At 34.2% G+C, this 127,060-nt stretch overlaps 9 protein-coding genes, 2 long non-coding RNA genes and 1 other non-coding gene across 24 annotated transcripts in view; 8 read left to right on the top strand and 4 right to left on the bottom strand.

Moving 5' to 3' along the window:
- The first annotated feature begins 12,225 nt into the window (after positions 1–12,225).
- LOC107915308 (UPF0496 protein At3g19330) lies at positions 12,226–18,998 on the top strand. Its single transcript, XM_016844477.2, has 3 exons — positions 12,226–12,337; positions 12,430–13,331; positions 18,652–18,998. The coding sequence occupies exons 1-3, from the start codon at positions 12,226–12,228 to the stop codon at positions 18,817–18,819; spliced, it is 1,182 nt and encodes a 393-aa protein (XP_016699966.2). The 3' UTR covers positions 18,820–18,998.
- A 660-nt stretch (positions 18,999–19,658) lies between these two features.
- Positions 19,659–23,259, bottom strand: LOC107916032 (uncharacterized). Of its 2 annotated transcripts, XM_016845201.2 has the most exons (16): positions 23,099–23,259; positions 22,919–23,013; positions 22,708–22,821; positions 22,530–22,634; positions 22,374–22,445; positions 22,127–22,239; positions 21,842–21,961; positions 21,537–21,605; positions 21,207–21,294; positions 21,043–21,114; positions 20,858–20,958; positions 20,615–20,732; positions 20,440–20,499; positions 20,247–20,357; positions 20,036–20,170; positions 19,659–19,963 (listed from the first exon to the last, which is right to left on the bottom strand). In XM_016845201.2, the coding sequence occupies exons 1-15, from the start codon at positions 23,208–23,210 to the stop codon at positions 20,057–20,059; spliced, it is 1,464 nt and encodes a 487-aa protein (XP_016700690.1). In that variant the 5' UTR covers positions 23,211–23,259; the 3' UTR covers positions 19,659–19,963; positions 20,036–20,056. The 2 variants fall into 2 exon arrangements, with proteins under 2 accessions (XP_016700690.1, XP_016700689.1); XM_016845200.2 differs by having other exon boundaries at positions 19,659–20,170.
- Positions 23,260–25,102: 1,843 nt separating this feature from the next.
- Positions 25,103–26,889, top strand: LOC121222381 (uncharacterized). The gene is made up of 2 exons (XR_005919646.1): positions 25,103–25,252; positions 25,713–26,889. It is a non-coding gene; the product is annotated as an uncharacterized lncRNA (long non-coding RNA).
- Positions 26,890–30,469: 3,580 nt separating this feature from the next.
- Positions 30,470–30,576, bottom strand: LOC121222909 (small nucleolar RNA R71). The gene has a single exon (XR_005920279.1). It is a non-coding gene; the product is annotated as a small nucleolar RNA R71 (small nucleolar RNA).
- A 15,315-nt stretch (positions 30,577–45,891) lies between these two features.
- On the bottom strand, positions 45,892–52,388 carry LOC107914180 (uncharacterized). 2 transcript variants are annotated; one of them, XM_016842977.2, is made up of 11 exons: positions 52,152–52,388; positions 51,905–52,000; positions 50,827–51,232; positions 50,598–50,734; positions 50,205–50,318; positions 50,015–50,098; positions 49,532–49,708; positions 48,556–48,712; positions 47,920–48,080; positions 47,714–47,840; positions 45,892–47,550 (listed from the first exon to the last, which is right to left on the bottom strand). In XM_016842977.2, the coding sequence occupies exons 3-11, from the start codon at positions 51,142–51,144 to the stop codon at positions 46,180–46,182; spliced, it is 2,646 nt and encodes an 881-aa protein (XP_016698466.2). In that variant the 5' UTR covers positions 51,145–51,232; positions 51,905–52,000; positions 52,152–52,388; the 3' UTR covers positions 45,892–46,179. The 2 variants fall into 2 exon arrangements, with proteins under 2 accessions (XP_016698466.2, XP_016698465.2); XM_016842976.2 differs by lacking the exon at positions 51,905–52,000.
- A 5,420-nt stretch (positions 52,389–57,808) lies between these two features.
- On the top strand, positions 57,809–62,371 carry LOC107914179 (uncharacterized). 9 transcript variants are annotated; one of them, XR_001688727.2, is made up of 7 exons: positions 57,823–58,058; positions 58,138–58,194; positions 58,287–58,578; positions 58,680–58,772; positions 58,966–59,009; positions 59,746–61,479; positions 62,175–62,371. It is a non-coding gene; the product is annotated as an uncharacterized lncRNA (long non-coding RNA). The 9 variants fall into 9 exon arrangements; XR_005919641.1 differs by having other exon boundaries at positions 58,287–58,608; XR_001688725.2 differs by having other exon boundaries at positions 57,809–58,058; positions 58,966–61,479.
- A 12,663-nt stretch (positions 62,372–75,034) lies between these two features.
- LOC107914178 (RING finger protein 10) lies at positions 75,035–80,170 on the top strand. Of its 2 annotated transcripts, none has more exons than XM_016842975.2 (9): positions 75,035–75,585; positions 75,750–75,796; positions 76,031–77,287; positions 78,071–78,159; positions 78,472–78,574; positions 78,658–78,762; positions 79,078–79,198; positions 79,465–79,641; positions 79,818–80,170. In XM_016842975.2, exons 1-9 carry the CDS (start codon positions 75,423–75,425, stop codon positions 79,970–79,972), a joined length of 2,217 nt encoding a protein of 738 aa, XP_016698464.1. In that variant the 5' UTR covers positions 75,035–75,422; the 3' UTR covers positions 79,973–80,170. The 2 variants fall into 2 exon arrangements, with proteins under 2 accessions (XP_016698464.1, XP_016698463.1); XM_016842974.2 differs by having other exon boundaries at positions 76,025–77,287.
- Positions 80,171–89,539: 9,369 nt separating this feature from the next.
- LOC107914177 (uncharacterized) lies at positions 89,540–91,610 on the top strand. The gene is made up of 2 exons (XM_016842973.2): positions 89,540–90,319; positions 90,714–91,610. Exons 1-2 carry the CDS (start codon positions 89,801–89,803, stop codon positions 91,383–91,385), a joined length of 1,191 nt encoding a protein of 396 aa, XP_016698462.1. The 5' UTR covers positions 89,540–89,800; the 3' UTR covers positions 91,386–91,610.
- A 3,843-nt stretch (positions 91,611–95,453) lies between these two features.
- LOC107914176 (omega-hydroxypalmitate O-feruloyl transferase) lies at positions 95,454–97,459 on the top strand. The gene is made up of 3 exons (XM_016842972.2): positions 95,454–95,616; positions 95,730–96,200; positions 96,289–97,459. The coding sequence occupies exons 1-3, from the start codon at positions 95,614–95,616 to the stop codon at positions 97,144–97,146; spliced, it is 1,332 nt and encodes a 443-aa protein (XP_016698461.2). The 5' UTR covers positions 95,454–95,613; the 3' UTR covers positions 97,147–97,459.
- A 4,226-nt stretch (positions 97,460–101,685) lies between these two features.
- LOC107915307 (exocyst complex component EXO70B1) lies at positions 101,686–104,474 on the bottom strand. The gene has a single exon (XM_041103069.1). The coding sequence runs from the start codon at positions 104,260–104,262 to the stop codon at positions 102,022–102,024; it is 2,241 nt and encodes a 746-aa protein (XP_040959003.1). The 5' UTR covers positions 104,263–104,474; the 3' UTR covers positions 101,686–102,021.
- Positions 104,475–114,200: 9,726 nt separating this feature from the next.
- Positions 114,201–116,731, top strand: LOC107914174 (glycerophosphodiester phosphodiesterase GDPD1, chloroplastic). 2 transcript variants are annotated; one of them, XM_016842970.2, is made up of 7 exons: positions 114,201–114,495; positions 114,593–114,777; positions 115,318–115,377; positions 115,483–115,764; positions 115,853–115,948; positions 116,032–116,228; positions 116,367–116,731. In XM_016842970.2, exons 1-7 carry the CDS (start codon positions 114,393–114,395, stop codon positions 116,590–116,592), a joined length of 1,149 nt encoding a protein of 382 aa, XP_016698459.1. In that variant the 5' UTR covers positions 114,201–114,392; the 3' UTR covers positions 116,593–116,731. The 2 variants fall into 2 exon arrangements, with proteins under 2 accessions (XP_016698459.1, XP_040959002.1); XM_041103068.1 differs by lacking the exon at positions 115,853–115,948.
- A 9,532-nt stretch (positions 116,732–126,263) lies between these two features.
- The window catches only part of LOC107914328 (NAC domain-containing protein 83), a 1,349-nt gene continuing 552 nt past the window's right edge, over positions 126,264–127,060 (top strand). The window contains exons 1-2 of the mRNA XM_016843210.2: positions 126,264–126,721; positions 126,880–127,060. The exon at positions 126,880–127,060 is cut by the window's right edge and continues 82 nt beyond it. Of these exons, the coding sequence (XP_016698699.2) occupies positions 126,541–126,721; positions 126,880–127,060 (362 nt within the window). The 5' untranslated portion in view covers positions 126,264–126,540. The remainder of the gene's footprint in view (positions 126,722–126,879) is intronic.

Raw genomic sequence — 127,060 nt, 5'->3', positions numbered from 1 at the left:
GAGGAAGGCTGAATTTGAAGCTAGAGATTATCGTAAAAGATCGACGGGTAAAGCTCCGTTCTCAGCTGTAAAGAAGTTCAAGGAGGACATTAATAAGTCGAGGGCGACTGCGGGAATTTCCATCAGGGCAAGACCATCGATGGGCTCCCGAGCTACTTCGGTAGCTAGTGTGGGCAATAATCGTCACGAGAAACCTGAATGTCCCCAATGTGGAAGACGACACCTAGGTGAATGTTGGGGCAAGTCTACTAGCAGGGCCTGTTACGGGTGCGGTTCGAATGACCATCTCATTAGAGATTGCACGGAGCTGGATGAGAAGAATAAGATTCAAGGTGCAAGACCTAGTGGAGTGACATCTAGAGGTAGACCACCGAGAATTTTTGGAGGCAGGGGTGGTAGTCAGAGGGGGGCTTCTGATACGGCCGATCGCACCGAGAACCGTGCTCCTGCTAGAGCATATGCCATTCGCGCACGAGAGGAGGCATCCTCCCCCGACGTCATCACTGGTACCTTCACTCTCTTTGATACTAATGTGATTGCATTGATTGACCCTGGTTCTACTCATTCATATGTATGCGAAACCTTAGCAACCAGTAAGACTCTACCTGTTGAGTCTACTGAGCTCGTAATTCGAGTATCAAACCCTTTGGGCCAATGCGTACTTGTTGATAAAGTGTGTAAGAGATGCCCTCTAATAATCCGAGAATCCTGTTTTCCGGCCGATTTGATGCTTTTGCCGTTCGACGAGTTTGATGTTATTCTTGGTTTGGATTGGTTAACCGCGCATGATGCGGTTGTAAATTGCAAAAGCAAGACTATCGACTTGAGGTGCGCAAATAACGAAATAATCCGAGTTGAGTCTGCAGACTTAAGGGGGTTGCCAGCTGTAATATCAGCAATGTTGGCCCAGAAATATGTAAGGAAAGGGTGCGAAGCATACCTCGCGTATGTACTTGATGACAAGGAGTTAGAAAAGAAACCCGAATCGGTGCCGGTGGTCTGTGAATACCTGGATGTTTTTCCTGAAGAGTTACCGGGTTTGCCACCTGTTCGGGAGGTAGAGTTTGGTATTGAGCTTGTACCTGGAACTACGCCTATTTCGATCGCTCCATATCGTATGGCACTAACCGAGTTGAAAGAGTTGAAAGCTCAGTTGCAAGAATTGACGGATAGAGGTTTCGCTCGACCGAGTTTCTCACCTTGGGGTGCACCAGTATTGTTCGTGAAAAAGAAGGACGGAACCATGAGGTTGTGCATTGATTATCGTCAACTGAAAAAAGTGACGATAAAGAATAAGTATCCGTTACCGCGTATTGATGATCTGTTCGATCAATTAAAGGGAGCATCGGTGTTTTCAAAGATAGATTTGAGATCGAGTTATTATCAGTTGCGGATTCGAGATTCGGACGTACCCAAAACTGCTTTCAGAACGAGGTACGGTCACTACGAGTTCTTAGTGATGCCGTTTGGGCTCACTAATGCCCCTGCGGTGTTTATGGATTTGATGAATCGGATCTTCAGGCCGTATTTGGATCGGTTCGTAGTTGTGTTTATTGATGACATCTTGGTCTATTCAAGAGATGAGACCGAACATGCTGAGCATCTGAGGCAAGTGTTGCAAATTTTGCGGGATAAGCAGTTATATGCTAAGTTCAGTAAGTGTGAGTTCTGGTTAAGAGAGGTTAGCTTCTTGGGTCATGTGGTATCCGCATCGGGTATTCGAGTTGACCCGAGCAAAATTTCAGCCATACTTAACTGGAAGCCTCCGAGAAATGTTACCGAAGTCCGGAGCTTTCTAGGGCTCGCCGGTTATTACCGACGATTTGTCAAAGGTTTCTCGATGATAGCCACACCAATGACGAAGCTACTTCAGAAGGATGTTAAGTTCGAATGGACGGAGAAATGTCAGAAAAGCTTCGATCAACTGAAAACTCATCTGACTGAAGCTCCAATTTTGGTGCAACCCGAATCGGGTAAAGAGTTTGTCGTTTATAGTGACGCATCCCTACTTGGGTTGGGTTGCGTATTGATGCAAGAAGGTCGAGTTGTGGCCTATGCGTCAAGACAATTGAAGCCACACGAGAGAAATTATCCGACCCATGATCTCGAACTAGCCGCCATTGTGTTTGCACTAAAAATATGGCGACATTATTTGTTTGGCGAGAAGTGCCATGTGTTTTCGGATCACAAAAGTCTCAAATATTTGATGACTCAACGAGACTTGAATCTGCGACAAAGACGTTGGCTTGAGTTGTTGAAGGATTACGAGCTTGTCATTAATTACCACCCGGGAAAGGCTAATGTGGTTGCGGACGCCTTAAGCCGGAAATCACTGTTTGCTTTGCGAGCGATGAATGTACACTTGTCTGTTCTACCTGACAATGTGTTAGCAGCTGAATTAAAAGCCAAACCATTATTGACTCATCAAATTCGTGAAGCTCAGAAAGTTGATGATGAATTGGTTGCAAAGCGAGCTGAGTGTGTTCCGAACAAGGAATCGGAGTTTCAGATTGATGATGAAGGTTGTTTGAGGTTTAGAAGTCGTTTGTGCGTTCCAAGGAATTCGGAACTCATTCCGATGATACTGAACGAAGCCCATTGTAGCCGAATGTCAATTCACCCGGGGAGCACGAAAATGTACAACGACTTGAAACGTCGGTTTTGGTGGCATGGTATGAAGCGAGACATCTCCGACTTTGTTTCGAGATGTTTAATATGTCAACAAGTGAAAGCGGAACATCAAGTGCCTTCAGGATTACTTCAGCCGATCATGATACCCGAGTGGAAATGGGACCGAGTCACAATGGACTTTGTGTCCGGACTGCCATTGTCCGCAAGTAAGAAGGATGCGATTTGGGTTGTCGTTGATAGGCTGACTAAGTTGGCTCACTTTATCCCCGTACGTACGGATTTTTCATTGGCTAAACTAGCCGAATTGTATGTTACTCAGATTGTGAGATTACATGGAGTACCTATTTCTATCGTGTCGGATAGAGATCCGAGATTCACCTCGCGATTTTGGAAGAAATTGCAAGAAGCTTTGGGTACCAAGCTGCATTTTAGCACCGCTTTTCATCCACAAACCGATGGTCAATCCGAGCGGATAATTCAGATACTTGAGGATATGTTGAGATGTTGCATCCTCGAGTTTAGTGGTACATGGGAACGGTATTTACCCTTGATCGAATTCGCTTACAACAATAGTTTCCAATCAAGTATTAAGATGGCACCTTACGAGGCTTTGTACGGTCGTAAATGCCGTACGCCATTGTTTTGGACCGAGCTCGGTGAAAGTAAAATTTTCGGAGTTGATTTGATTAGAGATGCCGAACAGAAGGTAAAGGTAATCCGTGAAAGTCTGAAGGTAGCCACAGATCGTCAGAAATCGTATGCGGATCTGAAACGGAAGGACATTGAATATCAGGTGGGAGATAAAGTGTTCCTTAAAGTTTCGCCTTGGAAAAAGGTACTTAGGTTTGGCCGTAAAGGCAAGTTGAGCCCGAGATTCATTGGGCCGTACGAAATCTCTGAACGAGTGGGGCCGGTTGCATATAGATTGATTTTGCCCCCTGAACTTGAAAGGATACACGATGTCTTTCATGTTTCGATGCTTCGACGCTATAGGTCTGATCCTTCACACATAATTAGTCCGTCGGAGGTTGAAATTCGAGCCGATATGAGTTATGAAGAAGAGCCGATGTGTATCCTAGCTCGTGAAGTGAAGGAGTTGCGGAACAAAAGGGTTCTGTTAGTAAAGGTGTTATGGCTCAAACACGGGATCGGGGAAGCTACTTGGGAAACCGAGAGTTCGATGAAAGAACGATACCCAAACCTATTTACCGGTAAGCTTTTCGGGGACGAAAATTTCTTAAGGGGGAGAGTTGTGACAGCCCAAAATTTACCCTAGTCGGGAAGTGGTTTCGGGACCACAAGACCGAGTCGTAAAAATAATTACTTGCTATATTCTATGCTTATTATGTGTGAACATGAGTATGTGGAAGTTTCACTCCCTAATTTTACCAATTTCATGAGAAATTATTAATTGGGATCAATTTGAGACATTGTAAAAATATGATAGTCTAATTCAAATGGTCTATTAGTGCATGTACCAAAAAGAGTGGTTTTGCATGTCAAATTGCCCAAAAGATGATGGGTGGCCGGCCAAGGAGTGATGGTGCTCCACTTATTCCAATTTATTATGTTTTGTTTAGTTAACAAATGACTTAAAATAATTATAATAAAATGGAATAAAAGAGAAAAAGGGAAGAGGAGTGTTCATATTCTTCTCCACCTTGCCAAAACCGAAACCAAAGAAGAGAAAAAGGAAAATTCTCCTTTAGGCAATTCGGCACTACATCTTGCTAGTAGGAGGTAAGTTTTGAAGTGTTAGTTAAATCTTCTTATATGTTTAAGTCAATTTGTGAATGTATTTTGACAATATTAAGAAGGATTCAAACTTTTATGATGGTTGGACACTAAACCGTGTATCAAAGTGCTAGAATTAGTAGTTGTTTACATGTATTATTGAATGAGTAGAAGGTAGAAAGGGGGTTTAGATGGAAGGTTCATTTGATTTATTTTTGTCCTTGTATGAGAAGAGGTTCATTGTTAAGGCCGAATGAGCATGCTAGATTAGTTGAAAAAAAAAATGTTCATGCTATGAGGTAATTTGAATAATTGACCGAAACATGGAAGGAAGGGTAAGATTTATAAATTATGTTTTAGGGTGAAAGGTATAATGAAAGTTGTATTAAGTTAATGTGCATACTTTGGTCTAAGTGTGGAGGAGTATTCGGCTAAGATAGTTGAATGTGGGTGTTGCCGATTTTTAAATGTAGATTATGGGAGTAGCTATAATGGGCATTAAGATGTTGAACTTAAGAAATTAGAAGTAAATGAACTTGATAGTATTTAAGAGATAGAGGTGATAGATTAATGTTGCACATTCGGCTATGGTTAGGCATGTTGATGACCTTATCTTGATTTAAATAATTAGGCATAAAAGGGTGGTAAAGGGGATGGAATTGTTGAATGATTAGTTGGGTAACAAAAGAGGCATTCGGCCATCTCTTGAGAGCTTGTGTGATGTTGGGTTTAAAATTAGCAAAGGTAACTTACCTAATGCATGTGCATGTGTGATTAGATTTTTTTGATGACATGATAGTTGCATGAGGTTATTAGCCGAATATACTAACATACATATACATGTGAAATTGGATTGTAAATATTTAGCAAGGTGGTTAAACTAGTTAAATTATTGATTTAGCTCAAGGAGTTAAAGGAGGTGAATCGAGCAAAGGCAAAGAAAAGGTTATCGAGTAGCCGAGTTGGAACCGTCTTACCCAACACGAGGTAAGTCATTAAGCATGTAGTTGGTATTATTTCAATGGTCATAATGTTATGTATTGATGCTGAATGGAATGAATAAATGTACATATATATATATGCATGTACGTATGTGATGATGAAATTGTTGAATGAAAGAAAAGAGGTAAGATGTAATGAGTTGTTGATCTCGGCACTAAACGTGCGGGATAACCATTTATGACCATGAGATTGGCGCTAAGTGCGCGGGATTAAATTGTACAGCACTAAGTGTGCGATTCGACTATGTTGCACTAAGTGTGCGAAATGAATATGATGCACTAAGTGTGCGAATTGACCATGCGGCACTAAGTGTGCGAGTCTGACTATGTAGCACTAAGTGTGCGATTTGATTACGTGGCACTAAGTGTGCGAGTTGATTATATAGCACTGAGTGTGCGGGCTCAATATACATTCGTGAATCATTATGGACACTATGTGTGCGACACTATTGAGTTGATCGCGGACAGCGGATCGGGTAAGTGTCTTGAGTACATGGCTAATATGTGCTATGCGTATACTTGGTGTTGAGCTCGGTAAGTTGAACCTATGTGACAACTATACTTGAAGTCACGTACATAAAAATTTATCGTAGGATGGGTGAAAGGCCGTTTTGTTGTTTGATTGTAACGAAAATAAATTGAATTATGAAAATGCTTCAATGTCCTATTGATGAGTATATGAATTGTGAATGCATGAATTGATATGAAATTGAATCGGTAGGTTGGAGGAACTATGGCATGGTTCGGTATGGATGGAGTAAATTGTCTCATTCCATTTTGTTCCTCTTGTGATAATGTTATTGATGTATAGTAGAGCATTGCTTATGACTTACTGAGTTATAAACTCACCCGGTGTTTCCTTGTCACCCATTATAGGTTGCTTGGACTCATCAATTTTTGCGGGGTCGGGCCGTCATCGAAGTCATCACACCGGATAGCAAGTTTTGGTACTTTCTTCTTAGTGTGCTTAGAAGATCATTTTGGCATGTATAAGCTAGTACGTTGTGTTAGAATTATGGCATGTAAACTTTAAGCCATGCGAAAATGGCACGAATGTTCGATTGAGTTGGATCAAGGGTAGGCATGAAATGGACCTAGTTACTTTCGTAACAGATGCTGGCAGCAGCAGTGTCATGAGATTGAAAAATCACTAAAAATAGTAGGAGTGGAATTAATTGATGAATAAATTATGTAATCGAAGCTCGATGAGTCTGCTTTCATGAGGAAGTAACGAAAAGATCATATGGGCAGTATATTAAGAGATAATCAGATTTTTGTGGGACAGGGCCAGAATGGTTTCTGGATTCCCTGCTCCGAATTTGGAAATTCATTATAAATTAACCAGAGATAATTAGGGGTCGTACCATATATGTACAGATTTCTCTCTGAGTGTAGTTTTCATAGAAACAAACGGCACCAGTATTGAAGCCCCGTGCAGGGAGATATTCAAGTCGTAATGGGCAAAGGTCAGTGTAGTCGACCCCTGCAACTTGGGGAACTTTGACTAATAAACTGTACTAATTGGCCTGACCAAAAATTCTAGAAAAAAATACATAGATGGGCACATGAGTCTAGTTTCTGGGAAAAATTACGAAACTGATTTTCGAGTTACGAAACTCAAGATATGATTTTTAAAACGACTAGTACACAGATTGGGCAGTGTCTGGAAAATAAATTTTGTAAGGGGTTAAAGCCAGTTAACACCTCGTGTTCGACTCCGGTGTTGGTTTCGGGTTCGGGGTGTTACAATGACATATGCTGGGCTGATTGCGGGTGGACACGTTTGGTGCGAGGATGCCATTTAAGAAATTAGACGAAATATAGCAAGAGCGAACACTATGTATGTAATGTGTCATTCGCATCGAAACCTGCTATTTTGGGTCACGGAGTACGCTAGGCCTGACCAGGACATGTCAGGGGCATCATATCGTGTTGACCTACCAAAAAAGATTAGCGATTGTGGGAGATTCCTGGCACTTCGATTTTCATGCGCATAGTTATAGTGGGCTTGGACAATAATAATGCATTGAGACTGATGTGTAGTTGATTGAAGACAAAGTATTGTCATTGATATAGGGATGTCAAAATCAATACATGAGTATGTGCTAAAGAACAACATATTGGATTGACTCGCTATGAGTATGTTTCTTGGATTATTATGTAATAGTCACAACATTATTCATAGTGATAACTATGTATACTATTCTAAGACTTGATATCATCATTATCCCAATATCGTGAGTCGTATATTTTGATACAGGCAAATGTCTTCTATAACAGGTTGTATTAAAAAGACTGATGTAGGATACGCTACAATCTATGTAGTTGGATGTGGTTGATCAATATAGGATTTGTTCTCCTACATAATGGGAGTAATATCTTAGGTCATTTGATTGAGTGAGACTAAAAATATATGGTCATGCTCGAATAAGTTGAAATGATATATCATACTTGTTTGTTTATTATAGTCTACTTGAGATATCAAGAAACATGAGATTGGATTATGCAAGCGTGACTGTTCCATGACTTATATCCAATCTAGATATAAATGATAAAATGATGTAATTCATGAAAGGTTTATCACAGAAAGGTTATGTCGAATTACGACTTTTTGTAACTTAGGTGGAAATGATGCATTGCTAAATACCACTCATTGCTCGTATTATTAGAAATGTTCTAGTATTACTACTAACGTTACAAGAACTTACAAGGTTACACCCTATAGTTAAAACGAACAAAATCAAAACACAGTTGGTATTGCGTTTAGCTGTCACATGAATTAAATTAAATTAATTTAACAGTTAAATATTAAACAAATTAAATGTAAAAGCTTATTGTACACAAATATAAAATATAGATAAAATTAATATATGAATTTCATTCATATAAAATTTTAACAGAATATAGTTTGCTAAAATTATTATAATAAATTATTATAATTATGATTTAGATCAAACATTGAAACATGGTAGTTATAATTTTTTTTGGAAAGAATATAAAGTTTTTTTTAATACTTTCCATATGTTTTAATTCTTTTTAGAAATAATATAACGTGTTTAATGCTTTCCATATGTTCTCTATAGGATTGATTTCATTTTCAATATATGCATACCAAAATCCCAAATTAGGGTAAGTGTGTTTTAAAAAAAATTGAGAAAAAAAAGTTTAGCAACCCTTTTAAGAGATTATTCTCTAGAATAGTTCCAAGAGAGTTCTGTTGTTCATTTTAATACCGAGCAGACTACATAGAGGCCAGAGCGTTTTTGTTGTGGTTTGGAATCAACATCTAATTAGCAACATCCTTTCATTGTTTTCGGTTAAGAATGTATATATTTAATCTTATTTCAACTAGTTTCGTTCCTCATACATGGGTCCATAATTGTGGATCGCTGGAATATTTTTTTCCACTACACCATGGGGAATACCAGTGGTCCCAACACAACTAGTGGTGTCAGCTCTTCCACTAGATCGTGACCATCGTCCTTATCTTCCTTGTCTTCACCTCCACCCTCGTGCTCATCTTCATATCCACCATCATCTTCGTCTTTATCTCCATCACCTTCCTCCATACTTGAGTACAGTATCGTCATAACCTTCCATCGTGTGTCCTCCACTCCACGAGAATGTGGTTGCGCCAATGACCCGCCACGATAAAAACATGACATGATGGGTGTTTGTGAGACGATCGAGGAATAACCATACGATGTCACAAAATCTAGATACATTGGTATCTGGGTTGATACTAGTATTGATGATGGCATCGATGTTACCATCGTAAATAGTACTAGCATTGGAATTTGGCTCAGCATTTGTGTCGGCATCGATGTTGGCATGAGGGCGTAGAATGTTGGGAATGAAAGTGCCCTAAAATATGTACCTACGGAAGTGGTAGAAGCAGGGTGTTACGGTGGTACATAATGTGATGCTTGTGAAAAAAAAGGTTTGTAAAATGAATAGGAATAAGTGGAGTGAATTGACTAGGATGTAGCATAGACATCAGTGGCGCATGTTGGGTCGGAGCTGGTGATGAACTCGTCGTGGCACTTTTTCCAAACCTACACTTCTGGGACGCTCGTCGTTGCCTCTTCTAATGAAGTTGCCTACTCCTCGCCTCCACTGATAGTAGATACAACTTACTGGCGACTCTGAACCAAGGCATGTACTCCAAATAGGCCGTCCTGTCCAATGAGAAAAAGGGTTCACGGATGGGTAAGATTTTTTTCTTCGATCCTAAATGTCGATGTACTTTTTGTAATAATCTTATCAATTCTTGTTGTTCTTCCCCGCAGATCCAGCTTGTGCAGTACTTTTATGTCTCGCGGTGGAGGTGGAATTTATTGCCTCCACCCAAACTGTTGCATCACTTGATTTGATTCGTGCATTTCCACCGTCGCGTACACAATTAACGATACATTCACGTCCCACATACTCCGATTGGCCAAAAATTTCGGCAGGATAAATTCTATGATATCTGGGTAGGTGTATGACACTCATTCAAACTGCAGGGCACAATAGTAATTATGTTATGTTCAGAATTTTATTTTATAAATCATTGCGCAATTATTATAGGTTTAAAAAATAAGTAACTAACCTCGGCTTCTGACCGTTAATCTAACAGCAATTGAATATCTTCAAATTGCTCAGGTAGTCCCACATAACTGGACCTATGATTCCACTTATACAAGCGATATGTTAATTCAAGCATGTAGTAAATAAACAACATTTACTATACAAAAAACATATTTATTAAGAAATGATTTTTACCTTGTTACTAATGGGAACATATATAGGTCGTTCACTCGGGGGTGTAGAAATAGTAGTCGCCACCAGGCCTATGAATACAGCAGGAGTAGACAACCACCGATTGGCATCTTATCTGGTTCCGTAACCCGACACAACTCCCGGTAAAATGTGGCCAACACAATTGATCCCCAACTCATTTGTCTGTTTTCTTTGAAGTTGAGTAGGTACAGTAGCCACCTTATGTGTACCAAATTTCAAGATTTATCCGGTACTAAAATACCCCCAATTAACCTAAAGATGAAAGCTCAAGCGTATTATTTTTTGACGACGTCAAACGCACCTTTAGTAAGATTTCTGCAATTGGTTTCCAACCACTTTATATCTATTCAACCATCATAAAACTTATTCGGCACATTCCCCAAAAATGCCTCACAAAGGTCCTGTTTATTGGGAACGACTGCTGACCCCGTGACGACTGGCCCATCCATTAGTAAACCAAGTTGTAAAATTACATCCTCGAGTGTGATTATACACTTGTCGCATGGAAGATGAAAAGTGTGTGTCTTGGGCCTCCATCTGTCCACCAAAATGTTGATGAGTGTAGGATCGAGTTTGCAGCCCCTGAGCATACGAGACACGTGCACGAATCTCATGTCTAGCAAGTAACCACGAATTTTGGTATCTGAGCTTTTTGACAGGTTATGTATGAACCCTCAAAAACACGATTATCCGCCTATTTATATCAACAAAAAATTAATTTAAAATATTTTTAAAAATAAAATACTTTTAATTTAACGTAATTGAAAATAACGAAATTTAAATTTTCAGCTTACCATTATCGCTTGAGCAGAGGAAATGTGCTTATCGTCGAAACGAAACAGAGAGGTTGTCATTCGTGAAAATTTAATTGTCATTCATAAGAATTTAATTAAAACGAATAATATACGAAATAATTAAATAAAACTATAATATTTTTAAACAAGTGTATCAAAAAATTTAGAACAAAAATTGAGAAAGTTGAAAGAGTTGAATTTGAATGAAAAGAATGAAAAATTGTCTGATATTTATAGAAAAGAAAAACTTATCGTTGGGCCCATAAAAATTTTTATCGTTGTCAACATTCAAAAAAATAACCTTGGTAATTGGATATGCTTATGTCATGGGTTGTGCATGGGAGCCCCCAACCATGATGAACTTGTACGATCCATCGCATTCAAGGGAGGTCATTTGGCCCAATCAAACTGGTCTATTGCTTGGATAGATTAAAAACCCATCTTCGGAGCTTGGTAAATATGGAAAGTGATCTCCAAAGATATGCGTAGCAAATATGGAAGGTGATCTTCAGAGATATGTGACCATAGACATTAAATGTAATCTTTAGAATATACGATTATGTAATCTTAGAAATTTGATATGTAGATAGTTTTTAATCGTAGCCATTGATGTACTTTGATTTGTACAGTTAATTTTGGGGAAGTTCAACTATAAATAGAGATCTCGATGCTCATTGTGTAAAGGAGGGAGTTATGAATAGAATTTTGAGAGCATACACTCAAACTTTTCTCTCAAGTGTTCTTACTTTTCTGTGGTTTTTGTTCATCTTTCAAGATTCGTTCTTATTTCGTTCTTCTTCTGTTCTTCGTTGGTGCCTTAGAGGAATTCTATTGAATCCTCAATTGTTGCAAGTTAAGGCTGACTTAAGCGTTTTTTAGTAAAGAAATTGCCTAAGGTTGCACTGATCGCGTGGGAAAAATCTAAGTCCGTGACACTTACACATACTCTCCTCAAAAACAATCTATTTCTCAAAATAAAAATAAAAAAAAAACGACCTAAGGCCAAATAAAAAAAAATGGACATATTGGCCTGAAAATGACAAGAGTTTTAAATTAATAAATCTCAATATTTCAAATATTTAATACTGAATTATTAATTGGGCAGAGAAAATGAAAGAAATTGGACATAATTCGAAGGATTCAATTAAGAATATAAATAAAGTCAGTCGTCGACTTTTCTTACTTCAGTTGTCCGTCGTTAAAAGTCGCTGCTTCATTGTGTTTCCTTCTTCTCATCTACTATTTTCCTACTACTTTTTCCCCCTTGGCCATTGGAGAAGAAGATGCAGTGCCTCTCCTTCAACATCAATTCATCGTCCCCATCATTTCCCACCTCGCCTCAGTCTCAATCTCAAACTCAAATCGGTCTCAATTCTTGTCCCCCACAATCCCAAGGTAACGATTCTATGACCTATCTCGATGTTATTTTCGTTGGCACGGGTAGCGTTTATGTAAATGCCTCAATCAGACTTGCTTTCTTGTATCAGGGAATTCTACTGACGGAACACCCAGATCCAGCTCCAGCTCCACTCAGCTCTCGCCCTCCTTCAATATCAGTCATGAATACACTCTCGCTTTGCAGGCCAATTCTTACAATGAGATACGCTCCAGAATTGAAGATCAAGTGCTAGTTGAGAATGCAATTGAAAGCGAGGATATGGATAGCCATCAGCTGCAATTGTCTCAGGTACTGCACCCCAACAGAGAATGCGTCCACCAAGCTCTTCGCCACACCAACCCTAAGGCTACCCTCACTCGCTTGGTTTCTACCTACTTTGATCACAGCGAAGACATCAGCACTCTCTGCCTCGCGCTCTACCAATGCATATCTCGTGCTCGTACTCTTTATGCTCCTATAACTGACCTTCTTCAAGTACTCCCCTATGACCTAAGTTCCATCAATCTCTCACAATGTAACTTGGCCTTCGATATTTTCCTCCAATTCGATAGCCTCGACAACCCTTTCCCTTCTCCTGAATCCCATAACTTCAACGAAATGCGTCGCAGTTTCTCCCTGCTCAAGGAGCAGCTTGATCAGCGTCTCCACAAATCCCGTTCTAGAGGTCGCTTCCTGCACCGTGCAACTACTCATTCTGCCATTTGCCTGATTGGCACTGTCGTTGCCGTTGCCGTTACGGCCGTGGTTATATCCACTCATGCCCTTGGTGGAATTGTAGGCCTTATCGCTACCCCACTTTGTCCCATCTATATACCAAGTCATCTCAAGAAGAAACAGCTTGCTCGTACGGCTCAACTGGATGCTGCTTCCAGTGGAACTTTTTTCCACATCAAAGACCTTGACACTATTGTCTGCCTTGTTGACTGGTTACATGCTTCAGTTGAGAACGACAGGGATCTTGTACGGTTTGGACTGGAGAGGGGTAGGGACATATGTTGTTCCAATAGGGTCGGAAGCGTGTAAATTATTGTACTAAAAAATCACACAAAGTTCAATTCCCAGGGAAGAGAGGTGGATCACAAGGATCTCTTAAATACCAAGTCTTTCCTTAGTCAGAATATTCCTTCTAACGTAATTTAATAGCACAATTAAATACTACTATTATACCCTCAAATATTGAAAGAAAAATAGGACAAAAAGAACACAAGAGTTTTAACGAGGTTCGGTAAATTATACCTACGTCCTCGGGCACTAACACCAGATGATAACTTTACTATCTCCAAAATATTACAAACAAATAGAATTCCTTAAGAATTCTCAAATGGGAGAAGAGAGAAAACTAAGAGAGAAAGATTGGTTGGGATGGTTGAAATGAAAAATGAAAAGGCCTATTTATAGTTGAGGTTCAGGGACTAACTTGCAAATGGCCTAAAAAATTAGGGACCAAAATTGCAATTATCCCATTCAACTTTTCAACATTCGGTGCAACTTGCTCAACCTTTTTAACAAGTTGCTTCCTACCTTTGTTGACTTTTCAACAATCTCCACCTTGAAGATTTGATTAGGATAATCACATCTTCACATACTTCCTTCAACTCCCCAAATTCGATAAAGCTATCTTTTGTAGTGCCTCCAAATGCGCTCTCGAGCGCCATACACCTAAAGGTGCTCAAATTCTCAGGATGTTAATCAAGTTCAAACAATGATTAAACTTGATTGTTGTTACCACCTTGGTCATCATATCTGCGGGATTATCTGCTGTCGGAATCTTCTGAAGTAGAATTTTTCCTTTTTCAAAGACTTCCCGCACAAAGTGATATCTTACGTCGATATGCTTGGTTCTTGAATGATAGACTTGATTTTTCGCTAAATGAATAGCACTCTGACTGTCACAATATAGACTAATGTGACTTTGAACAACTCCCAAGTCTTTCAATAATCCATTAAGCCAAATAGCCTCCTTAACAGCTTCTGTAACTGCCATATATTCTGCCTCTGTAGTAGACACAGCTACTGTAGACTGTAAGGTAGACTTCCAACTCACTGGGGCTTTCGCAAGAGTAAACAGATACCCCGTAGTTGAACGACGTTTATCTAAATCACCAGCAAAGTCGGAATCAACATATCCAACTACAAACTGACCAAGTGCTTCATCCTGTTCAAAAATTAAACCAACATCTACGGTTTTTCGAAGATACCGTAGAATCCATTTCACAGCTTGCCAATGTCCTTTTCCAGGATCATGTATATACCTGCTCACAACTCCAACAGCTTGTGAAATGTCAGGCCTCGTACACACCATCGCATACATCAAACTCCCAACTGCATTAGCATATGGGACTTTTGCCATATATTCTCTTTCTTCTTCAGTTTTCGGAGATAATTGAGCACTAAGTTTCAAATGAGAAGCAAGTGGGGTACTTACATGTTTTGTGTTTTCATTTACACCAAAACATTGTAATACCTTTTTCAGATATTGCTTCTGATTCAAACAAAGCTTGCCTCTCTGTCTATCTCTACTTATCTCCATGCCGAGAATCTTCTTGGCCTCACCTAGATCTTTCATCTCGAACTCTTGATTCAACTGAGCCTTCAGCTTATCTATCTCATTTTGGCTCTTCGAAGCGATTAACATATCATCAACATACAAGAGTACATAAATGAAAGATCCGTCATGCAGCTTCTGCAAATACACACAATTGTCATATTTGCTTCTTGTGTACTTCTGCCTTCTCATAAAGCTATCAAATCGCTTGTACCACTGCCTCGGGGATTGCTTCAATCCATATAGCGATTTGTTAAGCTTACAAACCCAATTTCTACCACCAGCATCTGTGTATCCTTCTGGCTGAGTCATATAGATCTCCTCTTCTAACTCACCATGCAAGAAAGCCGTCTTAACATCAAGTTGAGCTAGCTCCAAATTCAACTGTGCTACCAAGGCCAACAAAATTCTAATGGAGGAATGCTTCACAACAGGGGAAAATACATCATTGTAGTCAATTCCCTCCTTCTGAGCGTAGCCTTTAGCTACCAATCTTGCCTTGTAGCGAATATCCTTCTTGCTAGGAGATTCATCTTTCTTTGCGAATACCCACTTGCATCCGATTGCCCTTTTATCTTTCGGTAATTGTGCCAATTCCCAAGTATTATTCTTCAGGAGAGACTGCATTTCTTCATCCATGGCGCTTTTCTATTTATCACTTTCTAAGCTTTGCATTGCTTCTTGATAAGTGATAGGAATATCATCAACAACGGGAAGGGCGTAGGCCACCATATCAGTAAATCGAGCAGGTTTACGAATTTCTCTCCGTGGCCTTGCAACTGCAACTGGTTCTGGTGTACTTAGTGGTTCTTGGGTCAGAACCTCTTCAACCTCTAATTCCTCCATTGTGGCTGGAGAATTAGACTTATTAACTGGGCAAATCCCCATCTGTTCAAACTCCACCTGTTTTGGAGTACACTCCACCTGCTGTGGAGTATTGCTCGTCTGAATATCTTTATCTGCTACCTTTTTCAATGTGGCAGATTCATCAAAGGTAACATCTCTGCTACAGATCATTTTCTTTGTGCTTAAGCACCAAAGACGAAATCCCTTCACTCCAGAAGTGATTCCCATAAAGAGAGCTTTCTTTGCCCTCGGATCTAACTTTGACTCCTTCACATGGTAATATGCAGTGGATCCAAACACATGTAAGGAATCATAATCTGTAGCCGGTTTTCCAGACCATACCTCCATAGGAGTTTTTCTTTCTAATGCAGATGATGGCAAACGATTAACAAGATGGCCAGCGTATGTCACAGCCTCAGCCCAAAATTGCTTGCCCAACCCAGCATTGGACAACATACATCGAACTTTCTCCAGCAATGTTCGATTCATACGCTCTGCCACTCCATTCTGCTGTGGTGTATCCCTAACTGTGAAGTGTCGAACAATACCATACTCTTGACACACATCGAAGAACGGATCACTTTTATATTCCCCTCCATTGTCCGTCCTAAGCCGCTTGATTTTCTTGCCAGTCTGGTTTTCGATCATAGTTTTCCATTTAAGAAAAACTCCAAGCACTTCATCTTTAGTTTTCATGGTATACACCCAAACTCTTCTGGAAAAGTCATCAACAAAAGTAACAAAGTAGTGTTTTCCTCCCAACGAAGGTGTTTTGGAAGGCCCCCACACATCTGAGTGAATATATTCCAAAATACCTTTTGTATTATGGATAGCAGTGCCGAATTTCACTCTCTTTTGCTTTCCCAGAACACAGTGCTCACAAAATTTTAATTTGCAAGCCTTTGCACCTTTCAACAATCCTTGCTTTGCCAGAATTTGCAAGGATTTTTCGCTGGCATGTCCCAACTTCATATGCCACAACTGCATTGAGTCCAAGTCTTTGTTACCGGAAGCTGCAGCGACTGCTCCAATAACTGTACTACCTTGGTAGTAATACAAGTTATTTTTCCTGATGCCCTTCAATATCACAAGTGCGCCAGATGTCACTTTCAAAATCCCATCTCTCATAGTAACAACTGAACCATTGGATTCCAAGGCTCCCAATGAGATGAGATTTTTCTTCAAACTGGGCACGTACCGAACATCAGTCAGAACTCTGGTTGATCCATCTTGATTCTTTAATTGGATTGAACCTATCCCAACAGTTTTACAAGCATTGTCATTGCCCATATAAACAACTCCTCCATTTAGTTCTACTAAATCAGAGAACCACTCCCGGTTAGGGGACATATGATAGGTACAACCCGAATCCAATATCCACTCATCTGAGTGGAACGACGATGATGATGCAACTAGTGATAGTTCAGAGTCACTGGTATCATGCTTTGCAACACAAGCATCTACAGCAGCTTTTCCCTTACTCTTCAGCTTTGGACAATTTTTCTTCCAGTGGCCTTTCTCATGACAAAAGGCACATTCATCTTTCTCGAGTCTGGACTTTGACTTTGATCTCCCCTTTTGAGTTTTCTTCCGAGTGTATGAACGACCTCGGACTACTAAAGCTTCTGTATCTCTGATTGAGTTTTTCTGTTTGTCCTTCTTTCTCTGTTCATAACTGTATAAGGCCGCACAGACTTCGCTCAGAGATATATCACTCCTGCCATGAAGTAGAGTAGTTTCTAGGAACTCAAACTCCTCAGGAAGTGACCCCAACAGCATCAAAGCCAAATCTTCATCTTTGAATGTCTCATCCATATTCAGCAAATCAGTGACTAACTGATTAAATTTGGTGATGTGATCATTCATTGTGGTACTTGGGACGTATGTGAAGCGAAACAGTCTTTTCTTCAAGTGGAGCTTATTTTGACTGTTCTTCTTCAAAAATTTTTCTTCAAGTGCCACCCACAACTTATTTGCAGAAGTCTCCTTTGAAAAAGCGTACCTCTGCTCTCGAGAAAGGCATGATCGAATTGTGCCACATGCCAACTGATTGATCGCCTTCCAATCTTTCTCCTGTACATCATCTGGTTTCTCTTCATCAATGGCAATGTCTAGACCCTGCTGAAAAAGGGCATCTAGAACCTCACTTTGCCACATACCAAAATGGCCGGTGCCATCAAAGATCTCCACGGCCAATCTTGTATTTGCAATTGTCGGTCTTGTCCACATGGACGATGTTGAAGCTCCTACACCGACCGTTTTCTCCATAATCTTTCAATATACCAAAGGAAATCTTTTCTGATGTGGAAGATCAGTTTAAACTGCAACCACAGAGCATACTACGATTAACCTTCGGCTCTTGATACCACTTGTTGTTCCAATAGGGTCGGAAGCGTGTAAATTATTGTACTAAAAAATCACACAAAGTTCAATTCCCAGGGAAGAGAGGTGGATCACAAGGATCTCTTAAATACCAAGTCTTTCCTTAGTCAGAATATTCCTTCTAACGTAATTTAATAGCACAATTAAATACTACTATTATACCCTCAAATATTGAAAGAAAAATAGGACAAAAAGAACACAAGAGTTTTAACGAGGTTCGGTAAATTATACCTACGTCCTCGGGCACTAACACCAGATGATAACTTTACTATCTCCAAAATATTACAAACAAATAGAATTCCTTAAGAATTCTCAAATGGGAGAAGAGAGAAAACTAAGAGAGAAAGATTGGTTGGGATGGTTGAAATGAAAAATGAAAAGGCCTATTTATAGTTGAGGTTCAGGGACTAACTTGCAAATGGCCTAAAAAATTAGGGACCAAAATTGCAATTATCCCATTCAACTTTTCAACATTCGGTGCAACTTGCTCAACCTTTTTAACAAGTTGCTTCCTACCTTTGTTGACTTTTCAACAACATATACCCCATATATGAAGTTGTGAAACATCTCCGCAATAACCACAACAAATTTTTTGATCAGCTCAAAGAACTTGAGGAGCATATATGCCTATGCTTTAATGTTGTCAATAAGTTCAGAGTTAAGCTCCTCAACCAGATTCATCTTCATCAATCTACTGACTCATGATGGATTGGTAGCTATATTCTTCCTATTTACTTTCACTGTCAATGTGTATAGCCATACACTCAACATAACATGCTCTGACTATCGCCACTAGCCCTGCTTTTTATCTTTGGGGTCACTATTGTCTACAGTGATGTCAGTGATGTACAAGACAACTATGGAATAGCTCAGGCTCTTGCTTACCTCCATTTGTTTGTTTGTTTGTTCATTGGTTACCTCCATTACTCATTGAGACATCAAGCCAAGCATTGTTCTGCTTCAAGTTCTCCTACATCTCAGTTCCTACAATGCGAGATGACTTGAATGTGAAACAGACACCGATATGGAGTGGATGTTTATGATTGTTTTGCTGCATTAGATTTTCATCTCTTTCATCAGCTAAGTAGTATAGTTAATGAACAAGCAATGTAGATAAAATACAATACCTAGTATTAGTGAAAGGCTTTTGTATTTTATAGGCCACCAAAATTGGTACTAGTTTAAGACCATAAACTGAATAAAGAATTTTGTCTTCTAGAAGTTCTTGTTTAACTTTTTTGATTTCCACATCTATTCTCCTTTGAACTCTTATAAGTTTTGTTTAAAATATTTTAATACAAAAAAAATCAAACATTGTCAACTTAATTTAATCCTGTCCTTTTATAAAAAATTTATAAAAAGGCACATGGGTTCTATATTCCTAACATATCAATGTTATGTTAAAGAGGTAAGTTGGGTTGCTTCTACTTTGTGAGACCCATGTGGATGCCAGTAGTTGATACAGTGCAAATACACAATCTATTTATCAATAGAGTAGCAGATTGGACAGCTAAACATGCTAGAACAAGAAGTAATTTTAATGATTGGGTGCAACCAACTAATTCCACTCCTTGTTTTGCAAGTTTTTCGCTATACAATACAAGTTTGCAGTTCGTTACAAAGAATAACATATCAATTATATCAACCCACTAACACCCTACTACTTTATTTTTTTTCAAATAAATAAATTACAAGCACGTTAGTTCCTACACTCCTGGGTTTTTGAATGGAATTCAACAAAGATAGAAAGCATGCTTGTTAATGGTATTAAACTAACAAGCTTTACTGAAGCTATTAAACTGAATTGTCAGGGTGGCAGCAATGCAAACATGCCCTTCTTCTCTTCCATCTGAAACCAAAAGGAAAAGTTGCATATAATGTGGTTACTACTACAATTCTCACCACTCTCCACATTACTTACCAATCAAGGCAGCATGCTTCATCATTCAGTTTGAAATGAACCCTGTCTTGCCTTCAGCACTAGTTCTTCAGTGGTCACTCCAATTATCTCATTTGCACGTGTCAATCCCAGACTCGCATATTTCCCAGTAGGATCCTGCATTTCAATATCCAACAAATGAATATCTATGTATAAGCATAACCCATGTAAATATAATCCAGGTTGTTTGGACCTTAGAAATAACTTTCAACTTCTCTAGCTTTGCAAGTGCATCATCCACATCAAAGTTACAGCTCTCCCCAAACTCCTCTCTAAGTAGATCCTCACACCGTTGATCCAATTCCTATATCATATTATGCAATATAATTACTAAAGGATATCCACATAAAAACTTTAAAAAGATGTTGATGCCTAGCCTAGCATACCTTGGCTGTGGCTTTACCTTGCTCCATTAGTATAAAGAATGCAATGATTACCTCTTTCACCTGCACACAACATTATCATTCAGAATTAAGGCTTATAAACCTTTTCTTGCTATCAATGCGTGGTACAATTATAAAACTATTGAAGAATGCATACTAAAGAAAGGAAGCAACTTACTTCCTGTTGAATCACGTCATCACACAAGTGAAGTAAAGTGCCCCTTCCACTATCAAGTTGCTTTTCATACATGGACTGTGTTATTAAATTCTGATATGCAGCCAAGTTTGCTTCAAACCTATGTGGCAATATGAGAAACAATAATATATAAATCAAGGCCCCTGATAAATTTACTATGCATTAACATGGTGAAGAGCAGCATATGACACATTACATAATAAGCGAAGCGGGACGAAAACGTACGTTAAGTAAGTCTTAGCACAGTAACCAACCACAGTTGACAAAATGGCAAAAATAACCCAAAGATCAGCTTTAGGCATTTCAAGAGAAGTTATTACTGCAACCTGTGAAGTAAGGCAGAGTAATAGCCCATTGTATTAGTATGAATAAGGTGAAGGGAAGAGAAAAGAGATGAGTGATTAACTGACCAGTCCCACTAGAGCAGAGGCAATGAATGTGACCCAGTCCATGGGAGTTAATCCAGGATTTTTCTTTTCAGGCTGTTAAAAGAACAAACAAAAAGGAATGTGATGCACAATGCCACAAGCAGTATAACAACTTTAAGCACTAAAAGGAGCTAAGAGAGACTCACAAGGACTATTTCCAGATCTGCCATTGGAATATTTTTAAAATGCTTTATATTTATTCCTCTTTCCTTTTCTCTTCCTTCACTTTTTTTCCTGCAATTTCATCATACTTTTTAGATGTCTCTTCATGTGTAGCAGTATAAAACTAATATAGAAATACACCAGTTCCACATCCAAAACAAAATTGTGGTTAACCAGCAATGACTAAATGCCATATCAAGCAATTAAGAAACTAAGGCTAAGGCTCCTTTCAGGATACTGTTCCAATAATCAATATGTTACTGAATAAATGCCATATCAAGAAACCAAGTAGGATAAGATGCAATAGACAGTACCTGTAAACAACAATTATCCTATCAAAAGTAGGTTCTTGAATTGTAGTCTTGGTAATCAAGTTGCGGATGCTGGAATAAGAAAAGTTATTGAGTCTAAGAGGAAGCAAATGCATAAACATTAGTAAACTCAAGCTAAATATTAACTGCATGTATTGTAATTTTTTTTGCAACTTGTTCAAAATGTAAACCATCCTTGAAGGTGCTTAGAAAAATACTATGGTAGATATATGTTCCTGAATCCTGAATGAAGAAAACTCTTTTCCAAAATAACAGAACATAATATATAAAGATGGCAAAGTGACTACCTTAGTTCCATTTTTTCAAGACGGATGCGCTCAACATGCAAATCTGCACTAATGTCCTCATCCTTCCTTGGTACTTTCTTACGTGCCCTTCCTAATTTTTTGCCGAAAATCTTGTCCAACCTGCAACCAACACATACCTCCAGGGCATCAAAAGGAAGACAAAATGCATGAAGCAATCAAGAGAAGATGTAGATACTAAAAGCATCTCACATTACCAACTTTATAGTTTATGCAGTAAAACATAAACAACTCATATAAGGTAATGATTGTCCAGAACATACTCACCTAGTTCGCTTCATAAGAAGTGTCCAAAGACGTGCAATGATAATGTCTATCTTCTCCAGAAAAAAAAAATTAGTTGTTCGATCGATTCCTATCCCACGTCTGAAGATAACGTACTAAGACAACCAAAAAATTATATTTAGCTTGACAAAGAGAGAGTGTTGAACTAATACTTGTAAATTAATTATGTACAAGATGTCTTAGTATGCTGGTACTGAATTGGCTTGTATGCTAAGATTGTGATGACAACCTTATCAGCAAAATCTGGAAGGTTATCTTTGGGATGCTCCGCAAAATATTTCTTTAGAAGTGCCTTGTCAATCTGAATTCAGTAAAAAAACACCATAATGTAAGAGAATCCAAATCCTAATGATAAATATGCATAAGACATGAAGTTGCAGATGACCTTAGCTTCATCCACTGTTATGGGAAGATTAAGAAGATATTGCCCTGCAGTTGCAACATCAATCTCCTCGTTTGAAACTATCTTAAAATTACTCTTCTCCATCACCTGTATTCCAAACAAACACAATCTGATATGGTACTAGTAGTATCAATTTGTATAACAAGCAAGAATCCCTTACCTGAAATAAATATATCAAGAAATTCTGCTCAAGTACATCAATTTCTTCAGGAGATAAATTCTGTTGCTGCAATTTCTTAGCCCCATATACAGGGTCAAAGAGGGAGTATAATTGCTGCAAACATAATAAACTCAACTGAAATTATAAAACAAAACAAGAAAAAAGGAACAAAGGGGGGTTATGTTATGTTTGTAAAGAAAAAGATGAATACCATCAAATCCTCAAACTGAAGATGATACCATGCTCGAATTGTGTACTCAACTCTCTTGGAGAACTTTACAAACTCAGCCCTATCTGCACTATGTTCTGTAAAGACATAAAATGAACATGATTATGGGATTGTATAGTGTTAGAAGATCATGCAACATGAGGAGGGAAAATGGATTAATACGAATGAGGTTGGACAAAGTCATGATGAGCTTAGGCTTGAGAATGGGAATCACGGATTCACGCTCTAATCGAATGACTTCCTTCTTGATGCCATTGGCCTTGGACTTAAACATTGTTCCTCTGATTTCAGAATGTCAGCAATTCAACCCAAGGATGAAGCAACAACTAACATATCCAAATTTCCATGTTTTATTATGAGGTTCATGGAAAGGGCCGGAAACCAAGGCCGCAAGGCTAGTTCCTAACGTAAGACTCGTAACCACCATCGTAACTATTACTTTTTACAGTTACTTCTCAATTTAGTCCTACTTTATGAAAACTTAGAATTTGGTTCTCGTATTTTACAAAAACTGAGAAGTTCATCTAATTGTTGGTAAACAATGAACTTGAACAGCTGACTTTTGCTAATTTAATGCATATAAATTACTTAATATTATTCAATTGGACCAATTTCTCAACTTTTGTAAAATATGAGAACTAAATTCTAATTTCTCAGTCCCTGGAATTAATTACTATTTCCTACCTCGATATGTCACTTTCAGTTTAAGTTCAAAATATCTTGTAATCTTTTTTAGGTTTATGCTATATTTTTGTTAGTATTATGTAATTATATATAAAGAAATTATCAACATATGGTACCTTATTTATTTCTGTAGTATTATGTTCCTTTTATTTAGATTAAATAAAAATGGCATGCATTAATTTATTCTATAAAAAAAATTTATTCAATTTTTATTTAGTTTAAAAAAAAATTAAAGTCAAAATGTATTTGGGTTAATTTAAAATCAGATTAGTATCAGGTTTTTTCCCAGTTATGTTGCATTTAAATAATTTAACATTATATTATAACTTACTATAAAATTAACATAATATTTTAATATAAAGTATTTAATAGATATTTATGTAGCCATTTTTGAACAAGTTAGTAATTTTTATATATTATAAATCAATATAATACCCTTTTAAATAAATCATTTTAGTAATTTAAATTCAGATTGCATATGGTATTATTAATCCTAATAATGAAAATTAACACTACGACTTCTAACACTATATATATATATATATCAGATTTTGATTTAATGATAAAGTTGAGGGTTTGTGAATTTTAAGATTTTTAATTTAAATTCTTGTGTAGCCGTTTGAATATTAACTCGATTGACATCGACATTGTTCTAGTGCAGGAGGATTTGAGTTCAAGTATGCTAAAACACATTATCTTCCTATTTCATGTTGGGGAGTGTTTTAAAAGTTAAAACGCCTTGACTGATTCAGTGGAACCTTCTAAGACCTTTTGCTCTTATTTATGATTTGTTTCTCGGTGTTTAAATTTGTCTCTCTCATTTACTTCACTTACCTTAAATTCCTTAACCTTTATCTTTAGGTTTGTCATTGTCTCTTTTAAATGTTTTCATTTTGTGTTATTTTGTTGTCGTTAGTCACAATCATTCTCCTCATCTACATGGCTCTAGATAATGACAACAGGGAAGTGATGAACGATATTATGATGGAAACCAAAGAATGATCTCATTACTCTCAATCTAGAGACCAATGTTAGATTGCACGATTGCATCACAACTTTATCCCTCGTTGGGAAGTGATCTCCGATAGAGAAATGAGATGAGGCAGGGGTTGTAACAGTCCATTTTTTAGTGGTCTCGAAAATGACGATTTTGAAATTTCATTTTTTCAATGATCGAGTTCGTAAATATTATTAATTAATATTTATGAGTATATTATAGTGTTATATTAAATTAAGGTCCGATAATTTTATTGAACGGTAAGTAATTAAGGTACAAGGACTAAATCGTAAAAGCCTAAAAATTAATCGCTATTGATTTTTATTAGTTAAAAGGCTTAAATAGAAATTGTTCAAGGTTTAAATGGCAATTAGACCATAATATAATAGCATGGACGGTTAGAGCATGATTTTAGCACTGTTTTATTAAAAAAATAATTAAAGTTAAAATAATGAAATCAAAACATTAATTAAAAGAAACAAAAGTGGAAAGAAAAATAATGAAATCAAAACATTAATTAAAAGAAACAAAAGTGGAAAGAAAGCGAGAGTTTCATTCTCATCTTCTCCACCGAAAATCACCATTGAAGGAAGAAAAGAGAGCTTCAAAAATTCCATAATATTTGGCCCTTGCATGTAAGTAATTTTGAAGTCTATTTTTCGTAAAATTTATGTTTTTGAGATCGTTGTAGCTTGATTTAGCTAATCCTGGTGCTATTTCGCAGAATTGTTAAAGATTTAAAATTTTTCATTGTTTCATTTTGAAGCTTTTGATACTAAATTGATAGATTTTAAGCTTAGTTATGAAAAATGACTAATTTGTAAAGTGAAAGTTGTTAGTTTTGGACATATTGATCAAATTGTAAACAATTTGTAATTTATGTTAAATTTATGTAATTATAGATATTTGAGGGTTGTAAAAGGATATGATTGAAATCAAATTAAAAAATGATGCTTGAATATGAAAGATATGATTGTTTCGATTTTAAGAACTAAATTGAATAAAATACAAAACTTTAGGGAATTTGTGAAAAGTTTAATTAAATTATCATATAAGGTGTTTTAAACTGATAATTTGTAATGAATTACCATATAGATCAATATTTGAATCAACTGGAAATTAATCGAGGAAAAAGGAAAATTATGGATTAGTCCCCGACATCACACTTATTGTTGGTTTGGTCAGGTAAGTTTGTATGGTAAGTTATGATGGTAAGTTATGATGGTAAATATAATAATTGTGTTGAATTGTGAATTTATATTTTGTGAATGTATTTTGAATTGTATGCAAATTGATACAAAAAAGATTAGAAATGAGCTAAATTGTAAAGAATTGATCTAATGTGTTAAATGTACTTGGATGAATGTAAGAAAGGATTGGATACAATTGGCATGCCAATAGGGCTATTTTTGCTCTATACGAGATTGTAAAAGAAATGATATAAAGTATTTTGATGTATAAAGAAATCATTGATTATACCGAAAAACCTACTTTTGTTGCTGGTTACCGAATTATGTCTCTACAGAGACTTTGGTGTGGTGGAGAGATGTACTATTATATGATATGGGTGCCTACGGACCTTGCAATTTTGTGCCCTGGTGTGGTGTAGTTACTTTGACAAGCAACCTAGTGCAATGTAGTTACCTGCGTATCTATATCTGTCTGATTTATTACCTCAGGTTAAACAGTTAAAGAAAAGGGAAAATGACTAATTGTTAATATTTAATCATTTATGATATATTTATACGATGATGAATTAATGTTAATGATATATAATTGCTTACTCTCTTGAAAAGTACTAAATCGAAATAGCATGTAAATGTCTAATGTTACATGTTTCGAATGTCTGATGAGCTCATCTTGTTATTGTGAAATGTTATAACAGGAAATTGGGTTAACATAGTTATTTTGATGTGTTTAGTTATGAATTGAGGTAAGTTACCGCTTAAATACCAATGAACTTACTAAGCATTCATAATGCTTACTTTGTTTCCTTTTTTTTTTGTAGAGGTCATTTTGTGGAATGTGTCGATTAGATCACCTTGGAGCTCATACTATCCAACTTCTGACTCAGTAGATCTTTAAATGTTTTGACTACGGTTATGTGGTATGTATATAGGCAATGTTATGTTCATGTGTATTTACTTTGAATGATGGTGTTTTTGAATTTCAATTATGGCTTAACTTCGAATGGTTATATATATTATGAACTCAAGTGTGAATGATGACAATATGTTAGGCTTTAGTTGAAGCATATGAATCATTAAGATAATGATGATGCTTGAATACTTGTTGATAGTAAATGGCATTCTTGACCGCCTCTACCTCGCCCTCATTAGCGGGGTAAAGAAATCAAAAAATAAAGATAACAATTGAATAAAATATTACGTGCGGTGTTTGCAAGTTTGATAAGTCAGTTGTAATATAATTGTACAATGAAGTATAAGAGTACTCTAAGGATTAAACCCAAGAGAGTCGACGTTGAATAATTTTCACTAACAAGCATGAAAAATATGGAGTCTAACCAATTAGTCGTTATACATTATAATACAACAAACCATAAAGTCAATAACAATTATACTAAATTATGAGCTAGCTACCAAGGACTAAATTGTAAGACATGCAAAGTTATGAAAGTAGTAGATAATAACAAACGGTGGTTGATTGATTCGATGTGATTCACCAATCCTCAAATTAAGGATCTATATTGTTTAAACTCCTAAAATGGTTTCATTTTACCTCTCGATCTCAATTTTACCAAATTAGACAAGTTAAATTTGTTTATCTCTCAATCTCACCAGCTAACCCGAGACTAACGAATTGGTGCTCAACAAGATTACCTTTCGGCCTCCTTGCTTATATTTTCCCTTAAGGACGTCAATCGTAAGTTTTTAGTGTCATTCAAATAAGTCCAATTTATTACAATTTAGTCTCTCATCCAAAATCCAGTTTATCCACATTTACATCATCCAATCCATTTATAATTTACTTATCCATATTAAAAACTAGGCTAATAAATATGAAAGAAGAAACCATTGCAGCCATTAACATAAAACTTGAGAAAAAGATGAAAAATTGGATTTTTAAGCTATAAAACTTGAAAGAAAAATAAATATGAGCATTCAATGGTGAAATGAAAGCTAAGAAACATAAAAAGGTAAAGTCTTTAATAGATTGAACTATAAGAAATTGAAATACATTAAACTAAAAGGTTGAAATGTCATTACAAGAAAAAAAATGACTAAAGGTGCAAATAAACCTAAGCTACAATGTTAACTAATTTAACAAACTATAAGAACAACAAGAACAATAAGAAAAAAATGCAAAAAAAATAAACTCTACAACTATGGAGTAAGATGAAAAATAAGAAACCCTAGAAAATTGTAGAGAAAACTAAAGAAATCATAAGAGAACACCATCAAAAACTAAGCCTAAGTATGTCTCATCTCTCTCCTCAGGCAAATTTGGTTGTTTTTGTAACACCCTATACCCAACCCGATCGTCGGGTCCAGGTACCAATGTCACAACTAAATCGTATTACTTAACAGACTTCCTAACATAATTTAATTACAATTTAAACCATGCGAATTTTCAAGCCCAATGTAATCCATGCAACTTTATTTTAACTTTTTAAATGATAACCTTTTCCTGACATTAAAACTTCAATTTAATTTCCCTATTATACAATTATTAGAATTCTTACAATTATTTTGCCTCTTTGGACTTGTATATTTAAAATTACAATGACTTGGAACTTAAAGTCCAACGCATAGCCTTTAAGGGCGCCCCTCTATATACATGATACAGCTACAGTGCCATTTGCGTGGACTTGGGGTGTCTGGCTTGGTCCCTGATAACACTCTAGAATAACATATTTTTATGTATTAATTATGTATTTATTCTAAGTATGATCTTGTTAATTTAAGCTATTTATGATCTTTAATCTCATAGGGACTAAATTTGAGGTAAAAGCAAAATTAAGGGCCAAAAGTGTAAATTTAGAGATAAAATAGGCCAATGTGCGACACAAAGAAAAGTCGGTGCCAAAAGTGCAAGCATGGAGGACACAAGGGTTGAAATGCAAAAAGAAGAGATTGTATTCTATCAAACTCTATTTTAATTATATTAGGATAATTAATATTAAGATAATTATTAAGGATTATCTAATTTTAGGATTTTATTTTATTTATCTTTATTTATCTTCAACTAAATGTATTTATCTTTTGAGGGTTTAAGTAGGATTAGACTATCTCCAATTAAATGTATTTATCTTTTGGGAGTTTAAGGGGTGAAGTAACTCAAAAGAGATCTATCTTTTTTTTTTGCTGTAACCACTCTCTCCCCAAAAGTCTAGGCTTTTGTTCTTCTCATATTTCCTTCCAATAAAATCTCTATTTTTATTTTATTTATTTTCTTTTCCACCACAACCATGAGCCACTAAACCCATCTAGTCGAAAGTTGTCGATATTCCCCAAAAAGGGTTCTTGAGGCTTAGAGTCCGTACTTAGCCTCCTCGCTGAGTATTCATCGTTTCTCCGCACTATGGGGCTGACGCTTCTGTCCATGTCCCTTAAGAAGTAAAATTTTCAACATATGTAAAGGCGGCCACTTTGTATGTTTTGGGAAAGTTGCACAGTCGGTTCGTTAGGATTCGTCATTGAGAAGCGCTGATCTAGCATAAGACAATCCCACAGAAGCGATTGTTGGCTAGAGTCAGGTTCCACTAAATCATAAGTCTAAATCCTTGGAGTTGGTGGTCGTAGGCGTCCTCTTCCACTATAACTGGCTTATTCAGTTTGGGAAGGATCATCTAAAAGCCGGGGATTAAACCCAAGGCGGAACAAGACAACTGGAGGTTGGAATCTCCCATAAGAATTTTCTTTCTCTTAACTCTATTTTTAATTTCTCAAATTTTTGATTCAATATTCTTAATTCTGTTTTTATTTTTTTTTGTTTCCAGATTCAAACCTTTAATTCTGTTATTTTGTTATTTTTTTTCAAGAATGCAGGTTTTCTTGGGCAAGATTCTGCCTGGGATTTCACGGGACAAGACATTGTGCAAATCTAGTCCCTGAGGATTTGACCCTACTTCCCTTTTACTATTCTTTTTCATTATTTATTAGAGATAGGATATTTTTTGGTGCTTTCAACGACTACATCAAATTTTGGCGCCATTGTCGGGGACTGGCAACGTACTAATCTTGTTTTTTGTTTCTTATGACCAAATCTGCTCCAGGTACTCTTGCGTTCGATTCAGAAATTAAGATGACTGTTAGAGCCAATCGCAAGGAGACAAAGTTACGAAAAAAGCAATCAGCGGTGGTTGGAACTCAAAGTAATCCACCGCCAAAAATTGAAGTCGACGACGAAGCTGAGTCTAGGGTTAACGAAAACCCTACTCGAACACTTGAAAGCGAAAAAGTAGAAGTCGACTCACCAGAAAAGTGCTTAATGCTAAGGTTAACGAAAACCCGAATCTAGCACACCAACCAATGGCTCAAACGATTCGGCAACTGGTCGAAGCTTTGATAGAACAACCGCCATTGTGCATCGCGTATCCTACTGTGGATACCGATTTTGAGTTGAAGTCAGGTTTAATCCAGTTACTGCCAAATTTTCGTGGGTTTCAAAATGAAAATCCCCACAAGCATCTGAAAGAATTTTATATGGTTTGTCTTAGCATGAAACCTAAGGGGGTAACTGAGGATCAGATTAAATTGTGTGCTTTCCCTTTCTCCCTAGCAGATTCCACTAAAGAATGAGTATTTTATTTAACCCCTGAATTTATTACAACTTGGGCTGATTTATCTCGTTTGTTTCTGAACAGGTTTTTTCCAGCGTCTCGAGCAGCTGAACTAAGAAGAGAGATCGTTGGAATAAGGCAAAAAGAAGCTGAGTCCCTTTACGATTATTGGGAGCGGTTTAAAAAGTTGTGTGCAAGCTGCCCACAACATGGTATAATGAAGCAATCTCTCATCCAATACTTTTACGAATGTTTGAAGCCTATGAAGATGAATATGGTAGATGCTGCTAGCGGAGGAGCATTGGTCAACATGACTCCCCAACAAGCAAGAGACTTGATCTCCACGATGGTTGCAAATTCTCAGCAGTTTCGAGCTAATACTGAACCCCCTAGAAGGGTTCACCAGCTAATTAATTCATCCTTAAAGGATAAAGTTGATAGACTTACTAATATGATGAACTCTCTTATTGTAGAAAAAGCGAAGATAGCCAGATTATGTGGAATATGTGCTGCACATGATCATGCAACTGATGCATGTCCTAGCTTGTATGATGATACCATGGTCCATCTGGATGCTGTGGGAAATTTCCCTGGGCCGCCACAAAGGCAATACGACCCCTACGCTAATACCTACAACCCAGGGTGGAGGGACCATCCTAATTTAAGTTATGGGGCCAACCCACGAAATAACCAGTCATACCAAAATTGGTTTCCGCAACAGCCGCAACGTTCAGGTAATTTTCTAGAAACCATGGTCAATAAGTTAGCAGCTAATGTTCTTGATTTTCAATAGCAAATCCAACAGCAAACTCTTAATTTCCAAAAAGAGACGAAGGATTTTCAACAGAAAATTGAGGCGTCCATCAAAGAGTTAACCATATCGATCGAGAAATTGACCTCTCAAGGGAAGCTGCCGTCACAAATAGAATTAAAACCTAGACAAAATACGAATGCAGTGACGTTACGAAGCGGAAAGGTACTGGAGCCGATTCCTAACAGGAGTCTTGGTCGAGAAATCGCCTAGGAAAAACTCGAAAAAGACGAACAGGTCCGACCGAAGCCTCTATTGCCTAAAATTCAACCTCTATTTCCAGAACAATTCAACCAGTGTCGAAGAGGTAAAGAGGACAAGGAAATCCTCGAAACATTTAGGAATGTCGAGATCAACATTCCATTGTTGGACGCCATCAAGAAAATACCACGGTATGCTAAATTTCTTAAAGAGCTTTGCACCAACAAGCGAAAATTAACAGGTAATGAAAGGGTGAATGTTGGTGAGAATATATCTGCAGTGTTACAGCGGAAAATGCCGGTAAAATGTAAGGATAGGGGCATGTTTGCAATACCATGAAAAATAGGCCATCTGGAAATTAAGAAGGCTATGTGTGATCTAAGGGCTTCTATAAATGTAATGTCGTATTCTATTTATGAATCACTTAAAGAGAGTTTTTTGACAAAAACAAGTGTTATCATTAAATTGGCGGATAGGTCTGTTGTGCATCCAGAAGGAGTCTTTGAGGATGTTCTGGTAAAAGTTAACAAGCTTATTTTCCCTGCAGATTTTTATGTGATCAAAATGGAGGAGGATAGCACTCTTGGATCTTCAGATCTCCTACTGGGTCGACCGTTCCTTAGTAAGGCTAGTACTAAAATTGATGTTTGAAGTGGAACTCTCACGATGGAGTTTGATGAAGAGATCGTAAAGTTCAATGTCTACGACGCCATTAGCCATCCAAGTGAAATCTTGAGCGTAAATCGTATCGACATAATGACTCTTTGGTGGAAGAGAATTTTGAGTCAATTTATAGAGATAATTCTGAACTTGATGAATTTGAATTTGTTAATGAGTAATTATCTCCAAATACTAAACTGTTAACTTCTGTTATACAGGCACCAGAGTTGGAGTTGAAACCACTTTCTGAGCATCTAAAATATGCATTTTTGGGGAAAGGTAATACCCTACCAGTCATAATCTCCAATAGACTCTCCACACATGAAGAGGAAAGTTTGGTTCATGTACTAAAAAGTCATAAGGAGGCGATTGGCTAAACCATTACAGATTTAAAAAGGATAAGCCTTTTGACGTGCACACACAGGATTTACTAGGAGGAAGACACGAAATCGAGGCGAGAGGCACAAAGACGACTAAATTCAAATATGATGGAGGTAGTAAAAAAAGAAATAATCAAGCTTCTGGACGCTGACGTGATTTACCCTATTTCTGACAGTAGGTGGGTAAGTCCAGTACAAGTCATGCCCAAGAAAATGGGCGTGACAGTAAAGAAAAATGCTGAAGGTGACTTGATACCTACCCGAGTACAAAATAGGTGGCGTGTCAGCATTGATTACAGGAAGTTGAACTCATACACTAGAAAGGATCATTTCCTTATTTCTTTTATAGATCAAATGCTTGAAAGATTAGCCGGAAAAACTCACTTTTGTTGTCTTGATGGATACTCAGGTTTCCTTCAAACTCCAGTTGCACCGGAAGACCAGGAAAAGACCACTTTTACATGCCCATTCGGTATATTTACGTACAGAAGGATGTCATTTGGTCTTTGTAATGCGCCGGCCACCTTCCAGAGATGCATGATGAGTATATTTTTCGAATATGTGGAAAAAATTATCGAATTTTTTTAGATGATTTTACTGTATATGGGAATTGTTTTGATGAATGCCTTAAAAACCTAACGATAATTTTAAGGAGGTGCATAGAATTTAATCTTGTCTTAAATTATGAAAAGTGTCATTTTATGGTAGATAATGGTTTAATTCTGGGTCATGTTATTTCATCTAAAGGAATTGAGGTCGATAAGGCCAAAATTGATATTATAAATTCTTTGCCTTATCCCTCCACTGTGAGGGAAACTTGTTCTTTTCTTGGCCATGTAGGGTTCTACAGGCGTTTCATAAAGAACTTCTCAAAGGTAGCTGAATCACTGTATGAGTTATTGCAGAAGGATAAGAAATTTGAGTTTCGCCCAAAATGTAAGGAGGCATTTGATACACTCAAGCAAAAGTTAGTCTCCACTCCTATAGTGCAACTGCTAGATTTAAAATACCCATTTGAAATCATGTGTGATTCCAGTGAGAGAAGTGTAGGAGCCGTGTTAGGGCAAAGGATAGACAAATAACCACATGTCATATGTTATGCCTCGAAAATCCTAAATGTTGCGTAGAGCAACTACACCACTACGGAAAAAAACTCTTAGTAGTTGTATTTGCTTTAGATAAATTTCCACCTTATTTATTGGGATCTAAAGTAATTATTTTTTCTGATCATGCAACCCTCAGGTACTTGATCGCTAAGAAGGAAGCAAAACCGAGGCTCATTAGGTGGATTTTGTTGCTCCAAGAATTTAACATCGAGATTCGAGACAAAAAGGGATGCGAAAATTTAGTGGTTGACCACTTAAGCAGAATAAAAGTACCTTTTGATGACATCCCTATTAAGGAAGATTTCACTGATGAGAGCCTATTCTCGACCGAAGCACGTCTCCCATGGTATGCAGATATAGTAAACTTTATAGCTACAGGATCGTTACCCACTGAGTTAGCACGTTCCGTGAGGGACAAGCTTAGACGCGATGCTCGATATTACATTTGGGATGAACCACACTTGTGGAAACACCGTTCTGACCAGATAATACAAAGATGTGTTCCAGAAACTGAAGTAACTTCTATCCTTAATTTTTGTCATGCTGAAGCTTGCGGATGTCACTTTGGCCCTAACTGGACGGCTCATAAGGTGTTAGAATGTGGGCTATATTAGCCCACAATTTTTTGAGACGCATATAACGTCTGTAAGTCTTGCGATAGGTGCCAACATACAGGCAACATCACTAAACAAAATCAAATTCCCCTTTCCCCGATTCATGTATGCGAAATCTTTGATGTAAGGGGCATCGATTTCATGAGCCCATTTATTTCTTCATTTAGCAATGTATATATAATTTTTGTAGTAAACTATGTTTCTAAGTGAATAGAAGCAAAGTCTACTCACAATGATAATGCCAAAACTGTTGTGGAGTTTCTAAAGTGAACAATTTTTTTCTAGGTTTGGCACACTTTGAACCCTAATCAGTGATCGTGGTACCCATTTTTGCAATAAGGTCATAGAGGCACTGTTGGCAAAATACGGAGTCCACCACCGTATAGCTACAACTTACCATCCCCAAACGAACAGTCAAGCCAAGGACTCGAACAGGGAAATCAAGACTATTTTGGGCAAAACAGTTCGTCCTAACTGAAAGGATAAGGGACCGATTGGTATAAGGGCCTATCGGACTGCGTATAAGGGACCGATTGGTATGACCCCGTATCGACTTGTTTTTGGCAAAGCTTGCCACTTTCCGGTTGAATTGGAATATAAAGCCTATTGGGTCGTTCGACAATGTAACATGGAGTTTGAACCCACAGGAAAGGCAAGGAAATTAGACATTCAATAGTTAGAAGAAATTCACAATGATGCCTACGAGAATGCTCACATTTATAAAGACAAGACAAAGTTGTTTCTCGATAAGAGAAAAGCTCAGAAGCATTTTTCGGTAGGACAAAAAGTTTTACTTTATAACTCCGTGTTAAAGTTATTCCCAGGTAAGCTTCGATCACGATGGCAATGACCTTTTATTGTAACTGAAGTGTTCACACATGGAGCGATTGAAATAGAGAGTGAAGAATCTGGAAAGCAGTTCGTAGTCAATGGCCAGCGGTTGAAGCTATTTTATGAGAATTTTCAAGCCCACACGGTTGAGAAAATCCATTTGGAACCACCATAGAACCAATAACAGCGTCGAGCTAACGGCGTTAAACAAGCGCTTGTTGGGAGGTAACCCAATTTTTATTTATTTATTTTCTTTTCTTTACTTTATTTTATTATTTATTACTTATTTGGATATTAATAACTTTTTCTTCTTTTGCCTAGATAAAATAGAGCGAAAATGCGAAAAAACCGTTGAGCAACGCTTAGAGTGCATTGAGGCCCGACTTGAAACCTTTGGCCAGCAACTGACCGAGCTCATTGCCATCATGTACGATCGACAGTAACAACACGGGGAGTTTTTCTAAACTTTTCTACCTATTTATTTCTTTTCGTCCACATTGAGGACAATGTGCTTTCAGTAGGGGGAGGTACTCTTCATTATTACTGTAATTTTCTGTTGTGATTTTGGTTGTTGTTGCTATTGCTGTGATTATTTTTGGTTGGTGTTACTGCTTGAGGCTTCATTTTGTCCATATTTATTTATAATCTCCTGCCTCTTTTCATGCCCAAGATTTTTACCAAGAATTGCCTATTATTTGTCCTACAAGCATGATTCTTGTTTTCTGAGAAAATTATGGATTTTCCATAATTGATGCCATCTCCACTGTTTTATTCCTATTAGGCTAAAAATAATTGTGATTCATAGAGTTAAATTTATCTTGCTTTTCGTAAAATTGATCAAGTTTAATACAAATTGGACACTTAATATGTTTGCATGCTAAAATATGTTCATGACTATTAAGGTAATTACTGAAACTTATTTTTCACACTTGATTATTTTTCTCTAAAGTCCTCATAAAAAAAGTTATTAATAAAATGTCGTTTAATGTTTCCGTGGTTATGAGTGCAGCTTAAAAATGTGACTGACTGAGTAACCGGGGTAGGGTGCTTGGGTTGTCATCCTATTTCGCGTCAAAAGGTTGTGTGACGTGTTAGGTAAAACTCCGCTAACCAGAATTAATTTTTAAGAACATGTTGGGCTGAGTAACCGGGGTGAGGTACTTGGCTGTTATCTCTCTTTGCGTCAAAAGGTTCAATGTGTTCTTAAGGAAAAATTATAATTAGGAGTCTGCTGGGCCGAGTAACCGGGGTGGGGTGCTTGGCTGTCATCTCTGTTCGCGTCAAAACGTTCAGTATATTCCTAAAGTATAAAAAATATAAATATAAATCAAAATAAACAAAAAAAAAGAAAAAGAAAAAGAATATAATTTGGGGACTAAAGGAGGAAACAAATAGGGTGTCTTGGTAGGTTTGGTAATTTACCTAATTTTCATTAAATAATTCAAGTCGATTCTAATTTTTGTGTGTATTAATTGGAAAACTTTTTCTGTTTTACTTAAAACAAGCTTAGGGTTCTCTTTATTTTTCATATGCATTTTTACTGATTTTTATAAAACTTTGGAATGGTATTTCTTTTATGGCAGAATCTAACTTTCACAGTAGATAGGAACCATACTTGAGGGCAAGCATGGGCTAAGTAGGGAGACTTTGATTACACTCTAGAATAACGTATTTTTATGTATTAATTATGTATTTATTTTGGGTATGATCCTGCTAATTTGAGCTATTTATGATCTTTTATCTCATAGGAACTAAATTTTAGGCAAAAGCAAAATTGAGGGCCAAAAGTGTGAATTTAGAGATAAAATGGGCCAATGTGCGACACAAAGAAAAGTTTGTGCCAAAAGTGCAAGCATGGAGGACACAAGTGTTGAAATGAAAAAAAAAAGAGATTTTATTCTATCAAACTCTATTTTAATTATATTAGGATAATTAATATTAAGATAATTATTAAGGATTATCTAATTTTAGGATTTTATTTTATTTATCTTTATTTATCTTCAATTAAATGTATTTATCTTTTGAGAGTTTAAGTAGGATTAGACTATCTCCAATTAAAAGTATTTATCTTTTGGGAGTTTAAGCGGTGAAGTAACTCAAAAGTGATCTATCTTTTTTTTGCTGTAAACACTCTCTCCCCAAAAGTTTAGGCTTTTGTTCTTCTCATATTTCCTTTCAATAAAATCTCTATTTTTATTTTATTTATTTTCTTTTCTGCCACAACCATGAGCCACTAAACTCATTTAGCCGAAAGTTGTCGATATTTCCCAAAAAGGGTTCTTGAGGCTTAGAGTCCGTACTTAGCCTCCTCATTGAGTATTCATCGTTTCTCCATACTACGGGGCTGACACTTTCGTCCATGTCCCTTAAGAAGTAAACTTTTCAACGTATGCAAAGGCAGCCGCTTTGTATGTTTTGGAAAGGTTGCACAGTCGGTTCGTTAGCTTTTTGCGTCAGAGGTTGGCGAGCCCAAGAGACAAAATGGTGTGGGATTCGCCATTGAGAAGCGCTGATCTAGCATAAGACGATCCCACAAAAGCGATTGTTGGCTAGAGTCAGGTTCCACTAAATTGTAAGTCTAAATCATTGGAGCTGGTGGTCGTAGGCGTCCTCTTCCACTATAACTGGCTTATTCAGTTTGAGAAGGATCATCTAAAGCTGAGGATTGAACTCAAGGCGGAACGAGACAACTGGAAGCTAGAATCTCCCATAAGAATTTTCTTTCTCTTAACTCTATTTTTAATTTCTCGAATTTTCGATTCAATATTCTTAATTCTGTTTTTATTTTATTTTTTGTTTCCAGATCCAAACCTTTAATTCTATTATTTTCTTATTTTTTTCAGGAACGCAGGTTTTTTTGGGTAAGATTCTGCCTGGGATTTCACGGAACAAGACATTGTGCAAATCCAATTTATGAGGATTTGACCCTACTTCCCTTTTACTATTCTTTTTCATTATTTACAAGGGATAGGATAGTTTTGGTGCTTTCAACGACCGCATCAGTCCCTCATGGTCTTTGAATAATTCTTTAATCTTGCATTCTGAGCTTAGTAAGGTTCTATACAACAGTACTCATAGAAAACTCTTAATTTGACGAGTAAATAAGAATTAATGCACCGAGTTTAAACTCCTTGAATGACTTAAGAGATATTGCATGTTTGACATGGCGTCGCTGACACTTTTACGTGTCTTGAACTAATCGTCAACAGACATGTCAACAAGTGTAGTCATAACCGTACTTTTCCAAACACCCTTTTTATAGGGCTTGACACATGTTACGTCAGCTCAGACCTCCACGTTTTCCTTCTTGATTTTACTCATCATAGAGTAACCATATGTATGAATACCTATATTGACAACCAGTGTTGGTAGACTATCAGATAACTTGCCATGACTATTGGCTTCTTACCTTGATCCCCTTATTCCATACCGAGCCCAATTCTAAGTCTGTCTGCTTATTCTCAACAATGTAATTCTTGTGACCTATTTTATGTACGAATCTCTCCTTAAAGGATAACTCATTTACTGACGCCCTTATTGGTAGCCTTGGATATGGATCATGTATGGTGGATTGGCACCCCACTTTCTCGATGAACTCTTACCTACTAGATAATCTCATAGGACTTCCTCATTTAAGTCTATTCTACTAAGATACTCCCAATGTCAGATGACATTCATCGTTGACTATCTCTTCCTTAAGTTTTCCTTGGTGAACTTTTACTTCTGCTAGTCTCCTATGGACTATCTCATTCCAGAAAGTCTTGACAGACACCTTCTTTCTTTGAAAATCCTTGGTGGACTTTATCGATCCTTCAGCTTTGAGACATTTACTTCTTCGGGGTCCTTTAGTAATCTACCCACTTTTCTGGCTACCCTTTTTATCGACCACCAAATAGGATTTCAACTATGATGATTCATTCTATATTTTTTATGGCAATGATGGTTCTACATCAACTTAGGTGGACTCTTAATGGAAAATACTAGATTTGTTCATATGTTAAAGGAATTTCTCATTCTTTTTACAAATAACTGCGTTAAGACACTTTTATCAATTCCTCATACTATCGCATTTTAGCGGACCTCTTATTACCCCATTTCTCCATATTTCTAGTCATACTACGATCATTCTGTCTTACTACTCGTCGCATTAGTTATACGAAAACTTCCCCTTTTATGTCCTGACGGTCTTCCTGGTTCAATGTCCTAGCGGACTTCATATGTTGCTATAGCCTTGCTATCAGCTATGGTCTTACACAATATGGTTCCATGCACCTATGATTCTAAAGAATCAGTAAACCTCTTTTGAGGTGTCCTCTTGAAGGACCTATATATTGTTTACACAGTGTTGCCCTGAAGGACCAGTCGATAACCATCGCCATGGTGTTGCTCCATAGAGTTGATAGACTGTTGTCACGATGTCGTTCTAGCGAGCTAGTAGATATCATTCCACATTGTCGCCCAAACTCCCATGAATCCCATAACAATCCTCACATTCCTCCAATACATCAATTTTTCCTATCTTCAACTAACCCGTAAATGTACTTCCCTCCATACTCCTCATCTGACATAATCATGCATTACAATCCATATGATACTACCTTAAGAAGTACACCACACTATATTACAACCATATTCAGTTCTATCATACATACATACTTGCATATTTTCAAGAATTTAGACTACCTTATACATGTATGTCATGTTCATACACCGAAATCATATACTATCATAGGTTTCAAACAAAACTCAAAGCAAATGAAAACAAAAATTACTCAAGCAACAATCATCCTTAATCAGCCAAGAATAGAGTACAAAAATTCCCTTACGTCCTTATTCCTCGCCTTGCTTAGTTTGTCCAAATGCTAGAGCCTCCTTCGTCCTAGCAGTTAAGCATGACAACCATTTATATATTAAACCAAAGTAATTCAAACCTTAAATCCTAAAACCCAGCTTATAGAAACTCATCAAGAATTCTTGCCCTCTCCCTTCCTCTAAACCACGAGTACAAAAAGGTAAAAAGGCTTACAAGTTCCTTAGATTCTTTACTTTCTAGACTCAAGTCTCACATTTATCGCCTCATGCAGAGCTTTATTAACCTCTTCTTCTTCGGAGCAACCGAAGAAGACGTTAGAAACAAGAAGGAAATTATAAGCTAATTAAGAAGAATTCATTTCTTACACACATACATATATATATATATATATCCTAATTTTACACGGTCTCTATAGTTCATTGTAGCCATCCATCGCTAATCATTTTCTCCCCCACTAATGGACTAGGCGATTCAAATGTAACCGAACCAAAATTGAAATCCAACTATTTACAATCTAACCATTTAAATTTTTAAATTTCCTAGCAGAGCCCGCCAACTTTTGTCTTATTCAATCAACTCTCCGTCTCTTCTTTAAATTCGAATCCTTAAGAGAACTGGGTGTGGCAGTTTTTAGCAGGAATGTTTTAACCTTTTTTTGCCCAAAATGCCCTTAAACAAGCCTTTAATTATTGGTGCTTCGGTTGAAACAAGACTACCCTTGGCATCATTTTTTGTCCTCTCATGATGTTGGTATCACGATACCCAATGATAGGATGTCGCGATACCGTTGACAGGCTTGACATGGGGTGCTCCTTTGGCAAATAGGTATTATGATACCTAAAGTGGATATCGTGATACCACTATAGGTAGTCTTCATCTTTGGGACCTGTCGAGGATATCGTGATTCCAAGGGTAAGATATCGTGATACCCTTTCATTTGGTGACGTTTTTACTTGATTCCGACCTCCAATGTGAGACCCACTATATTTCAAGGGTAGGATTTCGCGATATCCACTCAATCATATGTTACAGCCCCCAATGACACAATTGGCCAATTTGGGTCTCAAAATAAGTAAAAAGAGACATTTACACTTATTAAATCGAAATTCTACAAACTAAAAAAAGATACTAATTTGCTCGAAAACAAGCTCCATAAATATAATGAGAAAGCCTAATTTGTTATATCAAATTACAACAGATCAATTCTCTATATGAGTAATGGTTAATGATTTCATAAGTTGACATGTTTAGCAAAATACTTATTTGATATTCAATGGTTTGATTGACTTGTAAATGGTCAATGGTATGCGTGGTTGGTATATGAAATTTCCATGTATGGAATAAATGCATAATTCAAGTGGTATGAATTGCTTAAGTAAAAGTTTGATTGTGATGATGTAATTGCCAAAATGAGTTATGTTGAATTTGGTGAATTGATGTTTTCGATATGCTTTAGAATAGGTTTTATGCAAGTTGTAGTGTGCTTAAGGCACCATTTATGTTTGATTTTGATTTGGGCATGAAAGAGTACCAAAACATGAGATTTTTGGCCTACTGGCAAAAAGTATCAATACTATAAATAGAAATATCGGTGCTTTACCAAAGGAATAGTAGTTTAAAACGACAGAATACCAATTTGGTATCGATACCAATATAAAGTATCTATACTTAACCCCAAAGATCAATACTTTATAAAGGTATCGATACGAATTAGCTTGTGTTCAAAATTTTGAAAATTGCAGAATGCCCAAACGGTATCGTACCAAATTTAGTATCGATACTTCCTAATAGGGTATTGAAACCTTATTCCAAGTATCGATACTCATGATTTTAACTTGATTTTTGAAACATCGAAGCTAAAGATGTTATCGGCACCTAACTTGGATATCGATGACTATACTCATATTTTGAAAAATTTGCAATTTGGTTCTCATTCATGCTCGAGTCAACTTTAGAGCTTTCGTAAGCTCGATTGAGTTTCAATTTTGCTGGTATAATGTGTTGTGCATGCATTTATTTTAAGAATTGATGATTGAATTATTTACTGTTGAGATTTGAATGTGAAATGCTCTAGTAACAGAAGTAGATCTCGTAACTCGGGTCTGACGACCGAGACAAGTGAGGGGTGTTACAAGGGCGAAGCTAAAAAAAATTTCAAGGGGTGGAATTAAATTGTATATTTTTACGATAATAAAAATAAAATTTCACCATTTTGAAAGCCTATATCTTTATAATTTTTAAAGGATTAAATCAAATTTTTATCATTTTTGGGAGTCCAAAGTGCAATTTTATCATTACTAATTTAAAATTTTATAAATTATAGAGAGGCCTAAAAGAAAAAATTTCCATTTTAAGGGGTCGGGGCCCTGCCAGACTCTTCGACTTCACAACTGAGATAAGGGTCCATTGAAGGACCATTCAAGGTGTATAAGTTGGAAAGGAACATATCTCTGTTAGTATTCAAAAGTGAAAAAGATAAGATGAAAGTCCTAGGTATCGTTCCATACTTTGTTATGGACTACCACCTGGTTTTGAAAGAGTGGCTCATTGAAGGTAGTATCAAAGACGTGGATTTTAACATCCAAGTTTTGGGTGCCTATTCAACAAAGAACAAGAGAAAACCTTTTAAAGATAGATGAGATGTTTTCCAATATAACAATGGTTGATTTCAAGAACAATGATAATAGTTTCAACTAGAATGAGATAATGAGACTTAACCCTCTGCCCATATTACTAGATTTTTATTATGCTTATGGATGGTTGGGCCATTCCTTCAAAAGCTATTGGGCCATTGTTGAAGAAAAGAGGAAAAATATTTACGAAGAATGGATGTGAGTGTTAACCTCCAATCAAAAAGGTTTCAAACATAGGTTAAACCCCAAGCTAAAATTGTTTAAGGAAGATGAGTCACACATGTTTGAAAGGCAAGTTTGCTTGAAACTCAAGACATATTTTTCTTCAATATTAATTGAGGACAAGATGGAAGAATCATGCAAATCATACAAACACAATGATCATTTTGATAAGGCGTTAGAAAGCAAGAGACTACTAATGTTGGGGTCAGATGATGGAACCAAGATAAAACTTTGGGCAAATATGAATGGTGGTAAAATCCAATAAAAATCATTGTTAAAATAATTTCAAAATACATAAATATTCAATGGGTAAACTACCTAGCTGGTCACCCAATTTTTTTGATGCTTTCATTTTATTCATCCAAATAAATGAACTTGCAATTTGGTCACTGTCATTACAATAATTTATTGTTCTAGTCACCCAATCATTAAATCCCTAACTAGGACTGACTATGCAGTTCATTTCATCATTTTTTACTTTTTTTTATTGTTACTGTTTATTGTTGTATTACTTTATTTTCTTATTAATGTAGAGGTGACAAAGCATTTTATAGTTAGGAGTGTCAATATCAAAGAAATGGTTTTAGATAGAAAGGAGAATTGAGGGTTTTCATTTGCTGATGCTTTGATAAATTATTTTTCAATTACAAAAATGGGTTGAGGAAGAAGATGATGAACATTAACTGGCCAAAAAAAGTAAAAAATAATGATATGGCATGCATAGTCAACCGTCGTTAGGGATTAAACGATTAGATGACCAAATTACCAGTTTTTTAATTTGAATGATAAAAATAAATGCACCCGAACAATTGAGTGACCAACTAAATAGTTTACCCCATATTCAATCTATTAAAACAGAGCACATCAACTTTTCATATCACAAACCATCTATAAATGAATCTATATAAAATGTTTCAGTAATTCTCTTTCAATACATAATAGCAAATAATTAGAGAGGAATTCATTGTCAATCTTGTTACAAAACTTATTTTTAATGCATTTTAACATTCTTCCTTTTGAAAGAAACACCAATTATAAATGATTTTTTTTCATCTTTATAAAACAATTCTAAAAGGATTAAAATTCTTTGTTTATCTCGTATTAATTTAATTTAATTTAATTAAAGATAAAAAATAATCACACATGATAAATTTTAATTGGTCCAAAATTCTCCTTATAAAAGCATCGTCTCAAGACTTAGTCACGTGCACGATTTTTTTTAGTTTAAAAAGTGGTTAGGTCTTGAAATTAAATTTGTTTTTGATTTGTCTAGACAAGATATGTAAGTTTCATATGATGTCGTCAGGAAACTATTTTTTTATTCAGACTAAACTTTTGATTGAAACCACATTGTCTGTATGGTCTTATTTTCTGAAAGATCAAGTCATGACGTAATTCAATTTTTTTTTGAGATCTACAGTGCTAAGGAGCATAATATTTTTTGGTTAAAAAAAACATTTTAAGCTTATGTTTGGAAGTAATGTGACAATTTAAGCTCGTGCATAAGAGTGTTGTTTTACGTTAATCTTTTTGAAGTTTGAATAGAGTCCAATTATCTTTATTTTGATAATCTTAAAGAAGGCAATTATCCACATTCGATGGAGATCCTCCATTATAATTATGCTTAAAGCCAAGATGATAGGATAAAATGAGCTAAATTTTATGGTTCTATCCAACATATTGGATTGATAAATTGTAGTGATTGATGCGGAGTTTAATAATTTTATTTTTCCTTCAAACTTGACTTTCCATTCTTTTTGGAGTTATATATTCTCGTCTTTCAAAACAAATCACTTCTTAAAAGAATGATTAATTAAGAGATTATATCTGCAATAGTCGAGAGCATTTACTTAATCAACTTCTTTAGGTCATTTTATTTTTTGCAATCGAATCAATTTTACTTTAAAAAGCTCTTCAAGCATACTTGAAACATCAAGATCAAGGAAATGATGCTCCTTTCCTTGCCTATCTTTCAATGTGACTTTGCTTATTATTATTATTATTATTATTATTATTATTATTATTATTATTATTATTATTATTATTATTACTTGACTAGAAATAAGTTTCACATTTACAATCATAAGCTAATCAATATCATTATGAGTTAAATTTTTGCCCCCTATGTGAATTTCTTGCTATGGAGGTTGTTGATTCACATTTGTTTCTATACTTAATTATATGTTATGATTTTAACTAGCTAATTCTTTTAAGGGCTTTAGCTTAATGCCTTGGAGAACATAACGCAAGCCCTGCATATGTCAGTAGCAAAGGACTAATTTTTTTCTTTGCAATTCCAACTTAGATTCCTTCAACAATGGATGTGATTGACTACTGACTCATCCTTCCATTGTCGTGAGCTTATGAGCTCAATCCTACTAATAATGCAACAAGTACTATAGAATCAGTTCCTTCCATTGTCGTGAGCTTATGAGCTCAATCCTATTAATAATGCAACAAGCACTATAGAATCAGTTGAAAATTTCTTAAGTTGTTCCTAGCCATCAATCATCCCAAATTCAAGATCAGTAAACTAACAGAAAATATTTTTTTTTAATAATCATATAACTGCTTCACCATGAGATCTCCATTAGTACCGACACTATTACAAGTTTCCATAAAATGCACATATTAACATGGATTTCCATTTCCATCGAATTGGTGATGCTTTGGAGGTTAATAAATTTCAAGCATCATCAAACTTTCAATCCTTTAAGTGCATGGCTTTCCGTAAGTATACGAAGGCAGAACAACGCTTTCAACTTGATCCTTGATAAGCTCCTTGAGTGATGGTGAAACATTTTGAAGTCCTTCAATAGTATTTGTAGAAAATTTTCACCACTTCCTTGATAAACTTGATATTGAGTTTTGCTAGTAGGAGTTTAGTTGTTCCCACTTAGACGTTCAATTTGAGCCATTATGAAAGCAATTTACTCACTCATTGAGTGATTCCACGATTTTTGCAAAATAAGTCATTTGTTCCTTAAGGGAAGCATTGCTACTTGTAACTGCAGCCACAATGTTCAGCTTTGATGAGCTTTCACAAGTTGAATTTAATTGTTATTATTTATTAAAATTTCAAAAAATATAAAAATAAAGTTATAAAAATGTATAATAGAAAAAATAGAATTTGTAAGATTTTAAATCTAGTCGGGGACTGGCTCGCAATAACTCCAAGCTTTCTGCTCCTTCGAAAAGAGAAAAATATTATCGTCAAGTAATTAATAGCTAAGCAATGAAGGGAGCTAACAAACTATAAATAGAATCGCAAATTAATAGTTACTTCCCATCTAAATCAAAATTTATCATTGTTTAATGAAGTAGCAGTATATATATATATAGTACTAGGATCTCATACGTATGTACAAAAGAAAAACAAAACCCTATCTTAATCATCTCAGAGTCTTTGTATTGTATACTCCGCTCCTGCAAATATGCAGAGTTGTAATAGCAAATAGTAACCTACAACTCTCTTCTACTTCCCAAATAAATATGAGCATCAAATGAAGTCTGCAATTCAGCAAGATGATATCTCATCAGCTCATCCACTATCTTTGTTGGTTCCATGACCTCAAATACGGTTTCCCCATTGCCAATTGATCATCATGCAAAGCAGCAACAGCATTCTGATGTGCCATGCTCATCCTTCCCATTTCATCACCCATCACCATCATACTGGCATCACGAACCCCTAAATAATCCAGTGGATGACCACCTGCTTGCTCCATACTATTTTCATTTATTCCATTGCTCCTCTGTTGAATTAAATGCTCAGTAGAGCCCATTGATCGATAAGGGTTTCTTGAACCAAGTTGGTTACATTGAGATACAACACTAAATAGACTCTGATCCGTATTGCTTTCCCTAGAAATCGCAATACTCTCACTAGGCCCACTAAATCCATCTGAACCAGCCCATCCTCCACCAGCTTCAGCTTGATGCTCTCCAGTAAACCAGCTCTGATTCAACAATTGTCCACCATTCAACTGATGTTGAAAGGGCGCTGACATGTGGGCAGGATTCATACCCCAATCCTGCATATTCCCAGAAGGCAAGTGTTCCTGCCTTGGGGGCAAGTATCTACCCCGAGATCCATCAGAGTAAATGTTTCCGGACATGTTTTGTTGCACAAAAACCTCATCCTGCCTCTTTTGGCCCTCTTCTAGAGGCAGCGATGGTCGCAACTGCCCTTGAAATTGCCCATTAAAATCACCATCTTCCATCAACACATTCTTCGGGGCCTGGAAATCTAGCCCATCCTGTTTCTGCTCACTATGGTAGGGCAAAACTACCTGATCCTTGAAGAAAGATGGAAGCAGCTCACTTTGGTCTTGATTTGTGTAAGAACTAAAGGAACCGTCTTCAGAATGTCCATGTAACAAAACCTTCCCTGTACTTTCTTCATGCAAGCCTGATTCCAGATCAATCATATGGTTCTGCCGGTCTGCATTGGCTTGATGAGCAAGTGGCAATCCACTACAAGATGTGTAGTCATGGCCCTCAGTTGAATCAAGGTAAGATTGTGGCATGATATATGCAGACCAGACATTCTCTGTAGAAGAGACATGAACTTCCTGATTAACAGTTGCATCAGCAGTTTTCAAATTCTTTGAGCGCTCAGATAGATCTGAAAAAGCAATATCTGATTTCAAGAGGTTCTCTTTGTTTTCAGACTCAATCTCCTCAGAATTGAGCATATTGCCACTATCAATAGAAGAAACCTGCTGTGGGGACTGATTCTGTGGTAAGGCCAGAACAGACTCCTCTTCCATGCTGGATTCCCTGTCTGTTGCTTCAGCATCCTTCTGACCCTCAAGCAACTTCTCAGGGATCTCTTTCTCTACATCTTGAACATCCAATTTTATACCAACATTATCTTCCTGATCATGGAACTTTTCAGTATCTTCCTCCACTTCATCCTGACACACCAACAAAAAAATCAAGATCATAGTAGCAACATAGAAGATATTCAAAACCACATAACAATAGAAACACAGATCCAATGAATTTAGTGAGTATCAAACAAACAACAGTTGTTCAAATGCATACACGGGGAAAAGGGAGCAAAGGACAGAATTAAACCTCAAATGCTGGATTTAGTTTTTCTTCTATATCCTGCTCCAACAACTTGGCTATTTCCCGTTTCTGTAATTGTATTTCTCTCCGGCTTGCATATGCTTCCGGGAGATCTTCCTTCACCAATCTCAACCTATTTAAACAACTAGTTTGAGAAAAGGTATGATGAAGACTATCAGAGTTCAAGAAAGGATTGTTTGCTTCAAACTCACCAATGTTCATGCAAATTCCTCATTTCTTCTTCCACAAATGTATCATATGGTAGCACATGCAAGCTATCAATGTCACCTAAGACATGGTTAAGAGACCGATACTGAATGCTTCTACCAGACTGCCTCATATTCTTAATCAGTTCATGTTGCTTCTTGCTAATCTGAAAATATCAAAGGCAGTTAGTCGGTAATTACCATAGAAAAAACTTGAGTGTGAGAGAGAAGGCTGGGTAGTAATAAATTCTGAAGAAATGTTTGTTTAAAGAATATAGTAAGGGCAAGATAAATACGCAAGCCATCACTAGTACATTTCAGTAACTGTTCTAGCCCCATGGTATAATCCAAGATCTGAGAGTTAATTTACCGTAAAGGATCCAAAGTGACAACATACTAGAGCAGTAATCCCACAACCATAATAGTATAAACAATCAGCTAGGCATCTGGCCAATGGTTCAGCCCGTGAAAACCCATAAAAGAAGCTTCACAAGTTATATGCTTGTGTTTTCTAATCAAGAGTCCAAAAAATGACTAATCCAATACCAGAAAGGATAAAATCTCATCCAAGGAGATAACATATCAAGATAAAAGCACCCCATTGACATCTTACAATTTATCCTAACTGAAGTAGCCGCTAACCTTAACATATGCCATGTATTTGGCACCATTACTCTGCTGGATATTGCACTTGCGTATCTTGTCACCCTTTCTGGGTTTTGCTTCCACAGTCTGTGTATGATCCGGAGCAGTCAAGAGACCTTTACCTTTGTCCTTGATGAAACCTTTCTTGTACATTCTGATATACATCGCAAATAATAAGATTCATGCACCATGGAGTTAAAATAAACTGAGTAAAACTAAATGAAATTAATGCAGCCGCCATAACCAATTTCCACCAGGAGACTTAAGCACAGCAGAAAGTTTCTCAAACATAGTTACAGTTCACAAAATTTCTATTTCAGGAAAAATGACAAGATTGAGAACCACCTAAACCACAAATAAAGAAACAAATGAAGCAAAAAGTGATCCTAGGAGCTGAAAATAGCACTACAATCAAAGAAATTTCAACAAGGATATCAGCAACATAATTTCCCTCAAAACCTTACCAGCATGGTGTTTAAAAATACCCACACAGAAGTTTATACTTCAAACTTCTTAGACAGCAAGGTATTTTTTTTCTTTGTTAGGCACACAATTTATAGATAAAAGCAATAGTAATGAGGAAAAACTATTAGCCGCAAAAGAAGCCAACAAAAAAAAACAAGATATAATTTCTTAGGCTCAGAATTCAAGGATATTCCACCAAAGATGGGGATGGAGAAAAAAGATCCAAGGTGAACTTTAATGATCTGCTCTATAGAATCACACCATTTACATTTCTAAAACCCACTACGAAGAATATGAGAGCTACAATATTTCATATATTGTCTAAATAAATGAATCCCTTTTGTAGGTAACAGAGAACCTATGAAGGAACTACAGAAGGCAAAGTACTAAACTCAGGCAAAGCATACTTTAAGAAAGCAATTTTCAAACTCTCACCCTTGTGAACTTCAACAAGATGGGCAAAATGACAATACATGCAGAAAGGTGGTTTACCAGGGAAGGACATTACCTTCTCTGTAGTTCTCCTCCCTTCACAACAGAAGAATTTTGGTTATCACTACTGCATGCTCTCTCATCCGCAGCCCATGAACAAGATTCAGAAGTACCTGTAGCATCCTGCTCAAGATTGACAAGCTTAGATTCATTCGAATGTGAGAAAATCCCTTTCTCACTAGCCCTTCTTGACCTACCAAAGAAATTGCAACCCAAAAATGAGATTTGATCTAAACACAAAAAAGGGAATTAAATTTCCAATAAAAAGTGAATAAAGAAAATTAATCCTTCATTTTTATTGTTTTGAACAACCAATTAGAAGAGGAAATGTCCAAATTGAACAACCTCTCGTGTTCAAATTCTGTATTATGGCACTGTTATAACAATGACACCAAATAACAAGTTCCCGAAGTAACATCCTTGACAATGTATCACACAGAAGAATCTTTCTCTGCTAAAGCCTATCACTTAGACACTGAAATATGTAGCAAATTCTAACCTCCAAAACTTATGCACAATTTCTTGTTCTGGGTCTTTGCAGCTTTCCCATTTAACCTTCAATTTCTGCAAATAATCTATAATGCTGCCACAAGAAGCAAAACAATGTTGCAATCATATAATCAGCATCAAATGAACCTGGAACAAGAATAGCTTCTATTCATGGGTAAATTTAGCTATATGTTACATACTCATTGTGGTAGTCCTGTAACTGGGAGTAATACGCTTTCTTCTCGTCCTTTAAATGTTGTTCCTCCTGAATAACAGCATCAGGGTGAAGATAACCCAAGCAAAGCAATGAACCCCTGTAAACACAAATTCCAGTCAAATCTAGCAGAACCAAACCCTACGTTAGAACCCTCAAATACTATATCTCCGGAAAATAGAACAAGAAAAATAACACATTACCCCAAGAGCTGAAACTTCTCCGTATACAAGTAGAAAAAATGCAAAACACATGCAAGCATTTATGCAGAATTGTATTTGTGATGCATGTAATGCATGGCCAATAGAAACTACAAGTAGAAAGGATTCATTCTACACAGTGGGAAAAAGTGTCAAAAGCAATACACATATATACTTGCCATTTAAGAAAAGGATTTCCAAAGTGAAAATTATCCCCAGCAAGCAATGCTTGCAGAACATGCTCTTTGTCAGTTCCTGTGGGAAGAAACTGCATCAGATGATTTCTCTCGTTTTCAGACAGAAGAGTCTGCCAAACCTGTAACAATTTCATGTAAATTCCATAAAGTATGAGCTCAGCATACAGAGGATACTAGAAGCAACTGTGATAAAGAATAATAAGGATATTACCTCATAAGAAAGCACCTCTGTCAGGTTCTCTAAGTCAAAAATTTCATGAGGAAGAGTCAAAACATCCGCCAAAACTCTGTGGTAATGTATTGTGGAATCTGTAAATGGCCTCAAATGCCTCCAACTTAAGCCAATTTGATCCCTTTTAGCAACAACTTTTTTTTGGTTCCCATCCCATTCAAGCGAAATACAAGATTTTGTGTTTAAATCATTTTGCAGTGAGTCAAGTTTTTTCTTTTTTGTTCTGTATTGGTCTTTAAAATTGCAGCCAGCAATGCTGGCTCCATTCAGCCACTTTCTCTGTCGATCAGCAGCCATTAGCACCAAATGTCAAAAGAATGGAAAGAAAAAAATTTTAGCAATGTATAGGTAGTTACGCTCTTGATCATGCACACCGAACATCTTCCTGCATGAAAAGAAAGAAAACCATCACTGAATTGAAAGCCACCAAGGAAAGCCCTCGAATCTCAAAATGATAGCAACACATAATTAGTCCACCTTTGAACCAGAATAATTCAAAAAATTGTCTAATAATTCGAAGCACAACACAACCCAGCGCTTCTAAATTCATATACAAAGTTCAAAATAAACCAGGAAACAGAACTAAGCATGTGAGAAAATTATAAATTGAAGTGATATTGTAACAAAAACCACAAAACCCAAACCACACCCATAATAAACAGTAACAATAACAAATGTTTCCAAACTTCTAATTTGGGCACAACATCATATGAAGGAATAGTGCACTCGGGAAAGAAACATAAGATGAAGCCAACGGAAGCAAGTACAGCAACAAAACTAACCCAGTTGTATCCCATTTACACACCAATTATTCAGTCAAACATAGTATATCAGTAATTGTAATCGATTTAACTCAGCATTCACTAAGCAGCACATATCAAATAAAACAAGTTATAGAAACTCTATCCAGAATTAAAAAATAAAATACACAACTCAAATTCAATACATACAAACAAACAGACAAAAAATTTAAAAAAAAAAACTTCATAAAACAAATTCACTAATTAAAATAGCAGGCAGTAATCAAAAGGAGATAAATTGGAAAAACGTAACTTACTATTCTCAAATAAAAAACAAGGAAACCCTAAAAATAACAAAACCCAAAAAATTCATTTGGGGTAACAAAAAAGGAGTAGGAAGAAGGAAGCCGGAACTGAGGCAAAGAAGAAGAAAAACAAGTTAGGGAATGGGCAGGAAAAGGCGGCGCCTGGTAAACAAAGAACCGGCGAGAGAGAAAAAGGCTTAGGAATTATCCAATAGAGAGACAGAGAGGAAAATAGAGAAATAGTGCAAGTAATACATACAAACAAACAAGGAGGAGAGAAGGAGTTAGGAATTGGGGCAATCAGACGGGTGCGGTTTCTCGGAACCGTTATGTGATGAGAGCATTGAATCGTTCATTCGCGCGCGGGGGGGCTCGGCTCTTGGCTTCTCTGGCTCTAGCCGCTTCCTACTCCTGTCGCTCTCCTCTCCTCTCCTCTCCTCTCCTCTCCTCTCCTGCACACTCTACTTGTCTTGTGGCCTCAGTCGCTCGCTGCACTTCTGTTTTCCCCTCTACATATTCCTTTTTATTTTAGGGATAATTTACTACATGTCCTCAAGCTATAGTCCAATTTTTAATTGATCTTTAAATTTTACAAAAATTTTAATTGAATTCTCAAAATATCATTATTGTATCATATTTAAAATACATGTATCAAATTATAAACATGTGTACTTATTATATGGATGGTTTGGACTGGACTTTAAAAAAAACAATTTTGGTAATTTTTATGTCTATTTTATAGCTCATGTTCAGGGTTCAAGATTGTCCTCCCAACCGTGTTATCTCCAAAGTCAAACCCTATTTGTGTTAATTAGATACTAACTCGGTTAGAAAATTACAAAAATGTTATTTCATAATTAAAATGAGTCATATTATTCGAGGGTATTCTTGTCTTTCCATTTTAATAAAAATCAATAAAAATATATATATATTGGTATTTGAACCCACACTAATTGGATGAGTAAAACATTAAGTTTATCACACAAACAAAGTTTTACTTTGATATTTTTTATACATTTTTTAAATATGCACAATTTACTATCTCCATCAATTTGTATATATTAAAAATGTTGTTAATTAAGGTGGTGTCACAACTCAACTCGACATTAACTCACAATTGATAACCAAACCATAATAAATAATCAGAATCCATTTAGTATTGCTTATCCGATAAATTTATGTGTTTAGATATTATTTTACTCGTAATTTAATCTAATTTTTTATTTTAATATTGTACATATTATTATAATTTATTTATTTCAAATCATACATTTATATAATATTTTTAAACGCTCGTCTATATTCCGAATCTATAAATTTCACATACACAGAATTTCTATTTTTAATAACTTTTGAAGTTAACTGTAATTAATATTTTATAATTTTTCTTTTTTGAATGCTACAATGTTGCCTCCAAGTACTTGTAAAACGTCTCTTTCTTTATAGAATATAAAAAGTTGGCAACAGCTTACGGAAATGGTTATTATAATTTTTTTTAATTAGACTTTTTGTTTCTAAGATAAAAAAATTGAACTATCTATTTTATAAATTATTTTTTGAAGTTGACTATTTTTAACTTAATAATATAAAAATATTATTTTATTCATCGTTAATAATATATTTTTAAAATTAAATTAATAGTCAAATTGATCCTAATTTAATTAAAAGTAAAACATTAATTCAACTATTAATTCAATAGATTTTTTAATCTATTTAATTTATTTATATTAATTCCCGATTTAATCAATTTTATATCATTCTCAATTGATTCACCCATCCGCGGTCTCATTTAATTAACAGAAGTTAGACGTATTCTATTTTTAGACACCTCAATCTATTTTTTTTGTTTAAAGGAAATGGATGGTTGGATATTTAATGAAATTTAACAGTGCACGTTAGAAATGTGCAAAAGGTTGTGATTATAGTTGATGTTTCGGCTTGGCTTTTAGCCTAGTAGTCTAGTCTGCTTGAGCTTGATTATTGGATACGGGGACTTTTTGGCCCAATAGTAAGCGCTTTATCCTTTTGCTCTAACCATCATTTATTATACACAAATTAAACTCATTTAATTTTTTTTACCAATGATGTATTAAATATTCACAACATAATTTAATTTTAGAATAGTAATTTCATTTTCTTGTAATTAAAAAGAAATTTACTTTTTATATGTGTTTGTTATACCTTTTCGTTATTTAGACACGTGTTAGCATCAAAAGTATCGTTAACTTTCCTGTTGACTTCATTTGAAATTATGCCTTGTCTAACCATTTGTCTTTAGTATATTTAGATGAGACCATTTGTCCCTTTCTCGAATGAGTTAGCAACTTGTATTTTAGGCATGAACACTCTCTAGGTGTAAACACTCCTTTAAGGCTATGAAGGGCTCAACTGGGCGTAACAACCTCGTATTGGTTGAATGAATAACGGAATGGTCCCCATGACGTATGTCTTTCATGCATTAGATGAGGATAATCTTCTTCATTGCAATAATTTACGTCATACTAATGGACAAGGGGATCTCTCCTATAAATATATTGATCAACTATGAAGAAAGGATCAATTCCCAACACTCTAAAGTTACTCTGAGCAAATTACCCTCTTAATTAGCCTGTCCTCTCATCTTAGTTCTGGATCTCAACCTTTTAAGTGAATTGACTTCCACGGCACCACATTGATCTCCTTCTTATTCCTCATTGTCTTCCTCTTTTATTGTGCATTGTGCCAACAATTGGTGTGGTGAACGTGACCATGATGACTGGTTTAGAACTTGCGCAGAAATTGGGGGCTCGAAAGCTTCATATTCACATTGCTTCCTAGTTGATAGCAAAACAAATCCAATGAGAGTATGATGTTAAAGACCATATTTTAACTAAATACTACCCCATAGTAATGAAACTATTCTTCGATTCACGCACACAAAAGCTAACTCTTTGTCTAAAGTTGCATCAGCAGTAGGAATTCGAGAAAGAGGTAAGATCTTACTAAAGCATAAGGAGGTTCCCAACTATGAGTCAGTGAGACAAGTCTTCAACATAGACTTTAGAAGTACATGGATGACGTCATTGATCAAATTCTTATCTGGTGATGCAACACCCTCCGACCCCAAATAACTTGATCGCATTTCTCGTTTGGCTTCCCGATACACCTTTATTAATGAGGTCTATACAAGAAAAGTTTTTTACAGCCACTCTTGAGATGCCTAGATCCATCCGAAGCCAAGTACGTGATGCAAGAGGTTCATGAGGCTATCTATGGCCACCATTTGGGGGCAAAAGCCCTAACCTAAAATAACTTACGGCAGAGGTATTATTGACCTACCATGCAGAAAGACACAACAACCTTTTTTCTAGAAATGCGAACCCTACCAGAAATTTTTACCTATCCCCCGCGCACCCGCTGAACCCCTGCACACCATTTCGAGTCCATGGCCTTTTGCAACGTGAGGCATTGATATTGTTAGGTCATTTTCGCAGGCCATAACACAAAAGAAGTATATTGTGGTTACCATAAAATACTTTACAAATTGGATGGAATTGAAAGCATTAGCCACCATCATAGAAAAGTAAGTGGAGAAATTTGTCTAGAAAACCATTATATGAAAATTTGGAATACCACACCTCATCATTGTTGATAATGGGACACAACTCCAAAGAAAGTTCAAAGAATTTTGTGATAACCTTCATACAGCTCTGGTGCACAGCTCGATCGAGACTCCCCAAACGAATGGGCAAGTGAAAGCTATTAATAAGAAGATCATATAAGGCCTGAAAAAAAAGGTAAAAGATGCAAAAGGCAAATGGTTGGATGAATTGCCTGGTATTCTTTAGTCTCTGCAGACTATATCACATTCAAGGATAAGAAACACTACACCAAAACAGGCTTTTAGCGGCGTTTGAATAAAAAACGCCGCTAAAGATGGAGAATTAGCGGCACTTTCTGTAAAACGCCACTAAAGGTCGAGCATTAGTGGCGCTTTATTAAAAAAGCTGCTATAAATTAGCATTAGCGGCGTTTTCCACGAAGCGCCGCAAAAAACTTAAGCCCAACAATGCCGTTTTCTGAGTTTTCGGGGCATTAGCGGCGTTTTTGAGGAAGCGCCGCTAATGCTTAGGCCTTTAGCGGCGTTTTTGATAAAGCGCCGCTAATGCTCAAGCCTTTAGCGGCGTTTTTGAGGAAGCGCCGCTAATGCTCATGCCTTTAGCGGCGTTTTTGATAAAGCGCCGCTAATGCTCAGGCCTTTAGCGGCGTTTGTAAGGAAGCGCCGCTAATGCTCATGCCTTTAGCGGCGTTTTTGTGGAAGCGCCGCTAATGCTCAGGCCTTTAGCGGCGTTTTTAAAGAAGCGCCGCTAATGCTCAGGAATTTAAAATAATTTAAAATATTTGTTAAAAATAGAAAAATTAAAATACTATTATTTAAAATAATTTTAAAGTTTTTTGGATACATTATTGATTTTTTTAATTTATATATTAAATAATTTCTTATATAATCGTAAAAGAGATTGTATTAATTTTAAAATATTGAATTAATTATCACTATAGTTTAGGTTTTTGGGTTTAGGGTATATGGTTTAGAGTTTAAGGTTTATGGATTATGGGTTTAGGGGTTATGATTTATGGTTAAAAGTTTGGGGTTTAAGGTTTAGAGGTTATGTGTTAAGGGTTTATGGTTTATGGTTTAGATTAACTAGTATTTTCTAATTTATATATTAATTATTTTCTTATATAATTGTAAAAGAGATAATATTAATTTGGTTCTTCAAAATTGTGTGAAGATTTGGTTCTTCAAAATCGATATAAGCTATATTCAAGGATATTCTTGTCTTATCCCATCTCGGTTCAGTATTTTTAGTGCTCGGTTTAGTTTTTTTATCCAGTTCAGTTTTTTGCGTGTTTTGCCTTGCTCCCGCCGTGATCAAATAATTATATGGATTTAGGGATTATGGTTTAATGGTTGGGATTTAAGGTTTAGGGGTTAGGAGTTAGTGGTTAGGGGTTAATAGGTAGGGATTTAGGGTTTAGGATTTAAAGGTCGGATTAGGGTTTAGATTAATTAGTTTTTTAATTTATATATTAAATATGTTCGTATATAATTGTAAAAGAGATAATAATAAATTTAATATATTAAAATTATGAGTATAGTTTATATTATTTAAGAGATATATAATAGATAAACTTTATGTATATTGAATGGCTAATTTAGGGTTTAAGGTTTATTTGAGATTTGTTAAATGATACAATTTTATACAATTAATTAATGCTTTTATATTTAAAAATATTTAATCTAAACCATTTGATATATTTGATATGGATATTTAGGTAATTATTTTTTAAAAGATTTATATAATTGATATGGATATATTTTTTATATGGATATATATTATATAATTGTAAAAGATTTATAAAAGTTATAAAATTTAAACAATTAAAATTAATGTCTTAAATCTTATCAAAATTTTAAATAATATTATTTAAATAATATTAATAATGATGTATCAATTAAAAATAATGTCTACAAGAATGTGTGAAATTCATAAATCTATTGAAAATTTGAAAATTTATAAATATATAATATTATTTCAGAGACATATATATATTTAAAAGTGAAATCATTAGCGGCGTTTGGTAAAAAATGCCGCAAAAAATACATTTAAAATTTAACCAAACGGCACCGTTTCATTGACGAATTAAATATTAGTGGCGTTTTGTATACAAACGCTGCAAAAAATATATTAAGAATTTAATAAAACGGCGCCATTTCATTGATGAATTAAATATTAGTGGCGTTTTCTATAAAAATGCCACAAAAAATAAATTAAAAATTTAACAAAACGGCGTTATTTCATTGTTGTAAAATTAGTGGCGTTTTTGTGTAAACGCCGCAATTGTTGAAATAGAACTCGGCGTCATTTTAAACATAAATAGGTTTTTTTTCTCTTGATTCCCCGCTCCCAGCCCCAAATGCCCTATCTATCGAAATCCCTAATTATCAGTCAGAGCCAGAGAGATCACTGCTTTGTCGATTTCTTACCCCCGATTCCTCGGTTGCTTTTTTTACTTACAAGGAAAAGGTTCAGTGTTTGGGTTTCTTGCAAACTTACATAACCCACACAGAGAAGACGAAGAAGGTGTCATTCGATTCTGGTTTTTGGTGAATTCAACTTTTAAGGTTCGATTTCTTTATTTTGCGTATAAAAAGTTTGGGTTTCCTTGTTTTTGTTTATTTTTTTGTTTGTAATTTGTTGAAGGCCCGTTGAATGAAGTGAAATCGTATTCACATAACCCACACAGAGAAGACGAAGAAGGTGGCATTTGGTTTCTGTTTTTATTACTATCGGTATTCAAGGTTCGATTTCTTTATTTTACGTATTTAATCTTTGGGTTTTCTTGTTCTTAGTCTTGGTCTTGCACCAAATGCACTTTCCTCAACTCACCATCCCAAACCGCTGCTTGCAAAGTCTGTCTCTCACCTCCGTCACCGTCACCGTCTTCGCCGTCTAAATGGGCTTGTAAAGCTTGCACTTTTTTGAACCTTTACAACAAATCCAACTGTGAAATCTGTATTCAACTTCATTCCCCTTCATTCCCCTAATATCATTTGTTTTCAAGAAGTTACTCTGATGATTTATGACCTTTTTCGTGGATCTAACTGGTGGAAAGGGTACCGATGCTCTATCTCGGACGACACGGTGAGTTTGAGAGCTTACTTTTGTATGCAGGTATGTTTTTATTGCCATAATTTTGTGAAGCTTTTTATGCAAATGTGTATACTTACTATATTGTTTTGCAGTTAAGCAAATTGCCTGTGAAATCCTTAACAGTCTGAAACATATTGCATTGATGGAGGCCAAGATGAAAAAAACTCTCTGATTTACTGAGTAAGGTTAGTTGGTTGCTTATATTGTGATGTTATGATTATAGTTCACTAACCTTGGCCCTAAGCACCTTGTATGGATGGCTGTAGGTATCATTAGCTTCTCTATTGACGGGTCCTTCTCATTTCTATTTTCTTTCAATTGTTTCTTTAAAAACAATATTTCTAAACTTATTTTTTCTGCAATTCATTTATTGTTTAGAATTTAGAAGGGATAGAGGAAGCAGCAAGCAATGGCCCCAAAAGGTATTTAGATTTGGATTTTAGCTTTTACTGATTTTGAATCACTTTCGCTCTCACTAAATATGAGTTAAGTTAACTTTAGTTTCATTGGATGTAATTATGAACTCGATGATGTCTCTCATTTCCAATTCTTAATTTATAATTAATTATTTCCGAAGATTTCATTTGACATACTTTCTATATATAATTAATTGCAGTGACATAAGAAACTTTGAATAGCATATTTGATGTCTGGGGGTAGGATTAGGTGGTGATAATATTTTGCTCTCTTTTAAATATGGACAATATATGAAGGATGAGAAGAAAAGAAACGTAACCCAGATTGTGTTTTTATCCTCGTCCTTTATCTGTATTGACTTTCACAAGTAGTAAACCCAAATTGTGTTTTTTTTTCCGATGAAGATAAATATTCTGAGAATTTTCCTATTTGTTTCCGACGAGGAGGGCTTTAAAATTTTTATTTTTGTTTTTTCAATATTGTAGAAGAGAGAAAAATTGAAAATATAGTAATAAAATAGTAGTAAAAGAAATGGGAAAAGGGAAAGGGGGAAGTAGTAATAGTACTCTGTTACTTGTTTACTTCTCTTTCAATATATTCCCTATCTTTGCCCTTACTTTTTGCATTGTCTGCTTTTCTATTCAGTATATTGCATTGTCCACTTTCCTCTTTCTCTGCCTTTTATCTGTCTTATTTTTATGTGTTGAAACTGCTTTGATCTTTCTTTTTATTTTATATTAGACGGAGAAAGCATTTCTCAAACACCCCAAGGTGTTTTTAAGGTGAACTAGCTTCTTCCATGTCTTTATTAATTCTTGGTTTTGTTGATTTCATTTTTAAATTATTGGTGTTTTTCGAGATCTGGGTTAAATTAGTGATGGTTTTTTTTTTTCTGTTTAGATCTTGCATTAATTTGAAATTTGATTTGGTATTTTGGCGGCTTGAATTTTCAATTCAAAATATCTGTTTTCTTAATGTAAATTTTGTGATACTTGCACTTGGATCTGCAATTGTTTTTCCTCCCTGCTAAATTATGATCTATCTGTTACAAATCTGTTTTGCATTGTTCATCAAATAACATGCACAAATAATATTATTTGTATATAATTTGAGGAAAATTATAATATTATTATATATAATCAATGCAAAATTTTTAAGGCACCTTATTAAGTACGAAATTTATAGGCACGAAACTAAGAATGATTAAAGCTTCTGCAAACTTTTTTGTTGTCAACATGGCGACTTTAGCTTTCTCAGCATCAATAATTACTGAACTGTTAACCTTAATCTCCTCAAAATCACATTCCTTAGCAAGCTTCATAACTAGCTTAACGACACACTAATCTCTTAAAAGCAAAGAATTTAATTGAAGTTCATATTTCCTCAAAATCACATTCCTTAGCAAGCTTCATAACTAGCTTAACGACACACTAATCTCTTAAAAGCAAAGAATTTAATTGAAGTTCATATTTTTGCAAGTTAAATTTAGTAGAGTCTATCGTCATTCATTGTGTGGTTATTTGTGTTTTTCGGCCACTGTATGTTGTTTTTGCTTTTTCCTTTTGTGGTGCTTTGTCGCACAGCACTTGGGCTACATATCCCCACAAGTTTGAAGACTTTACTACTGGTCTGCTTAAAATTCTGTGGAAGGCAAATTTCTCTTATAAATTATGAAATTGTTCTAAAAGAAAAGAAAGAAGCTTAAAATGTGAAAAAAAAAAGAACTCATCAAACTGTTCTTTTTTGAACATTAAATACCTCTACTAGTAATTTTGGGTACTGTTTCTTTGCTTGCAATCATACCTTGTTTATTTCTATTCCAATTAGATTACATTAATATGAGCATGCTTTATCTGTTGACACCTTTCATAAACTAGTTTCTGCTCAAATCACGTATCCTTTTCATAAACTAGTTTTAGTTCAATGCACTATGATACTTAATTTGTTTTCCATAATTCCTTGAAAAGATTTTATATTACAAAATAAGATAATTGTTATTTAAGTTTTGTTCCTCATGAAGTTTGAACATAGATTTGTTGACCAGAATGTTGTGTTTCATGTTTTCACTTAGAAATACCCTTTGTAACTTTTTTAAACATTTACCTGATTTTGGCCAACTGAAATCTTATTACTTCTTATCTACATGTTTTTTTATTCAATTATTGGATATTCTGTTTGATTTCGTGTTAAAATGTGGAAGGTGTTACTGGATTATGGATTGGCATTCTGTAACTATTTTCCTTGACAAACTTAGAAATAAAGCAATCACATTCACTATTTTTCAAGCCACTTGCATCTTACTCCTCTATGTTGAATCAAATTGAGGAATTGCTAAGTGCTAGAGACTATAAAGCTGCCATGCAGCTATCAGAAAATCTAAGAAGCTTGGCACTGAAGGGACTTCATTATTTTCAAACTTTTGAGGATTCACTTCGGCTTTCTCTTCTGTTTTTGCTTCTTTGATTCAGCTAATAGGTGCGTTACTATAAAAGTCCCTGCTTTGTTTCTCTTGCCATACCTGTTTATCTATCGGGTTTTTAACCATGATTTTAAACTTTTAACTAATTTAAAAAAAATTGTTGATTAGATAAATTTAGATTATCTGATCATTGAATCTATATGTTGTTGGGCTGCCCAGAAAAAAAAACTTGAAATAGGTTTACTTAGTACTAGTTAAATCGGGTTTTATTTTAGATAAATCTAATTATTATCTTTAAGCATGATATGTTCTAATACTTTGATTTAAGCTGTTGATGTATGTATTCTGACTATGGAATATCATGTTCAAATATTCTACAAAGAAGCTAATTAGGAGACTCTGCAATTGTTGATGGTAATTGGAATTTAAGAATATAGGCTTAAGGGTTTAATTGGAATTTAAGCATGATATGTTCTAATATTTTAAATTTATATTGATGAATACTTTCCACCTATATTAACTTAAATGAGTAGATATATCAGTAGTGTACATTTTTTTATTCCACAAACAATCTTAAAAAGTTGAGATATTATTATTTTTAGATGTATTTGTTTATAATTTACTATAACATTATAAGACACCTAATTTACTACAACATTATAAAACAATCTTAAAAAGTTGAACTGATTTACTTATCTTTGCCATGTTCACTATGGTTTGAACAGATTAAGTTACTTTTATTTTCATGCAGAGTCTGTAGGAACCAAATTTGCAGTTCAAATTCAAAGCCATGCTCTAAAGTTTTTCTCTAAGGCTCATTGCTTTGAGTTCATTACAAGATTTCCTTGATTAAGTAAATGTATTATATCTTTTATTACCAAGATTTACTTGATTAAGAAAATGCATTGTATAATTTATTACCTTGCATATGTATTATTTATTTTAATATTGATTCTAAATTTTTATTTTTAGTTAAGTATTCTAACTTTTGGATTTTAATTGTATTATTAATTTATTATTTTAAATTCTAAATTTAAGTTAATTAATTTTTATATTTATATTTAGTTTTAAAGTTAAAATTTTGGTAGAAAATTTAATTTAAATAATAATTTGTATTTATCCTTAAAACATAATGTAATATTTATCATGGAAATAAATATTATCTCAAAAAATTTATTTTTTTAAAAGATATGTTTTTAGCGGCGTTTGTGTGAAAAGCGCTGCTAAAGGCCAATTCTATAATGGCGTTTGTACGAAAAAGCGTTGTTAAAAGTCATGACCTATAACGGCATTTATGGGAGAAGCGCCGCTAAAGGTAATGGTCTTTAGTGGTGTTTGTGATAAAAGCGCCGCTAAAGGTAATGGTCTATAGCGGCGTTTGTGATAAAAGCGCCGCTAAAGGTAATGGTCTATAGCGGCATTTGTGGGGAAGCGCCGCTAAAGGTCATGGTCTATTGCGGCGTTTGTGGGAAAAGCGCCACTAAAGGTCATGGTCTATAGCGGCGTTTATTTTTAAAAACGCCGCAAAAGTTAGCGATGTGTGTAATAGTGGCGTTTCTAAAAGAGCTGCAAATATTTTTAACGACGCTAAAGGCCTAAAAAAGCGCCGCTAAAAACCTGTTTTGGTGTAGTGAGAAATCCCTTTCAACCTTATGTTTGGCACCGAGGTTGTGATACTAATCGAGATTATTTTTAACACACACCAAGTGGTTCACTATACTGATCAGGCCAATGAAATCAAGCTTCAGGAGAACCTAGATTTATTGGATGAAGTAAAGGATCAAGCATCAATCCGATTAGCCATCCGAGCTCAGCAAGTGGCATAGTAATATAATTTGATGGTCTACAGTAGATAATACCAAATTGATGACTTAGTAATGCAAAATGCAAAAGCTACCCAACCAGCCAGTCAGACAGGAAAATTGTTAGTTACTTGGGAGAGACCCTACCAGTCGTAGCAGCATTGGGATCTGGAACATACAAACTTGAATGAATGGATGGCATCCATGACCTACAAACATAGAATGTTCGCAACCTTCGCAAATTTTACCCTAATATTTATAAGTTTTTACATTTTAAAATTCATTCACAACAGAGTAATTTTTATGAACATCTACGCAAACGGGTAGTAGAACTACATATATTTTGCCATAAATGCTACATCTTGTTGTATATGCATGCTTCTCATTAGCACAATTTCACATGTTACACATTTTGGCGTAAAGATTACTTATTTTATATATCGAGACTAAGTCTACACTCTATAGAAACTAGGATTATTTTATTTTGTCATTCTGAGTTGTTCTGCAACAATTATTTTTAGTATTTGTTTATTCTACCATCACTGGTTGCCCGACAATAATGGTTTTCAGCATTTTTCCACACTGTTTATTCAGTTATCCCAGAGTGCCCAAAAATGATAGCTAGCAAATCACTATATTAGTGACCCTATGTCATGCCAACTATACCTAGACTACGTCTAACATCATTTAATGGGACATTAACAACATAATCACCATTGTAACATATATTATTGTAATGCCAACGTCCAAATCTTCATTTTTACATCCAAAACAATTTCAAACATTTACCACATAATTCAAATATCACCAATAAAATCCATTACTCTAAGTTTTTAGGGGGAAAATACCATTACCTTGATACATAGTCACATTAATTATAACGAGTAATTAATCTACAAAAGTAAATTGAAATTAAATTATAAAAGCACAAACTGCAAAAGCTAAATGATGGTTGTCTTTTCCTTTCCTTTCCTTCCGCCTTTGGCATTCTAGTGTCGTCGTTGGCTACATTCGATAATACAATTACGGAAACATTATTAATTACACAATTCAACGAAATAAAAAATGAATACATTTAATTCATTTAGTTCTTTACTACTTTAATATTCAAAACATTCATATTGCACAATCTACTCGATTAAATTTTTATCCGACTTAATAAACATAATACAAAGACTTTCTAATTTTATTATTTATTAACAAGCCCTAAAATTCACCTTTTACAAAATAGGTCCTTAATAAAACATAACTAAATCAACTCATTAAAACTAATCCAAGCTTAATTCTACATTTATTATTACATTCTATACATATTATTTCCTCAAACTACCTAGCATCACTCATGCATGCCTTTAAGCTACTATCACCAAAATTTCCATGTTTTTCCAACAATGAAAAACTAAACAAAAACTCATTAATTCACAAATTTATCATTTGGCTATTCATTATCTATCATTCCTTATCTAATTCCCAGCCAAAAATTAAAGAAAAATCCTTACCAAGTCCTTTATGCAAGGTACTACACAAGAAGAAACCCAAAGATTTTCCCTTCCCTTTCTAAACTTGGACAGTGAGAATAAGCCAATTTGATGTCCTGATTTTTGTTTTATTCTCTCTCTCTCTTTCCACTAAGCCATGTACATATTATAATTAATTTGTCTTAATTTTTAATTTGATAAAATTTTAATCAATGGTTATAATTTCTTCATGTTAAAACTAGTGGAAATTAACGCCATTGATCAACATATGGCACTAACAAATTTCGATCATAGAGTAATTGCTTAGAACAAAATGTTCAATAGTTCGACAAGGGCTTGATCTAAGATCGACCTTGCAATTTAGTCCCTGTACTAATTATACTAACTCAATTAATTTAGTTACTAGCTAATTCCATTTCATATTCTTATGTTCAACTTATAACTTCATCATTTCAACTTCCAGGACATTTCAACTCAAAATTTTTAGTCCAAAGTCATCTTTTTTTGACACTGCAAGAATTGGGTCATTACAATTAACAAATAAAAGACATAAAACTTCTCACTCTAATAAGGCATACATTTAGCATTTGAGACTTGGTCATATTAACTAAGAAAGAATCATTAGACTTGTGAAAGATGGTACATTAAGTTTGCTTAAGGAAGTTGACCTTTCAGAATGTGAATATTGCTTGGAAGGTAAGATGACTAAGAGATCTTTTAATGCAAAAAGAACGAAGGCCGTTAAACCTTTAAAACTTTGTATACACTAATGTATGTGGCACCATGAACATTAGTGCTTGAGGTGGTTATGATTATTATGTAACCCTTATAAATAATTATTCCAAATAGGAGTATGTATACATAATGCACTACAAAAGTGAAACCTTTGGTAAATTCAAATAATTTTGTGTGGAAGTGGAGAAACAACTAGGTTTACCCATAAAGACACTTCGGTCTAATCGAGGTGAGAAATATTTATTAAATGAGTTTTTAGGTTATCTCATAGAGAACATGATATTATCCCAACTAACTGCATCTGACACTCCACAATAAAATGACATGGCAAAGAGAAGGAATTGAACTTTGTTAGACATGGTGCAATCGATGTTAAGTTATTCACAGTTTCTAATTTCCTTTTAGGGATATGCTTTAGAAATTACTTGCTATATTCTGAATAATATGCCAATTAAGGTCGTACCTAAAACTCCATACAAATTATGGCACGATAGGAAGTTAAGCCCAAAATATTTTAGGATTTTGGGATGCCTAGCCTACATATTGGAAAAAGATTCAAGGAAGTTGGATTCATAGATAGAATTGTGCATGTTTGTGGGGTATCCTAAAGGTATGAAGAGTGGTTTGTTTTATTTCTTGAAATAGTAAACAATTATAGTATCGACTCATGCTACCTTCCTTGAGGAGAGTTACATGAATGACTTTAAACCTCAAAGTACTTAAGGACCTTTCGAAAATACAAAAAGCCTTACGGTAATAATTTTGGAACCAACTCCTAGTAGTAGACCTGCAAACAATCAACAACATAAGGAGTTTCATTGTAGTGAAAGAGTTTCTATTAGGCTTAAGTTCTTCTAGTTTGGCAGAAGTGCCTTAAACACTAAGTCTACCGAACATGAGAATGATGACCTACTTATATTTGACGAATTGGTGCAAAGTGTTGATTCTAAGCTCTAGGAAATATCTATGAAAGCTAAGATTGATTCTATGAAATCCAACTCGGTGTGAGAACTTGTAAACTTACCGAAAGGGGTAAAACTCATAGTGTGTAAGTAGGTCTACAAGAAGAAAAGAAATAGGAATAGAAAAGTGGAAACTTATAAGGCCAGACTTGTAGCAAAAGGGTATACTCAGAAATAAGGTATCATTTATGAAGAAACCTTATCTCCGGTAGTCATACTCAAGTCAATTCACATATTGTTATCCATTATGGTGGCTTTCGATTATGAGATCTGACAAATAAATATCAAGACAACATTCTCGAATGACTATCTTGAAAAAAGTATCTATTTGATGTAACCCACAAAATATATAGCTAAAAGAGATGAGCAAAAACTTTGCAAACTAATTAATCCATATATAGACTAAAGCAAGCATCCTACTCATAGAATCAAAGATTTGATATGCGATAAAAACTTTTGGATTTGAGCAATATGTAAATGAACATTGTGTTTATAAACGTATTGAGGATAGAAAGATGATCTTTCTTGTTTTATGTTAACGACATTCTACTTATTGGAATTGACGTAGGGATATTGTCATCGATTAAAATGTGGTTAACTCAATAATTTAGAATGAATGACTTGAGATGAGCTAACTTTGCTTTAGGTATTCAAGTTCTAAAGGATTGAAAGAACAAAGTGATAACATTATCACAAGCTTCATACATAGATAAGATATTGGAACGTTATGTAATGACTGACTCAAAGAAGGAAACTCAACCTTCTATATCGGGCTTTCATCTTTCTTCGAAGGATTGTCCTAAGACCGCGGAAGAAAAGAGAATACATGATAAATGTTTCTTATGCCTCGGTAGTAGGAAGTCTCATGTATTCCATGTTATGTACATGTTCAGACTTTTGTTTCGCAGTAGGGTTGATGTGTTAATATCAGGCAAATCCTAGTCCCAGATACTTGTAAACAGTTAAGTATATACTCAAGTATTTATGAATAACGAGAGACTACATGTTTGTGTATTTCAGAGAAGATTTTACTCTTATCAACTATACCGATTCTAACTTCTAAACGTGTCGAGATTTGAGGAAATCAACATTGGGCTGTGTCTTTATCCTAGAAACGGGTCCATAGTATGGAGACATGTCCAGAAAATTTGTATTGCTAACTCCGTCATGAAAGTCGAATAAGTGACTACTTCTGAGGCAACAAAAGAAGCAATCTGGCTTTGAAAGTTCCTTACGGATCATGAAGTCCTTACTGGTATAGGAAAAGCTATCACATTGTATTATGATAACAATGCAGCAATAGCTAACACCAAGAAAACCAAAAACCACAAGAGGACAAAATATATTAATAGAAAATATCACATCATAAGGGCAACAGTAACAGATGAAATAGTGAAAATAGTCAAAGTCACATTAGAGGACAATTTTGCAGACCTATTTATTAAGACTCTAATAGCTAGGAGTTTTAAGAAATACGTAGAGGGTATGATAATGCGAAATATGATTCATTTGCTTCACTAAGCCAAATGGAAGACTGTTGGATCTAATGCTCTAAGTGTAGTATATTCATTTGTATACTTGTATTTTTCAAAAAAATTGGTTAATAAAATAATCTATTATTTACATTAATATTCTTTATATAATGTCTTCAACAATTTTTGCATGCAACGCAAAATGGAAGCAAATATTGGCTTACCAATTACCTAACGTTTAACTAATATTAAGCAGTATTACGTGATCGGATCGTAATACAGAAAAACATCTTATATTAGTAAATAATAAAAACATGTCCTTAGTCTAATCAGAAATGAGCAATCTAATTGAAAAACTAATATGTCATCTATAAAGTCCAATTGGGGAGATGCTTTTTCTTGAGCATCAAAGCGGATGACTTCTAGAAGATAAAGACATAGATGTACTGATTGGACTGACAGTACATTATACAATACCCAAATATAATAAATCCTAAATTCGTTTATAAATTTATTCACTTGTAATGTTCATTGTGTGGCATACCTAAATCCTGAGTGGATGATGGGTTATGCAATAGGCCAATTTTGGCCTGGGCCTATCCAAAATAAACCAAATAAAAACCCAAAAAAATAAAAATAAAAATAAAATAAAAGTCCAAATAACAATTACAAATCAGCCCAAATAATTAAAACCCAAAACCAATAAATAACCCAAACCCAAAACAGGCCCAGCTAAACCCAAATCACTAACCCTATCCCAATACAAAAGAAAAAACAAGAAACCCTAAGCAAAAAAAAACAGCAGCCGTCGCCCCCAACAGTAGCCAAACGGCAGCTGCCGCACACCGCCCTTCGCGTCGCCTTCTCCGCATGTGCCGCCACGTGTGTACCTGCAGAATGGACTAGGAGAGTCTAAGAACAACACAAATAGTGTAAAAGTAGAAAAAATAGGAAATTTCGGGCTATAAAAAGGCCCCGAATTTATGTATTTCAAGACATGAATGAATCAAAGAAAAGTGGAAAAAAATCAATTCAAGTATAGATCTTTTTCAAAGGTAGTTGTTTTCTCGGCCTATTTGTTTATTTATTTATTTTTATTTATTTATTTTCTTATTTTATTTCTTTTATTTTGAAAGCAAACAAAAACGAAAAAGATAAAAATCGTACCTTTTTCGTAGAGGTGGTGCCAATTCTGATGAAAATCGGTATTTTTGGAGTCCGGGAGTCGAAAAACAAAAAAATGGGTTTTTGATTTTCCGGCCACCGTGTACGGCGGTGCCGTCGCCGGTGACCGGCGGTCGCCACGGTGGTCTGGCACCGGAGCTTTGGCTGGAAGGAGAGAAAAGGGAAGAGAGTTGAGAGGTTTTTTTTGAAGTTTTTTAAAAAATGGTGGGCTAAATGAGCTTCTAAGTAAAATTTTGAGTTTTATAGGGTGACCAAAACGGTGCCGTTTTGGTGGGATTCAGAATGCTTAAAACGACGCCGTTTCAAGCTTGCCCGTATGTGACCCGACCCGGCCAAAGGGGATCCGCGTGCTTTTTAAATAAATGGTATATTTGTGCGCGCGGCCCTTCCACCATTGCGACACACTGCAATTTAGTCAACTTCGTTTTTTTTCCTTTTAAATTTTGCCTGATAATCTTATATTCATTTCATTCTCGTCCCTTGAGAACGATGCGCATAAGGACAGGGGATTTTTTCCCATTTAGTCCCTGTTTTGTTCCAATACACATTATTTTGACCCTTGTTGGCTCATTTTCTTTTTTTCAAATTTGTGCCCTGAATTCCATTTTGATTTCCATTCAACCCTCAATCTGTTTAATTTCAATTTTTGTTTTTGAACCCTTTTTTTTGTTCGTTTTACTTAATATTTTATTTATTTATTTAACTTCAATTTTAATCAAATTTATATTAGTTTCTATTTATTTATTTACTTAATATTTTCTTAGTTAATTTGTTCATTTTAATTTTTACCCTTCTTAATGTCATTTTTATTTTCATTACCTATTCAGTTATTATTTTTTTATGAATATTTAACTTCAATTTTGAATCAAATTTATATTAGTTTTTATATATGTTTATCTACATAGTATTTTATTTTTAGAATACTTGTTTTTATATTCTTGCCTTCATTAATGTCATTTTTGCTTCATTATTTACTTATTGGTTACTCTGCTATGTTTCCTTAAAAACTTAGATTATTATAATGGCTATTATCATTACTGTTATAGTTATTTTCATTATCAATATTTATATTATTGTTCCCTCGTTATGAATCGGTAGTATTGCCATTAACATGCCGTTTATTTCTAGTATACCGTTATTTTATGTATTAGTATTTAAAAAAAAAAAGGTAATATTTCGTATTTCAGATATTCGGAAAAATTCGTACCCTAGCTTACAAGGTTTCGGTTTTATCGTTGAACCAAAATGACCCAATTTGTTAGTTTTTAAAATCAAATTAAAAGCAAGCCCTATGTCATCTTTGGAACTTCGAGGAATTGTGGCCTAACTTACAGGGTTTTCGATTTTCTTATTGAACTAAGATGACTAAACATTTTCAGATTTCAAAAATACGAAATTTTATTTTTTTTACGGTTAGCTTATTCTCAAGGATTCAAATGCCGTATCCTAACTTACGGGATACGACACTTTGTCGCCTTGAGAAGAGAAACCTTTTCTACATTCATTCAATTTTTTTCCCTTCAAGCATTGTTTTAAGAATTGACATCAATAAAAAAGGATCATATTTTTAAATTTCTTCTCGAATTTTCAATCATTCGACCTTAAGACATTAAATAATTAATTTGGTACCAATTTTGGGCGTTACAAGGGTGCTAATCCTTCCTCGTACGTAATTGACTCCCGAACCTATTTTTCTAAAACTCGTAAACCAAAATCGTTTTTAGGTGATCCAATCACACTTCAATAAAAGATTGGTGGCGACTCCAATTTTCATTTTTTAAGTCGACAACTAATTTTTGTTCTCAAAAAAATGGTTTCGACAGGTTATATATGCATGACTTGTAGACTTTGATATAAGTAAAAACTTGAGTTCAAATAGATAAAGAGCTAAAAGCTGGTTAGATGAGTATATGACTTCTGTAGTTTGTAGCATCATTCAAAATAATAGAATTCATATCCCGACTAAAGGGCAAATGATATATTCTCATCGGCATTACATAGTAGATGAAAAGTAAATGTGGCCACAGGTAATTTATCTTTGTGATAAATGGCTTTGATTACTATTGGACAGTAATTGACTTTTCATGAAGATATAATGGTTACCATGAGATAAAATAGAATCATATTGGGAGAACAAATTTATTCCAAAGAGATTAAGAATGTCCTATGAGCGTAACACATTTATAATAAGGTCACTAAATAAATACTAGATTAAGTAGCTTTCGTAATGATATGTAATTAGGGAGAGCTTAGTCATGATACTATAGTGAAATGGGTTCGTGGCTAAATAAGTTTATAATTAATAGGCGAAATGTTGAAACTTAATTATAAATTATTTGAGCACTAATTATATCTGTCTCATTGGTCCCTCTATTAGCTTGTTAAAACTAGAAATAAATTGCATGTAGAACTAAATGAATAGAAATAAATGAAAATGGTGAAGTTAGAGAAATGGGTTGCATTCACAAATGATTGTGTTTTCTCACTAAGTATAGAAATGACTTGAGAATTAATTTAAGGTTTTGAAATTATTATTTAATTAATTATAATTAAATAATTGAAGTTTGGAATGAAATTAAATTAATTAATTATCATGAATCCGTTGAATATAGAAATTAAATATATTTTCTTATAGATTCTTCTATGGTAAAATTGTCATGACTTTAACGGAACTAGAATTGGGTTGAAAAAATTATTTAATTGGGAAATTAATTTAGCTAGTTTAAATAAATAAAATTTATTTTGGGAAATAGAAAACAAGTATTAGGTTGAATTAAATTATAAAATGTTAGATTAAAAGTTTAGTAAGTATATATAATTTGACCCAATACAAGAAAGACCTAAATCCCTTATCATTAGAGAGAGGGGTGACAACTTTATTAATATTTACTAGGGTGTGCCACCCATTAATCTCCTAGTTAGACTAAGGGAGTATTTTTTATTAAATAAATGTTATCTATGTAACCCTTATTCAGCCAAGATTCTCCTATTTTTCCCTATAAATATATGACACTAATAGAGCTATTTACAAACAAGTTTCATATATTGTTATTCTACCAGAAAGTAGTAAGAATTTATTTTCTACAAATAAATTCTATTTTCTGGAAATTACAATTTCTACCGGATTCTATTTGAGATAATTATTTTCCTACTGAAAGTGATTAAATCGTTTCTTGTTCTGTGTTTGGTTCGTGTTGCTTGAACCCACACTCGATGCAATTCGGGGTATGATGATAGTAAAGAAGGCCGTTCAATTGAAAGCACGAGTATTTTTTGGGAAAAAGATTATTGTTATAAATATCATAAACTGACTCGGTTTTCAAAAATTTTAAACTTTCGTTGTGACTGAAAACCGTTTTCTAATTTGGAATTTTCCAACAGGTAACACACTAATGGCAAGGTTATTTTACAATCAAAATTATAAGTTGCTTTCGTAATGTTATATAATAAGAGAGAGTTCAATTATGATACTTTTAGTGGATTGTCTCCATGACTAAAGAATGTTGTAATTAGCAAACGAATAGTCGTAACTTAATTACAAATTATTTGAGTCCTAATTATATATGCTTCATCGGTCTCTCTGCTAGCTTAACACAACCCTATATAGATTGCATTAGAATTGATGCATTGAATGAATGAAAAGGACAAATAGATAAATAAATTGCATCTATCTATATAGAATGATTTTCTTACAGGAACAAGTGATGACTTAGTGATTAATTTAATTTCTTTGAATTATTATTGAATTTATTATAGTTAAATAATTGAAGTTCAAACTAAAAATTAAATTAAGCAGACATTGTAGCTTTACGAAACGAGACAATTAAATTTTATTTTTGCATAGATTCTAGTTTGGTAAGGTCATATGACTTCAACAGAATTCAAATTAGATTGAGAACATAATTTAATTGAGTGAATTGATTAAATAAATAATATTTTAAGAATAAAAAAAATAGGTTATTAGGTTGAATAAATTATATGAGTTGATTTAAAGATTATATACATATAATTGTACCCAATATATGAATGTGCCCAATAAACCCATTTAAATTGGGATAGGTGGCAGCACCAGGGTTATTAGAAGGGGTGTGCCATTTCCCACCATGTAGTCTCAATGGCACTGTATGTGTTTTCTATTAAAATATTTTTAATGTTTCTCCTCTTGTTCAAGTAAAACTCTTGTGAATTTGCCCTATAAATACAAACTATGGACTAAGTCAAAATATATCATATTAAGTGTAGTTACTCTGTCAAAAACTAGTGAGATTTATAGCTCCCAAATAAATTCCATTTTCGTGATAACCCGAGTTAGATTTCTTACACATAAAAGAGAATTAATTCTCTCCACTGGAAGATTAAAAGGTTTTCATCGTGTGATGGGTTCGTGAATTAGAGCCCACTTTAGGCAAACCGAGGGTTTGAGAATAGAGAAAAGTATATCATATCGATTGAAAGCCAGGAAAAGACCAGAACCGCTAAACATAGGTAATAATTTGGTAAAGTTTATTGTTATAAATAACACAAAGGTTCAATTTTAGAAAAAAAATTAATTTTCTATTGTATAAACAAACACATTTTCTCAACCAATTTTTCCAACACATTATGCATCTTTATGCGAGATTTCATTTGAGTATCCAGTCCTCCTAAAGGAGTGAAGTCCTCAAGGTTTTCGTTAGTTTCAATTTTAGATAATGAAAAATTCTTCAATCTAGTTCTTTTGCATTTAGGAGCAATTGGAAACATTTACTCCTTCCTTTCACCATATTTTTTCTAAAGCATATTTTGAGAAAGCTGCTATGAAAAAATACAAACTACTAACATTAAGCATGTGCTCAGTAATCGATGGGGTCATAAAAAAGAACTTATATAGGTATATTTTGAAAAGATTTCTCACTTGTGTATGACAAACTTATATATATAAAAATTGCGTATGACACATTTTTAAGAACTTCAATTAACATGACATTGTTGGTTGGAAGAATTTTTTTTTTTGGTAAAAGAAAGGAGCAAGCTTTTATGAATCTACTAACTTAAAGTTCCATACATAACTTTCCTTTGGGCATCATCTAAAAGTAGAAGATTTAAACAATCAAGTGTATTAGAGCAAATACAAAATAAGTCATCAAAATAGACAACATTCGAGGGAGAAGAAGGTTGAAAATTATTCCCCAATCGTGCTAACGCATTCTCACATTTGTTCCTTTCACGAAAGACATGCTTTAAGTAGCTAGAACTTATAGGATGGAGGAGCATTCTGCACTCATCAATCAAGGGAGATAAAAAAAGTTATATTAGAAGTATTTTTCATAAAATGATTCACAGTAGTAGAACCAACTCTGATCTCAAGATTCAAAATATTTAACTATTAAGCTAAGGTAAGACCATCTCTAAGAGCCCATAATTATGCTTCTACACTAGTTTCTCTAGGGATGTGATGGAAAACCCCAACAACCTAATTGCCATCATGGTTTCGAATAAGCACACCTGAACCTGTTTTACCCGGATTTCCCAAAGTTGAACAATTCATGTTAAGTTTAAACCATCCACACTGAGGAGATTTTCAAAAGACAAATGAAATTAGGGAGACTTTTTCTTTAAAAGAAGGAAAAAAAAAGCCACAAATTTACTAACACTCAAAAAGACTCTTTGTAGGAATCTCCCTATTGTCTTATTGTGACAAAAAATCAATATGTTCTGATACAACCAGATTTCAAAATAAATAAGATAGGCCAAGGGATCCCTAGGGACTTTTGACCCAAGCTTTAGATAAGATATTAACCTCAAGCTAGTCGTCCCAATTTTCCTAATGCAAAGGCATGCGTTGGAAGTAATTATAGATAGAATCCCACAATTGTTTAGAAGTAAATGTTGAATACTCTTGGTTATTAGAGCAAAGGGGGCAGAGATCCAATATATCCATACCCCGACGGACCATAAATTATTTAGTAGGGAGGGCTTGTAACCCATACTTCGAGAGAAAAAGTTTAATTTTTTGAGGTAATTTGGCTTTCCATATCAAATCCCACAAACTTTTATCCCAAAGCCAAAGAATATGCAGTAACAAGAGGAAATCGTCACTGAGGTTGTGTTTGGACTAAGTCGGGGAGAAGATGTGAATAACGGGCTTATTAATCCATTCCGTCTTTGTAACTACGCACATCCCGCGGGGGTTTGGAGGAATAAACAAAGATAACAAGGGTGTTAGAGTAATTGCAGAGTCTATAAATCTAAATTCGGTCAATATGCGGTAGATTCTCTCTCTACCTTTCCTCAATAATAAGCCCCCTAGGCTGAAAACTCAAACGCAATCACCGAACACCACACTCCCCATTCCCCAATCCCCAAACCCAGCTTTGAAGATTTTCATGTCCATCTTGCCCTCACAAGTTCAAGGTTCCACAGCGTCGTCTTCCCAATCTCTCCCTCTAAACCCTAATCCCAATCATGGCAACCTCCAATCCTCTCCTCCCATCTCCTTTGGATCTCTCCACGTCTCTGATCCTCTCCCTCTCTCCGCTTCCCCTCCAGGTATTCCCCCTTCCTTATTTATCCCTTCTTGGTTTCTTTGACTTCTTTCTCTAATCCTAATCTGGGTTTCTTGTTTTCTGTCATTTTAGTGCTGTCCTAGGTCGTAATAAAAGTGTTTTTTTCCCTTTTTATTAAAACCTAAAAATTACATTTTTTTATGGCAGGCCCCTTGGCTTCCGATGCACACGGTTCAGTTGGATCCTCCAAAGAGGTAAGTTTCATACTAATGCTCGTGGATCCCATTTTGTTTACCCCTCCTGAATTCTGTTATTTTAACGAAAAGATAGGGTTAAATGATAAAACTTTACAACTGTTTTGTATGCGTCCTTGTCAACTATTAGGGAACTCAAACATTGGAATGGAAGATTCATGATGTTTAAGGCGTAAAAGTTTATCCATTCATTGCTAATAAGTTCAAATTATCCTTCTTTTCTGCTAGGATCAGTTGAGTGAAGTTGACACGCCAAATGTTAAGACAACTTCACTACACAGAAACAGGGGAAAAAATTCCCATTCTAGAAGGAAAATATCCGAAGATGTGGTTTCTACTCGAAATCATCAAGGCACGATGGCTCATGGAAGTGCTATGCATTCAGCAGGGAGAAGAACTCAAATGATGAATGGTAACCACTTGCTGAATTTTCATTATGACCCTATTGCTCGCTCTCGTCCACAGCCACGGGGACCTCCTCCAAGAAGGCAGCGGAAGATAAAACCTTATAACAAAGATTTGTTCCTTCAGGCAAATTTCAAGTTTGTTGTGTTGGATACTGGAAATTACATGCCTGAATCGATGGATCCGGATAAGATGTTATTATGGGAGGATATTATTTGTGTGAGGTATTCTACCCCATTTCCAGTGCAGTGTCCAATTTGTTTGGAACATCCTCAATGCCCGCAAATAACCTCATGTGGTCATATTTTTTGCTTCCCGTGTATTCTGCAATACTTATTAATGGGTGAGGAGGATCAGAAACGTGAGTGCTTCAAAAGATGCCCCTTATGTTTTGTAATGGTATCCCAGAAGGATCTGTACACCATCTATATTGAGGATGTTAGACAACATTGTCTAGGTGATACTATAGAGTTTATGCTTCTAACGCGACAAAAAGATTCATTTGTTCCATCTCGGAAAAGTAAAATAGAGATGAGCTCCGTGCAGTCTGGTGAGAAGGACATATATGACCCCTTTTCGAAGTTCACATTTACTTCAGATGTTGATCTTTCTGTCAGACAAGCTATGTCAGATTTAGATGGCTGGTTGGCTAGGGCAGATTCAGGGCTTGTTGATGATTTAGAAAAGCTTCCATATGTTTGTGCCGCAATGGAACAATTAGAACAGAGGAAGAAGTATTGGAATGAGCACCGAGCCACTGATAGCTATAAAGCTTGTATAAACACTGTTTCTAAGGTGGAGTCTGATAGACAAACTTCAAGTGCTTCGAAAGGTAATGGTGATACACATAGTTTCGGAGGGAGGGCACTTCCTTCTGGGGCTGATGAGCACAATGAGTGTCTCCATAGCTTAAGAGCAGACATTTCAAATGGAGGGAATGGTTTGGATCAAAGTGTTGTTTTAGTTGAATCTCTAGATGCTGAAGACACTTTTTTATCTTCATCATGTGAAGAAAGCAAGAATTTGCAAGAGTGCTTAGGTGGCTCTAAAGATGCAAAGGACAATGACTCTTACAGTTTCTACCAGGTGACTATAATTTAAGATGGTAGTTTGAATTCTATATTTCTCCATTCTTATTGCAATTTCATATATTTTGGGAAAGGAAAGAGCTGTTTTAATTGTGAATCAGTTTATAGGTAAAAATTCTCAGTACTTGTTGCCTTTGTGTTTGCTGATATTGGTTATCATGAATGATGGTATAACTTGTCAGCAGGGGCTAAGTTAGAAACATTGGTAATTTTTTTAAAATACCACAATTTATGTTGCATGTGTAAGTTTTTAATACAAATTAAAGTTTAAATGTTAAAAATCTGTAATATTTTCTTTCAAAAAAAAAAAAAAGAAGAAAAAACTGTAATATTTGGAAGTAATTAAAATACACATAGAACAATTTCATATTATAAGAGAAAAATATAATACTTCATACATTAAAAAAGTAAAATGTAAAATTTGTTTTAGATATTGTTCTTATTTAATTTTTTTCATATGTTTTTCCCTATTGAAAATATAACGAAAAATATCAAAACAATATGTAAATGTATCAATTTGATTGATTTAAAAGGTACTAAAGAAAATTAAGCTAATAAAATAAATAAATTATAAATTCTATTAAAGGGAAGTCAAAATAAAAATTGAGGGTGCCGGACATAATTTTACCCTCTCTTCTGGTAATAAAATAAGAAGAGATAAGGGATAGAAAGAAATTAATAAGAATTTAGTCAGGGGCCAATGAACCTTACCTGTTAGCCCCTCTCTAGATTTGCCACTGGTCCTGTGTGTTAAATATTTACGCTTTGTAGTTTCTTTCAGGCAGTGGACGGGCAGCACATCATTCTCCATCCTTTAAATGTGAAGTGTCTCCTACACCATTACGGAAGCTATGATTCACTTCCGCACAGGTTTGAGGAAACCTTGATTTATCAACCACCATGTGTATTAAGACATTGGATAATGAAATTTAAATATGTAGGAATCTTTGACTGGGAAAATTGAAAGAAAAAGAAGAGCATTTGAAAAAATACTAAATCTTGGTGTCATTTTTTCTTGTGTATTGCATGCTAATAAAGATTGTATAGCTGTTGGAATTTCCTTTGTCATGCGTGTATATATTTCTTTCCAAATGGTTAAAAAGAAGTGCATTATGACATTTTCTTTTTGATTGCCAGTGTGTTTCAATTTTGTCTTTTTAACTATAACTTCTGAATTTTCAGAGTAAGTGGTAGGATTTTAGAGTTGGAAACTATCACTCAATCTGAGGCAGTTAGGAGGCGGTATCGTTACTTGAGTCATTTTTCCTTAACAACAACTTTTCAGGTATGGTTTTATATCAGCATGATTGGTTATCACTTCCAGATCTTGCTTTGTTTATCATTTTTAAAAGTAGCCTTCTATTTCAGCTTTGTGAAATTGATTTGAGTGGTGTTCTTCCTCCTGATGCTCTGCATCCATTTATGGATGAGATAAAGAAGCGTGAAAAACAGAGGAAGCAGCTGGCTAGAAAGGTACCATTTTATGCATGCTTCATTTAATACACTTTCAACGTGCAAGGTTTAATTTTATTGGCTGGAATCAAAGTCTTCTATTATGTGACTGAGTTTAAATCTGCAACATTAATTCACTTCATTACGGTGTTTAAAGTTGTTTAAGTTTGGAGTCGAAAGGGAGCTTTTTAAATGTCAAAGGGCTATAACTATATTTGTCGCAAATTGTAGTTCAAGGTTTTTCTTTTAATTGTAATAATAATTATTAATTTTTTAGAAGGTGTAACTTGAATTTGTACATGCTTTTAGATTCAGATATTTTATTCTTATTTATAGGAGCAAAAGGAGAAAATCAAGGCTGAAGTTGCTGCTGCAGTACAGTTTACACCTATGATATCTAATTTCGGGCACTGCTCTTACAATGATTCCCCCACATTCTCTATGGATGACTTCGAAGGTAATACTGTGTTTAATTAATTACAATATCTTGCAGTTGGTCCTATTAGCATCCGTTGCATTTTATTGTGGGATCTTTGGTCATGTTTGGTCCATCTGGACTCAATAACATTATGAGGAACTTGTACCATGTTGCAATGGTTTTCGGTGGGATCTAAATTTGCTATGTGAAGGTTGTTGTAACCAAGTTCATTCTTTGCTACTTAAAACTTTTCAACGCATGAATATATCATTACTGTATATAATGATTTTGGTCTCCTTTGTCAGCCCTTGGAAGTTCTACTGTGATATCATCAAGTCCCCCAGTTACTGGGGAGAGGAAACTGTTTTCAAATGTCACGAGGCTTGGTTTTGCTGCTGCACATGATTCTCCTTCGTTGAAAATTGAGGAAGGAAATGGTATGCATAACAATGAGGGGGCAACCGATTCCACTGGTGCAGCTGGTAATTCTCTGATGCTGATATTTAATATCATTTGTGCTGCTTGATATTCTAGACAAGGATATGATCAAAGTGTCCTGTTTCTCCAGTTGTGCATATGATGTGTTTGTTTTAGTAATCGGTTTCTTAAATACCTAATCCCTCCCTGGATTAACCTGCTCGCTTTTGTGTTTTTTCAGGCTCTAGAAGTTCAGGCACACAATCATTTGCCAATGTGATATCTAGAGCAAAGGCTCCTGAAAATTTACAGACGCCTAAGATGAATGAGATAGGAAAGAAAGGAAAGAAAGGAGGGCGGGTCCTTTTGTCCACAGCTGGTGGTCGACGCTATTGACATTTGGGCCTGTACTCTACTCCCAACTCTGTTTAGCCATCATAATCAAAGAAACTGAGTAACTTTTGTGTGTAGCCTTTAATATCTCATCTTTGTGAATTAACCTGACTGGCTTTAGGAGACGTTGGAATAATAATATGTTAACTAGCATTACACCATTTCCTGTTATGTAAATCCATGATGCACTGGGTTCTTCTATTTCACGGAACTAGAGGGTACTGTAATTGGAGACTTCAATTGCATGTTCTAATTCTTCCTTCTCAGAATTTAAAGGTCAGGTAAATCCATGGCACACCTGTGAATTATTTACTGGTGTAGACTGTGAAAAGGCTTGCATTGCTGAAGTCCTTGTTTGACATCATGTTCCCAGTTTAAACCTGTCATGGGCATTTTAATAAGAAAGAGATCCAAGGACGCACAATCCATGAGAATTCAAACTGATTATAGAGCTGTTTGAATGGTGGAAATGATAATGAGTAATAAAATCGAAAATATATGGGAAGAAGAGAGTAAAGTTTCCACAACATGACAACAGAACAATTGTATTACTGTGGTGCAATAAACAATACATGTCTTGAAGCCGGTGGTATTGCAGACTGGAAAACTAGTTGTAGAAGCTGAGGAGTTATTGACAGCTCGTTTGGTTGATGCTTGGTTTAGTGAACAAAGTTGTATACAGAAATTATTTGTTAGGCCCCACATGGTTGCGTATTAGCCTAATCTTTTCTCTCTCTCATCCACCTCAGCACGATCTTCATGTGCCCTCTTGCTTGTAAGTCCTCTCAATCCAACCTCCTGAACTCATAAACACATTTCTACTCCACTATGCAGAGCACAGGCAAGCAAAGCATGAAGAAGACAATAATGCATGGAATTTAGGACTTCGAAATTATGCAACAATAAAACTGCACTGCCCTTACTTCACTCTTGGGCTTGGCTTAATTAGAATTGGAAACAGCAAATATAGATACACAATGAATACACATTATAATCTACTCGTTCCCAAGTATCAACGACAGTGAGGGACCCATGCTCCTTGAGAATGTCAAAGATGACTCTGGTTATGGTCTGCGTTTGCTCTGGCGGCGTTTTCAATTCGATTGGCTTCATTTTCGGCTTGGGTTTCGTTGAAAAGTACCGAATCATACTCCCAAACATTTGTCTCCCTAAATTTGCAGTAATAGGGTAGATGAAAATGAGCTATAACGAGTTTAGTAATAGAGAGGACAAAAAGGAAAAAAAAGGCTTACCTCCTCTCACCCTACTATTGATGGCCGATAATTCAAATGACAAGAACCGAAAAATGATTAAAAAAAAAAGATAGATGGGTTGAGCAACTAAAATTTAAAAAGATATTCATATCTGTAAAAAAATAAAATATCGGTAATGACAATATATCACAAAGAAAAGAGAAATAAAAATAAAGAACACAGATTTTTACGTGAAAACCCTTTTGAGAAAAAACCACGGGCAGAGAAGAAAAAAATTCACTATGTCGAATTCGAATCATTACAAGAGGAATAAATTATGTCTATGACCTCCAAGTTTGAGAGAATTTCTTTAAACACTGTTAAGTGTTCATGCACAGATGCACCTTCCCCCAAACGATGAGTATAAAGACGCTACTTCATATGCAGCTTGCTGGTTAGAGTTTTTGACATACATATTTGTTCCAACATCTTCCAAAATCTAGCGGCGATCTTTTCCTTCATCACGTCCTGTAAAATTTCGTTAGACAAATGCAGATGTAACTGTGTTAACGCCTTTCGATCCTTGCCTTCTTCTTTTTCTCCGTCAATGTTGAAGGCATCTTATCTACCCCTAGTAGAGCTTCCTTTAAGTCCATCTGTGCAAAAACTGCCTACATCTTTATCTGCCACAACGCGAATTTGGTGTTGCGATCCAACAGCGAAATTTCATACTTTAAAGACGCCATTACCATGATTGAGATGAACAACCCGAAAGCTCGAGTACCAATTTGTAAAAATAGAATATCGGTAATGACAATATATCACAAAAAAAGAGAAATAAAAATAAAGAGCACATAAATTTTTACGTGGAAACCCTTTTGGGAAAAAACCACGGGCAGAAGAGAAGAAAATTCACTATGTCGAATTCGAATCATTACAAGAGGAATAGACTATGTCTATTTATAGGCTTGTAAAACCATATTCTAATAGGAGTGTAGTAAGATTGAAACACCTTATTCTAATCAATATCAAATAGATGGAGTTTAATAAGGTTTAAAAAACCTTATTCTAAAATAAAATAAAAGAAGTATAGTTCTATAGGGATTTTACTTTTATTTTATTTTACCATTGTATTTTATTTAAATAAGAATTCGGGTCACTTAATTCTAACAATCTCCACCTTGACACGAATTCTCAATGAACAAGTTCTTCATCGTGAACCCTCAGCGAACAAGTTCTCTACCTCTTTCATAAAACCCCTTAAGGGTTTAACTTCAACAATGAACACCAATCAAGTCTAAGTAACGTTCAAACTTGATTATAGGAAGTGACTTAGTCATCATATCTGCAGGATTTTCATGAGAACTAATTTTGCTCACAACAATATCACCACGAGTAATAATATCACGAACAAAATGATACTGAACAAAATGATACCAAACATCAATGTGTTTTGTTCTCTCATGAAACATTTGATCTTTTGTAAGGAAGATGGCACTCTAACTGTCACAAAATACTGTATTGATTTGAAGGTCTTCATTGAGTTCACTAAAGAGTTCCTTCAACCAAATGGCTTCTTTACAAGCCTCAGTAATTGTCATGTACTCAGCTTCAGTGGTAGACAAAGCAACTGTAGTTTGCAAAATGGCTTTTCAACTGATTGCACAACCTTCGATTGTAAAGACATAACCTGTGTGAGATTTTCTTCTATCAAGGTCTCCAGTAAAATCAGCATCAACATACCCAATGACTCCATCTCTGGTTCTTCCAAACTGTAAGCAAACATCAGTAATACCTCGTAAGTATTTTAAAATCCACTGAACTTCCTTCCAATGTTCTTTATCGAGATTCGCCATGTATCTGCTAACTGTACTGACTGCATATGATAAATCTGGACGTGAACAAACTATAGCATACATGAGAGATCCCACTGCACTAGAGTATGAAACATGTGACATATACTCAATCTCATCATCTGATTGTGGAGACAAAGCCGATGAAAGTCTGAAATGGGCTGCTAAAGGAGTACTAACAGGCTTAGCATTCTGTATATTGAATCTGCAAAGAACTTTCTCAATGTACCCCTTTTGACTTAGGTACAATTTACTTGTTTTTCTATCTCTGAGAATCTCCAGACCAAGTATCTTCTTTTTGCTGGTCCCAAATCTTTCATCTCAAATTCTTAACTTAGTTGGGCTTTGACCTTTCTTATCTCTCCTTTATCTTTCATTGCTATCAACATGTCATCAACATAAAGGAGTAGATACATAAAAGAACCATCACTGTTTTTCTTAAAGTAAACACAACTGTCAAAGCTACTTCTTTTGAAATCATGAGAAGTCATAAAGGAATAAAACCTTTTGTACCACTGTCTTGGTGACTGTTTCAAACCATAAAAGGACTTTCTCAGCAAGCAAACATAGTCCTCTTTTTCTGAGACTGTAAAACCCTATGGTTGTTGCATGTAAATATCCTCCTCAAGTTCTTTATGCAAAAATACAGTTTTTACATCTAACTGCTCAAGCTCCAAATTATGCATTACCACAATACCAAGCAAAGATCGAATCGAATTATGCTTCACAACTGGGGAGAACATATCTGTGAAATCCACTCCTGGAATTTTACTGTAACCTTTTGCAACAAGCCTTGCTTTGTATCTGGGTTCTTCAACTCCTAGAGTCTCTTCTTTATTTTTAAACACTCATTTATAACGAACAACATTTTTACCTTTAGGAAGTTTCACAAGATCCAATGTTTTGTTTTTGTGGAGTGATTCTACCTCTTCTTGCATAATAAACATTCACTTTTCTTAGTCTTCATAGCTAACCGCATCAGAATAATTAGATGGCTCTTAGTTTGTATCTATATCTTCAGCCACATTTAAAGCATAAGCAACTAGATCAGCCTCGGCATACTTCTTTAAAGGTTTAATTTCTCTTCTAGTGCTATTTTTGGTGATAGATTATTGTGGTGAAGAAGTAACTCTATTTTGAATTTTTGTACTGGCTTGAGGAGTCGACTCTGTTGTAGATTTTGAATTAATCTGATGCTCCACCTGCTTTTGATTTTCTTTATTGGAAAATTTTTTAAGAGATAAGTTAGGTAGCATAGCAGTTTCATCAAAAACAACATCTCTGCTAATCACAACTTTTTTATTTTTAGGACACCATAACTTATACCATTTTACACCAGCTTTATAACCAAGAAAAACACATTTAATGAATCTTGGTTCTAATTTTCCATTATCAACATGAGCATACGCAGGACACCCAAAGATCTTTAAATTAGAATAGTCAACAGGATTACCAGACCATACCTATTGTAGAGACTTTTTCTCAATGGCAATGGATGGAGATCGGTTGATCAAAAAACATGCAGTAGAGGCTGCTTCGGCCCAAAATGACTTTGGTAAGTTGGCATTTGACAACATACATTGAACCTTCTCCATAATCGTTCTGTTCATTCGTTCTGCAACGCCGTTTTGCTGTGGAGTATGACGAACTGTCAAGTGTCTCATGATTCATCCTGACTTGCACAGTTTATTAAATTCATCAGAATAAAACTCTAAGCCATTGTCTGTGTGGAGGTATTTTATTTGTTTTCCCGTTTTTTTTCAATCATAGTTTTCCAAGACTTAAATGCAGAAAACACATCGCTTTTCTGCTTCAGGAAGAACGCCCATACTTTTCTGGAAAAATCATTAATAAAAGTTAGCATATAATTAGCTCCACCTCTCGAAGGCACTCTGGATGGCCCCCATAGATCAGAATGAATATACTCTAACATTCCCTTCGTGTTATGGATTCCTCTGGTGAATCGAACTCTAATTTGCTTCTAAAAAACGCAGTGTTCACAGAACTTTAGTTTGCAAATTCCTTACCCATCAAGAAGTCCTCTTTTGCTCAATTTTGCCATGCTATTCTCACTTATATGCCCTAGGCGCATATGCCAAAGTTTAGTAATATCATCATCTAACAAGGAAGAGGATGCGACAACTGCATCACCAGTAACAGTAGAACCCTACAAAACATATAACTTGACAGTCTTTCTCTACCCTTTCATCACAATGAGGGAACCTTTAGAAATCTTCAAAACCCCACTTTCAGTTGAGTATTTGTACCCTTTTGAATCAAGAGTACTCAATGAAATTAAATTTCTCTTTAATTCTGGAACATGTCGTACGTCACTAAGTGTTCTGACGACTCCATCAAACATTAACTTTAATTGTTCCAACACCTACAATTCTACATAAGCATTATTTCCCATCAAAACAACACCTTCAGACACTGTTTTGTAAGTTGTAAACCAATCCCGATTGGGACTCATGTGGAAGGTGCAGCCCGAATCAAGGATCCACTCCTCGCTCACTTTAGAATTGTTGACAGAAGCGACTAGAAGTTCACCATCGTTGTAGTCTTCTACAATATCAGCTTTACTAGAATTTTCTAGTTGTTTTCTATTTTGATTCGCAGCCTCCCTTTTGATATTGTTCTGTAGCTTATAACACTTAGATTTAATGTGCCCTTTCTTCTTGCAGAAGTTACAAGTTTTACCTCTGTTTAAAGACTTTGATCTACCTTTAGATTTATCGCGATGATTCCATTCCTGTGTCCTTCTACGATCATCATCAGCATTCCGATCTTGTCTTTTACGAACAATGAGACCCTCTCCCTGAGAGTCAATTTAACCACAAGATGTTTCATCTTATCATACGAGGTTAAAGAATCAAAAACCTAATCAACTATGAAAGACTCGCGGCTATATAAAATCGTATCTTTAAAGGTTGAATAAAACGTGGGCAAAAAACAAAGTAGAATTAACCCTAGATCTTCCTTATCATACTGAACCTCTATGGCCTCCGAGTTTGAGAGAATTTCTTTAAACACTGTTAAGTGTTCGTGTATAGATGCACCTTCTTCCAAACAATGAGTATAAAGACGCTACTTCATATGCAGTTTGCTGGTTAGAGTTTTCGACATACATATTTGTTCCAACATCTTCCATAATCTAGCGGCGGTTTTCTCCTTCATCACATCCTGTAAAATTTCGTTAGACAAATGCAAATGTAACTGTATTAATGCCTTTCGATCCTTGAGCTTCTTCTCTTCCTCCGTCAATGTTGAAGGCATCTTATCTACCCCTAGCAGAGCTTCCTTTAAGTCCATCTGTGTAAGAACTACATGCATCTTTATCTGCCACAACGCTAGTCTGGTGTTGCGATCCAACAGCGAAATTTTATACTTCAAAGACGCCATTACCATGATTGAGATGAACAACCCAGAAGCTCGGATACCAATTTGTAAAAATAGAATATCGGTAATGACAATATATCACAAGGAAAAGAGAAATAAAAATAAAGAGCACACAGATTTTTACGTGGAAACCCTTTTGGGAAGAAACCACGGGCAGAGGAGAAGAAAATTCACTATGTCGAATTCGAATCATTACAAGAGGAGTAGACTATGTCTATTTATAGGCTTGTAAAACCATATTCTAATAGGAGTGTAGTAAGATTGAAACACCTTATTCTAATTAATATCAAATAGATAGAGTTTAATAAGATTTAAAAAACCTTATTCTAAAATAAAAGAAAAGAAGTATAGTTCTATAGAGATTTTACTTTTATTTTATTTTGCCACTGTATTTTATTTAAATAAGAATCCTGGTCACTTAATTCTAATAATATCTATTCTTAAATTAAATGTGGACAACTAAAATTATAATTTACATAAAGAAAAAAACCATAAAAATTTAAGTGAAAACTGAAAACATCCTTTTTACATAAATTATATATATAACAGGTAGCAAATACATAATTTTCAACTTTAAATTTATTGGAAGTGGTGATGTCAATCTCCGGACTGGTTATTACTTGTCTTTTTCTTGTTCTTATCTCTCTTTTCTTTCTTTTTTCTTTTTATTCATTTTACATGTCTTCTCTCGTTTCAGTTTGTAGATCTATTTTGTGGATATCTTTGTTTTCACAAGTTATGATAGACAGATGATGGCGCCTGTCATTCACTAAAACTTCACCAGCCACCAATAATTTTTCTTGAAAAGTTGGTTGCTTTTTGTCAGTTTCTTAATATGTTTTATGTTTTTTTTCCATTGTTTAATAAATTTTCAATTTTAAAAGTTTTTATTTTCTCTTATATAGCACGTTTTTTTGTCTTGCTTATGCATATAACCTTACTTTTACAAGTGATTTTAAGGATGGTTTTGTTGTCGGACTCTCTAGTTTAGTGAATGCTTGATTCTTTTATCAATTTTTGCTCGCCGCTTGGACTATTTGGAGTTGTTTTTCTTATCGTATTAAGTGCTTGCAAACACTCCAGATATGTTGTGCTTGGGTTGTGATAAAGCTAATTGTCGACGTGTCGTGATGTTTTATTTGCTAACACTAAAGTCTTTATTGTGTTGATGGAGTTTGTCATTCACCATCTACGAAGAATATTTATTATTATTTTTTCTTGAATGGTATAGTTTCATTTATGGAATAAATTAATGAATTTACTTTTAAAAAATAAATTTATTAAGATCACTGAATTAATAAACTTACAAAACCCCATATTTTAAAAAAATTATCTTCCGGAAATTCAAGCTTCAGAGCAAAATAGTACAATACAAGAAAAACCAGTATAGGATGTTATAATCTTCAGATTAAGTTCAGAGAGGAGAAAGAGTTTGAATGAAGTGAGCAGGCAAAGAATAGGTGAGTAATGTCGAATTTGGACTGCCCTTTTCATCAGCATCGAAACCACAAATTTTCTTGAAGCCTTTTCAGGAATATGCAATACCATGTATGACTCTCAACCTCATAAACATTAAATCCAGTTGTTGGAGGTCGATATATTCCCCAAAGTATCGACAGTACCTTCCAAGGTGATCTTCCCATTCATCGGGCATCGGCAAATCTCCATCATCTACGTTGAAATACGGAGAAGTATTGCCCCATACATTAAGCCAGTGAATGGCGCCATTGCAGAACACCCCACCATCAAATTCCATGTGGATTTGGGCAATGAAAGACTTACCGGAGAGTCTCCAAGAAGGAGTCTGATATGAGTATATTTCGATCTGTTTGGTCCTATAGCTCGAGTCTGGTTCATCCCAAATGTCGAGACATACAACTTTATAGTTAAGTGACTTGGTGGGATCAAACGCAATATCCTGATTACCAGGTACAGGAATCATAACAAATTGTTTGGTTGTAGTCACAATTGTACTTTATAAAAGATAGAAAGCTACTGCATAATAGTAATCCATTGCATGATTGCAAAAGTTTCAAACCTCAAGGCCGGTTAAACCAAATCTAGAAACTTGAAGGGAGCATCAGTTAATGATTTGTTTCCAAGAGCGATCAAAACCTTGGTTTGTGAGGCCCAATACGGAAAGAAAATTTGGGATCGGAAATGAGAGTGCCAGATTCGAAATGAACGTTAATCTCATCATATCTGATTTTTATTGATAGAATGTCTAAAATTATTCATAGCCCCTCTCAAACCCTTAAATAGGAAGATAATGTACTTTAATACATTCGAACTCATGTATTTCTACACTGGCAATAGTATCGATGCTAATCAAGCTGAGACTCAATCGACAAAAAATATATTTATTAGGATCAATATTGAAGTCTTTATTAAAGTATGGTTCCTTAATTGATTGTTTTCTTGAAAATTTTTATATTAATATTAATATAAATAAATTGTTGTTAATCAATTTAATTAATTTAAAGTGTCTTTTACTGAGTGTTATGTAGTATATAACCTCACAAGTCACACTCCATAAATAAACTATAATATATGTTTTATTAAAATAAAATAATACCTATTATTTATTTTATTATGGTCAATCGTGAATTTTTACTAATTATGATTATTTTTATTAAATTAATTATAAACTAATAATATTTTAAGTAATTATTTATATAATAACCTTTTTCCTCCTCTAAAGCTAAACCATCTCCAAATTCCTTTAATGATATACATGTCTAAAATAAGGGGAGGAATAGATGACATTTTTAGTTGAAAACTTCAAATGAAAACTGAAATGATAAATAATTCCAAAATTAATATGTTGTAATAAATCAGTGGTTAGAATTTTTGTAAAACTATATTATTCCTTATCCTTAATATTGTATCATAAAAAGTTTGTGTTTGTGTATTTTTTTTTACAAATTTGGTTTACTTCAAATCTTGGTATATGGATAACTTTTTTCTCTATTCAAGGTTATTTGAATTAGATTGGATCGACCAATCGAACCAAGAATCTGGAGACTAACTTGGAGAAAGGCATTAAACCAGTTGATTTATATATTAATATAAATCGATTGAACTAAGTTTTTATTATTAGAAATTTTTAACAATTTATTTAATTAACCCGAATAAATCAACTGAACCAATAAACTGGTGACTTAACTGGTTCGATTGTGAAAATAATACCTACACTTTATAGAAAAAGAAAATATTAATTGTAATAATCACTTTTCAAAAAAAAAAAGAAGTAAAAATCAAATTAAAAAACCGTCACCCGACCCATCCAACAATAACTCCAGCTCCATGTATTTGTTTCAAATCGACGACCCCCTCCAGTCCATCTTCTCTTCCTGTTTCAGATCATTACAACAACCTACTCGAAAATGGGCTCCACCGAATCCCAACATGTAGTCGGACAAGAAGAAGATGAAGACGAGGAAGAACAAGACAACAATGAAGTAAGATCCAAGATGAGGGTACCCCAAAACAATGGCTTGGTCAAGGAAGTGGTCGAACAAGAACCCGAAATGTCACCTCGCCATGCATCCACATCCCCCCTTTCTCCCCAGCTTTCTTCATTTGGTACTCCTCGGATGGGTCCCTCACCCAAAGCGTGGGACCCTTTCAATGCGTTTGGTCCACCTCCGGTTTTCTCCCGCAATTTTCCCTCGGATGACGATCGCATGCTGATCGAGGTTTATTTGATCAACCATGGAGAGAGTGAGCTGGATTTGAGGCCTGATATTGTGGGTGGAAGATATGATGCTGCCGCTATGACCTCTAATGGGAAACGCCAAGCCAGGGCATTGGCTGTGTTCCTACATTCTCAAGGGATCAGGTTTGATGCCATCTATTGCTCTCCCTTGGATCGGGCTAGATCGATGGCTCTTTATGTCTGTCAGGTAAATGCCTCTTTTTTAAATTCAAGTAAGAGAGGGTTATAGAATCGTTTAATTAGAAGGAAAATTTCAGGCTTTAATTGTTATTTTCTTCGATATAAGAATATTCCCTGAGCAAACTGAGAAAGAAGAGAATCAAATCTATCTATTGATATACAACTTCTTTATCGGGATCGATATAGTATATATGATGCCTGTTTGAAGTAGTGATCAAACAACAGAGTGAGGTTATGTGCTAGGAAGGGATTGGTTCTCTGATGTGTGCAAAGTTAATAAAGATTAATGACTGCGAATACACAGGTTCCGCATGCATGATTTATGATTATATAAGGTGAGATTCATGCATTCCCATTTTGATAAACTTAACTACTTTTTCACATCTTTTAAAATCATGCAGGAGATGAATGTTGCAGAAGCAAAGATACAATCCTCTGATGCACTTATGGATTTGAATATGGGGCACTGGGAAGGGTGCATCAGATCAGAAATATATACACCTGAAGTTTTGAGTCTAAGGGAAAGATACCAACATGAATTTTCTGCACCTGCTGGAGAATCTCTCAGACAACTGGAATTTCGAATGATTCAGTTCTTGAATGGGAAAGTCCTTGGTCTTCCTGAAAAGTTCAGATCTGAATTCTTCTTACACCAAAATGAGAGTCGACGATCTACAAACCACAGCACCCGTGCTCAAAACAACTCAGTTCATGGACAACCAAAGAAGAAATCTGGTAAGAGCAGGCTAAAAACTGTGTCGGATATGATCGAACACGATGCTGACGATGAAATGTCTCCTCGGGTAGCCAATAGTCAGCCTGGCCTTCCTAACTTAACTGTCAGGACTTCCTCTCTTCCCTGCACCAACACCTCCTCAGCCTCCTCTTGTGTTGGCATTTTTACACATTCCCTGCCGATTAAATGCCTCATCACGGCCCTCCTTGGGTGCAGCCCCATAATGTCACATAAGATCTGCATAGAAGACTCTTCCGTGACTGTTCTGCAGCATTCTTGGAAAACTGGGTGGCAGATAAAACAGTTGAATGATACTACACATCTTAGGCTTCTGTAATTGGAGTTTGGGACTTGATCTAATCCTACAGCAGCAGCAGCCTAACTGCAATCTGCAACTCATGCTCTAACTTGTTATGCTTCTACAATCTACACTATATGTGTGTTGTAGCATCCAAATTTTGATATTATTTAATTCAAAATTCATGCTATCCAAATCGTAATAGAAAGAGTTGTTTTGGAAGTTGATGTTGGTATTGGAAAGATTCTTTTGATTGGTAGTGTTTATGAGAGATGATTTTATATACCTCAACTGCATTAGGTTAACATGATTGTTGTCTATATGTAGAAACATGTTTATGATGAAAGACCAAGTGACATCTCTATTGGTTCAACTCGGTAAAATTTCGAATTCAAGTCTTGTGGATAAAGCTTGGAACCAGACTTGTTCAATGTTTAGTTTAGGTATGTTGGTTGAGGATGGATGGCAACATCTCAACGAACTTGTTGTCTAAAAACAATACTTATTTGCTTAGTTGACCAGTTCCGATTCTTAGTTAATGCTATCAAACAATACCCTATGAGAAAAATATTATAGCCATCACTCCTTGGAAGCAGTTAGACAACTTTTTTTTTTTTTGTGAATTACAATAACAGAGTATAGTTCGAGCAACCAACGTGACTGCCAACTAGCGCGACTCGAGCTTAGGTCACATCTAGGGCGGTGAACACTCTTGACCATTAGGCCATCACATAGGGTTCTATTTTAAGACTTTTTTAAGGCCTAAGATTTTAGAAGATTAAATATATTATTACTACCTTTTTAAATTATTAATAAAATTCTAGATACCAACCCAGTTAGGAAATTAAATAAATATTCCCTCGTAATTAAAAAATAAATCATACTATTCGATGATATTTTAGTCTTTTCATTTTAACAAAAACCAAAACAAATATGCTTATATGGGATTTGAATCCGCACAAATTAGGTCGGTAAAATATTAAATTTACTACTCAACCAAAGCATACAATTTTAATGTTTTATTATTTATTATATGTTATTTTTAAACACATATCTATGTTCTAAATATGTGGTTTCCAAAGATCTCTAGCTTATTTTAAGAATGCAAGCCGCCATAACAATATTCACACTAAGGCCAAAGATTTTATTATTACTAATTTTATCTTTTTAAAGTGTTGATTTGATATATTAACTTTGATTCGAATAAAAAAATATATGATATGATCAGTTCAAATACGATTTAATTTAATTTTATCATAAAAAGACAACAACTTAAAATCACTTAACCCTAACATAAAAATGATTTAACCTATAATGATGAAAGAATTACTTAAATTTAAATAAAATATTATTTTTTAAAAATAATTTAGTAAATAATACCTATAACATAAATATAGATTTGGTGTAACTTATATAATTACCATTTAGAATTATGATAGAGTAAGCAATTACAATTTAGTACTTATAAGTGATCATATTTTTATATTTGTTCTCTTATTATATGTTCCTAAATTTTGTTTAAAATTACGTTTTAGTTACATAATTTTTAGATTGTTACACTTTGGTCACCCGTACGGTAACTTCTATCAAGAGATGACATGGCCTATTGATTTAAAGGATTAGTAGCTATTTTGTTACTTTTGAAAAATTTCTTATAACTAAAATTTATAAAAAAATCTTAAAACTTAAAAAAAAAAATTAACTATATAAAATGTTAAAATTGAATAAAAATATAAAAACATTTAAAAGAATTAGTATATAAATTATAAAAAAATTAAACTTCAAAAAATATATGTAAAAAATTTTAAAAAATAATTATAAAATTAACTGATAATTTTTTTCTGCCTTCGTGCAACAATGGAACCCAAACTTAAATGAAAGAAAAAGAATCCCATATCTTCATTGCTCTCCTCTCTCTTCCGTAAATATGAAAATTGTAATAATTTAATGATTGAAATATAATTTTAAATAAAATTTATCCATAAAAAATATTACCATGAAAAAGAAATATATTATTATAACAAAAATTTTAGCATGAGAGTAGTTTGAATTATCATTAAAATTTTAAATATATTATAAATACATTAAAGTAACTTAATTCAAAATGATGGTCTACGTGGCCAGTTTTACTTAAATTATTTGTTAAAGGAAAAAAAATCAGTATGAATAAACAATTTGTTGAACTGATCTCACCTATCTCAAAAATTTTCTCCTCTCTAGAAGCTGATATGTTTTTTTTATTAGAGGTGTTTTTGGAATATTTAGATCACTTTTATAAGTTCGGGTTTGGTCTGAAAAATGTATTTTTTTTTGCTTAAATCTGGCTCGATTTAAGAAAAGTAAATTCGAGCTTGGCCCGACTTGTCCATATTTGACTTTTTTAGATGAAATTTAATTTAAAATTAAAATTTTTAAAAAATATATTACACTAAATCCACTAAAAAAAGACTAAGATAAAAATTTTTCAACACATTAAAAAGTATTTATATTAAAAAATCCTACCATAAATATAGTAAATGTTTTATTATATTAAAAAAAACATAAATAAGTATAATAAGCATTTTATTGTACTAAATATAATTTTTAAAATTTTATATTTTAGGTTGGGTTTAGTTGATTAAATTTTTTTTAGGTTTTGGTCGTGGATTTAATTGTTATTGCATTAGTTATTTAATATTAATATTAATATAATTATATATAATTATTATTTATTTTGTATAATTAATATACTATTGTTTTATAACATAATATTCAGGTCGAGTTGGGTCAAACTTGAGCCAAATTCTTGCCCTAGGTCTGACCTATATAGAAAGTAGACCTTAAGTTTGATTCAAGTCCATTTTTCTGGCCTCATATTTTGTCTAAATTCTCCGATTTTTCTTATGCTTCGAAAACAATTTTTCTTAAGGTAAAATATGTTAATTATCAAATTAATATTTGAGTTTCAACAAGCTGAAAAATTAGAGATAGGTTTAGACAAGTTTAAATGTATTTTTCACAAACTCTCGAAGTGACGACCCTTTTGATTTTAAACTTGTTGAGAGTTGGTCAAACTCTTTAAAAAAATATATTTGAAGTATCATTAACTAACGGACCTCTCAATGAGTCAATATTGTCCCTATATCATACCAAGATTTTGTCTCTCGCCTCCACTGATTACTTTGAAAGGTTCACAGAGAGAAAGCATCTTAAGGCATTAAGGCTCCTTAGTGCTATATAAAGGGCAAGAGTTCAAATCCTCACTATGAGTTATTTGCATTTTCATGGTAGATGGTCATGTGCTCACGACCCAATGCCTTGAGGTGCTCCTCATCATAAACCTTTCAAGACTTTTATCGAAGATGAGAGACAAGTCTTGACACAATCTAAAAATAATACCAATTCATTAAAAGGTCTATTAACTCAAACAAAATAACACTTCAAAAATTTCTTCCCATCAACAAAAACTCATAAATTTTTTTTATAAGTAAAATTTAAATAAAAAATTAATTAAAAAGGTCGAAGGGGCTGCGCATTTACAAAGGTTTTTTTATAAGATTAAGGACGACCCTGCCACCAAGTGAGGTCACCCAAATAATGTTCTAAAGATCTCATCATTAATGGTGAGATTTTTTCTTTTTAAAAAATATTTTGATAAACGATTTTTGTATATTTTATATTTAAAAAATAAAAAGATAATATTAATATTTAAAAAAAAAAAAAGAGTGATGCAAAAGAACAGGAGGTACATAAGATGAAGAGTGAATAAAAATTGGGATGCCAACCCCACCAACCAAAGTCCAGTCGTAGTAGACAGACTCCTCCGTCTGGTGTGTTAGGTCCCTTAACCAGTGGCCTACCCCCAACCCATATGGACCAAAACCAATATCTTCAGTGCAAGAAACGTACCTTTATACACATATCTTACTAGTTTTCCCCACCATTTCCAGCCTTAGCCAGCTCCAATCCCTTTTCATATCATTTTCATTTATTTTCAGCTGTGCCAACTCCAATGAACCGCAGCCACATGCATTTTCATGTCATTTTCATTTCCTTTAACAAGTAAAATTAAAATTGTGACTCCGGGTCTTAAAATTTCCCTTATATATATATCTAACAAATTCATTCATACCATTACAAAGTTGTGACTGACATCGAGCTACTACAATCCTCGTTCCAATATTTTTCTAGTTTTTGGTTACTGCAATTTCCTGCTCCGAGACCTGACAATTTTCTTTAGTTTACTCTGCAAACTTAATATCTCATTACTCTCCTCCAGCTTTTTCACATGGTTTGTTTCCTCAGAATACTGGGTTTCTGCATTCATATCCATTAGATATGCTTAGTTTCGTTTCTCAGTTTAATAGATATATCGTCTGATCATATTTCTTATTTATGATTTAGGGTGTAGAAACTATTGAAGGTTGTGCTATAATGGAGAAGTCCAATGGCAAAGTGTCCCTGCTTAGTGTGAAGCAAGGAGAGCCGACCCTGGTTTATCCCGCTGAAGACACGGAAAAGGGTCTTTACTTTCTCTCCAACCTTGACCAAAACATTGCAGTGATTGTTCGCACCATATATTGCTTTAAGTCAGACAAGAAAGGGAATGGAAATGCTGCTCAAGTGATCAAGGATGCTTTAAGGAAGGTTCTTTCCCATTACTATCCCCTTGCTGGGCGGCTAACAATCAGCTCGGAAGGGAAACTGATTGTTGACTGCACCGGAGAAGGGGCTGTCTTTGTTGAAGCCGAAGCTAACTGTAAGATGGAGGAGATTGGTGACATAACAAAGCCTGATCCTGAGAGTCTTGGGAAGTTGGTTTATGACATTCCTGGTGCAAAAAGTATACTAGAGATGCCACTTCTAGTGGCTCAGGTATGTAGATTAATTACAAAGTCTAGTCTATTGTACTTTGTACTCAACATTGAATTATTTCCAATACTCATGTGAAAATTTAATTCAGGTGACCAAGTTCCAATGCGGGGGATTTGTGCTTGGACTGTGCATGAACCATTGCATGTTTGATGGCATTGGTGCTATGGAGTTTGTCAATTCATGGGGTGAAACCGCACGAGGTTTGCAGCTAAGTATCCCTCCATTCTCCGACAGAGCCATTCTGAAAGCTAGAAGCCAACCTAAGATAGAGCACCTGCATCAGGAATTTGCTGAAATAGAGGACAAGTCCAACACTAATGAGCTTTACAAAGATGAAATGCTTTATAGATCTTTCTGTTTCGAGCCTGAGAAACTTGAGAAACTAAAGAAAGACGCTATGGGAAACGGGGCTCTTGAAAAATGCACAACTTTCGAAGCTCTTTCGGCATTCGTGTGGAGGGCTCGCACCAAGGCACTTAACATGCTGCCTGACCAACAAACCAAGCTTCTCTTTGCCGTTGATGGCAGGCCTAAGTTCAATCCACCTCTACCAAAAGGCTACTTCGGCAATGGCATAGTATTGACAAATTCCATAAGCCAAGCAGGTGAGTTATTAGAGAAGCCACTTTCACATGCTGTGGGGCTGATTCAGGACGCAATTAAGATGGTTACGGATGATTATATGAGGTCAGCCATAGATTACTTCGAGGTGACAAGAGCTAGACCATCTTTGTCATCAACCCTCCTCATCACCACATGGTCTAGGCTATCTTTCCACACTACAGATTTCGGATGGGGAGAGCCTGTTCTATCAGGACCAGTTGCACTGCCGGAGAAGGAAGTAATCTTGTTCTTATCTCACGGCAAAGAGAGGAAAAGCATAAATGTTCTTTTAGGATTGCCAGCTTCTGCTATGAAGGTCTTCCAAGAACAGATGAAGATTTAGATAACAAGAATATTAAATTAATGTCGTTATACCCTCTCTTCTATTTCATTACTTTTTTCTGGTACTCAAATGTCTTTGTGGCATATTACTATATATGTTCGTCCTTGGAGATGCAGCTGATGAGCAAATGAGGCCTGATCGAATACCAAGTAAAGCTGGTATGGGGTCAGTGGGACATCAAAGCTGAAAATCCATGGCTAAATTTAGGGTGGTTTTAGAGGAGGCACATGATCAATTTGAATTTGTCATCCACACAAGTTATGTATCTTGGTTTTTTCTATAATTAAAACCTTATGCCATATGTTGTATTTAATTCTTTATTCAGAAGTGCACACATAAACATATACGTGTTTACACAAAAGAAAGGCAAATGGAGAGAAACAAACACATACATATGAGAAACACAGATGTTAGCTCACCTAAAAAAGAGAAACATGTTTCATCGTGGTTGTTCTTTTATGCAGTAAAGTAAACCCAATTTTTGCATCAGATAGAAAAACAACTCCGAAGTGTAATAATATTGGGTTCAAGAGAGTCCGTACATTAACAAAATATCAATTCCATTCTGGAAAGTTTAATAAAATATATTATTTAAAATTAATTAATAATAGGACATAAAATATGTATGTTAATAAAATGTATATAATAAATTTAAAATGTTTTACTACTGCAATTAATTTGGTTCAAATCCCACCGTAGATATATTTTTGGGTCTTTTATCTAAATAATATAAAAATAATAATTAATTACAAAAAATGTATAAAAAAATTAATTACGAAAATAGGCCTTTGCTACAGTGTTCTGACGGTTTTGCCTAAAAATTTGACGGCACTAGACTTAAATGTGATGACCTAAAATATTGAGGGGCCTGATATACAAATTTTCTGTTTTGGTTGGCAGCTGAAAAAACCCCTGGCGGCACCAAACTTTAAATGGATAAATTCCTTCATAAGCCCCCCTAATTTATTATTTTCTTCATAAACCCCTTTTTTATTATTTGCTTCATATGTAATTCACAGTTTCATACTCCATGCAATTCAACCTACTTTCATGATTTTGTGCCTGGCACTACGTGTTTTGGCCAGGGATTTAAATTGCGGTCGCGGTCGCGTTTTCGGTCGCATTGCGTTTATCGCGGTTGCGGACATAACGGATGCTATTGCGGTCATTACAGGTATCGCGGTCGTGAATTTTACATTACTTATTGTGTATTGCGGGTATAGCGGGTTTCGGCAGTAGTGGTTTCGGACGGTGCCGTTACCGCTATATAACGGCCGCTATTTCGGTAACGGACCGCTATTTAAATCCCTGGTTTTGGCATAACTTTTGTTACGCCACTTTGAGCCTAAGAACTAGGAAGGTGTCTTGCCCTATGCAAGCATCAATGTTGCTTTCGCATATCATGTCATAACAACAATTATGTAAGTCCATTGCAGTCATTTTATTTTTTGCTGAGATGAGTGGATCAATTATATATGCCTTTGGTAGGGGGATAATTAGCCTTGAATGCATCTCTTCATTTTTAAAATATACATCAGTGACCCTATAGGGAAGTTACATACTTACATTTATTTTGCAGTTCTAGGGGTAGCACTTTCCTGAGGTATTCTGTAACAAGGCTGGTTTTTACATAAAGAAACTACTCTTGTTATGGCCCCTAATCAAAATGGCTCTCCATTGTCAAGTTATGTTTTTGTTTGTAATTCAAGGCTTGAAGCTGGGGTTTGAGAACAAATGAAATAATGACCCAAAAGAGTGCAGTTGTGTGGTTGAATTGCATTGAGTATGAAACTGTGAATTATATATGAAGCAAATAATAAAAAAAGGGTTTATGAAGAAAATAATAAATAAGGGGGCTTATGAAGAATTTATCCATTTAAAATTTGGTGCCGCCACCCTTAAGGCCCTTTTTCCACCTGCCAAACAAAACGGAAAATTTACATATCAGGTCCATCAATATTTTAGGTCATCACATTTCAATCTGGTGCGCCGATTTGCCACGCTGCACCATAGAGCACTAGCAAATGCCTATTTTCGTAATTAACTTGTTTTCTATATCTTTTTCGTAATTAATTATTTTTTTATATTATTTAGGTAAAAATCCTATATTTTTATTACTTTTTCAATAAAAAGACTCAAGTGCCCTAAAAATTATAATTTTTTTTAAAAAATATGAAATGACATTTCCATAATTTTTCTAACCGAGTTGGTGACCCAATTGAGGGTGACACCAACTCAGTCGGGAGCTTAAATAATGGTATAGATAGATACACAAATTTGGTGAGAGAGAAGATTTATGTTAAAAGTTATTTTTTTTAATTTACTAAAAAATTATTATTGGTGTGGTGATAAAGAATTTGTTTATAATTTCATTAAATACAGGTTCAATCTTTAAACATGTTAGTTTGTAGTTCTTTTATTTAAAAACTATATAGAAATATGGAAAGATAAAAAGATAATGAAAATAATAATAATACTCATTTAATAAAAGGGTATATTAATAATTTTTTAACTGAATTGGTCCACGATAATAATGTTTATTTAAAAAAATGGTTATATTAATAATTTCTTAACTAAATTAGTACCCGATTAATTCATGACACCAACTTAATTAAATCTTTTATTAATGGCTTAATGGTGTAAAAAACCTACAAACTTTTTCAAAAAAAAAAAGTAATTAAGCCATTGCTTTTTATTTTTTGCACTCAATTGGGTACTTAGACTTTCAAAATGCATAAAAAAAAAGCCCTCAAACTTTTTCAAAAAAAAGCAATTAAGCCTCTGCTTTTTTTTTTCCACTCAATTAGGTACTTGATCTGCCAAAATGCATCAAAAATGACTTTTGACTGTTAACTTTAACAGTTGATCATTAAAGTTAACCGCCCCTAATTTTTTTTCAATTAAAGCCATCATGTGGCACAACCACAACGTGTCATGTGACAAAAAATGATAAAAAATAAAAATTATTAAATTTTAATAAAAAATATTAGAAATTAGAAAAAATCGTAAAAAAAATAAAAATATAGAAAAATTTTATAAAGTCATAAGAAAATTATAAAGAAATATAAAATTCGTAAAAAGAATTATAAAAATTATCGTATCAAAAGAAGTATTTTATAATTTTTCTATAACTTTTATTGATTTTTTGTATCGTTTTTCGTCACATGTCACGTTGTGTTGCGACACGTGATGACTTTTTTTTTGAGCAGAAACACGTGATGACTTTAACTGAAAAAAATTGGGGCCGTTAATTTTAACGGTCAACGATTGAAGTTAATGGTTAAAGTGCCTTATTAATGCATTTTTATAATTTTTAAATATTTTTATTAAAATTTATATTTTATAATTCTTTTTGCCACATGTCACGTCGGGGTTGTGGCACGGGGTGACTTTAATTGAAAAAACACTAGAGACAGTTAACTTTAACAGTCAAATGTCAAAAGATTTTTTTGATACATTTTGACAGTTCAAGTACCCAATTAAGTAAAAAAAAAAAAGCAGAGCCTTAATTAATTTTTTAAAAAAATTGAGGGCATTTTTAATATTTATTTAAAACATATATTATGATGTGGTTCGGGTGAGTTAAAACTGGTATAAATAAAAGCACATAACATAATAATTAAAACTGAAATAAATAAAATAAATTTCACTTTTCTCCTTTGAGAGTTTAAAATAAATTTATAAGTATCCCGTGTAATTGTAAGGTGTAAAATTAGGAGGACTTGGATTCTATAGTTGTTGAAATGGATTAGGCAAAACCAAAATAAATGGACCATTTGTGAATCATCAAACAAAAATGTATATTCCTAACACCCAAGCCAATAGTTACTTTTTTTCTTCGGTACAAAACAAAATCACATAACTAAACAAAGTAAGTAGGTTATGTGAACCAGCAACTGCTGTTGCTCTTCCTGTATGGCCAATGGTTGACGTCGTATGTCCTATATCAAGGAGATATATTTGGCAACGTATCTAATGTCAGCCATTATCGGGGCTAATTTCCATTGAACCTGTATTTTCTCGAGGAAATTCTTTTCCCATTTCTTGGTTGGGTATAATACACCCGACAGCATTGGATGCGTAGTCTTCTGAGTTGCCATAGAAGATATCGAGCAAGGAGCAGTTTGACATGGTGTTTGCTTGATCCTTGGTAAGTGGTAGCAAATTCATTTTACAGGATTAGGGTTGATGCCATGGATTGCAGGTGCTACACCATAGTTTGATGTGTTTATGTTGTACCGAAGAGAAAGGATACCATAGTACGGTTGTAGTTGGATTCTTGGGTCGATGTCAGGGGTTGAGTAGCACCTGTGATTTTGATTAGTTCGCGTCATTGTTGTGCTGATAAGGTCCGTTGCCTGTTGTGTTTGAAAAGCCAAGTTGAATTCACCATGATTTTGTATTAGAGAAACATACAGCATTCCTATGTTTCCATAATTGCCAAACGGTGGATATCCAGCCTTCGATTGTTGATTTGCCAATGGTTAACTTTTAGGAGGATAAAAAAGAAAATAGAACTAGGAAGAAGCTAGGTCATAATTAATAAAGAGTTGAACGTATATTCTGTGTTAGCCAATCACTAACCACAAATCATAGAGTTCATCATTGATCATGATGCTCTTCACATACATTTGTGTGAGATACTAATTATGAAAAAAAATACATGCAAGAACAAAAGAAATTGAATTATAAAAAAAAATGCATGTTTCTTCTCTATGATGGCACATTTAATTCATACCATCCAACCCAAGCAGCTTAAGTTGCTGTCTAAATCAATAAAAAAACACTAACCAATTGTTTTCTTGGTACAAAAACATTTTTAAGGCTAAATAAGTTGAATTTCTTTTTTTTTCTCAATTATAAATGTTGAATTAATTATGTTTTCTTGCCCCCTGGGTTTCCATCAAACAGATCATCAATATAAGTCTCTATATCCTCAGCCTGGAACTTGATGTACTTCTCCGTTTGTCGTCCAGGATCCAAGTATTGAGAGTATCTTCCCAAGAATGACCTGTAGGCTGGTATCACCACCGATGCTATGGACACCCTCAGCTCTGATTGCAGTTGCTTGTCGTACACCACCCAAGTGCTTTGAGTCCTATGTATTTCATCAAACATGGCGTTGAAGCTTTTGAATTTCTCTTTCAGCACCGGTTTCACCACCTTTCCCCGCACATTCAGTCCGCCATTGCTTATGCAACCCAGCAGCTTGGTCCACGTCTCTCTTTGGTAGCTCTTATGGTAGTTTCTAACATCAGACGATCTTTTGCGGCACCAATTATCCCCTACCACTTTGTGGAGCTCTACTGTTCCTTTTATCTTTTGCAACATGTAACGTCCGTTGTTCATCATGAAGATGCAGCTCAATGAAATATCCTTGTAAAGCTTTGACTTCGCCTCGATAGCTGAATCTAACAAATCCATGATTCTCATCAACTGCTCTTGAAATGGGGGTCGATCTTCTCCGGCATCATTCTTCTTGTATTTTAATGAGCGGCTCTCGTAATCCCGAGGCCTGCTTGTTGAATCAGCTCTTTCAATCTTGGAATGATCTTTGAAGACTTGCTCTATTGTATCCTTGTACTCGCATGCATACTTGAGATAGTTCATTATGTAGCGGGTTAATGGATGAACCGCTCCGCCAGCAACTGGGGTTTTGCCTGTATCCGATTTGATTGAATTCTCAAGATCACAGAATATGCAAATCGCAGACTCACCGATCCTACAACGGCATGTCGTTGTTTCCGTCCTGAGTTCATTAGCGCATTCCTTGGGAAACACGCTATCAATGGCAAAAAGATTATCGCGCAAGGCCTCGTACATATCGAGAAATTTAAAGAGCTTCTCCGTGGTAAGCTTGCAAAAGGCAGCTGCTTCAGGGAAATTGAGAAATTGGATGAACAAGCCACGTGCAAGGTTAGTGATGATTGTTTCATATAAAGAAGGATGACCGGAGAAGATTGTTTCAGCCAACTTGCGCTCGGCAGGGAAGTGGACATTGGCACATTGTTTAAAGATGGTGATCCATGGAGGTATGTCCCTTTCCAATAATTCCCATGGCATCTTTTGAGCATCATCTATACTAATCTTCTCGAACCCAAGATTCTTCAAGGTCTCCCCAATTATATGCATCCTACAGGTCATGTAAATCTCACGACATTCAAACTCGTGTCCTCCCGAGATCATCTCCATGGCTATTTTATTCATGTAGGCCAAAACTTGGTCAGAATACTCTTGTAACTTGGATTCCTCAGCAGGTCTATCTTCACCTTCACCAGCTTCAGTGCCTTGATCTGCAGCAGCTGCTGCTGCAACCTCTTGTTTAGGATCAGGTTCCACGTTTCTTAACTCTTCCAGGAGATACTTGAATTCGTCCTCCAGATAACACAAAGCACGAAAATGGATCCCACAAATGCGGTTGATTAAAGGGCCCTGCTTGGACTCCGGTTTGATGGGTGCTGATAGATCCTTATACAGCTTTAATATCTGCCTAACAACTTTGAAAAACAATGGATCATCCTCAGGAGGTTGTTGCCCCTTCACTTTTGTCTCAGCAGCAGTGGATTCAAGCTTAGATATTTTCTCTTCAAGAAGATCCAAATACTTTTCAATGAACTCCGGGATCTCTAAACCTTCATCTTCAACCTCCTCCTTTTCCTTCTCCTCCTTTTCCTCCTCTTTCTTCTCCTCCTTTCCTTCCTCCTCCTTCTCCTTCCCCTCCTCCTCCTCGTTCTCCTCCTCCTCCTCCTCCTCCTTCTTCTCCTCCTCCTCTTTCTTCTTCTCCTCCTTCTCCTCCTCCTCTTTCTTCTTCTTCTTCTCCTTCTCTATCTTCTCCTCCTCCTTCTCCTTCAAGATGGTGGAGAGATTTGACAAGAAATGTTCAATATCTTCAAAGGCTGTTTCAAGGGTATATGGTGGAGGAGTAGGTTCTTCAGGTTCGCCTCCTTCATTTTCTGCCTCTTGAGGCTTTTCTTCAGTTTCAGTTCCATCAGTCTCAGTTTCCTCTGGTTCCTCTTTCTCATCTGCAGCTGCCTTTTCTTCTTTATTGTCAACTTCGGACTTGTTTTCGTCGCCATCTGCCATTTTAAAACTTGATGACTTTTCATCCTTTTCCATGGCTAAGTTTTTACAAGAAGAAAAAAGTAGTAGGAAAGGCCACAAAAAAACGAAGATACGAAGGAGGAAACTATTGTTGCATTGTGTATTCTTTTTTACAAAAGAAAGGAATTAATTTGGTGTAGTTTTTAATTTTTAATTTCTATGAATTGAAATAGAAATGGTCATGGTGGTGGGGGAAATGTAGGGACAGGAAATTGTTGTGGAACATGATAAGGAAAGAGTTGATTGATCCGTTTTTAGGAGGGTTGACCAATGCAATATGCCCCATTACCCCTATTTTGGCATCTCTTTTCCCCTGCTTCTTCGCTTCTTCTAACAGGATTTTTTAGTATTTATTTCTTATATATAATTAGTACATGCACAGGATCTTTAAAATTAACCAAACTGCACCTTCTATTACTTGGTTTAAGTTAACTGAATGTATAAATACGCATAAAATATTTGATTCACACATGATAAATACATATAAAATACTTAGTTTAAATTGATTGAGTTGATGTCCCATATATAAAAACGCTTAAATACGCATAAAATATTTGGTTTAAGTTGATTGAGTTGATGTTCCATGCACATTCTATTATTTAATTTGCACATAATAAATATGCATAAAATAATTAAAAACTCTTTCTTATGTAGAAATATTAAACAGCTAAGTGTTGTAAGTTAAGGTTTTAACTTGACATATGAAGGTGACACAATGAGTTTCCAAGACGACATCGATGACACCAATACTTGGGTGGCATATAGAGTTTAATTGGGCCATCATCGAGTAGCTTATATTTGCAGTGCCAATGTTTCGTCAAGCTTTATTTCTCTCTTTTTTTATTAATCCTCCTCTTTGCTGCCTAACAAGTATTCCTACATGGATTCAAAGCTTTTTACGTATCCACGATGTAAAATCTCTATGTAAATATTATACAAATCTATATCTTTATATTATACTATTTTTTTTGTTTTTCATTTTATAAAAATAATTTATTTTCTTAAATTTGAGACTTATCTTTATATTTTAATTTTTAATATAATTTGATATCTATATTCTTATAATATTATTAATTAACCAAAATAGTTAATATTAAACTTTTCAATTAACTCCCTAAATTTCGTCAAATTCTAATTCCCATTCACAACCTTCCAAACACTTATAAAACAAAGCATGGAACTCAACATTTGCATGGAGACTACCAAGATGTGATGGAGCAGTCTTAGAAATATGCTATAAACATAATGTGTCATGAATCATAAAAGACTTATTCGATTGGTTTGTTAATTACATGATCCTAATCCATCATTATAGTCTTTGGTGAATGATTACCTATTGATTGCAAGAAAGACTTCAACAACCATGCAAAAGAAGCAGCAGTCTTATTTAACAAAAACGCACACCCAGACATTACAGTTTATCGATGATGATTAATCCCTACAAAGGAAGCACATACCAAATTATATTTATTTGTATGATAAGTTGTGTCAAAAACCAACATCTCCAAACCGATCATAATCAATTCTTAACCTACCATCTATCTAAAAGAAGTTTGTTATTCGATTTTCTTGATCCCCTTGAACTGTGTAAAAAAATATTAAATCTTCAATTGCTTTGACTTTGACCATTCCTGACTTCAATCATCATTGTCGTCTGCTTGTTAATGTAATTATAACAATATCTTTTTGTAAACACAACATTTTCCATTCCACCTACTTCATTTGACATGTAAAAATAAACATATGTAGGACATATATCAACACTAACCATCGAGTTAATAACGTTATCTTTACTTACTAAAACTGATCGAGCTGACTTTTTTAGATATCTTTTTTGAAAGAATTGAAAAAAAAATTAAAAATCATTGGTTTTAATCACACAAAAATAAAAACATAATTCTATAGTGAAGAATAAAGCCTAGAATTAGAAAATAAAAGTAATATCTTAATTGTATATCTCATATAATTTGCTTTTATATATGCAATCATAATTGAAATTGGATTTTGTCCATACATAATTTGGTAGAATTAAACTAAATTCAACATACAATCCAAGTAGAGAAGATAATAGAAAAGCAATATAATTTAATTATGTTTAAAATATAAAAAGAAAGCTAAAACTTATGATTGAGAGGTGCTCTGAAGCTAAAGATTTTGCTTCTGATGAAATGATATCTTGGAGGACGATGTTGGGTTTCAGGGTTTGTTTTTATTGTAAAATAAATCTTAATCTTTATTTTTATTTTTATTTTTATTTTTTGATAAATATTTTTCAAGAAAAAAAAAAAGGAAAGTGGTTTGGAAGTTTAGTTCAACTCTACATATAATGTAGAAAAAAAAGATGATGTGTCTTATTTTTAATGGGAGAGAGTATGAATGATGTGATGAGAAGATTTCATATTTAGACTCACGGAACAACATTTATGCTTTTCCCATCCTTGGACCAAGTTTTAGAAAGCCATCTTATATCATATTGCAACATATCACAAGAAACCCACCGATATTTTTGAATGAATTTTGTCCTTCAAATGGAAAACATGTGATAAGTGCTAAAAGTAGCATGTTTTAATCACATTCTTAATGCATTTTTGGAATATAAATAATACAAAATTATAAAATTTATTATATTTATTTGTGTTTTTTAATATAAATAATTTTTAATGTGTTAGAAATTTTTTTATTTTAACATTTTTTAGTGCATTTAGTATATTATATTTTTAAAAATATATATTTTTAAATAAAAAATAATTTAAAAAGAATCAAATATGAATGGGACGGGTTTACTTTTTTTTAACTGGGCCTGGGTTAGGTAGAAAAGTAAGCCCATATTTTGGGTCGATCCGAACCCTAACTTAAAAATTTGATCTAGATACCTTACATGGACCCAACCCAAACCCGATCCAACCCAACCCGTGAACATCTCTATCATTGATCTAGTTAAGTATTAAATAATTTTCTAGAATATTTTTATTAAATTTTCTTAGAATTAATTATGGTCAACTAAGTGAGGAATAGAATATGATGCTACTTTCTTTATTACAGATCACATGTAGTAGTTAAATAATAAAAATAATCTAACAATTCATTAGGCTTAATATAATATTTGGTATTTGAACTTGACACTTTTTCTTAATTTGGTACCTAAATTTGAAACTTTTTCTTAAGTTGGTACTTAAATTTTTTGGGTCCAATTTGGTACCTTAACTTGACTCTTTTTCCTAATTTGAAACCTATTTTTTTTGTTAGATTTGGTACTTGTCAAATGTTTTACGAATTACTCTAATATACTAATAATGTTAATTTTTTTTATGAAGTAGCAAAAATAATCAATGTATGACCAACATGCGACAAATGATATGATATTTTTTGTAGTTTCTATGCTCAATTACTTTTAGTTTTATTTGTTTGTTAACTGAAAATAATGAATTTCTTTAAATTTGAGGTTTTAAAAAATCTTTTTTTCTTATTTAATATTAATTCGTTAAGCATAACTCAATACTTTTTTTTAACATGAATTTTCTTTAATACTGACAATATTTTTGTAGCATAACAAAAAAAACTTAGTGTTTTATGTAATTTGTATAACATTTAATAAATTTAGATACCAAATTAAACCAAAAAGAAAGCTTACGTGCCAAACTAGGAAAAAATGTCAAGTTCAGGTACCAAATTGGGCTCAAAAAACATTTAGGTACCAAATTAGAAAAATATGTCACGTTCAAGTACTGAATTGGGCCAAAACAAAGTTTAGATACCAAATTAGGAAAAAATGTCAAATTTAGGTGCCAAATGTTATATTAATCCAATTCATTAATAATTTTTTATTGAAAGGCTGGATTTTATTAGAACGAAATGACAACGTGCAATAACTAGAAATACAAAAAAGAAAAACAACAAAGAAAACAAACAAGCCCTAAATGAAAAACCGATAAAATAAGAAAAAAAACCCAACCACAAATAAAGAGCCTTCCTCGACCAAAACTGAACATGCAAGAAGAAGAAAAGCTCACAAAGTAACCATCCGATGCCTGTAAAGAGAGAAAAAGAAACTCTGGCATCTCTGACAGTCTCCAACAACTTGTCATTCGTTCCTTACTAGTTGATGAGAAGAAGCACACTGATAAAATGAGGTTTGAGACAAGCACCACAACCGATGAAACCCAAACCAAACCACCCATTGTCAATCTCCAGCCACCCACCACACCATCTATTCTGACACAAGTCACCCACGCCCCGAAAACTCTATATCGAGCCAAAAGCCAAAAGGTGAACACCTCAACCACCCCTTTTTACTTTCCACGATGTCCAAAATCGTCGATGAACCATCCTTGACCCACCAAGTAGCACATCGACAGAGAAAACCTTCTCTTGCCAATAGGTGAGCAAACCAATTACCTTCACGTTTGATATGCTGAAAAATGCACTTCTTAAAAGCCAAAGAAATTTGGTTTAATTCCCAAGCATAAGGACTAACTTCCAATCGATCAACGCTGGCAAACTAGAATTTCGAAATGACCATGCCTTGAGTCACCCTTAACCTCTATCGATCTGAAGCCCATATCCTTCGCAAACTGAATCTTCTGTAATCCAGCCTAGGCCTCTGCAGTCAACGGAGAGGAAACATAATCCAGCCTAGGCCTCTGCAGTCAACGGAGAGGAAACATACTTATTCCAGAAACAGGTGGACCCCATAAGCAAACACGAGGCATTGTGAATGACAACTCCCCCCTGTAGCACCCAACTGATTGGAAAAACTAACATCGAAGTTAACCCTATAAAAGAGTCTATGTGTATTTACCAAAACCCTAAAATCTGAGTGCGTTGAATGACTAAAGCTATGAATAATCGTTCCAATTGTAGAACATGTCTCGAAATAAAGGTAACCATATCCCGACTTGACTATCATATCCTCTTATGGACCAAAAGATTTTGTGAGCACCATAATGCCCAAATTGTGACTACGATGGTTAATCGTGTTGTAGGGGTACTTCTAGAGAAGAGATGTTGCACCCATGCCGCCAAACCCTTATTAGAAAGATCCGGTTGCTAGGAAAAACCCTAGTCCAACCACATGGGAAGCACTAACGGGCAATCTCAACATGCATGAAGAGGAGTTTCAGCATCGGTGCCACACCTAGGACACATCGCATCCCCCCTGCAATTGACGACGGAACATATTAAAATTAGTGGGTACAAAATTATGTAGAAATTTCCAAGTTGTATTTTTAATTTTCAAAGGTGTTTGAATTTGCTATGGACTAGTACCCGCACTCACAACATTATACTGATCCTCGTCTGATTCGGGATAACCACAAAGAAAGAGCCGATAACCAGTCTTCATGGAATATTCCTTGAAATTCTTGAGGCACCATCGCAATCTGTCAATCGTACCATGTTGTGCCAATGGAAGGCGAAGAATCTTCTAAGCGTCTTGGTAAGTAAATATCGAGCGCACAAGATCCAATTTCTAAGTTTGCGTATCAGCATCAATTAAATGAATAGATGATTGAATCATGTTTTCACATCTACCAACCTTGCATCCATCAACTCTCTTCTTTTTCTCATTTAATTTTCTTTTCTTCATTTAGTGACGCTCATGGAACTAATGTTAGGGGGTATATAGCAATATTTTGTTTATTAATGTTTGGTTCATGAACAAAACAACTATAGGAAAAACCAATTAAAAGGTCTAGCAATAATAATCTTATACATCATCTTCTTTTGGAATTTTACCAATACATAACCTAGTATTAGGAGCCTTAATTTGGTTGATTTGATTACTAATTATATATAGAATTATCATGGGTCTGGTCGGATTGGGTTTGGGCCAATTTAATGTAAATGTTTAGGTTCGAGTTTGGTCTAGCCCAAAAAATGGGACTAAAATTCAACATAAGCCCAATCTAAATTAAAAAATGCTAAATCCAAGCCCAATACAACTCACCCGTGTTAATTTTTTTAGATTAATTTTTTATATAAAAACAAATTTAAAAATATAATACATCAAATGCACTAAAAATATTAAAATAAATGTTTCCCAACCAATTGAAAATACATTAAAAAAATATGTATACTTAAATAACACTAAAATAATTGCAACTTAACAAGAAAATGCTTATAAAGTAGTAGCAAAATTAACAATAAAACAAGAGTTATACAATATCCAAATAATAACAATAAAATAGTAACAATATAATAGTGAAATGGTAGCCAACGAGTAGCAAAATGTCAGCCAAACAGCAGCAAAATAATTTATTCGGGTCAGGCCTAGGCCAAAAAATCCTACTTAAGGCTCGACCCATTTAGAAAATATGTCTTTTTTTTCTGTTCAAGCTCATTTTTCAAGTCTATATTTTTACCCAAACCTTCCTATTTTTCAGGCAGATCTTCGACCTGGACAGATGGCACCCATAATCAGGTCTAACTATATCCTATATTCATTAATTGAATTATATAAACATTAATCATTGTAACCTGTAGGTTTGTGCAAGTATACACAGTCGTTATCAAGTAATAAGTAAATATAAGAGTTATCGTCTCCACATGGACTATATATGTTAATAAAATAATTGCAAAATTAAAGATTATGAATTGGTAAGAAAACACAATAATTTTCATGTGATGGATAAATTTGATATTAACTAAATGCAAATGAATTAATCTAAATGCAAGGAATGAGATGAGATGGTTTAGCAGCAATTTTACAAGCTTCAACAATAATAACATGAATGAGCTAGAACAATTCAACATTTGACTCAATTCATCTTTCATCATGTTTAACAATATTCGAAAAGTATTACATGGAAACTCGATCTTTCATTAACTTGAAACCAGATATAAGTTATAAGTCCTTTTAGAATCTTTTACTAAGAAAACCATGCATACTACCATGATCATATTTAACTAAGGGTTTCTTAGAGTTTTGTGAAATAACAGGGATAGAGTAGGTTTGAAACACTTTAATCACACAAAGCTAAAAGTTATGCAAGGTAATAGGGCTCTCTCGAGTTATTACGAACCTTTAATTTAATCGGGTTAGAATTTAAATTAAGTATGCATCTTTCAATTATTGTGTCCATTAATTGTCATCTGGCTAGGATTAAAACTAATTCTAATATATTCAATCACATTTTAATGAATGAAATACATGCATGAATTTAATTGAAAGCATGGATGATTGAGGCACAAACATCATAAACATGAATAAAATGAACTTCATCAAATTAATGTAATCATTCTAACTGAAACAAAATTAAGCTATCATTGTTAATGGAATAAACATTAAAATAATTTGCGAACATGTTTAATAACTTCGGCAGTCCTCTGAAAATCAGTCGCAGTGGCTTCCTCTGATCCTTCGTAAAGTGCTCCTTAAGGTGGCCGACCAAGAGAGAATTTTCTTAAGGAATTGCTAGCTAAGGGGAATGGGGAGAATGAATGGATTTATGCGTAAAGAATGAAAAATGAATGAATTATTGATGGATAAGGGATGGTGAAGTGAAAGGTAGTATTTATAGTGGATGGAGGGCTTGAAAGGTTATTGAAGATTGCATGAAAATCCCTTGATTTTCTCATTCTCATGGTCGGCCATGAATTGTGGGATGTATGGTTGGGAAGTTGTTGATTGAACTATTCTCCCCTGATTCATGGAATAGGTTGGATAGTTTTGGTGGTGGAAGTTGGAGGATAGTTTGTGATCTTTTTGCAAGTATAAGGACCACAATTTAATTATCTCAAAACATGATTTTTAGGCTGCTCTTGATGCTTGTCGAATTTGGGCTTCTCTTGTAGCCCAATTTAAGACACAATTAGATGTCTTTTCAACAACCAACTTCAACTAGGTTAAAGTCAAATTTCTTAACCCAATCATGCTCTAGCCGTCTATATGACTTGTTCATGTGTGACATTTAATTTGCTCTCATGCTTAGTCAATTCCATGGTAACATTGCAATATATTAATCACATTTTTAAATATGTAGCAATATAACTTAATTTTATGCAAAATTAACTGTAAAATTTAATAAAATTACAAATTTATTAAAATCATGCTCAATGTCTTAATATAAATTAAATTAACATAATTTGCTAACAATATACTCAAAATTTGATCGAATATTAAGTAAAAAGATGTTACATAACACAATCAAATTTGATTAAGAAAAACTAAATAATTTGGATTAGTTCATTTTGTTTTCATAAACTAAGTTGAATTTTGGTATAATTAATTGATTAATCCATTTAAAACCAAGAAGTAAGAGCCGTAGCGTAAGGTAGCAAGTAGGTAGTCCACCTCAACCCCATCTTTATCTATGTGTCCAATTAATGACACAACTCCCACGTTGCAAACATTGCAGAATTTTATAATATTTTTATACAACTATCTTCCACGCAACTCTATCGTGGAAACACGTCATCTTCCTCATCCAATTGCTTCTTACCCTTAACAATCTCTCCAATTCTAGTCTTAGTCCCTCTTCATTTTCAATTTCACATTATTTGGAACTTGAATAGCTTTCTTAAAGTAAATCTTTATATTTTCACTTTAATGTCATTAGTTAGCAATGCTATTAAAGAGTAGGATTAAATTATGTTAAATTAAAATGATATGATTAAATATTAAAGTTTAACATAGTAAAGGGACCAAAATGAAATTAGACCAACATTATTTTGTCAGCCACGTGTCTGTTGGCAACATAGTACGTCATTTGGATGGTTTTTTTTTTCTTTGGAGAAATTAAATAAATTAGAGATAAAATTCTTCCGGATGCTAATTCCTTTTATAGGATTTCCAAATATGAAAATTCTACCGTACAACATTCATACTTACTTTTTATTCCATCTAATAACAAATCATGGGTGGGATCATTTCTTCATCCTCCAACATTTGTTCAAAAACTGAGAGGATTTAGATAAAAATATAGATTTAAAAATAGATTTAGACAAAAATAAAGTCCGTTTTCTAAATTGGTCGAATCTCGGGTAAAATTTTTTAACGTGGGCTCGACTCGACCCAACTTGAATTTGCTTAATTTTTTTGTTGCTGTTTGTTGCCATTTTGATGTTGTTTTGCTACCAATTTCCTATTATATTACTATTATTTTGTTATTATTATTTGAATATTATATGACTCTTATTTTATTATTAATTTTGCTACTAGTTTAGAAGTTGCTAAGTTGCAATTATCTTAGTGTTATTTAAGTATAAAGACTTTTTTTAATGTATTTTTAATTTGTTAGGAAATATTTATTTTAATATTTTTAGTGTATTTGATATATTATATTTTTAACTTTATTTTTATATAAAAATAATAATATAAAAAATTTAATACGGACGAGTCAAGCTCGAATTTAGTATTTTTTATTTGGACTGAGCTTAAAAAAAATTTTATTTGTTAATGTCACTGACATACCTAACCTCAACCAAGTCCCAGAAAACAATGATTCTCTATCTCTCTACTCGTCTCGTTTTAATTCCAAAGGTGCATATATATATATAGCTTTCATCTTTATTAAAAAATCTCGTCTTAAACTCAAACTTAAAATTTTACATTGATCCGATCCCAACTAACCCACAATGAATTGGACCATCTCCTTCCCGAAAAGGAATTTTTAAACCAAATTCGGTGAATGTGATGAATTCATTTGCTATTTTTATGATTTTTTTTAATAACAAACAGTATTAACGCGACTTGAATATAAATCTTATTTGAGATGGGAATACCTTAATTTCAAAAAAAAGATAAAAATTTAACTGAAGTAATTTGTTGAAATTATGTCCCGGTCTAGTCAATAAAAGTTCCTTTTAATAAATAAATTAACAAAAATAACCAAATTTCAAGAGATAAAATCGCCGTTAAACTTAACGGAATAAGGTGACATGTCAACCAGTGAGTGGGTAACTTAAGACAGAAGCCGACGTTATAACAAAGAATATCCAAAGGCATAATTTAGGGTTTGGAAAACTGGGAGAGAATATTCTAAATTCTGATTTTAAGATCCCTCTTTTCCTCACCTTCATGGAACGCCCCCTCCCCCTCCCCCTCCTTTAAATACACACACCCTTCCTCTCCAAATCCTCACAATCAAACAAACTAAAGATCCTTAATTTTTCCCTCTCTTACTCTATCCCCCTTTGTTACAAGATAAATGGCTCTTAAAGCTGTTAATGTCACCGACGTCCCTAACCTCGACCAAGTCCCAGAAAACAACGCTTCTCTGTCTCTCTACTCGTCTCGTTTTAATTCCGAAGGTGCATATATATATATAGCTTCCATCTTTATTATAATATCTGGGGTTATTCTTCTTTTTTGGCTAATGATGGTTTTATATATATTTGTTGTGTTTAGGGTTGGAGTTGAACAGTGAAGCAACGTTTAAGGTACCGAAGTTTTTGGTAATAGGGCATAGAGGGCATGGGATGAATATTTTACAAAGCTCTGATTCGAGAATGAAAGCCATTAAAGAAAACACCATTCTTTCCTTCAATTCCGCTGCTAAATTTCCCATTGATTTCATTGAATTCGACGTTCAGGTAACTCTTCTATTTCTGGGGAACCTCTTTGTTTTTTTTTTGTTTTAATTACCGTGAGATCTTGCTAGAACACGTGAAACCACGTTGTTCTGTGGACAAGCGTCGTACGTTCGCCGCGTACGACAAGATGTTCTGTCTTAATCTGAGCGGATTGGGTGGATGATATGATTCATGATTGGTTTGTTTCTTCCCTCACGTGCCTACAAGCGCGTTTCCAAAGAAAATTTTCCCCAATTTTTTCCTTTTAAAAACAGGAAAATAAAATAAAACCCTAAGTTTATATTTCCTTGGAAAGATTGGAGTCTTTTTTCATTACTATGAATTTCGATTTCTGGTTCTTATTTTCAAATGAAAGATTACTGATTTGTGCTTATTTTCTTGGTGGGTTTTCTTTGGGGGTGTTTTTTTTAAAAAAATAAAACAAAAACAGATTTTGATTTTAAGAAACTAAAAAAGAAAATAAAAAGCTACGGAGGTGATGAAAAACTGGCCATGAGCCAATCACAGGAAAGTAAAGAAAGGCATTGTGGTTTTTTGTAGGTGACGAAAGATGACTGCCCTGTCATTTTCCATGACGACTTTATCTTCTCTGAAGAAAATGTAAGTTACATAAAGTTACATATTTTCCTTCAAAACTTGCATCTTAATTAGCAAGGTTATTTAAGCTTATTTACTGTGTTTACCAAAATTAAATTTTTATTTCAGGGTACTGTCTTCGAAAAAAGAGTCACAGAGTTATCTCTGGAAGAATTTCTATGCTTTGGACCCCAGAGAGAAGCAGGGAAACAAGGGAAGAGTTTGTTGAGAAAAACCAAAGATGGCAAAATTCTCAACTGGAATGTTGAAACTGATGATTCATTTTGTACATTGGCTGAAACCTTCCAGAAAGTTGATCCTTCTTTAGGTTTCAATATTGAATTGAAATTTGATGACCATATTGTTTACCAACAAGACCATCTCATCCATGTCCTCCAAGTCATCTTGCAGGTACATTAAAGGAGGCAGCTTTTTTTTTTTTTCAACATTTGGTAATTAGAAAGCCTTATTATAATATAGGAACTTTATCATGTCACAGGTGGTATCTGAGTATGCTAAAGATAGGCCCATAATCTTCTCTAGCTTTCACCCTGATGCTGCTCAACTGATTAGGAAATTGCAGAACACTTACCCTGTAAGGACTCCAGCTACAATTTATTATTATTTTTATGCATCATATACAATTTTATTGATGTTTTGAACTTGGAAAATCAACAGGTTTTCTTCTTAACGAACGGCGGGACTCAAGTTTACTATGATGTAAGAAGAAACTCCCTGGAGGAGGCCATAAAGGTGTGCATGGAAGGAGGTTTACAAGGGATTGTTTCTGAGGTCAAAGGAGTGTTCGGAAATCCAGGAGCAGTGCCTAGGATCAAAGAGTCTAAGCTCTCTCTCCTCACATACGGCAAACTTAAGTAATTTCCTAATAAACTTCAACACTTTTTAATTCTGATGTTGACATTGTTAAATAAACTTGCATCCCTTTTCAAATCTGTAAAGAGTTGATTGCTTGGAAGGTTGGATCTAATATAGAATTAAACTTGTTATTGCAGCAATGTGCCTGAAGCTGTTTGCATGCAACATTTGATGGGGATTGATGGAGTGATAGTTGATTTTGTTCAAGAGATCTCGCATGCAGTGGATGACATGATTATCAAGCCTTTAAATGAGGGATTAAGAGAAGGGGACGAGGAGACTGGGACCAAGTCAAAGCTGCAGTTCTCACAGCAGGAGCTCTCTTTTCTCTTAAAGCTAATTCCAGAGTTGATACAGCACTAACTTGTCCCTACCACTACAGTTTTTTTGTTTTTTTACCAACTTTACCTTCTTTTTTAATATTTTGGGGCTGTCTTGCTGGATACCTTCGAAGAAGTCAAGGTGACATTTTTATGTATAAAATACATAATTAATCCATTAATTTTAATGCCTTTACATTAAAAAAAATCACAGATTGCAATTAAAATAACGAGTAAGTCCCTCTATATGAAATAGCAAAATAAATTTTTTTGTTAAAAAATTAGTCCATATGTATTATATATTTAATAGAAAATACCAGCTTAATTTTTAATCCAACTATTAAAGAAACAAAATGCAATTGACTTACAATATAGGTATCTCAACTGTAGAAAGAAGTTTAAGGATAAGCCATCTGTATGAACACTGATACAACTGCTACTTGAAAAGCTGATCTATCATAGTTTCAGTTGTGTTGTGTTTTGTCGTCACTGTGAAAATTACATATTTGATATTGGGACTCATACTCAGCACACGTTAACAGAAGAGGGAGGGGGGAGGGAGGGAAGGATAATGGAATGTAGAATAAGGTGCCATTCATTAAAAGGAAGAAATAAAAAATAAAAAGAGTTGATGCAAACCATGTGTGAATGATGTAGATGTCCACATTTCGAGAAAAAGTTATACAGCTAAAGGTCTTAATTGCATGTGGAAACTAGAAATCCATGGATAGAGGGGCAACTGGCAATGTTCTCGTTGTGACTATAGAATAACCAAATCATGGAATTGGTTCTTCATAAGCTGTTTCATTTTTGTTTTTCAGGATGAGGTTACCAAAGCTTGAACCTTGACATTTGGTGCCAATATATCAATTTCTTTTCACACATTTCATAGGCTATGTCGGCATAGGACCATTATTTTAGTAGCTCATCCTATGGAACTCAAGTTTTGAGGTAATAGTATTCTATACGATCATGAGTTTAAGTGTATGTAAATGTTCTAGTCGACGGCCATTATGCGGTCATGAGTTGGAGTATAACTTGGGAGCCAGTTGATAGAGGTTTCAAGCTTTGAATACACCCGGACGTTTCAAGCTTTGAATACACCCGGACGTGGTGGCTTATTTACACTAGAGGTGTTCATGGGCCGGGCTGAGCCGGGCCCAAAAAAAATTTGGCTCGCGTCCTAGGCCCGGGCCCGGCCCGGCCCGAAATATGGGCTTGAAATTTTGTCTAGGCTCGGCCCGAGAAAAAATTTCTAAGCCCGAGCCCAGCCCAACCCATTTTTTAATAAACACCAAAAAATTATTTTAAAAATAAAAAAAATAAAAAAAGTATTTTAAAAATATTTTAAAATTAAAAAAAATATTATATATTCGGGCCTATATTTTTATCCAAACTCTCCCATATTTCGAGCAAGTTGTCGGGCTGGGCCGGGCCGCCTAGCCCATGGACACCTCTAATTGACACCATATATAAGATTGAAGTCATAATCATAAGGAAAAATAAAGGGATTTTCTGGTATATTCAACGTAATTTTTTTCTCCATCTCCACTAAAGGTAGTATCTTTAACCTTCCTTCTTGCCATATCAGCTGAAAATGCGTCCAGTTGGAGGGCTTTCAATGCCTTTCTCTAACATGCACTGAAAAAGCGTCCTACGTGGAGCGCCTTCTCTCTAAAAATTTAAACCCAAAATTTTAGCCACTCAACCATCACATATGTCGGGATTCATGGGATATATTTTCTAAACCTATATCGATATTTGAAAATAATGCACTGGAATATTTAATCAAACCGAGCAGTTTGAGTTTTGATTATGATGTGCTTTGAATTTTGCAATTCGAATAATTTGAATATACGATTGGTGTAAATACAATCCCTCTAAAAATTGAATTAAATAATTATTAATTTTACATCTCAACAAATTATAAAAAAATTATATATAAAAAATTAAAAATTTAAAAAATTAATATAACAATATAAAACAAACCTAAAGTCCTAAAAAAATCAAACCCTACTTAAAAACCCTAAACCCTAATCCTAATTTTAAAAAACAAAACCCTAACTTGTAACGACCCGATAGTTACGGGTAATGAAAAGTGTACTTTCGGGTCTCCGTTTTCGTAAAACGGATTCGTAAACATTTTAATAGGTAATTGTCTGGTTAATTAGGTTTTGATTAGGTGAATTTGTTTAAATTAAGAGTAATTAGGTGAAAGGACTAGATTGCATATATGGAGAAAGTTGAATTATAGATTGGAGGAAAAGTGAAGGGACTACATAATCAATTAAGTCATAAATTGACAAGTGGATGGTGTTGGTAAATACATGTGTAATAATAATAAACATATGTATTTAATAATAAAATATGCATTGCTTATTAATTAAGTAAATATATATTATATTATTATTATTATTATTATTATTATTATTATTAAAACTAATAAAAGAAAAGAAAAAGGAATTGAAAAAAAACAGAGAATAGAACGAAACAAGGGGAAAAGAGAGAAAGAGAAAGAGAAAGAAAGAAGGAGAAAAATTAGGGTTTTAAGGGTTAAAAGCTCAATTGGTTAGTCAATTTAGTCTATTTTCTTGTAATTTTTTTTATTTTTTAAATTCTAGTATTAAATACTACTTAACCTATGCTGAGATTTTAGAAATTATTGGATTTTTAGATGTTGTCTATGTTGAATAATTTGAGTATTAGGGATTAAATTGATAGATTTTTAAGTTAGAGCTGAGAAATGGATTAAATTGTGGAATAAATTATAAGTTTTGAGTAATAGGGACTAAATTGTGAAAATTTTGAAATTTAGGAACTTATGCGAAAATAGGGAGTTGAATTTAGTTTAAAGTTGAATTTGCATGAAAATAAAGAACTAAATGTGAAGAATAAAGTTAGTCTCGGTTTAGGGACTAAATTAAAATTTAGGCAATATTTGAGTAAAAATTGAAATATTAAATATGAAATTGAATTGTGTTGTATTGATGAATTTTAATTGTTTTAATTCCGTAGCTAACGTCGTACCAGAATCATCGACTAAAAAGGGAAAAGATAAAGTCGACGTCGAATAGCTCGAAATTTCCAGTTTGTATTTCTATAATCCGAAACTAGTTATTAATTGTTGTATTTTTAATTTAATGTATAGGGCAAGTGTTGAGGTGAGAATTATTGTGTTTTGCAATTGAAATAGATTGATTTAATATGTAATGAATTTATTAAATTTATATTGATTGAATTGGTATATATATTGAATATATTGATTATTTGAATTGAAATGAATATTGGTTGTATTTGAAAAGAGAATTGGAATCCTATTAACTGTATCGGGCTGAGTCGAATATAGATAGCATGCCATAGGATTGGAAGAATCCAGGGATTTCTTCGACTTTGAGTCGATGAGACACTGGGTGTCAATTTATTACTTCGGATTAATTCGATGAGGTACTAGGTGCCAATTTACTTCGGTTTAGCCGATGAGACACTGGGTGTCAAATTATTACTTTGAATTATCCGATGAGGCACTGGGTGCCAAACTGGTGTGTTTTGGTTGGATCCATGTATTCGTCCAAGTCCGAGTCATGTTAATAGGGGTAAACATATAAGTTAAAGTTTTATAATTGATATTTAAATGGAATGGTATGAGAAATGAAATTGATATAGTGAATTGAAAATAGAATGTGAAATATGTTGTAAATATATGGAATATATGAGTTAAATACTGATGAACTGAATATGGAATGGATAGTGCCATTGTTTAAATGATATGTGAACAAATTATGAAAATCTATTATATAGCAAGTGATGAAAATTGAGTATGGTATAATGATGTATTCATGAATTGAGTATTGCATGACTAATGCCATTGTACGAATAAATATGGTTTGATATGTGAATAACCATTTATATAGTAATTGTGCAAATAGGATATTGTTTAATAAAAAAATGATAGTCATGATACTAGACATTAATATGTCCTTATAATTTAATCGTGCTTATTATATTATCATGTCTTTAAATATTCAGATTATAGAAATACCACTGAGTTTTACTCAACGTACAGTTTTGTTTTCCGTGCGCAGATTAGGGATAGTAATTTTGAAGAGTTGTAATTGAGGTTGTGAGCATCCATCTCATCACATCTCCAAGTGCCAATAGGGTATGTTTCAAAATTTTGAATAGAAAGACATGTACTTAGGAAGATCAAGTGTGTTCCAAGTAGTAGGGATAAAAATATAATTTATGAAAATTTAAAATTTTTTTTAAATGTTCAAGTATATTAGTGATTAGCTAAAATCACTTTGGCACCAAATGTAATATTCCTATATCAGGTTCCTTGGATTGAACCTTGTATAGGGGTGTTACATAACCTTAAATAAAATGTTACACAAAGAACACGCTTCCAACTAGAAGGGTTTTTGTAAAGTCAATCTATTCCCGCCATTTTTAGAGGAAATAGCCTAAACATGTTCTTTTCGACATTTTTTTGGAAATTCAGTCTAAATTTGAGCTATAAACAATATATTTAAAGTTAAAAACTCATTGTTTTCATATTTTTAATATTACGAATATTTTTAATGAAAACATTAAAAACAACTTACTTTTTTATATTTTTTTAATTTTAATTTTTAAATATTTTAACCAAATATATTTTCTTTTAATTTTCTAAGAAAATAAAAAAGAAAATACCTTCTATTTCTTAAAACCAAACATAGCCTTCTTAATCATGAAGCAAGGTTGCGCTAGCATTGGTGTTAAGTCCTCCGCTACTCCTAAGGTGAGTACAATCTTGGCTTTCATTGATTCTAATAAACTACCGCTTTTACAGTTTAATATACATGCATCTTACCTCTTTTCTCTCTCAAAAGTGTCTACTTTTTTTTTCCCCTAATTTTCTTTCCTTTCCTTTTGATTTGATTTTAGGGTCGGTTTGATTGCCAGTAAAATATTTTCCGTAAAATGATTTCTGGAAAATGTTTTACTTTTCTGTAAAATGATTTACTGGAAAATATTTTCTGGTGTTTGATTGCATCTGTGTAAAATATTTTTTACTGCTTGGCAGATTTTTTGGAAATATTTTTCAAAAAAGTTGTTTTTACATATATTAATATATATTAATAAATTTTTATATTTTAAATTATTTTTACATATATTGCAATGATTTATTTATAATAATACTCAATTATTAAGCTACAATATTAATCGTTATAAATTGAAAAAAACTAATATCAAATAAATTATTTGTAATTGTGTTAAAAAAACAAGTATTGAATAATTAAAAAAAACAAGTTACTGGAAAATCGATAAACAGAAGCAGTTTTCTACCGAAAATGAAGGAAGGAATGAAGGAGGCGATAGAGAGGAGAACACGGAAAATGTCTTACAGAAATTGAAAGGGTAAGACATTTTCTCTAAAATGTAACCCATTTTCTCTTGTTTTGGAGTTTATTTTCCAAATAGAAAATGTTTTCCGCCAATCAAACGCTGGAAAAGTTGGAAATGATTTTCCGGAAAATCAATTCCGTCAATCAAACAGACCCATTGATTCCCATTTTTGGGGTTTGTTCCTTCTTTCCCCTTCTCAACTCTCAAGAATAGACATAATCATGGGTCGAGTTATTCGTTTAAAAAGTAAGAAGATTTAAACAAAAATATAAACTTGAAAAATATGTTTGAACAAAAAAATAAAATCCGTTTAAAAACTAATTCAAACCTCAGGCAAATCTTTTTTGGCCTAAACTCGGCCTGACCCGAATTTAAAAAAAAAATTCTACTATTGTTTATCGTTGTTTTGTTACCATTACTTTATTATATTGTTACTATTTTGTTGTTATTATTTAGATATTATATAACTCTTGTTTTATTGTTAATTTTGCTACTATATTAAAGGCATTTACTTGTTAAGTTGCAATATATTAGTGTTATTTAAGTATAAATACTTTTTTATATGTATTTTCAATTAGTTGGAAAATATTTATTATATAAAAAATAATCTAAAAAAATTAATACAGGTGAATCAGGCTCAGATTTAACATTTCCTATACGAGTCGAATTTGGATAAAATTTTAAACACATTTATTTGATTGTCCCAAACCCTAATTTAAAAAACGGGTTTAATATGTTTACATTTGTCCAGCTCTAACCCGACCCGACGTAGGAGGAGACATTTTGGAGATGGTTACGAGGGTGATGGGCATGGGTCTAGAGCTGATGCAAAGTTGATGTTTTTAATAAATGATTCATCATTTGTTCATGTTTTGATTTATTAAAGTTCTCATCCATTTAAGCAAAAGATTAGTGGTAGAAGATGAAATTAAGTTTGGATCCCTATTTTCCTAGTCATAAATATCCATTTTGTATGGATGTTCATTGCAATATGTAATTGCTACCTTCGAGCCTCCTATGGGCAATTGAAAACAACATTATTTTCTTATTTGCTCATAGATCGGGTTTGGGTCAAATTTGAATATGGTATTAGTACATTTTATTTTTGTCAAAGCTTGACCAGATTCAAAATATAAGTTTAAAATTTTCGTTAAGTTCGTCTACATTTGTAAATGTCTAACCCAAGCTATTTTTTTTATAATTTTAAAAATTATTTTAATATTTTTATTTAATCAAATTTTATATTTAGTCAACTTAATATTTTTTAATATTTACATTATAATAATATTATATATTACTATAAATTTAATTTGTATGTATTATAAATTACGTAATATATATTAAAAATAATATAATATAAAATATTACAAACTAAAAAAAAATTTAAATTAGACTCGAACCTTAAATATTCAAATTTGAGCCCAAACTATATTTTAAACTAACTTTTTTCGGGAAGGAGGAGTATTTCAAGACCATTTTTTAATTTATGTTTTAGTTGACTTTATTCACACTCCACACACTTTTTTCTTTTTAAGAATTGCAAGAGCCAATCAATTCTTAAAATAAAATTTTAATAAATTATATTTACCTAGTGTCAGTCCCTTTATTATATTCAAATTTAGGATTAAGCGAATATATTTTAATTTTGACATAATTTGGTCCCTAATTTTTATTATACCATAACTATTTCAAACTTCTAACAATTTTAACTATGCCAATTAAAATAATGTCATGTAATTTTTCTTAAAATCACGGCTTAATCATCTTCTAACTAAGCATACTAATATAGATTCTTTTGTTGGAATGAGTATATTTAAGGAAAATTTTACTTCAACATTTTAACTGAAATTATTATCCGTGTTAATTATTTGGACTAACTAATTATTTCAAATTAAATTATAGTAACTATATCTCAAACCCGAGTATAACTGATTATATTTGGTCTTATTGACATAATGTCTAGAACTATTCATAGCTCCTCTCCAACTCATAAATAGGAGGATAATGCGTTTCAACTCACTCAAACCCACGCTCTCCTGTATTAACAACAATATCCATGCCAATCGAGTTAAAACTCAATCGACTGTATTTATTTAATTTTATATATGTTATAAATCATAGATGTTATACTAAATTAAATTAATTTAACCTAATCAAATTATTTGGAAAATAATGACTAGTAAAATGTTTGTAAATCTTACACTTGCATTAGGGCAAGAACTGTAGGGACAGATGCAAATGTATATATACTTTTAGGACTAGTTGTAGCTAGCATGTGTCTAATTTCAATTATTAATTTATACATGGTTTTAAATTTACTATTATACTGTGCATGAACATGTATTAAAAATGTAATTTTATAATTTTAATAGTCTATATCTTTATAAATTTTAAAGGATTAAATCAAATTTTTATTATTTTTGAGGAGCCAAAGTGTAATTTTACTATTGCTAATTTAAATATTTATAAAAAGTTTACATTTTAGAGGAAGGGCTCTGCCATTGACCAAAATGAAAGTAAGAAATTTTGAGAGGTGAAAGTTAAAAATCATATTAAAATAGCTTAAATTAAATTATTAATTTGTAACAGGGATAAAAATATAATTTTTCCATCTAATAAAGTGGCTTTATTAATATGCAGGAAAGATTAAAATTAAAATGAGTCCATTTAACATAGGGATGGAGGCTTCTATTCATGGGGAAAAAATAAAAATTATATATCTGTACGAATAATAAAATTACTAAATCGATCACATAAATTAGTTAGACATCAATTTAATTATAAAAAAATAAATAAACCAAATGTTTTAAAATAAAAAATATTATTAGAAGATTTTGATGTAAACTTTTATATAATATTTGAAAGAAATAATCATTTAAAAATTAAAATATAATTTTATTTTTATTTGATTTTAAATTTTAAAAAAGTCTTTACAGACACCTACCAGACGCCCGAATACAGAGAATGTGAGTGAACATTAGCTACCAAAAATATTTGTGATTACAACAACCTTATATGGTAAAAAGGAAAAGTAAATGGGAAATTAATTGTAAGGTTTGGTTGGATTATTAGAAAAGAATAATATTAATGATAATGTAAACAAAAAAAAATCTGACACTAATCCATTATCATATATTATAATCCCAATCAGTTTGTCAAGTAGAAGAACTTCAAGGCTGGCTATACATCAGAGACAGCCTCTGTGTCTGTCTGTCAAACATGGCCAGTCTCATTAATTAATATACATTTTCAAAAATACTGGTCTGTCCTTGAAATTAATATATCAAGATTAGTGTGTTGGAACACGCATCTAAGGGCCTTGTGCTCTTCAAAATGGGATTTTCTAATTATGCTCATTTTTCATGGTTGACCAAGCTAAGAAAGAGAGTCATTATTTGTTGTTTTGCTATTAATGAGTCCATGACTGATACAATCTTTGCTTAATTTGTTTAATTTCGGCATTCCCAATACCAAACTCAGTTTTGTCTCTTTATTGGAACATGCTTTTGATGGAGTTTATTAAGAACATGGAAACGGACGGAAGATGCATGGATATGGTTCCTCCATTTCCGAACCATGCTGGGAATTGTCGTGCAAGCATTGCCAAAATCCTTGTATATATATGTGTGATGATACATAGGAGGTCAGAGGTGTGTTTAGAGTTATGAAAAAAAATGAAATGTTGTTAGCTGATGGATGGAGGTTATTAAGATGAGGAGTTTGATGTGAGTCTTTTGGAGATAAATTTATGGAGAATCTTATTTAGATGTGATAGCATACGTTTTTATCATATCACTTAGAATTAGTAATAAAGTTATGACAGTTAAATATGATAGAAAAATTCCTTCACGTGGCAAGTGAGGCATCTCATTAACTTTTAGTTGGGTAAGATACTCCTTGTTATTGATTTTATGAGATTAAGAATATGGTTGGGGAAGCTTTTTATGTGAAAGAGCTTCGTAACGAAGGAGAATGTTACCGGCATGTTATTACATTAACTCTTAATTGCCATTGTAACAGAACAAGTATGGGATAGTTTAGGAACCACATGGGAAGGGGGGCAATGATGCTTATTGGGTCGCAGCAAGTTGGACAAAGAAAAAAAAAAAGAGTGGTTGATGTACACACAACTTAATTCATCATTTTTGTTAATCATTATCTTATTGGTTATCCGATGTCAGATTCGGTTTTCAAATGAACCAACAATTACAAGGAGCACGATATGGACCCTTGGATCCTTTTGAAGAAACCCATGAATTAAGGGATTGAAATGAACCACACGTGGGGCTCACATTAGAAGGAGCAGAAAAGGACAAGGGGAGTTGGGTTCTCTTACTCCTTAAGAGGTATGACCAAAACCAAAAGTTTTCTTACACGTTTGTCTAAGAAACCACCCCCGTTCTCAACGTAAAGCAAGCAATGGAATGAGTTGGGAGACAGAGTAGGGAGTTGTTTGCTGTTTGGTCTCCCTATATAAAAGGTCTCCCTCTTTGTTCTTCTTCTCCATATTAGCCCCCCCCCCCCTAAAACCCACTTAACTTATTCCAATCTCACATGGGCTACTTTCCTTGATTTTCAATCTCAAGTTTGCTGAGAATTTTCAAATATGGAAAGTCAAAACTTTGTTGTGAATGGAGGGGTTAAGATGCCCATTGGCTTCAGATTCCATCCTACAGATGAAGAGCTTGTGGTTCATTACTTGAAGAGAAAGGCTTTGTGCCTTCCATTACCAGCTTCTGTCATTCCTGAGTTTGATGTTTTTCAGACTGATCCTTGGAGCATGCCAGGTTTGTTGCCCATTAATTTCATGCTTTAGTTATGGAGTATATAGGAACAATGTCTATATATACATATATATTTGCAGGTTGAGAATTTGTGGTATAGAATAAAAGTGGTACTTCTCATGGTATCTAAAAGAAATTAATTTTTTGTGGGGGGTTTTTAGGTGATATGAAAGAAAGCAAGTATTTCTTTAGCACCAGGCATGACAGCTACATTAACAACAAATGCAAGAGAGCAGCTGGTTCTGGTTACTGGAAGCCCATTGGCAAAGAGAAGCCAATTTTAGCTTCTGGAACCAATCGAGTAGTTGGGATGAGAAGAGCTTTGATTTTCTGTCAAAGGAA

Source organism: Gossypium hirsutum, chromosome D10 (genome assembly GCF_007990345.1).
Source record: "Gossypium hirsutum isolate 1008001.06 chromosome D10, Gossypium_hirsutum_v2.1, whole genome shotgun sequence".
Lineage (NCBI taxonomy): Eukaryota > Viridiplantae > Streptophyta > Magnoliopsida > Malvales > Malvaceae > Gossypium > Gossypium hirsutum.
Note: the sequence above shows the minus strand (reverse complement) of the source record. Positions and strands in the feature narration are given on the sequence as shown.

Bases quoted from the DNA above. Each gene is read 5' to 3' on its own strand.
- LOC107914174 (XM_016842970.2), top strand. From the start codon at position 114,393: ATGGCTCTTAAAGCTGTTAATGTCACCGACGTCCCTAACCTCGACCAA. The intron at 115,378-115,482 runs GTAAGTTACATA...TTTTTATTTCAG, and splicing joins TTATCTTCTCTGAAGAAAAT to GGTACTGTCTTCGAAAAAAG. The intron at 116,229-116,366 runs GTAATTTCCTAA...TTGTTATTGCAG, and splicing joins CTCACATACGGCAAACTTAA to CAATGTGCCTGAAGCTGTTT.
- LOC107914176 (XM_016842972.2), top strand. The intron at 96,201-96,288 runs GTATGTAGATTA...AATTTAATTCAG, and splicing joins TGCCACTTCTAGTGGCTCAG to GTGACCAAGTTCCAATGCGG.
- LOC107914180 (XM_016842977.2), bottom strand. From the start codon at position 51,144: ATGGCTGCTGATCGACAGAGAAAGTGGCTGAATGGAGCCAGCATTGCT. The intron at 50,319-50,597 runs GCAAGTATATAT...TTGTGTTTACAG, and splicing joins GGAAATCCTTTTCTTAAATG to GGGTTCATTGCTTTGCTTGG. The intron at 47,551-47,713 runs GTTTAATTCTGT...TTGGTGTGTCAG, and splicing joins AACTAAATCCAGCATTTGAG to GATGAAGTGGAGGAAGATAC.
- LOC107914177 (XM_016842973.2), top strand. From the start codon at position 89,801: ATGGGCTCCACCGAATCCCAACATGTAGTCGGACAAGAAGAAGATGAA. The intron at 90,320-90,713 runs GTAAATGCCTCT...AAAATCATGCAG, and splicing joins TGGCTCTTTATGTCTGTCAG to GAGATGAATGTTGCAGAAGC.
- LOC107915307 (XM_041103069.1), bottom strand. From the start codon at position 104,262: ATGGAAAAGGATGAAAAGTCATCAAGTTTTAAAATGGCAGATGGCGAC.
- LOC107915308 (XM_016844477.2), top strand. From the start codon at position 12,226: ATGCAGTGCCTCTCCTTCAACATCAATTCATCGTCCCCATCATTTCCC. The intron at 12,338-12,429 runs GTAACGATTCTA...TTCTTGTATCAG, and splicing joins TTGTCCCCCACAATCCCAAG to GGAATTCTACTGACGGAACA. The intron at 13,332-18,651 runs ATATGTTGTTCC...CTTTTCAACAAC, and splicing joins GACTGGAGAGGGGTAGGGAC to ATATACCCCATATATGAAGT.
- LOC107916032 (XM_016845200.2), bottom strand. From the start codon at position 23,210: ATGTTTAAGTCCAAGGCCAATGGCATCAAGAAGGAAGTCATTCGATTA. The intron at 22,240-22,373 runs GTTGTCATCACA...TGGTTGTCTTAG, and splicing joins TTCCAGATTTTGCTGATAAG to TACGTTATCTTCAGACGTGG. The intron at 20,959-21,042 runs GTCAGTTAATCA...CTTACTTCACAG, and splicing joins CCTCTGCTCTAGTGGGACTG to GTTGCAGTAATAACTTCTCT.
- LOC107914178 (XM_016842974.2), top strand. From the start codon at position 75,423: ATGTCCATCTTGCCCTCACAAGTTCAAGGTTCCACAGCGTCGTCTTCC. The intron at 75,797-76,024 runs GTAAGTTTCATA...CTTTTCTGCTAG, and splicing joins CAGTTGGATCCTCCAAAGAG to GATCAGTTGAGTGAAGTTGA. The intron at 78,160-78,471 runs GTTTGAGGAAAC...CTGAATTTTCAG, and splicing joins TATGATTCACTTCCGCACAG to AGTAAGTGGTAGGATTTTAG.